This window comes from Parus major, chromosome 2 (assembly GCF_001522545.3).
Source record: "Parus major isolate Abel chromosome 2, Parus_major1.1, whole genome shotgun sequence".
In the NCBI taxonomy this organism is placed as follows: domain Eukaryota; kingdom Metazoa; phylum Chordata; class Aves; order Passeriformes; family Paridae; genus Parus; species Parus major.
Window position 1 is genome coordinate 14,818,370 of NC_031769.1, and position 144,179 is coordinate 14,962,548.

At 44.5% G+C, this 144,179-nt stretch overlaps 1 protein-coding gene across 3 annotated transcripts; it reads right to left on the reverse strand.

Annotated features, from left to right (window-relative positions):
- Positions 1-50,476: 50,476 nt before the first annotated feature.
- Positions 50,477-111,112, reverse strand: JCAD (junctional cadherin 5 associated). Of its 3 annotated transcripts, none has more exons than XM_015618648.3 (4): positions 110,963-111,112; positions 66,256-66,617; positions 56,319-59,971; positions 50,477-52,359 (listed from the first exon to the last, which is right to left on the reverse strand). In XM_015618648.3, exons 2-4 carry the CDS (start codon positions 66,555-66,557, stop codon positions 52,325-52,327), a joined length of 3,990 nt encoding a protein of 1,329 aa, XP_015474134.1. In that variant the 5' UTR covers positions 66,558-66,617; positions 110,963-111,112; the 3' UTR covers positions 50,477-52,324. The 3 variants fall into 3 exon arrangements, with proteins under 3 accessions (XP_015474134.1, XP_015474133.1, XP_015474135.1); XM_015618647.2 differs by lacking the exon at positions 110,963-111,112 and adding an exon at positions 79,182-79,266; XM_015618649.1 differs by lacking the exon at positions 110,963-111,112 and having other exon boundaries at positions 66,287-66,617.
- Positions 111,113-144,179: the final 33,067 nt, after the last annotated feature.

Genomic DNA, 144,179 nt, shown 5'->3' on the forward strand with positions numbered 1-144,179 from the left:
GTGTAGATTTGACTATGTAATTCCTGACAGAGGAAGAGGCAGGCAAGACAGCTGACAGCTTTCTTGCACACACAACTTGCTGAACAATTCCCACATGAGCTTTGCTTCTTCTCAGCCAGTCCATGTTCCATCCTCTGATGGAAATGCCCAAGACCTAAGACACTGCAATTCACTAGACTCTTCTGACTCCGTTTAACATGTAAATGCGGTGCCAGTAAGAGTCTCTAAGACATCTCAGAAAGGAAACCAGTGCTTCTGTCAGCTTCTTGCTGTGAATGCAAATCCAGGTAATTAGAAGACTATGCCCCCATGGCAGATGGTGCACAAAGAAGATTGTAGGAAAATCTGCTTCAGTTACTGAGGAAGAGATAGATGACACTTCTGATACTGTGCATGTGCCAGCCACAGTCATCACAGAAGGAAATCAGGAAATGGGTACACACACAGTGATGAGGGGAACCTGATGTTCCCAACTGCAGTAAATCCATTCAAAGGGACTTGCAAACAGCAGGGACTTGTACATTTTTTAATGCTGCTACACTGTCAGACATAAAACAAGTGACACATTTCTTTAGTGTAGAAGCTCTCATCTTTATTCTAATGCCAGTGTATGCTCATCCTGTTCTTTCAGAAATGCTTGGGTTTACTTTGTTAGGCTAATCAGTGACCTACATTATTATTCAAGGTCTCTAAAATGGCATCTTTACACATATTCTTGGGATTAATTTTTTGGAAGGAAGAATGCTAAATTTTCGTGCTTCAGACAAGGAAGTATTTAGAAGGAAAAATGAAGCACATCTTCCATTCTGTCTGAGAAAAAAAGATTGTTCTGCAAATCATGTTTGCACTTTCTGTATACAGAAGCAGCCTTCAGTAAAACACAAGAAAAGCTGTTTTGCTAACAAGAGGTACCACCCAGCACCTTTTGGAACTAAGCAATCCCTCCACCATGCAGATGGGACTGGAAAAGGGTATCTGTCTTTTTGACCAGTTCAGCACCAGTTCAACTGTGTATAATTACCCAGTGAGCAAAATCTGGATGTGCTCACGTGCTGTCGAGTGCATGTCTGGAGTGCATTTCTATTTGTTTGAAAGATTATCAAGTTCACATCCTCCAAAACCTCTCTCTCATCACAAAACATGACATGTAGAGACTTTTGCTTTGAAAGTCTCATCCTGGTCTGCACTTAGTTGTTAATGGAGATGCAGACAGTTCAGGGGTCCCTCACTGTCCATTTACCTGGCACATCAGAGACACTCAGAGAGCTGAAGGGTGCAGTGCAAACCCACTTTTATAACCTATCTGGCAATACTTCCACAACCTCACTGTAATACTGATGGCATAATTGTCCAGCTTTAATGATGATTGCCTCCAGGTCCATGAAGTCTGGCTCTTTTTATTTCCTTGAGCTTCACAACCGTGACTGCACAGATTACAAATTAAGGTTATTTTATGTTCTGCATCCATGTAAGGGCATTTGTCATGAGGTCCCCCCTTGCAGAAACCAAGGGGATATTGGCACAGACCCTGAGCAGAGCCAGCTGCCTGCCCCACCAGCACCTTGAGGCCCATCCATTCCCCTGTGGCATCAAGCCTTGCCAGTACACAGGGAGAGAAAGCACTCGGAAGGTGACTGATTAAATAGGGGTGATGGAGTGTACAAAAAGGCTGCCAAAATGCCTCATGATTAATCAAAATCTTAAAAAATTCAGGGAATCTGAGTGCTGCAAAACCTCACTCTGTTTTTCATCTCCTGAGAAGGTAAACACATGAGCCTACTCCACACCAGAAGTTAATCAGCTTGGGAGACCCTGGAGCCAACAGTCTTTGTAGCCATTCCCAAAGCAGACTCTTTGTGCTTTTTTCTAGTGCACTCTCTACCTAAACCCTCCTAGGGCACATGCCTTAGTTTGGCTCCTTGACCCCTCTACTCCTGGCCACCCCCCCTCCATAAGCAGTGCCTCTCGGGGTCCCCTCCAAGTGCTGCTCTGGGAGGTGCATGGAAAAGTTCCCCCCATTGCACAGGGGCAACAAGGGCAACAGATTCACAAACACCCAAAAGAGGAAGAGGACTATTGGAAGCACAGGGCAGATAATCTCTTTGGCTACAGAAGCGAGAGCAGTTGAGTTAGGCCAATTTGGAATACAGTACTTTAGGTGAAATCCAGCTCTTTTCATTCAGAGGTTCCTCCATGCTCTTTCCCTTCTCTCAAGTGAAGAAACTTGAAGTATTCCTCCCTCTGTCACCTGAAATGCTCCCTGATGACTCCAGCTGTCCTGGAACAGGGCAGCTGACTGCTCTGCTATTTATTTTAAAACTCTAAGACCAGAGACCCAGCAGCCAGCATACCTCAAACACAAGCAAAGGGCAGACAGAAGCTGCCCTTAAATTAGGAGCATAAAAGTTATAATTTTGGATAGGAAGATGAGCTGGTAATACCAGTTTTATTTGTGGTGGGATTGACTGAAAGAGAATGGAAAGTCAGGATGCTTTGCCTGGGGTCTTCTTGCACCCCTGACTGTCGCCCAGAGTACTTCAGGAAGCCTGTGCCATGCTGAGCAGCTTGCTAATGACTGTCAACTGCTTCATTTTACATACACCTGACTTGAAATTTGCCGACTCTGCATGTTTGCTTTTTTCCCTGCCCAGCAACGTCAGTCACAGGATGCTGGAAGCAGCTGGGAAAGCAGCAGGAACGCCAGGTGCCACCCAGGGCCAGGATCTCGTGGGGCTCATTTCTGCCCACAGCTGGCTGAAATACCCCGTGCTGCAGTGCAGGACGACATGGAAAACTCTCTGGTACATATGGGCTGTGATTTCTGCTTATACAGACTGAATAAACAAGCACCAAGACTGAATATGGCATTTTTCTTTTAATAATTTAAATTTATATGTCAATGCTTTGAAACTTAAAACAAACAAAGGGGGAGGTAATTTTCTGCATGGAAAGAGATGCTGTAAAATCTTTGGGCTTGGGTTTGTGAGTAAATGGCATACACTGTTCTGTGAGACCACAGACATCAACACAAGCCCGCAAGCTGCTGCTCTGTCTGGGCCCAGAAATGTGAGGGGCAGAATTGCATTGCTCTGGCATCACAGCCATTTCTGTCTTTTCCTTTTGATCTCCTGTTTGCTGTTTCCCATGGCACTTTCTCAGCTATGCTGTTTGTGACCACACTGCTTGGGATGCATCTTCTCCCCACAGAAACAGAAAAAATGGAATAAAATGAAAATATTTTTTTTTTTGCTCAAAGTTTTGCTAGTTTGTAGAGGGAGACAGACAGGAAATATGTATGTTGATCCTCACTGACACTGCTAATAATGTAAACTCCTTATTTCCTCCACAGCTGGTTGGAAGCTTGGTTCCTTCCACACAATGAAGGGAAATGTAATTTTCTGTTTGTTGTATTGTTGGAAGTTTTAGTTTTTACAGCTGCTATTTGAGTCCCTCTACTTTTCATAATAGTCTCTTTTTTCTCCTCATATGCACGTTGCCTCCCTAAAAATAAACCTTTGGAGGTTCTGCATCATAGTCTCAGGCTCTCAGACCCATGCTTGCAGGGGGCCTTGCATCTGGAAAGAGCAGATGAATCATCATTCTGGGGCACACCTCACACCCCAACTCTCCTCCAGTCACTTCCCAGTGCAGGCAACCCCTAGAGACTCCTCTGAAAGATGATTGAAAACAATAACATCAGCAAAAGCTGATCTGGATGTGCCTCAAATATTTGCTCTGTGATATAAATGCTTGTGGTTATCCCAGGAATCATCCTCCGGACAAATGTTTTGTATTATCTGTTTCCAGGACAGGCTCTGGTGAATGGTTTGGAGCAACTTTCTTAGGCATGTCTGCTACCTCGAGCAAGGCATCCCCTGCCCTGCAAGCCTGGCTGGGCTGCAGCACAGTCTGAGATGGCACCCCACAGGATGGACAACTTTCGGGTCTTGGCAGCCTCCTAGGTCCATTCCTGTGTTTTCCTCAGCATGCAGCAGCACCTTGTTATCAAATCTCTCCATATGAGAAAGTTCCCACACGGTGGAATTTGGTCTGACCCTCGTAATGATCTCACCTTTGTTCCAGTCTGCAGACAGGCTGCCCCAGCTAACAAAGTCCTTAGTGCTTTACAGTACTAACCCTGGCTAATAAAACAGGGGGAACTATTTAATCACAATAAGGCTGCTATGTAGACACAAGGGCAAGATTAATAAACCATTGCTGAGCCCAGGCTAAGTCAATAAAGTGGAACTGACTGGAAGCCAGGACAGCAGCCAGGTAATGATTAATCTGTATGTGTGATACTGAGTTTAAAGACCAGCTGTCACTTGAAACCCGTGCAGATGCATGGGGTGTCTGGGAGGGCACCACAGACTGTTACCTTACACCCTGCATGGAAAGCAGGGAGAGCTGCATTCTTTGTTATTAACCCAGCTTGAACTTTGAAATCTGAGACCCAAATATTTACAAGAAAATTACAGCTAAGAAAAAGTTTTGGTGTTCAAAAGGTCCTTTAGTTCTACAGTGTGGGACAAACTTCCTATGGGGCTTGGGGCAAGTCCCTTCACCTTCACTTTCCTATATTCAGAGTACAGTTCTTCCCCAAAAGTATTTCCTTTGCATATCTTATTTCCAGGGCAATTGGTACTCAAATTTTAGAAGGGAAAAACAAAAAAGGGAGAATTAGGAAATACCAAAGCCTAAAAGTCTGAGTTTTCCTTTATTTCAAAGAAGAGCACATCTGGCTGGAGAAGTAGCAAACATTTCCAAGCTCAAAGGAAGTCTTCTCCTAAACACTAGTAGTGCTTTGTTAACCAGTCCACACAATTATTGTAGAAGACACCAGTTTCCAGGCATCACAGCCTCACAGCTCTAAACTTCCTATGGTGAGAGAGAAGAGCTTACATTCTGAGGGCTTTAACAGAGCTGTTTTCCCTGGGATTGGCTGGCTGGTAAAATAATCCCCTTTCCTCACCCTGGAGAATCACCAGGGTCTCCAGAGGACAGGGAGGGTGGGGGATGTGGTGGCCTGGGTGAGTTGACGACCCAAAGGTGCAGCATTCCCACCCCGAGGTAGCCATGGGGAGAGCCCTGGTGAGGGCACCCACAGGATGATCCCACCCTGCATACACAAGTCACTGACAGAGAGGACAACTTACTTCATCCTTGTGAAAATGTTTTAACTCACAGATGAAATATTGTTTTACCCTCTGCCCTGCTGCTCAGCGTAACTCCAGCGTTAGCTTTCATTGCTATAACAAACCTCCTAAGCAAACAGCTTTTAAGTTCTGCTTCCAAATCAGGCTGGGTCAGGAGCAGGAAGGCTCAATTTGGTGTGGGGGCCAATTCACTACCCCTTCCTCTGCTGCTGGTCCCCTGACTCTTGAGAGAGATAGGACTTAGTGCTCCCTCTTTACAGCTTCCCCTGAACTGAGTGAATATTAGTCCCTGTATTTGCATGGATACTTTAATTGCTTAGAGCCAGAACAGAGCCTCTGGATTGCTTAAATCTGTGGGGTCTGAGTGGAACTCTTCACCTGGAGGAGAACAAATGCAGCCTTGCTGTGACTGCACAAGGTGTCCTCAGCTGTGTCAGCCATGTGACAAACAGGGCTGCAGAAGTTGCTTTTGCAAGGTGGCAGTGGCTGGTCAGACACCAGGGTGGGGGTCATTCTCCCCACAGTCCCTCTAAAGTGCACAGCTCCTGTGGCAGGCAGAGCTGGCAGGAGGGGAGGAAGGGAAGGGAGGTGATGGAAACTTCCCAGGGCAGAGTTATTAAAGAGCCTGAACAGTCTCTGGTACATCCAAGCACAAGTAAACTTAGTAATGAGGGCCCTGTTTTGTCTCATGACAGCACCTTCAAAAACATCTCAAACATTTGTTTTTCTTTGTGCAGCCTCACATGCCACCACCCAGCATCAACAAATACAAGCTCCTCACTTTTTAAGCACAGCCTTATGAGGAAATATTGTCACAATGAGCCGCAGCTCAAGCGTGGCATAAAGATAAAAACGAGCACAGGAATAGCAGATGAGTGAGAGTGTGTGCAGAAAATTGCAAGGAGAAGCAAGACAGGAGCAATTGCAATGCCTCCCAGGAGCCCCATGGGGAGAAGAGGCTTTCAGGTACTGAAAAATTAGGGAGATCTCTTAGGAAGGACTTGTGAAATTTGTAAAAGCTGTTTTATGACTGTATTTTTGTACTTTTATGTATTTAGACAGAGATGACCATCAAAAATGGGCAGGTATACTTTTTTTATGAGGTACAGTGAATGCTGTTGCTGCTGCAGCAGCACCTTCCCCAGAAGCTGTGCCCTAGCTGGGTTTGTTTGGTGGGGCAGAAGCTTTGTAGAGCTCACATGAAATGTGGAGCCAGCAAGCCTGACCCTTGGAAAAGTATCTGCTCTGCTTGAACAGGCCTGACTCTGAAGAACAGGTACTTGGCATGCTCAAAAATTCACATCTAGTGGAAGAAATCGTCCCGACCCATCCCAAGCCACTACTAGTTTCGCACATCCTGGCCTCAAGTCCCAGGCTTCTCAGGAGACTCTAATTCCAAGGACAGCAACACTGGCTGAGAAAAGTGGTTGATGAGCACCTCACATAAACCCAAAGCCATGGATTTCATTGAGGCAGAAAATCAAACTACCTGCAAATTTAGACAGTAAAATTTTGCATAGTTACTTGTCACTTGAACCCATAACAATGAATTAGACAAAGACACACAAATCCTCAGGGAATAGAGCTACTAATTGCTACCAGCAAAAGATTAGGAATCACCCTTATAGCATCCACACACAATTCCTCAATCAAAATCTCCCTGCAGGGTAACCAGGCAATGTCATCTTCATGTAGGGACAAGGAGCTTTACCATAGGCCCAAATTAGGCCCCAGTTATATAAACAGGGAGAATGGGGAATTCTTTGCATATTTCACATCCTGTCTTCTCCTAACAAGGTTTCCCCCACCCGTGTCATGATGTGCATCCCTCCCAATGTCCCCCTAGAAGTGCAGAGAAAGGAATTGTGTTACCCTCATCCTAACAGAGATTTGTTTGAAAGGAACTTCTGTATCCATCTCCAATGGACATCTACGGGACCCTGCTAGGTCCAAGTCTTCCTTAAGGCCCTATTTCACTCCATCCTGAACGCTGAGCTCCTGCTAAGGCCCTGTGAGCTGCCACTGGAGTCATGGCCTCAGTCCTTGTCAGAGCCCCTGCTCGCCAAGACCATGCATCCCTCCCTGGGACAGCTATCAGCACTTATCTCCATTTCCATTTCCAAAGAGCAACTGGTTTGAAAAGAGGGGAGGTTGAACCCTCCATGCTGCCAGCAGGACCATCCATCAGCTGGAGAGTCACAGTGTCACATCTGCACAGGAGCAGGGGGTTTGTCCTGTGCCAACAGGCACTTTCCTGGAGACCTCCCCATGTCCCAGGCCTCTTGTGGTTGGAGACTTGGCAGCTGGCACAAGCTGACCCCAACACACAACTTCCCTAAATATTATGTTTTTCAGGGTTCTGGTTTTAGCTGTTGTATTTGGCAGGTTTCCTACATTACCTTTAGCAGCAATGACTTACAGATAGGGAAAATTTGAGAACATTAGTGGATTATTCCAGCTCCCCTTCTTTGTGTCCTACACACACATGCCACTCCCTTACTACCAAGCCCTGAAGTGGGACTGGTGGTAAGGACTGGTTCTCAGGGCAGTGTATATCTGTATTTTTCTCCTTGCAAAATATTTCCAGGATCAGACTTTGTGGTTTGGTTTGTTTTGATAATATTCACCAACTTCCTGGTAGGATGAGATGTGGGGTAGATCAAGAGTTTCAGATTTCCCTGATGGGAGACATGTACGCAGTTTCGTCCTTCTTAAAACTGCAGGCTGGCATTTCAAGATGTCATCTTAGATGCCAGAAAGATAGCTAAAAGACAGGCTCATCGGAGCTTAGATCCTGTGGCCTGTCCATGTGTAAGGATCTCGATGGATAGATGTTCCTTGCCAGTTTCTGGAAAACTTGATCTTAGTTCTGTAGCTACTTTTGAATGTTTCACTCACACAAATACATGGTCAGAAGAAAGGGGAAATGGGAGATGATTAATTTCTTCTTCTTAACACAATTCTTTGATCTCTGAATATTGGTTGTTACCTCGACATCAGGATTTGGGTTGAAGGTTTACAGGAAAGTCATGTAAAACCCTTCCCCTATTCTGAGGAAAAGATGCATGAGTAGAAATAAAAACAGAAATATTCAGCTGAGACAGAAGATGCTTACCAAGGCCACCCAGTGAGTTGGCTTTTATTCTGGACCAACTCTCTGTTCTGTATTTGTGAATGTCTTTCGTCACGGGATCTTTGGCTCCAAGAGATACCACGACCTACCACTGTTATGCTGATGGCAAATTAAGGCCTCCTGTGCTTTATGGGCTGAGCAGTGCTGCACCCCCCTCACCAAGCCTCCTCCAGAAACAGTCAGGAAGTGCCTCAGGGTGGAAAACACAGGGCAGGAAAGTTCTTTGGAAGATCTGATTCCTGAACACAGTGGATGGACTTCGTCTCACAGAGCACAAGCTGCTGGAAATAACTGCTGGGGAGCAAGTCCTTCCCATTTCTATTGTCACTAGAGCAAGTGATGAAAAATGGAAGTACCCAGGGTCCTCATGATCTGGGGCCTCCTGGAAGGTGAAAATGAATCCTACTCTCCAGATCTTTGCAGGTTTTGGTCTAGTTTGCTGAGACCAGAAGTTCACTGCCATGCTTTTGTTTTCAGTTTGTTCTTCAAACCTTGACTTGCCTTTTGAGAGATCCCAGTAGCCCAAACTATCGTCATCTGGGTTTTACTCTGAAAATGAGTGTCTGTACAAGAGGGCTGGTTATTCCTAATTCCTGGTGGTTTGAGACCAGCTGGTGCAGCTTTACAGGAGCAAGTGCTGGGTGCCTTCCCAGGATCACTGTGCATGCTCTGCAGTTCAGCTGCACAGACATGGAGCTCCCCAGTTTAGCTACAGTTGCCTCCCAAACACCACTTGAGGATCCAGGAGAGGTAGGAACACTTCTTGTGCTGCACACAACAGATGCAAGTTACAGGATGATTTCTGGCTCCAGGAACTCACAGTCCATATTGAGACAAGATTGCAGTGAGAGATGTCATGACAGCTGGGAAACAGGAACTTTGCTTTGATGCTGGCCTTTTAACACACTATTCTTTTGTTTAAAGCAAACTTCCCTTTTTTCTGTAATGATGTCCCAGCACATCCCACTTCACTCCTGTTTATCTCTGTCAATATCTGGTGCTTATATTGCATTTCTAGAAACATAATTCATCAACTTCACATATGGTTTTAATAACCAGTGGGTATCTGCACGGAGTGGTTGCAAAGAGCATCTGACTGATTGCATTGCGGAAGGACGCCTGGAACTGGGGTTGTTTTCCCAGATCGACATAGGCAGGACATATTTGAGACCATTTTTTTCTCCACTCCTTCTCATCACATGCATATTTTCAGGACTCAAAGTCTGGACAAGCAGAACATCACAATGTCAACCAAGGGAAGATGTAAATCTCCTTAAGTAATTTTTAATGAAAAAAAATATTGAGTTTCTGTGAGTGCCACAGTTTCTGGGTGGCTGGATTTAACTTTAGCAACCCACACTTAAAGAGAAATTTTACAGTCTTAATATGTTCCAGATGCTCTCTTAGTCCCAGATGAAAGCTCTGTCGTCGTTTACTGCTAATATTTTTGTCAGCAGTAGAATTTTATTGTAATACCCCATCTTATTTGTAGTCACTATTAGTCATGAGAGAAACTTCCTCTACAAGTAATCCTAGGGTCACTCCTTGAGTGTCCTGTCTCACTGTATTTAATTAAAAACAATTAACTGCTTGTTGTGTACAGGACCTGTCTATATAAGGCAGGTATACAATGATTTTTACCTGATGGAAACCATTTCCTTCTAGTAGTTGAACTAAAAAAATAAAGTTATACTCTACGATAACAATAGCTGGCTTTATAACAGCATTCTGGCGAAAGGAAAACAAGAGATTTGCTTTGAAAATAAACCTCCATGAACTTGGATTGACAACAAGGGACATGCAGGTTTACTGCAAAAACAAGCAACATATTTCATGCTGTTAATCTTTGATCAGATGGTAGTTTCTCACAAGAAGAATAGTATTTAAATGTGGCAATTTTGATCCTTTGTAGTGACTGATGGTCTGATTACAGAGGGAAGGGATTTGGGGAAACAGTAGAGCAGATTATCAAAATACAAGTCTTCTGGATGGAAATATGAGTACCTTCATTATTAAATAAGGAGCAGCTAGAGTAAAAAAAAAAAGTCACTACATGATGGGCTCCACATGATATTGAGTTTGTATGCAAGCTGGAAGCCGTTCTATTTTTTTCTCACCACTGTCTCTGAAAATTACCCTGGATTTTGAAAAATCAAGTCATGTTGCTCCTGGTTTCACCTCACTTCGTTCCTGAAGGCTGAGAGGAGCCATGGAGAAACATGCTTTTCCAAGGCTGTGGCCAGCTCCTGGACCAGCAACTCAACACCAGCAGCAGGGTTCTGCTCTTTGGAAAAGGAGTCTCGTGCAGTCTATTGGCAGCTCAGGCTGCAAACAAAGACTTTTTATAACAGAAGTTTCTTTTTATGTTTACAAACATTGTGACAGCAAGATTCAAAGTGCAAGATAAAACATTATGAGGGGATAATTATTATCCAGAGACAGCAATTCAGATGACGCCAATAATGAGATAAGGATTTGTCATGTTTCTTCTGTCCTGTCACTGTAGCTGTGTTTGTATCTTCATGAAGTGGTGAGCAAAAAATCACTCTCAGTGCAGCTGAGCCCTTCCCTGTATGAAGCTTTTCACAAGAACACAATGGAAAAGAAGGGAAGAGGGTGATATTCTGTAGCTATGGTGGATGTAATGAGCCTGCATATCATAGAGGCTTGAAGAGGTCACCACTCATCTGACTGTCATTGAGGCACCAATGCACTGCTCCTGGATTTCTTTTGTAGAGAGCTGCACTGCTGGAAGTGTCAGTGACCACATTTAATTAGGGACAGGTCAGCTGCATCTGTGGGTGTTCAGCACTGGAAGGAAATAAACCTCATTAAGTGGACTATACCTTATATATATCTCCTTCTTTCACTTTGGCATCATTACAATCAACCCTGGGTTGTCATCACACGAGCACAAACTCTCCTGCAATGTCTGCACTGAGAGATGAAGGATGACTGACAAAACCAAACAGGCATGGCAGCAATTTATGAAGCTCTGCTCTTTTTTGACACTTGTGGTGAAGATGGTCATTGGGAAATCTCATCTCTAGCTACACTGAAATTGCACATCAGTGTTACTACTGACTTAAAATCCAGCAGACTACTGAACTATCATCTGACAATGAAGAGATGACATCACCACTGGATATTATGTATTGCAGCATCCTTGGACCCTTTATGTCTTGAGTTGCTCTGATATTTTTGAAGAGAGAAACCTTCTAGGTAGCTGAAACCTGTATGATAATGTCTTTTCTTTGTTACTTTCTACAAGCCCCACGTCTGTAAGCCATAGGCTGATGGCCACTACACTCTTGGCACTGCAGTTGTCACACATTGTGAGCTGCACTGTATTAGGAGTGAGCCAGGAGAAATACCAAATTTTGCTGGATGTAGTTCAGCTAGTGGGCTGAATTGCACAGTTAGCATCACCTCATGGTACATTCATGGACCATTACTCAGCAGCCCCATATACAATATTTCTCTTGTGGCTTCAATTCCCTCTTATTCTCTCATATATCCCTTTTTGAATTTTATTCTTTTTACCATGCCTGTCACCCCAGCCCTGTAGACCACCACCCTCTGGAACACCCTTGAGCACCTCACTTTCTGCTTGAGGTCCTCATGTACAGGCTGGGGTGATGGTGTCTTTCAGCAAGTAAATAACTTTTGTTTATTTACTACTTATTTATTATTATTTACTATTTACTTATTTGTTGTCTGTAGATATTCCCATTTGGCAGCACAGTGGTTGGTACCACAGCCTGTATTGGTTGGAAATAAGGCACAAAAGTGGAACTTCTCTTTGTTCAATGGGATAGTCAGAGGCACTGTATTGCCACTAGAGGTGACTCATTTCCTTCTTAAGTATACATTGCTATTGCTCTTCAATGTAATTCAGGATTTTTTTTTAAGATGTTACTTATTGACAATTTTAGTCTCGTTTTTTTTTAAATTCATAAAACTCTGTCTGTAGAGCTCTGTTGCAGCCTGTTTAGACAAAGAAAATATTATTTCTGTTCCTGCACATGAAGAAAGGGCATAAAAAACTTGAAGTATTTTAATAAATTGAAGAATATGACTGAAAATAGAGCTTAAACCAGTCCCTAGTACAATTTTCCATAAACATGGGCAAGCTACTTGGTGATTTGCTTTCAGTCTTTTGTCAGCAATTTTTCCATTAAAGTGGTTGAAATGATTAATGAAATTTTGTTTGCTGCAAGAAAAATGTGAAGTCAGGTATTTAAAAATTAATGTATGCATGGAATGACACTGGTTTACACCTTTTCTGCCTTGCCATTATATTTCCAAAGTACAACTTGAACATGTAAGAATTTGCTGATTTTGTTCTCTCTTCCTTCTACAAGTTGTGTGAAATGTGTGAGCTCACTAAGGGCTCTTCAAGAGTCTCTCCTGTGATGTTTAGAGTAAGTCAAATAATAATTGTTACTACCCTCAATTATCCGCATAAAATGGTTTCTTCTCTTGCCTTCAGCAGTGCAAAGATTTTTTTTGTCTATCTTTGAGGGCATGTCTCTTGACAGGGCAAGAATGTTACCCCACTGTCATGAAAGCAATTTACCTGAGAGGTGACTTGAGTGACCCAAAGTGCTCAGATCCAGTTTTAGCCACGCAGATTTCTTTCCTCTGCACTGCCTGTGTGAGTGGCATCACAGGGCTGGTACCTGCTGCAGACTGCCATTGGGCTTTGGTGTTTTGGGACACCAAAATGTCCCCATGTTGTACCCAGTGAAAAGACAGCCCCCACACATAGGATTCATTGAACATTTGCAAGAAAATCTGCCATCAAATGCAGAATAGGAGTATTTGCTCTTTATATACCCAGCCAGAAATTCTCTTCCACAAATGCCATTCTTCTACCTGGCTTCCTTCTAAAAACATAGGTCTGCAATATTATCATATTGTAACTAGCAAAGTCTCAAGCCCCGGTGATTCTCATTTCAGGTGTGAAAATCATGATGAAAAATGGAGGCCCTCATTTTGTGTTGTATTTGCTCTGCAATTAAAGTCTGTACAAATGCTGTGATTTTCTCCCTGTTGAACTCTAACACAGAAGATCCAGCTTAATCAGCAGTTGAGCAGCCTGGTGTCACCATGTGAAGTCCAGCCAATTCTTCCTTTCCTTTCCATGACCCATGAATGAATGTTTTCTGGTATAAATACCTGGTGTCCCCTGCACAGGCAGTCATGAACTGCTCTGCCAGCAAGAGATCTAACTGGACTGGGTAATTGCTGATCACCCACTGCGGGCTTTTCCCTCAGGGCAGGCACTGACCTGGATCTTAGTCCTTTGAGCAGCCCCCAGATCTCATGTGGCAGGGAGGAAGAGCCTCTTTGGGACCCTCATCTGTTCCAACCTGAGCTGGAAGGGTTGCTGGCTGGAGGAGAGGAAAGGAGTCTGACAAGCAGAGTGCAACCACACCAGTGTCATTTCCTTTGGAAAGAACACTCATCAAAGAGTGTACAGGCCTTCTTTTTCTAGAAGGATTTCTTTCTGCAGCTGCTAGAAGCCTAAAGAAAAACTTCATCCCTCTTGGATTCTCTTATTTTACCATAGGGGCACTTCTGTGACTTATATTCATCCTATTGTCAGAAGTCATGGGTTGAACTGGGAGCTCAGGATACCAGTGTGGAATTGTGCTGTGCCAGGAGAGCAGCTGTGAAGGTGTCTCTGTGGAGCAAGAGGTGTGGGGCTGTAACCAGGGGCCAGCCACCCATCTTTCTCATGGAGATGTGGGAAATTCTGCTGCTCCAAGAGAAAGCAGAGGGTGGTTGCCAAAAATGCTAGAGCAAGGCACACTGCTTGCAAAAGCCCCTGCCAGAGGAGCCAGGGAGAGGGGACCACACTGTGGTTTTAATTCAGAACTATTTTTATCCATACATGTGCAAGAAAAAGACAGAAACTTGCTGTTATTTTTAACCCAGATTGACTTTAAGCTGTACAGAATGGGTACAGCACAGGCAGCACCAACCCACAGGCCAGAGAACACATGGGTAATTGAGGATATGGGACTGAATTAGAGATGCAGAGACGGTGCCACTGCAGATGGGGTGAGCAGTGACCCTTGGTGGGCTCAGAGCCAAAGCTGCCTAAGGAGCTGCACAGATTTCACATCCAACAGGGCTGTCCATCCAGCTCTGCCAAACAACAGCCTTTGGAGCAGTCAGTCCAGGTGGACTCTGCAGAGCTTCTCTCATTTCTTGCTTGCCCAGTAGAACCATTCTGTTTCTGTGCCAACCACAGACAAAAAGTGGAGTTTCAGCACAAGCTCTTTGTTGAAATGAAGCCAATCACCCCAAGTTCGTGGCATACAGTACACTCTCCCTGCCAAAGTGGAATGCAGCTTTGGAAGGGCAGAACCTTATCATAAAACAAGCCATTGTTTTCTGTGTTTTGAGTACAAGCAGATTAGTGATGAATCAGCTTTTTATGAATTCCCCTTTTCATCCCTTCCCTGTCTCTCACCTGTGTCTGGCTTGCAAGACAGATGGTGTAACTTCCTTTGCAACTTCAGTTCCCATTGCTCACTTTTCGTCTTGCCACTGGGGAGCACTCCCAGGTAGGTCAGCTCATAAATAAATTTTTTCTTACAATTGCTTAGTGACATGTGCAGCCTGTAAACAATCCTGCAATGTTGAATAAGGACCTAATTCAATCTGGTGACCCTTAAGCATGAACAGAACACACTGAATAAAGACAGCTGGGTTTTAGGTTCTGGTACTTTTGTAAAACATGCTTTATATTAAAATAAATACATTGAATGTGAACTCAGATATGATCCAAAACAAAACCAATGCAAAGTACAAGTATGTATTGCCAGACACACAAAACTATCAGTCAGCTGAATAGATGGGTTAGTAAATCAATATACAATTATCATTTCAGGTTTAAAATGTATAATGAAATGAAATTAGATGCATTACAGAAGGTTCTACTTCAGTCTTACTCTGTTCCAAACTCATTGTTCTGAAATTGTTCAAAGTTTCTTTATCTGAAAGTAAAGCCTAGTGTAATTAGCAATATGTTTCTGCAAATGGCATATGCAGCTCCTCAGGACTTGCATCATTAGGGTTGTGTTAAAAAAATCTGGATACTGCAGAGTAAGGACTTTTTTTTTTTACAGAATGGAACCCTATTAAAATACAAACATTTCTTCCCCCCTGAAGGTCATGGGAACAGTTTCCCATAGAGCTTTGCCCAGGAGTTTCTAGTTAAATGGCAGCAATTTTATTAAAATGTCTGTTTTCTGTCAAGGAAACTTAGCACATCTTTAACTGTCAGAAAGGGCTATACAAACATGTGCTATAGCAAAACACAGAATCCATATACATCCGCTAATAACATGCTCTGACTCCACTGATAAAGACAAGTTTATCAAGCCCTGGAGTTACCACTGTCACCATTAAGAAGAGTGCACTTGACCAGAGCTGAAGACCAGGAAGAAATACTGCAGGAATAATGTTATCTCTACCTTCACCTCAGGGTTAAACTGTGGTAAATGACATTGTGTTTGTTATTAATGTCTTATTTTGAATAGTGCCTGTTATGGTAGGAAGACAGGGGGGTTTCTTTTCTTAATTGCAAAAACTGGTCAAGCAAAAACCCTGGAGTGGGGTCCCTTCCCACATCAGTACAAAGTCACTTATTCATCCTGGCAAGCCACTCAACTACTCCTTCCTTCCCCCACTGAAATTTACATATTCCATCAACACATCTGAGCTCCTTCCTGAGCTCCCCACTGGGATTAGCTTCTCACATGCTTGCTCTCTTTTACTCTCTCTTCCAGTATATACAATTATTTGAATTTTCTAACAACACACACATGTTATTATATACTTAAAAGAAGGTAATATCAAAGAAACAGAGTTTATAGTGAGGGCAGAAGGTGATGAGGTATTTCCTGGGGAAGTTCACGCTACGGTCTTAGAGCTGTAAGATATTGTTGTTTGAGTTAAATCTTTGGTAACCTTAGTAGTTTATGTGAGTTCATGTAATGTGTGATTTTCTTTAACCAGTGCTTAGTATTTGGTATGAGTTATTTAGTTATTTGGCTTGGATTTGTATGGCATCACAGTGACAGGAGGGCAGAATACAGGCTGTAAATTTATGGTACACAAAAGTTTCTCAAGTTCCCACTTGAAAAGACAGAGTTCTTCAGCACAGCACAGCCAGCCTTTGATACACCTGCCCTGAGGCAGTGCTGAACCCACCTTCAGCAGCTTTTGCTGTCAGGCCAAAGATTGCTTCCCTCTTAGTTTGTGCGATAATTCAGTAATAACTGAGTACCAGTTAAAATGCTAACCCAGTATAAATATTTATTGCTGTTACTGGGTTGTAGAAACAGTTGTTAAATCCACAGCTATGGATAGCTGGAGCTGGAAGATGTTCTGTGACTGCTGAGAGGCCCATGAGTGGCATGAGAGAAGGCAGGAAACATAGGAGAGATCCTGAACTTCAGCAGAGGGCTGGAGAGAAGGGAATCACTTGGTTTGTACAAACTGTCAAGAGCCAGGACCTGACCAAGAGACATAAAATTAATGAACAGGCAGAGAAAGGGAGGCCAGGCTTAAAGCATGGAAAATCCTGTGGAGAAAAGAGAAAGAGAGGCAGGAGCAGGTAGAAGCAAAATGGAGGCAATACTGAAGCAAAAAGCACTCAAGTGTTATATATCCTACAAATGGACAGTTTCTAGGTACTTCCTTTATTACAGGATGGAGCTGTTTGTGAGGAGAGGCATGCAGGGATGTACAGCCTGAGGTGGACTGAGAGCATTTTAGCACCACAGCAGGGAGAGCTTTGTAATCCTGCAAGAAATGTCATATAAAAGGGCCATATAATACTCCCCTTCTTATTATTGCAAGCAATAAGAGAACTGCCCAGTACCTGTATGCTCCTACTTGGCACAGTGTGAGGGACACACGAGGAAACCATGAAACAGAATAAGCACTAGAAAGAGCCAGATGGAGCTGCCTTGTTGGAGAGCAAAAAGAAGGAGCCCTAAGAATAACATAAGGAAAAAGCAAAAGGAAGCAAAAGGAAACAAAAGGAAGCAGAAAGGAGGAGTTGGAGGTCACATGCAAACAGGGATGCAGAGAACTTGGAGAGAAAGCCAAGCAGAGCACTGGTAGCTGCCATGTAGCTTAAAGACTCATCACCAGTGTGTCTGGGACATTTCCATGGAACTTATTTCTTCTGTGGGGAACCAAGGTATTTCTGGTCTGAATCATACTCATAGCCAGCACCTCCTATGGAATAGGAAACAGCTACAGACATGGAGGAAGGAAGCTGACATTAAGGAAAAGATGTTGAAAGAAGAATCCCCATGAGTGAGCTGACATTCTGCTCTATGGCCACAAAGTTTGGATCCACTCCATTGTTTAACTCTAGAATGTAAGCAGTCAATACTTGTTTTCAAACCAATACCTATTGGTATATAGGTATTGGTTTGAAAAGTATATTTGAAAAGATGCTTTTAAAAGTATTTTCAGTAGAGAATTCCCTCTAATTCCAAATAACTACCAAGTATTTATTCCATTTCAGGAATTCTCTTTCCCCCTGGTTTCTCATCTCAAATTTGCATTGTTTTAGCAGCAGAAGAAGTTATTCCAGAATTAGCTGGAAGAAACATCTGAGATGGTCCCTGATTGAGCCATAACCCAGCCCTGTTTCTACAGAAGTTCCTGCTGACTTTACATGTCATGCTTTCCTTTTCTTATTTAAAATATTTTCTTTTTCTAGTAAGAAACATTCTTACATTTTATGCTGAAATTAAATTTTCCTGGAGATACTTTGCTAATGCTCTGCATGGAGAGTTTTGATTCTTCTAATTCTCTAGGAAGATTTTAATCTGCAGTTATTACTTTTGTTTCATTTGGCATCCACATTTGGGAAAGAGCCAAGGGAGGAAGTGACAAATCCATCAACTTAAGACGGGAAACCCTGATTTCAGGGCTGTGCATATCTCGTTAGAAGTTCCTTTCCCCTTTGGCTATTTTGAATTAATATCCTTCCATGGGATAGTTTCTCCATTCACATCATTAAAATGTACCATCACAATATTTATTCATCAAAAACTAACTGGAATAAGTCTAATCTTGCCTGTTATATACCTCACCATGTTTACACATCACCCAAGACAGCACACCTTCATGGGACATGGGGGCATGACTATGGATCAAACATAACACAATAGTACAGTCTTACAAAAAGAATGAATCATTTGTCTAATTGCTATCCTGCTTATAAACTACTTTGCCTGGAAGACACCAAGTCATTCACATATACCACTTTGTCTGTGTACATTTCTAATATATTTCTGTAGGATCTTTCCTCCTTTGCCTGAGGCATAGTGGAAACAAGCAGCAGTCACTCACTCCAGCACCTTCCCCATGAAAAAACCCTGTGTATTTCAGCATTAGAGAAAGGGAAGTTTTCAGTTGGCTTCCCTTAGTAGCAACTGTCAGTGTCTCAAGATCCTTATTACAGAAGAAAATCAATCAGATTTCCAGAAAATCAGAAGAGAATAACAGCATTAAGTTGTGCCTAGCAAAACAGAGACTCTTTGCCCTGAATGGAGACTCAGAATAGCAATAAAAACATTGCAAAACAGTATAAATACCAGTGTGATTAAAAAGTCTCCCTCTAAAGCAAACAAATCAGAGCACACAGGAGTGTCACATCTAATAGCTGCCCTGAGCTGTACGATTATTTAACATCTCTTATTAGGAGCTCTCGTCATGGCCCAGAACAGCTTCCACCAAACAAAAGGCATTTTAGTCCTTAGTTGCTGGTCCCAACAGGGTTTGGTGCCTCCCTATGTGTCCTCTGAGTCTTCCTGCTGTGCTGTAACGCAGACAGGGGAACCACAAGGCTGTGGGTGATCAGCAGCAAAGTCTGGAGCGAGGCTGTCAGAAAGAAAAGGAAGATTAGGATGAGAGCTGCCTTGAACCAGAGCCAGCAGTCCAACCATGGTTCTTACACAGTAAATAACCTGATGACAACTTTGCTCACCTTTCAGCACTTGCCCCTTTTAAACAATTCTGTAATATCTTGTGCCCTTACTATTAGCAACGTATCATTGTGGGTGTTGACATTTAACCTGTTTGTCAACAGATCCATTTCCATCTCATTTCGCTGGCACCCCATGCAAGAGGCAGTAAGTGAAGAGCATTTTAGCACAAGTGATGAAAGATGTCATTGCTGGTGCCCTTTTGTGCTGCCTGCACTGCCGTGAAGTATAGCAACCATTAGTAACAGGGATTTGAGTGCAATGTCTACTTTCACCCAGCAAGGTCGAAAATTTATGGTTCTGACCTTTTCTCTCTCCTCTGATGTTGGAGTGGGCTTGGGTCTTGTTCACAAGAAATTACATAAAATCAAATGGAGTTGATGCAGGTTCAGTGTGAAGTGATGCAAAGAAAGGATTCCACCTTTCCCAGATAAAAATGGCTTCAATACCTTTAATAATGAGAGCCATGAAGTTCCACAAACTTTACAGAAAAGGTTGTAAGGGTGTTGAGTGTTTCAAAGCTGCACACAGGACAAGGTAATTATTCCAAGGAGATCTACATTTATTCTTATTCTGGAGTTTTTCAGATATGTTGCTCAAGGTCTCAAATATTTGTTTCAAGAAAAGCAAGTCTTGTTATGGCATAAAGATCTGTGTTAATTAAAGCAGCCTAGCTTCTAAGTGCTGTGCTCTTAGCAGGCTATAAACCACTTTGATTTTGTTTGGGTTGGTCACTTTGCACACGCAAGCTAGAGAGACACACAAGCCCTCCTGCTGCATTCCCCTGATCTGAGCAAGCTGGCTCAGTCCCACTGCTGTCTATGCTGACAAGCCTTGCAGGTTCAATGTACTTCTCAAACTTTTCCCTCATTCTTATTTTTAAGGCAAGCTAGAGTTGAACTATTCAGTTGAGTTGCCTTTCAGCACCAGAGTCCTGTGATGTGCACAGCTGCTGTGCAGTCCCCAGCACTCTCCTCTCACCCTGTCACCAGCAGCTCAGCACGCAAGGAGCAGGAGTGCTGCTCACACAGTGATGGAGGGCAACTGCCCAGCCACGGGGAGGAAAGGGTATTTTAGGGACTGTTGGCTCCTTTCGCACTAAGCATGACAGACAAGAGTCACAAAGTTCAGCCAAGATCAATCCTTCTAGTGCTTATGACTGGGGATTAGCTCAACCCATTGCAGACACAGTGGCTCAGTGAGAAACCAATGTCCAAATAACAAGTTGCTCTGCGGTCTTGTTATCTGGAATGGGCTTTTTTCTTTTTTTTTTCTTTCCCCCCCCTCTTTGGTGAGATTTTTTTTGGTTGTTTTTGTTTTGATTTTTTCTGCAAAGAAGGTCAGTGTCAGTCCAGCTGCCTCAGACACACACATCACAGCTATGCAGAATATATTGTCTGTGAGGCTGTAGTACAGCTGGCATTTAATTTTGGTATAGCTTGGTTTACTTGTAATTTATTTTCTTGCTGTTCTCTACAACAGTGAGACTCCACTTTGACAAGTAAAGATTTAAAGAGAAGTTCTAGACACTCATGAAACACGTTTATATGAGAGATGCAGATTTCCTGAAAATTTTTTGTGCTGGTGGTTTTTTGGCTTTCTATCTGGCTGAAGTACCACAAGCTGAAGCAAAAGTATCCTTCTTTGATGGTAATGTTTCCCAAATTTTCTGCTAAGGATGCATAACTTCATCAATTCACCAAGTTTAAAATCTGCATTTGGGACTTCTGCCAGAAAATATAATGTCTATTTTCGTTCAACCTATCCATTTTAATGTGCGTGCAAGCTGTCCACACTGTCAGAGACTGCAGCAAGCACTGTTGCTTAACAGTGTCTTTGGAAATACCAAGTCATATGTAAGCTATGAAATAGATTGTTATTGTTATATAAATATTTCTAACACTTTTGAGCACTAAGCAATTAATACAAACACATTTTGTCTCCTGTTAGCTAAATCCCTTGGTATCCCATATTCCCTTTGTGGTTCTTGTAGTCTGACACAAGATACGATTTGTACCAGCCTGCCCAGGGCATGGAAGCAAGAAATAAGTTAAATGTTGCATATCCTTTCTCACTGCTTGTTACTTCTGCAGAGAACTTTCTTCCTGCTGTGCAATTTCATGTCCAAATTTCCTCCCCAATACCACAGGATGCTGCAAGTGCTAACTAAAAGAAAAGCAGGGACAGACAAAAAGAGAGGAGATAAATAGGGGTTAGCAAGGATAACAAGACAAATAGGAATGGCTGTTATACCAAGGATTCTAACCCCAGCAAGACCACTAGGAAACAGTATTACACCCAGTAATGTTCCTTGTCAAGTCTAATGGATTATACGTACCTCAGCTTCTCCTTATATAGATACTTCAAATTCACTCTGTAAAACCATGAGACAGATACACTAAACACCTACCACTGGCCATCTGACCATCCTTGTTGCAGCTCGTGACCTGCCTTGCATTCCGCTGTGATCCTCTATGTCCATACTCAGCCCTTCCTCTCTGGCCAGGAATGCAGAGGCATGGAAAGCCTCCTAACTATGGGGCACATTCAGCTGTGCAGGTACATCCCCAGAACTGGCTCTGTAATATGTTGTTTTTGTTTCTAACAAAATACAGTGGCCAATATTTTTCAAGGCAGTCTGACTCCTCTGTGAAAACTGCATTTTTGGTGCCACTCAGTTTTCAATGTGTTGGATTTATATGGAACAAGTGGACTCCTAGAAACCATAAGAAACCAGAATCAAAAGAGTTTTTCCATTCCTAAATTACCACTAGATTGAGGTCCATGCTTCTCTTCCTCAGGGTCTCCCCGAGCCAGATGAGCCCCTTGGGCTTAGGGCACAGAGACACCTGGAACACCATGTGAGGCTTAGTCTGGAATGGGACCTACACCCCAGCAGTGGAATGGGCCTGTGAGCTGCTGCTGTGAAGTATACTTACCCCAATGCCTGGTTTGCAGTGAAAGTAAGGATCAATTTTCAAAAGGTTCTTTGTGAATTTCTTTTCCATGTAAAAAATTTAGTTTTTGCATCATTATATAGCTCTGTGTCTGCTTGCTGGATATCAGTATTGCAAACCCCACCACTACAGGAGCTGCAGGGCTCAATTCATGACACAATTTTACCACTCATTTCAGAATGTGACACAGTGCTTAGAAATACAATATTTAAAGCATGGGTTACCCCACTGAATATTTTTTGCTTTCTGTTTTGCTTTTTGCTTAGCAATTAGAAAGTGCCCTTTGTTTGTGTTTCAATAGAATTATTGTAGCAGGACGTGCTACCAAAAAAGGCAAGAAAAGAGCTTTCCTGCCAGTCAAAGGTTCTCTTTTTTTAATTTTCTTGCAATGACAGATTCACAAAATAGGACTATTTCAGAGGCAGGCAGTCTGGAGTTTGGTTAATCTGGAATGAAAAAAAAAAAGTCTACAAGTGATAATTTGCTTTTGTAACAAAGATTACCTCAAGGACAGGAAACATTACACAGTAAACCTTTCCTTGTTTGCATTTCAGAACAGTTCCTAAAATATTGCTTCTCTTTACTTCAAAATAACCAGTGCATGTCTTCCTCTCCTGCCATCCTCAGCATGGCTTCAACAACAGATCAGCTTCCCTGGCTTAGATCTGAGCTGCCAGGCATGTTCATCAGTGGTTTGTCCCCCTTTTGTTGCTAGTGTGGAAAGGAAAGGTGGATGAGCTGGGAGAAGCCAGCTCCATCCCACTGTCCCACCACCAGCAGAGCCCCCAGAGCAGACTATTTTCTCATCATTGGATGACTAATACAACCACAGGCACTTGAAGTGCATGGGAATTTTTCCAGCCAGTGTTCCGATCAACCTTTCTTCTGGGGAGGGTCTTATGACATATTTTCTATTTTTTTTCCTTTCAGTAAAGATTTGGCTGGCACCATTGGTGCAGTGTGACTGGCCCCAAATCTGGCATCAGAGGTAAATGACTCTTCTTGAATCCTTCATATACTTTGCATTTCCCACCAAACAGGCTACAGTGATGATAGTGACAGTCCATGCATTTCTGCATTTTCTCAGACATGTTCTCTAGTTAAGCTTTGCCAAAAATGGCAGAACTGATCGTTTCAGGGTTGCTGCACAAGAACTCACAAGACAGACAGAAGCCTTGCTAGGCTGTGCAATACATGCCACAGCATAATACCAGCAGCATGTGGTGGCAGCTTATGAGGTTGGAAAGAGCAATTTTAACTGTTGCATATGCTGAAAATGCACTGCATTTTCAGATTCTCTTCTGGTTAGCCAGGAGCCTGAACAGGGTTAACCTGCTCCCTGCTGGGACCCTCATTAGGAGCAGCTGAGGCATTGCTGTTTCTTCTGTGCCTCTTTTCACATCTGTTTCTACATTTCTGAGAAGTCTTGCCAAGAACCCCCCAATTTATTTAGCTCTCACATCTGATTTGATTTGAAGCTTCTCAGCCCCTCACTCTTGGGTCTGGCCAGATCACTAGAGCAGAAGTCACAAGATTTCTTAAAAAAAAAAAAAAAGCAATAAGAAAGCTGATTAGACAAAAAGGCTGAAAATCTTCAAGAATTAATTTTCAGACCGTATGTGATAGCTTCCCAAAATGGCATCCTTCCAACTGCAGTGTCCCTATCACTCCAGTCAATGATGGGACAGATTAGGCACTGAATTCCTGACAGCTGATACACTGGACCATTTATATTTATGAGAAATGTTGCAATTTGGTGGGCTTTGACCATTCCTTTGAACTTTGGAAGTTCATATTGCCTGGCAAGATTGCACCTCAGTGAACAGCTGGGTGCTGTTCAAGATCTACATGACCCCAGCAAAGATACCTTTTATTTATAAACATGACCCATGTGTGCTTCAACTACATGAGCTTGATAAAAATCCAATCCCAACTACAAAAGCTGAGCAGCAAATTAATTACATTGTCTCAAATGAGCTCTAAATAAAGGACACTGTGGTTGTCTTCAAGACTGATATTTTAGGCATGAAATTCAGTTTCATGTTGGAGATCCTCCACTCTGTGTGGCCAGACAGGCTGCTGGCACACAGCCTTGCCAGCCCAGTAGGAATTCAGCTCTGCAAAGACATCTGGATGATGCTACGAGCACCAACCCACAGCTGATGTCTGCGGGTGGGGAGCATCACTGCCTATCCGTAAGATAAATATGTCAGTGAGCCTTACAGAAACACTGCAAAGTCTCCACAGGATAGAGTGGCAGTGTGTGGCTACAAACCCGGCTACTGGTTGGTAAAGACATGGGCCAAAATCAGTCTTTATACCTTGAAATAAGGGGAATTTGTATTTAAGCTTTGAGGCCTAATTCCTGCAGACTTACTTTCTAACTAGCTCCACAAAGTCCAGTCCACATTAAGGAAAAAAGAGTATTTGATGAATGAAGAAAAAATTTCTTGTGTCTGACTCTCCAAGTTTTGCAGAACAGCTTAGGAAAATTACAGTCAGTAATTGTTCAGATTGTAAACTGAACCTTTGGTTCAAACCTTTGGTTTGTAAGTGGATCCCTGGTATTAAAATACAGATTTAGGACCAAACTTGCAAGAGAAAAGATAGTTTTGTTTGACTTGCTTCCTACAGAGGTCAAAGACAGGCCGTTATTTTTTTACAAATCTAAATTCGTATCGAGCAATGGTTAAAACTGGAAAATATCCCAGGAGCTCTGACCTCTCTGCATAGGTGCAAATGTGTAATTCAGCTGGACTCATACCGGAGCTATATTAACCTGAGTGCAGGTCAGCGGGCGGGACACAAGGGTAGAGCGGGGCAGGGGAAGAGGCTCGGAAGCGGATCTCTGCCCGCGGCTGTTGAAAGCCGGGACAGCCGGGCAGGCTGGGCTCCGCGCTGGCACGGCGGCCGCTAAATCAGGGCCTTGTGCATCGATTTATTTTAGAAAGTCCAGGGCACAGTTACTGAGCAGCCTAAATATAGCTCTACCAAAATGGAAAAACAATCTGGGTTCAGTCGAGCAGAGCCAACAAACGTCCTCGCACCTCGGAAGTCGGGACGCGCTGCACGACGCGCCGGAGTCAGCGCAGCCGAGCGAGAACAGCGGCAGCGCAGGGAGGACACACCCCGGGCACGGCCGGGTCCCCGGAACACGGCAACAGGTACCTGCAAGAGTCTGCAAAGCAAGCTGCAAAAAAAATACGCAAAGCGAAAAAAACAACAAAAAAAAAACAAACCAAAAAGGAGAGAGAGAGAAAGCAAATGGTAATTACATGTTTCTAGCTCTGCCATTCTCCAAAAACTCACTCTGAAGCAATATGTGGAGGAAATACGGTTTTTACTTGTGTAAGCAGTTCTTAGCCAAATATCTTCTCTTCCCTCCCCCCTCACTACTTTGCTACAAATCCCTTTCCTTACTCACACACAAACAAGGCTGTTGCCATAGAAGTCTTCTTGACTCGGTTAAAAAGCGATTCAAGAGGATCACCCCGTGGCTGAACCGGCTCATGCCGAGAGTACGGCAGGAGAAAGCAGGCTCTCTGGTGGCTGGGGGAGAGCCCCGGCTCTCCCATTACTGCTTGCCAACCTTGGTCTCTGCTTTTGCTCACAAAGTAAAGCTGAACAGGAAATTGTTGTGCTGCGTGACACAGAGAAGCACATTATGGAGTATTAGGAAGATTATATTTATAAAATGTTATTTTTCCACTTTAACAGTTAATACCTTTGGACTTGTTTCTTAACATCGTTTTCATTTTCTGCAGTTATTTATGTTTTCATGCTCTCCTCCAAGGCAGAGGATACTCTCCTCTCACACTATGCATAATCTCCATGTTTCCACAGCAGCCCTGGGGCTGAGGGAGGAGAAGGCAAGTCCTGACACAGGCCAAGCCCATGGGGGAACCATCCCCTTATGTCTCTTCACTCCTGAGCCCAGGCCAGAGCAGAGAGCTGGGGGCACATGAGAGCCTTTGTGGGCCCAGCACATGGAGCAGGTGAGGAGGCTTGTAAAGCAAGGGGGCCCTTCCTCCAGTGGGTGCAAATGTGCTCTCACCTCCTTCATCCTTCTGAAATGGTCTGTAGCAAAGTGCTGGTATTATAAGAGGTCCTGCGACACTGAGAATGCAATTTAAACTAGTTCATCCATTTCCAAGAGTAAGGCTAAAATGAAATACACACTGCTCTGTCCACTGTAAATATTAACAGACTCCTTTGTAGCCCCTCTGATGAGCCTCCTCCAGTTACCCCTGTGCCACAGCAGCGGTTTGGCATTGCCATTGCAGATATATGCCCCCTCGAGAACATTCCCTGAATTAAGGGTCAGTCTTGCCTCAGAAAACTTACACTTCTCACATGTATTATAGAGACAGAAACTGCCCAGCTCTCGAGATGCCCCAGCAGTGAGCTTGCCCCACTGCCCTTTGTTGCTGTGTGGCACTGGCCCAGACATGTGCCACCAGAAGCCGTGTTCCTGCTGCTGCAGGCACTGAGCAGCTGTGGGCTGCCCCATAGCCCCCTGTGCTAGGCACATGCTCCCTCACGGGGTCCCAAATGTCCCTTTAATCCTGTGCCAGCAGTGGCAAGGGACAGGATTAAAGATCCAGCCTTTAGCTGGAAGGGCAGAGAAATCGGGGGGTCATGCCCAAAGGGAGAGGGAAGGATGATGAAGAGGAAGGAGCCGTGTCTGTTGGGATGGATGGGATATCTGGAGAAGGCAGAGGACAGCCGGTGCTGGCAGCCGGCTGCTGAGCGCCAGCTGTGGGGTCTGGGTTCTGAGTTCTGACCCTGCCCAGGACACAGAACCCAAGGTCCTGGACTACCCTGTGAGGAACAGGATGAAACCCACCTCTGGATTAGCTGTTGGTTAGTTAGGCTGCTGTACCCTGGGCAGGACAAAGGAGATGGCACAGCTGGCTGTGAAGGATGTGACACAAGGTAGCACGAGAGGCTTGCACAGAGGCGGGTAGCTTCAATATTTAGTTGACATATTTTTGTGTTATTTTAAAACACACCCTGAAATTCAACACAAACCACTGTCACAGGCCTGAAGCAGAAAGGCAAGACAGGGTTCATGGTGTATCCTGTGTGCATGTGGATCTAATTATCTGGGGGACATTAACAAAATAATCTCTGCCAAGGCTTATAGAACTCCCATGACATAGTCTGGGAGAACTATCTGACATTTTTAAAGTGTTAAGGCTATGCATTTTTCTTATTTTTTTAGAGCTAAACATGTGGAATGCATACAATATATTTCTCCATCCTAATTAGCATTTTCATTGGCTAAACTGTGCCTGGCCTAATAGTTCTAAGAGACCCACTGATTCCACACACCAGGAGGGCCCCAAGGAAAACAGATACACAAAGACAATGCAATTATGCAGGATTTTAAGCAGCTTCCACTTAACCAGTGAGTGGTGTAATACTAGTCTAAAAGCTTCAACCAGCCTTTGAAGTAAAACTTGGCTGCTGAAAGAGAGAGGGAGAGGAAGAAGAAAAAGCCCAGAACAGCCTGTGCAGACTGGAGCTGCATAAAAACTGCTAATCAAACACTTTGATTAGTTGAGTGCCATGATTTGAACTGAAGGAGCTGAACCTCAGTTAGAAAGTTGTTCCTTTCCCAGATGAAAATTTAAAAGATCACCTATCAGTTTGGTATTTAATTTGCAGTATTGACATGCCAAGCTGCTCCTTCACACAGTAAATCAAGGAGCAAGAAGCCGAAGATAACTGCCACCCCACAGGGACATGACCCGCTTCATTTATTTATTACCCAAGGAAGTCTGTCCATTTTGCAAATAGAAATGGCATTTTCCTTGCTTGGTGGCATTAAGTATCTTATTACAGCAGGACTCTCAGGGTCAGAGACCTCCTGACAGCTTGTGATAAAAGTGCCCATTGCCCCATGGCTCTAATTCAGTGAAAGCCAGCCTGAAGCAGATGTAGACACTCATATCTCTTTAAAGAACAGAATATATTGCAGTGATGCCAGAAATTCTTAGGTGCTATTTATCTGTGAAACAATGCGTCTGAAAGGGAAAATGAAATAATTTTGACATGCTGCCTATGCCAAATGTGAAGTGATTTGCTGCCTTCTGGAAGCAAGCAGGGTAATTCTGAGGAGGTGCACCTTCCCAAGCCTGCTGGGACACAGCTGGGTTGTCAAACCCAGCCTTTGCCTCTGTTAAGGCAGTCCAGAAGCTCAAGAGATGAGGAGATACCTGTTCCATCACCCATAGCAGCACTTCCCCACTAGCAGCTGTCAAACAGCTAATCAAAAAAAGCAAGCACAGACTGGTCTAGCACTTGAAATATGCTGTTGCCTTCATGTGTCACTGTCATCCATCCTCTCATGCTCCAATGCCTGTAATCTTATTTTCATGTGAGACACTGGAAAGACTATTGTCTGTGAAGCTGAGCAGGGCATCATGTGATGAGGCAGCTTTGTACTGTAGCACTGCCTTTCTCAGCCCAGAAGCTTTGCACTGGGTTTCAAAATATTCAGGGCTGAGATTTCTGGGCTCTGCTCTGTCTAAACTCTTCTTGACTTGCTTACAGTTTTGTTCTACTTTGTTTTGCTTTATTTGGATGTGGCAGTAAATTCTCTTAGTGAATGTGTGTGCAAAGTTAGTTGGTTTTGCTTTTGTACATCTTTGCATGCTATGGCCATAGTTTTACAGAGACTGTAATTCTCTGCAGAATAAGCTATTTTTGATCAATACAGTAGTGCAGTGTAGAGGTGGACAGGGTGGCCACAACACCTATGGAGAAGCTGAGTAACAGGATGCCCAGAGAGGAGCACAGGCATGGGATGGCAAGAGACGTGGCACAGGCTGGCACTGGTTATCCCACAGCTACGTATATCTCTCTCTTCCATAAAACTTAAGTAGAGTTAGTTCAATAAAGTGTTGAACTGGAAAAACTTGATTTTAGAGTAAAATCAGAAAAAGAAACAGTACTAAACATATGTAAAAGGCATTATATATTCCAGAGCACATGGAGCTGCAGACCAGTGCAGAAAGAGAAAGGTGTGAAAAAAAACAAGTAAGAAAACTTATGAAAACTACTCCAAGTGCATGCTAGGTCAAGAAAAGAAACACCATCAACCTGGACATCACAATCCTCCTTGCAATACACTCTCATTGTCCCTGACCCATTGCAATGCCCCAGGCCCACCAGACTGAGACCACCCACCTCAGGGCATGGAGGAACAGCCTGACACCAGGAAAAGGGGTAGAAATCAGGTATTGTGAAAGAATTTTAACTGCACTGTTATTCTTTCTTTCTCTGTAACAATGAGGTCTAGACTAGCAATGATTTTCAAATTGCTGTTCAGGTTTCCAATAGTATATGGTGAGCTTCTCCTTCACCTGCAAATAAGACTTTTAACATAAGAATTTCTGGAATTAATTAAATGTGGTAAAATTAAAATGATAGAGAAGCCATGGATAGGAAAGAGTCTACAAATATATGATATTCTGTGAGTTTGCTCCAGCTGTCACAATTCCCATAACTGAGATATGGTATGGGGTGACTTCTGGAGGTCAGATGAGGCATGACTGGGAGCTGCACAGCACAGCATATTCCTGGGTGAGGGAGAACTATTTCAGCAGAGTAGCAAACTTCCATCCACCATGAGGAAATCACTGCCTTTCCCAGAAAAGGGAACATGAATTTCCTCAGATCCCGTCAAGGAAACAAAAATCCTGGGATAGATGAACTGCAACACACATCAGGGATAAAATACTGAAGATCAGGCCAGAAAATGCTATTTACAAATTGATTTGGAAGGGCTAAGCTGGATTCATGAGAGGGAGGCTAGCAGAGATGGTATGTGTGTAAGTTGTAGCTGAACCCAGGCTGTGGTTATATGGAGACACGGGCTGTCAAACCCTTCATGGATGCACAGAAAACATTTAACATGATTTAACAGGTCTTTTTGAATCAAGTGATCCTGAAGTTTGTTTTTCACAAGACCTTTGCTGATAGAGTTTTCTTTATGGACTTTTCCCTGTCAAATTGTTGCCAAAACTCAGCAGGGTGTAATTTCTTCTTCATGTTCCCTGGGAAATGAAAACCACTGCAGTTCTGTGGGGCTAATCCAATACTAGCAGGTATCTAGTCTTTAACAGTCTTTAATCAAGTCCCTTTTTTATCCCACTTATAAATGACGAAAGAGGTATTTGCAGTTTCTGAATTAAGGCACTTAAGAAACAGCAAGTGCAAAAAGCCAGAGTCTTGGGGGCTCTGGGGACCAGTGTTTGATGCATTATCATGCAAACTCCATCACATAGAGCACTGACTAGAATCACAGCTTTTATCAACTCCAGGAGCTGCAGTATGCTTTGAAAACCCAGTTTTTGGATAGACATACCTGGATGCCAGATCCAAGTTAGCCTAACCAGCTCAGTGGAATTAAACATATGGATATCATCCAGCTTCAGTAGAAGCACAAGTCTGTGGCAGATCTTCAAATGTGCAAACATTTTTGAAGGTCACTGCCAGTTTTTCAATCTCACAGTTTTAGTCTAATGCTCAGACCTATTCCACCTGCTTTACAGATACTCAGAAACTCTTGTCTTTGCTCCAAAGACTCTATTTTCTGTACATATGGATCTCATGCAGGCAAGTCTGATGCTAGAATTAATAGTCTACTAATCATGTTAGCTTTTACTTTTCACCATATGTTAGTGCCATATTTCTGCAGCCAAGTTATCTATAATATGACAGATAATTTTGTCTGCTTCTAGTTTTCAAGTAATACTGGGAACATTCTAGATTTAAAAATTTAAAAATTAAAGAACCTGACATTATTCTATGGTTTTGTTCTTGCCATTGCTTTAATGGTTCAAAGACATTCCCGGTGCCCAGCTCTCAAACTCTTAATAGAGATTGGCTTGGGTATACCCGAAGTTTCCAGTCTCCATCATTATGTGTCAGCCTCACTCAAGGGATAGGCTGATTTCCCATTATTTGATGCAGAGCCTGGATTCCTGTGCCAGCCCAGCACCAGGGTTGCTCTCACAGTGTCCAGCCTGGTGCCTTGGACAGGGGCTACTGGGGAGGAGACAGGAAGAGGGAATATCCCTCATTGAGTCTTTCTGGGAAGCAGACTAACTGTAGGACCCACTGCACTGCTGGATTTCCCTCCCAAAGCAGTTGTGTTGAGGAAGGCCTGTGCTGGCAGACAGAGGAGGTGGCAGATGGAGCATCCTGTAACACTGTCATGGTCCTTGCACAAGTTGGATGGTGTGCTGTCAAAGGAAAGTGCTGTGGAATGCTTTGTGGTGGTACATTCCCCCTCCCACCTTGGCAAGATAAGTCACAGAGCAGGGGGAGTTCATTAAGTTCCATGTTTGCTGATCTAAGCAAGACAGAATTAACTAAGACTGATTTTATTTGGCTGGAAAGGGCCAAACAGCAGCTAATATTAAACACTACTCATGTGAAGCAGGAACACTGGTACTGAAAGAATTACAATTTAATGTGAACAGTAATAAAGCATTCATGAATAATACATTTTAAATTATTACCTAGATATTGGCTGGCTGGAGCTCCAACCTTAGCCCATATTTCTCTGGCAGTATTTAACCTTGTCACTAATTTGGGGAATTAGAGGCACTTGAAATTCTAGCTGGAGGGGAAATATGGGTAGACTTCAAATACAATCCTTGTCTCATTGACTCACTATTTTCCTTTTCCTTGTATAAAGAAGAGTAACAGGTAAAATGAAGTCTGCGAATAAAGTCCATAAAATTAAGTCTACACTGAGTCTATGGCCTCTCCACACACTGAGATGGGCCTTCCACCAGCCCAGGCTATGCTGTGCCCATAGGAGCTTGTCAGAAATGCAGGAGCTGTTTTCTTGTGATGCTGCAAGTACCTACAGCACTTCTGCACTTCATTGTGTCCAATGCAGCAGGCAGCAAATTCAGCCCATCTCCTTGTAACTGTGAGAGTTTAGATTGGGATTCACATAGAAAACATCTCACTAACCAGAATTTCCCAGGCAATGGATGGAGGAGGCAGACAACACTGTAACTCATAGGTGTGTAAAGAGACACTTCCCATCTCCCATTGACAGCACAAGTAGCTGTATTCATTTCCAACACCCCTAGCACTTTGCAGGTACCTCCTGCACAGTTGCTTCTTGCACCACCTCACCTCTGACAAGTGCTTCAGTAATACAGGGTACAGCTACAGATATTTCTGAATGAAGTAGAAGTGTGAATTTACAGTGTCAGTGTAGCTACTAGTGGCAACTTCATCCCCTTGCTTGGAGCAAATTTCCCTTTATGGTTAGGGAACTTTTCACTTATCATAGGCTGTGAACGGGATCTTGCTGTGGAAAACATGATGTGATGTACATGCATGTCCCCACAGTCCCTTGTTTGTATAGCTGTACCTTTAGAAATAAGAGCTGCAACCCGAGTTGGGTTTGAAAAGAGTCCTGCTGCTGCCCAAACAATGCTTCCAACTGACTTTCAAACAGTATGTCATGAGGGATTTGTAATTTGTTTTGCCATACAAACCTCTGTGGCACCCGTTTCAGCCTGGGTCTGAAGCAGAGTTTGTACTTAAAAACACTGGGTAGCTGTAATACAATAACAAAGCAGTTCCTCTGACTAAAACTGGCTGCAATCCTATGGTCTTTTCTCTTGCTTTCTCAGCCACACCCTTCCTTGAAATCTTCTGTGCTATGCAGCTGACCACAAGTACATGGGGTTGGTGTATACTGGCAAAATGATTTTCCAGACCAGAACATTTACAGTTTGTTATCTGGATAAAGAATGACTCATTTTTGACTCATGAGTAATGCCTGACCTTACTGATGTGCCCTCAGCTGGTTTCCCAAAATTGGGCTATCAGGGGAAACACTCATTCTCAAATTCCCAAGTGCCATAGATGTCACGGGGCAGTCACCAAAATGGCAAATGCACACCTACACATCCCTCCTCTGCAGCACCCCAAAATGCTGTGGTCCTTCAGAAGCTGAAACATCTGCAGCCTTGCTCCTGAGCTTGGGTACACACACAGGTGATAACTGTTGCCTTTCTTCCAGCAGCTGTACATACAATTCCTGCACAGCCACCCCTCCCCTGCCAAGCATGCTGTGCATTAATTCAGGATTGAGGTAGGGTTGAGCAGAACAGACATTTCGTGTAGGATGTGTTCTGTTTTCATCACAATATTTTGAAAGTAAGGGAATGCATGAGAATATGTGTTAGCTGCAACCCAGTAAAATACATCTTTTCTTGTTTTAATAAGAAAACCACAAAGTCTGCAGCTAAATACTCCCCAAGCTTTTTGAAATTTCCCCTTAACTGAAACAAAAGCAATAACAAAGTTGGATCATTAGCACTGTGTAGAAGCCCAGTTTCAGATGAATGTGCTGGAAATGTTCATACTTTCTATATATTTTCATATATATTTCATATTTATATATTTCATATATATATGTATATATGAACACATATTTATATGTTCATACTTTAAAGATATTTCCTATATTTACCAGTAGGAATAAACCATGAAACTTAAGGAAAGAATATGGAACAACACATAATGCAACATGGAAAAGCTTTCATAGCTCTCCTCAGTGCTCAGAGATCTCTCTTTAGAAAACTTGCAGTCCAGAAGAGTACCTATGTGCTGCAGTAGCTCTACTAGACCAGCATCCACTTTAAGTGATGAAAATCCACAGGAACATGTGTCTCTTGGCCAAGCATTCCGGTAAGTGAAACATTGTTTTAATATTCTCTTCTCCCATTTCTCAACCAAGGGATCTTCCATCACTAAATCAACATGACCCAGACTGGTACAAGAAGATAGAGAACAGGACAAACACAGACCTTCAAAATTTAAAATGGAGTCAAAGAGGTCCTCTGCAATACTGAGTTTTACTACAGTACCAAGATGGCTCAAGACCTACTCTGTGAGGCTAATAGGAGATAGCAGGAAAAGCTTGTTACTCGTGTGAGTACGACAATAATGGGTGAAAAGTCATCCTGATTAAAGATGGAAATCCGAGGTCCTGCACAAAGCAAGATCTGAGGCAATCTGATCCCTCCACCCCAGTGCCTTTATTGTCACACTGGTCATGGATAAGGGCAGGAGGGGTTGAGGATGAATATTTGCTTTGTGCTTTGCCTCTTTCTCCATTCCCAAGGCCACCTATCACATGTCATTCCACTGACAATTTCTCACTGCTAAAGAGAAAACTGGGCTTGGAAGCACCCTATCTTATGCATGGCCCAAATGTACTTCCCAAGGGAGAGGATAGAAATAGCACCTTCATCCTTCTCACATCACCTGTCCACGTGGGAGCCACTAGATCTGCCCCTCCCTGTAAGTGGTCCATCCAGCTCCTACAGATACCTAAAAGTGCTTTATTCCTGGTAATACTGAAGGAGAGTAGTGTCTTATGGCATGAAGTGCACAGAAACAGGGTAAAAATCCAAAGGGTTTACAATGTAATTAAAGGGTTTAATTGTATACGCACACTGTACAACTGAAAATCCAAGCTAGGTGCATTTGAAAACAAAGCAGACCAGATAAATGTGAGCTGTTTCACACTAGACTATGGGTGTATTTATGTGGAAGACTGAACAAATAAATTAGTGGGTTTTTTCCTTATAATGTAAATACTCCCAAGAACACTGGAGATCCCAGCAAAGTCATCTGGATGGGGATATAATGCAGTGCAGATGTGAAAGTGCTTGAAGGGAAAGAGGGAGCGTCCAAGCCTTTCCCAAGACTCTCCTAACACCCTTATGACAGTGATCTGCCTCAGTGTTATTGTTGGCATGGCTCACTCAGCAGCCATCACATCCCAGCTTCATAATTGAAGCTACAAGTCCAATTCATTAAAAGAAGATTTACTGGTGTTAGGAGGGTTTTGTCATAGGTCTTGTTTTCATAAATGGAGCTGTATAGTGCATGTGATTTACAGGGGAAAGAAAAGTCTGAATTATAGGGAGAAGTGCATGTGAGCAAGGTTTTTGGAGTGAGAACAGTTTAGTATGGAAATGCTCACATATCTGGAAGAGAAGGAATTCAATCTCCGATCTTACCTGCTGACATCCCAGCAGATGTCTCAGCAAGATGAAACTGCACTGGGGTTGTTGTGGTGCTCTGTACACCTTCTGCTCTCCTGTGTGCTCCCACAGGTCTGGGGGAGCTGGCAAGGAACAGGGCAGTCCCAGCTCCCACTGCTCACTGCCTCCCCAGTGTAGCTCTCCTGTCTCTCAGAACAACAGCTAAATGCTGAGGCCCTATAGACACCTTCTACACTTGAAGTGACTTTTCAGCCAGACTTGCAAGTACAGCCCAGCCAGACTAGCAAGGGGAGCTGCAGCTCTAGAGCAAGTGGCTATGGCAGCTACAGTGCAAGAGACGTGTGCGACACCTGGGTATGGCATTATTAACAATAATGGCAATAATAAACAATAATAGCAAGCAGGGACCTGGTCAGTGTGAGCAGTGGAGTCTTGAGCATGTCTCATCCTAAATGGGTGTCCAAAACAACAAGCTCTCCCATGAACCCCTCATTTTTTTGCCTACCAAAGGAGCCAGAGTGCTGATTGGACCCAGCTGAGGTGAAGTCCCTCCACAGGCCCTGATTCAAGCCTAATTGCAACCTTCAAGCCACAGTTGCCCATGAGGCAGAACACAAACAGCACAGCTGTGTACAGTGCTGTCTGTATCGGCAGAAACAACACAGCAACTGGATCCAGGTGGGGAAATCCTGAGGACAGACCAAAACTCTAGTCCCCTTCCCTCTTCCCTCTCCCCTAAAAACAGTTTATGCCTATTAGCCTTTATGTCTAGAGTGCAAAACAGTTGAGTAAAACTTCCTGTCCTTTCACTGAACACTTTATATTTGTTGTTAAATTACAAGTAAGTTATTTTATTTAAAAATATGTGGAAGCTTCTAATTTTTTATGAGATTTATCTATCAAAATTCATGAAAGGCTATAATGTGATTAACAAAGCCAGTGAGTAATGTACAGCTTAGTATCAGACATGTTAGAGCTGGTCAAAATCCATGACAGCCAGGAGTTAACAGACCTATAGAAGTGAACAAGGGAAACTGTTACTTGTTTTGATTATGATGTGATGTTGTATTTTTCTCTCTTAGATCTGATATGCTGCAGTGACCTACATGTGACACACAGCTCTTTCAGAGGGTATCCTGTATACAACCGAGCAATTTCCCTGACCAGATCTTTGGATGGTTCCAGAATGATTTTCTGGAAACACTCTTTCACATTTTTACTTAGGGATATCATACAGGCCAAAAACGTTTGTTGGCTTTTTAATAAAAAGGAAGTGTGAAGTAAAGCATTTACTGCCTTAAGTTGTTCATACTTGTCCAGCAAAACACCAATCAGGAGCTGTTTTCCAGAGTCCCTGCAGGTATCCAAGTGCACATTGAATTTCACAGCATCTATTGTTTATGCCAAGCAGTAGATTTTTAAGTAACATTTGGAAACATTCATAGAAAAAGGAAATTCTGGACTTGAGCAGTGGAAGTGATCTTACACAAAACCTGAAACTAAATTTTACTTGCACAGTGGGAGAAAAAGGTGCAAAACCACCCTTATGAGTCATGAATTCATTCAACTCATTCAGTGTCTAAATAGCATATTAAATATGGGTTGCTCTTAAATTGCTTTTGACCAGGGAGTTATTCACTGAGTAATTCTGATTAAGCAAAAATATTTTGAATAGTCGTTACTTGCTTGTGGTCAATTCACAAAGAGAAGAAGAAAAAAAAAGTTAAACCATACAAACATGATCTTTATTCCAAAAAGTTTATTCTGTTCTAATCACATGGTAACATTAACATATGTAGTTAAACCCCACTGGTAAGCCATCAGCAATAGAACTGGAAAATAGAATAGCAATAGTACATCAGGAAAATCAGCCTTGGTGCTTCAAATCCATGCTTTTCATTTGCAAACCAAGAACTGTGTAGTACAAGGGAAGAACCTGAATTTCAAATGCAAGCTGACTGACATCAGGCAGTTACCTTGGACAAACTCCATAGCAGTCATTCCAGGGACCTGATGACTGAAAACTGTAGTTTTAGATCAATCATATTTCATAAGCCAGTTTCAGGGATGGGTTTTTTCTGTGTTGGAACAGTAAAACTAGAAAGAGATTAAGAAGCCCGCCTAATAGTTAGCATTGCAGCCTGTCAGAGTTGTATTGTGGCACAAAAATTTTCAATTAGATGAATGATCCAAAGGTTGCCAAGATAAGGATTTAAAAGTCAGGAAATACCAGAAATAAAGTCATTATGCTCAGTTTCGGAACTCTGAATGACACAACCATGTTATCCTTCTGGAGGAGTCATCACTGCCCTCCACAGAAACACATGGTCTGTGTAATTAACATCTCCATGAATGAAGATCCCATCTGTATGCACCAATATAAATCATGACAGCCAGAGCTTGCCAGAAAATTGATTTTTCTGTTTGATGTGTCTCATTCCTGATTTTTTTTTAGGATTTTTAAGCCTGGCACCTCATCTGCCTTAAGTACAGCTACCACTGGCTTTTAGTGGCAGCACCCTCCTCTTCAAAGACTGCTTGAATGAAGTGCCCTGCATCATCTGGGGCAGAGGGACAGGGACAGTCCATCTTTTTGGGGCAGTACTGTCCTTTCTGTCCCTGTCCTTGGCTGCAATATGTGCTTCCCTTCTGCTGGTGCTCAGAGAATACTGACTCTGTGAGGTTCTAAAATCACAGTTTAAATGTATCTTAAAAACTGCTCTGTCTTTCAAAGGCTGTTCTTTTTCTCCATCCACTGCACTATAGTCAGTTTTTTTGCCACATTGCGAGCCCTTTCCAAAGAATGGAAGAACTGTCAGTCATCCCACTGCCCATACAAGAAAGACCCCTCAAGAATTTCAGGCCATGAAAAAAACAGCATTTTTTGATCCTTAACTTGGATCTTGAAAGTAGCTTAAGCTGGATGTCATGGAAAATCTCCTGCTGAAACATTTTTAAAACTTTGTCAAAATCACAAACAGGAAAACTGGGGATTTATAACAGAGAAAACTGTTCAACCCAAATAATGAGTAGACTTGCTAGATCTCTCCAAAATAGCACTTTATGTAAGATCTAAAAACATTTCTCCACATAGGGTTCAAAGCTAATAAGCCAAGGACTGGTGTATTTTAAAGACCTAGAAGGACTGCAGCGAATCCTCTACATCTTCCTCTAGACATTCACTGAGATTAGACTGACACCAAGAGTTGTGCTGAACTAAGTCCACAGCCAAAAAGTGATTGTGTCTCTTGCTTAATATGAATAGCAAGTCTCTTTGTACTGAATTGATAGATTTCTGTTCTACACTAACAATCTGTAGGACTAATTTACAGAACATAACTGATCATTTATTAGATCAAGGTGAAAAGAAATACTCATATATATCACTTTCTTTCTTCCTACAGATGGCTTCTTCAAAATCTTACTGTTCATTTGTAAAAAGCCCTGTTTGAAGGAGAAAGGAAAATAATTACTTTGACCCTGTCTGTATGAGCATTGCCTCTCTTTACCAGTTTTATGAGGGCTAAAATGTGGGAGATAAAAGAGGAACTCAAAAAAGGTTCTGATTTAGATACCTAATGTAAGTTATGCTTGAATATTTATCATCCCAAATTAAGTTTCAGGGTTTTAGCTTTATGCTAAAGTCTATTCTTTTGAATTTAGTTTTTACTGATGCATGTTTTCCCTAAAGCCTCTTGCACTGCAGTAAAGAAGAGCCCCCCAAAGCTTGTTTGTGTAGATTTTTAAGACTGGCTTACATGCAAAGCAACAGACACAGCTGCAATAAAGGGCACTAGGCTTTTGAACTTAAAAAGAAAAAGAAACTGAGTTCAAAGAACACTCATTTTATGCAAATAAATCTGTGCAGAAAAACAGTGCAAGAAAAATCCATGCCCTTTAGAGACCTGAGAAAGCAGCTGGCGTGGCTCTGCAGGAAGCAGCCTGCAGGTGCTGGGAAGTGGCCGTAGGGTCAGATTTGCAGCTGCTGGATTCAGACCTGGCCTTTAGTACAGAGGGAGCAGGAAGATGTGCCTGAGGAAGCAGTAGTTATTCCTAAAGAGGTTTCACCCCTTCCTGGCTCCAAGCAGAAGGGGGCTGCTTGGGTCTTTCCATCACATGCAGATTTCTATCAGGCTGGATTTTGTGTTTTTCTCAGGAAAAAAAAACAAAAAACAAAAAACCCAAAAAAACCCAAAAAACCCCCACACTTAATTTGAGAAATATTTATTTGAAGGTTGTGTCTGGCAGGCATTTCCCTCTAGGGCAGCCTGTGCTCTGATTATGGTCAGTTCAGTAAAAAAAGTTGGATAAATACTTCTGCAGACCTGCAGAGAGACCGATACATTACCCATTTGAAACAAGAGTAGCTTCCTTTTGCAGGACTTGTAACCTTTTCTGGTTTTTTGTTTTTCTTTTTTTTCCCCTGCTACCATGACTGTGAATTTTCTTCCTCTTCAATATCTTTCATATGACTATCCTACCTTATCAAAGGCAGTATTAAAAGCTGAGGGGAGAAAGGCAGACAAAAGTGCAGTTGCCATGTGTTTCTTCTTAGCCAGGTAGATCTGGATTGCTTGCCCTCCATCTCCTGTAATTCCAAAGGGATCAACATAGGTAAGAAATGTTATGCCATGCTGTGTGACTTGCTGTGTGAATTCCAAGGCATTGTAACAAGTCAAGGCTGACACAATGCCGATAATGTGATGGCGCTGCCTGCCTTTTGTGTCTCTACAGAGAAGGAGGCGGAGCAAGGCATTTGCAAATCTCCCAGGAAGGAGAAGATGGGTAGACAGCTGGAAAAACAAACATTTTAAGAAGAACAGATGAGAAACAGCAGTGAAAACAGTCATAAATATGTAGTGCTAGTACAACATTTTCCTACCTTCAGATCTCAAAATGCTTCACCACATTATAAGATGGGAAGCACACAAAACCCATGTTCACCAAATGTGTTTACATCAAAATCAATGGTGAAATAATTACCTCCATGCTACTGCACTCTTGAAACATTCATTTTCCTTTCTCCCAGCTCATCTTGTGACATGTTTCAATATAAATGTCCCTGTCCCCATAAACGAGGTTCACTGAGTTTGAAGGTTGGAGAAAATCTAAGTTGGACTTGGAATTGAGAGGGATTTCAGGAAAAAATGGTGTTGATTTGGCAACAGCTCTTTCAAACTTTGAGAAAAGATGTGTAGGTGTTGGATGAGGTTAATGACCAGCTGAACAATTAATTATTCCATTCAGTGGGTGTTCCCAGTCATCCTGGAACCCAGCTCCCCATGAAAGAAATGCTAAAACACAGCTTTCCGCATCCAGCATGAAGCTAACATGCCTAATCCCTTCCCAGCTATTCTTTACCCATCTCCACCCAATCAACAATCAAGAACAAAGCCAACCTCCATAGACTTTTTAGCACTCAAGCTATTTTCCATACAAGTGTGAAATGTCAAATTTGCCTATGCTGGGTCTGAAACCACAGGATTGGGATGGGACAGTTCAGTCACGGTATCAGAGTTAAATGGGATTATGAGTTACATGTTTGGGACTAGAATACAGGATGGTTGGCATGAAAAAAACTACGGAGCTCTGGCTGCTAAGTTTGGCAAGTGGGAAGAAACTGTGCTTAAAGCAATTTTGAAAACAGTATCTTATTGCTCTGCTTCCATGAAAACCATCATTGGAATAAACCTCATGTCTTTTGAAACATTAATTAAAAATAAAATATTCTCCCTTGGCAGAAGAGTCCAGTAGCCTGAAGTATCTAAGTCCAACCTCATAATTTGGGTTTGTACCAGACAGAGAAGAGTGTGGCTGCTATGCATTCACTTTTATTCCTTTCTATTAAAATTTCAGGGAATGTCTTTCTTTCCTTCTAAAATAATCCTATTTTGTATTAAAAATAAAAAAATAAAAAAATCATTAAGACTAGGAGAAAGTGTGTCTGTACAGGCTATTAGCTGGTGCAGGCTGATTTAGGAAAGAAATAAAAACACAGGGTTTTGGCCAGAGTACAAGGTGTAAATGAGATAAAACCAGACATGATAGCAAGGGTGGGGAGGGATGGCTATGGGAGGGATGGCAAGTAGGATGCTCTTAAGGAGTTTACTGAAGGGTCAAATGTTGATGATGCTGTTTTGGCCAAAGTGAGAGTAGAGGCGTTTTGTTCAGAACCAAGAGTGCATGTCAGTGAAGCAGACACAGAAGTTTCCAAAGGTCAGTGGTAGCTGGTGGATGTGGTGACATTGCTGAGAAATTTCGTGCATGTTGTGATCACTTCCTAATCCTGGGAAATCCTCTTACAGTGTAGTTGCGGGTCCCCCTGCCTTTGGGGAATCTGCTGAAGTAGAACCCACGTGTCTCAGGGATGCTGAAAGGATAAACTGGTTGATGGCAGTAGATGGATTGGCCACCTGGAAACACAACCTGGTGCTGTACTGGGTGCCTCTGCAGACCTGATGGGAGCTGCTGAGGTCAGCTACATCATGCCAGGCAGGTCTATCCTATGGAACTGGTTCAGGATGGACATAACTGGCACATGGTGAGGTTCTTGGGGTGGTCTTGTGCAGGGGCAGGAGACAGACTTTAATGATTCTTGTGAGTCCCGTACAACTCAGGGTATTCTATGATTCTATGACATATGCCTCACAGGTAAATCCAAGGAAGTGTGACCCCATTGAAAGGTTTTCTGAATTCTTTGTCCCTATCCAAGTCTGCCAAATGATACTTCTAATAGTATGTCACAGCTAGACCTTCAAGCCAACACACCTTATCTCTCTGGCCTCCTTACCCTCAACTCCCACCAGCTTTTTCTGCCCCTTGTACTGGCTCCAGTTCAACAGGACTTGGACCCAGCCACTCCTATCTATTCCAGCTCCCTGCCACCCTTCCCAGCCTGTCTCTGAATGCTCCCGCTAAACTTTCGTGCTCAGCCTGTTTTGATGGCAGCTGTCCCCGCACCCGTGTCCCCTCGGTGGGGGCTGTCAGGCCGGGCGCGGCCTCTCCCGCCGCCCCCTCAGGGCCCCGGCGCCATTTCCCGGCCCGCAGGTGGCGCTGCTGCGCCGGGCCAGGGGCAGGGCTGAGGCGCGGGTCGCCTTTTGCCTCAGACGAGAGCACCAATACGAAGAAAACAAAAACGAAATGAGTTTTCACTGACGAGCAATCTTCTGCGGAAAAGAAACAAACAGGTGGCCAGGCGCGGTGGCAGCTTTCCCCCACAGGAGCGGCGTGTGGCCTCCCGGACGGCACGGCCGGTGTGGGAAACACGGCTCTTCCCCGGGCTGTGGCCTAGGGCTGGGAAACACCTGAGGACGGGTCGGGACAGTGGCACATGACAGAGATGACACCAAGCTGAGACAGACACACATCATAGCCGTGACTTTTGTCTCTGTCACCCGAGAGTGGGTTTGTGGCTGATGGGAAACCTGAGCTCAGCTGCGGCCATTCCAAACAAGACGCTCCCCTGAAAACAGCCCGGTTTTGGTTTTTTTACTGCTCTGCCTGCACATATTTGAGGTTTTTTACTCCCATCTCAGCTTGATCTCTTTTCATCACCACTGCACAACTATTATGAACTTCTTCAGTTATTTATATAATTCAAATATACCGACACTGCCTAAAAAATTCCGCAGGGCAAAGTTTTAGGAAATTGGTCAGAAATCTTAAAAACTGAGTCATTTGGGATAGGTTGAACTTTGCTTTTTTTTTTCCTCCAGCTGCCTGCTGTGTGTTTGTCAGATAGGGATTGAACTGAGAAAGGGTCTTGGAGTTCAAACGCCTTCCCTGCTGCAGCGAGGTGGAGCATGGCACAGGATGCAGCTTATCACAGATAACAGCTGTGTGTATCAGGGGTCTCCGCTTCCCTCTCCCATGCTGTTCGCTCGGCTCCCTGCCTCTCCTGTGTGAAAGGCTGGGGTAGAGGATGGATTACAGACCCATTAACAGCTCTCCAGCCAGCTAAAGTCAGTGTCACGGGGCACATCCTGCTGATTCAGCAGCAGAGGGCAGCTCCTATCTCAGGGGAAAGGAGAATGAAAAAGAAATAAATCTGCTTTTCCTCAGAGCCATGAGTTGCACCTTTTAACCCTGGGTGAAATGTGGACTTACATTACAAAACTATGCTGCTTCACTTGCACAGCTAAAGCAGTGTAATTTCTAAGCCATTAACAAAACTGTACAGATATAAATGCAGTCCCCAACATTTACCAACCACTGAACTTCAGCTGGAATAGACACTCCATAGAGCCGTGTCCACACCAGGATTTGCTGGTTTGAAAGGCTCATGATGGGAGGGAATATTAAGGTACTCAGATCAAAACCATGAATAATTGCTTTTGGGGTGGGAGGGGAAAGGGAGATTATAAAGACCATTTCAGAAGGTTTCAAATCAATCCACCATTGTTTTGTTATTCCCACTCCTCCCAAATAGTCTTTCTAAATCTTACCAAAATATTATCCCAGGATTATTAAAACACCAGTGATGTAGCAAATAATATTTTGATAATAAAACTGCAGTAAAAGACACAATGTTCTCAGTGAACATCCTCTTATTTCAGGAGTTGACAAAATTCCTGAATTTTGTTTTTAACTTCTCCAGGAGAATAAAGGATGATTTTTACATAAGGAATGTTTCTGTTTAACATCTGTCTCAGGAACCTGGTGGCCTCTGTTTGACTGTCCTGACACACCTCCCTGTGACTGTGACTCTTGGGCACAGAAAAAAGGGCTCTGTATTTTTGGCCTAGTGCTGATATTCTTCAGAGGACCATTGGCTTAAGTGTCAGAATTGTATGAGAGCTTCATAGCGTATGGAGGAAGTTGCAGGAACATGGACATGTCCGTGAGAGGGAAAAGGAGCTGAAAAGTAATGCAGAAGGCAAAAAACAGTTTGTGGATACTTTTCAACCCCAGGCACTCAGGAGGAGGCTGAGAAGGGAAGGAAATAAGAAAAGCAGCATATCGGAACTGAAGAGAGCAGTGACATTTTACAGCAGCCGAAGATCTCCTCCACAGTGTTTGTACTCCTTTCATGTGGTGTTATCAGAGCTCTTTGCAAGAGTTTATTATCATGTTTCCCCAGACAGCAAGCAGACAGCCATCCTGTGACCCACATCCTGAGTTTTACAGCCCTCCTTGTCCTGTGCCATCTGGGGTATTTATAGTGTGACCCACCACTGGGAAAGCAGAGGACTTCCTTTATACTCTAAACATTATGCTATAATAATAATGAGAAAATGGGACAAATGACAGGCTTTCCTGCCAAAAAAATGTCATAACCCCCTGCCACTTCAAATGATGTGAGCTGGCCAGGTCACCACGCTCATGGCTCTGTGTGTTTCAGGGTACTGGTGTTGTTGTTACTATGCTGAAAGGCTAAAGGCTGTACCTGGGGCAGTACATGGAAGGAAAGTCTAAATATGTTGCAGACTAAATCGCATAGCAAAGGGGTAAGAGGAGAAGCTGAAGCTCCCTGATTAGTGCAACATCTGCCCAGCCCTTCCCAAGGACTGGCTGTTGAAGCAAAGTGAGCTACAGCTGCAAATACACCGCTACAGAGCACAGTATAGTACCTCAAAGAGATTTTAGGGTTTTTTCCTTTTTTATTTCCTCCTCTCCCCCTCCACCTCCCCCAGGAATGTGCCTTGATCTTAATTATTGTTACAAGAAGTGATCTTCTTTCAAGGGATAAAATGAAGGAGTTGGCTTCTTTCCTTTCTGCATAATCTCCTGAGATATCACACTTCTGCAGGCTGGTGTTAGCACCTCACTGCATGAGCAAAGGGATTCCCCAGGGGGCTGTTTTTCTTTCCCCCAAAAAAGGGACAATTTTGAGAGATAAAATAGCTTTAACTGAACATGGTAACATACCACTGTTGCCCAGAAAGGTCAAACAAAGGGACTGTGAGAGGTCAGTGGGAGGGATAAAGAGGATGAGGTGTGTGTAGGGTAAGATAAGAGCTGAGGGTTTGCAATTATCAAGGGTTAGACATGTGTGGGCTAGAGTAGCAAAGGGTGAGTGAGCTGGTGGCTCTCCCTGTAAGAACCATCTCCCTAGATTTAGAAGGAGGGTGAAGGTAAGCCCTGCATCTGGGAGGCTTTTTGATTGCCTTAGCAAGGGAACTTCTGAGTGAGAGCTGAGCAACCTCTACTCACCCTTAGCCATCTTTCACTTTCCCACTGATGTGCCTTGCAGGCCAGGCTGGGCCTGAGCACCGACAGATTTGCTTGGTAGGAGCACAGATGGTGTTGGCCAGCCCCAGTGCCTGTTTGGTAGAGGCAAGCAAAAGGTGTGCCCCCTGAAGCATGGCCAGGTGACATCCAAGAGCAAAAGTAAGAAATAGCTCCCTGCTGGAAGGGCTGGCATCAGCCTTGATACAGCAGAGAGGATGGGTGGTAGCAAGTGCAGAAAGGTCTCTGCTCTTATGCTTTCACCTTTTCTGTGGTGTTGAGTGTGGGTTCCCCAAGATATGGCCCGGCCCCTTTTTTGTGAAATGTCAGGTCTCAATTTAACAGGAGAGTTTGGACCCTGGGGACTTTTGCCTTTTGTAGCTAATAGCAAATGGGCCCATTCTCTTATGTACAGCTGCAAAAAGTAATGAACAACGTGCTTGATCAGGGATCAAAACTAAGGTAAAGAGTAGAAACAAAACCCCCCATGTATGTATCAGCAATTGAAAAGAACTGAATTCCTGCATTCTCCTACCAGCAGAAAAAATGTAGGAAAATTGGTTTCTAGACCCAAATTGGTGGAAGGTAGGATTATGCTGGACTAGAGATTTTTATACTTCAAGCAGGTGGGGAAGCAGAGGGTACAGTGAGATCAGGTTGACTAGATGATGAAGAGGAGAGTAAAACTGCCACAATGATTCCTATCTTCAGCCTCCCCAGTTCTGATGGATCTTTTGTTACACAGGTTTGTTGATGACACGTGAGAGGTACTGGGATGAATCCACTGCTTCTACACAGCAATACACATGAGTGTGACAGTAAGGTCTAACCTGCTTGTGAGCCAGTGACAAAAGACAGAGCTGCACATTCTAGCCATGAGCAACCTACATTTTTGCCTGGGGGAAAAAGAAATTGTATTAACTTGATAACTTAGCTCTCTTGAAGTCCTATCAGCACAGATACAGAACATGCCATTCTTCGCTGCAACATAGCCAAAGTAAACTATACCAGTGCCATATCAACTTCTGCAAAGGGAGGGGAAAACACTGACATGGAGTGGAAAATGCTCTGGTGGTGTAGGTTTGGCCAGTCTAATGGCTGGTTGCCAGGCAGTAAAGGAGGAATCTGCCCTCGCACAGAGGCAGAACACACCCTACAGGTAGCAAACAAACAGAACACAACCTTAAAATCAATGTCTGTGCTGGTCTGAGACAGTGTGGATGTGGAAAGAAATTCTTTTAATTAAAAACCAAATTCTGAACTTCATGCTGTAAACACCAGGTTTGGAAGTAGCAGACCCCTGGAGAATACTGCAGCCTTTTAACACTTCACCAATACATTTATCTTTCTTGAAGGCAGTGCAAACATCAGAGCACATGCTCCTTTTTACCTCATGATAACAACATCAACATTATCACTGAGTAGTAATGCAAATATCACTGAGTACTCATGCAAAATCTTTATTTGAAAAATGTATTTTCTTGAATAACAACACCCCTCTGGTTTACATGTAAGCCCAGAAACAGTATTTGCATTGTGCAGGAAAAAAACACAAAGAAAATTCTTAAAACACATTCATCTTCTGATATCAAATAAATTATACTATAATTGCTTATGTCAATTTCCTCTATTTTTATCCCACTAAATCTGCCTGTGGACTAGTGAGAGAAGAAAACCAAGGCAATGACATAGTATTCGTTTTGGAGAAAGGCCACAGTATCTTAAAAGTCAGTGTAGAGAATTATCTGTATTGTATAAGGACAAGGACACATGGATACTGATTCACTGTCTAGCACATATATCTCCTTGTTTTCCTCCCAGGTCAGGAATAGCTTTTAGAATGGTTCTGATTATTTTCTCTGCTGGTCCAGAGCTCTAAAGAAAGCTTAGATTGTGGCTGTTAAGTGTAGAAAGTTCCTCCTTCATTTTACAATATGTATGCTATTGTGGTTTCTCTTGGCTGGGAAATTTCATTTCTATTTCTAATCTCAGCCATGTGTCGGTCAATTCTGATTTAAGTTCCCTTCACCCTCTCCCTGCTGTGCAGCTCTGCATGCCATATTGCAAACATTTTTCAGCATGGGTGGGAGGTAGCACTGTGGTTTGGGCTTTGCTATTGATATCAGGATTTCCCTTTTTCTTTGAATTTTTTTTTTCCTTTCAAAATAAAACTGATAGTAAACAGGTTTCATTTAGTCCATAGGAGAGGGACAGTGAACATTTAATGCAAATTTGAATAAGAATCACAATTTTCCAACTTTTCTAATTAATTTAATGATAAAGCCATCATCTCATGAAATCTTCAGCTTGAACTTTTATTTGGTTTATGCAGAAGAATGGAAGTATAAATTTTGTAGAATCCACTTGTAATTAAAACCCACTCCAGTAAATTAGGGCTGCAGCACTGTGGCTTATTGCCAATGGAGGGAAATCAGGGGATTGTTTGATCCTCAACCAAGAAAATACCGATGTCTTCCAAAAGGACAGATTTACACAAAACATTCAAAAGTCTGACAAGCTGTCAGTTCTCTCCATTCCTTTTAGCACTGTTTTGTCTATCTTCTTTGAGCTGAAGGCTCCTGCCAAGTAAAGATTCATTTCTTGCATATACTTGCCTCTATTAGATTTTCAAGCTGGACAAAAGGACACACTTAGCAATCACAGGAACTTTTGTCATTTAAAATGCAAGAACATTTGATTTCTGCATTTCTCCCAATCACTCCACTGTTTCTTTTTTTCCTTTGAAAGGAGGCAGTGAAGAAGATATAAACATTCTAACCCAAAGAGAAGGGCAAATGTTATAAAGCTAACATTCAGCTGCCTGTCCACGTGGCGAAGGCAAAAGAATATTGACTCTAGATATTTATATTGATTTGTGATCCTAAACAGAAATATTTTATGAAATTCCAATATTTATCCTTAAATAAGCTTGATAGGACTGGTTATTTTCTAAGGGTGAGAGGTTAATTCTGTGACTTTACCAATTTAAGCATTGCTGTCGTTCCTGTTTTTCTGGAGTCATTGGATGTTTCAGTACAAAGACTTGCTCTCCACATCAGGAGCTGAGTCAAGGAAACTTGGTTTTGATACATGATGCTGGTGTACGCTTTTTCAATAAAGACAAACCTGGGGTATGAAATACAACAGCCCTTCTTATGCCTGGGGACGGCTTCTTGAGTTGATATCTGACAAGTGATGCTTGGTCAGGTATATTGTATCACTGGGTATTCCTGTCACCAGAGCTCTCAAGTCATTCAGGGGCATTTCCCTCCTTTGCCTTCCCATCCCCTCCTTAAGCTGTGGTGGCATTTCAAACACTGAAGAGCTCTGCTCAGACCGCACTTAGTGTACTTCCAGACGACTCTAGCAAAGAGGATGGCGTGGGGCCCTCAAACAGCGGTTCTTCAGGGAAACCAACTTTCTGCTGGCGCTCGGGAACCGCAGGAGGGAGCGCGCTGCCCTCCCCAGATGTGTCGCTCCCCCTTCCCGATCCCGCTCCCGATCCCACTCCCGCCCCCCCTGCCTCTGCCGCACCGGGGCTCGGGCCGTTCAGCAGCCCCGGAGCTCACGGCTGGCTTCTCTTCATCAGATAGGAGATAGGAACTTGGAATGTCGTGGTTTTATCTCCCTGCCACCAGCCGCCGTTACTGGTACCAGCCCCTCAGGATGTGACCCTCCTTTCTGTCTTTCAACAGGGCAAAGGCAAGGAGATGGCAGGTCCTCTTTTAGCCATCCAGGTCCCGAGTGTCCCTATTAAACATTTTTTTAATGTATGAATTGGGGTTTTTTTGCATGAATTTCTGAGAATGCTCATGAAACAGTATCTTCCCTCGACCTCAGCTTCCCCAGCTATAACAGCATAGCAGCAGCACGAGCTGGATACATAGCACGTTGTAAAAACGTAATTTCTGAGGTTCTAGCTCTGCTCTTCTCTCTAGAATAAAGGCAGAGATCCTCACTTTTCCCTGTGCTTGCACGGCACGAGGCACTGGAAGCAGCCCTTGGCATCCTCCACCTCTGCACCCGCTCAGCCCTGAGCTCCTGCTGTTGCCATTACCAGTGACAGCTGTTGCCAAGACAGTTTTACGTACCATTGAGACAGGCACTGGAAGTTACCATTTACTGCTTTTTAACCATGTCTGGTATAAAAGGGGCTCTCTGTTGACTGCAAACTGGCAAAAGGTTTCTGTAAAGGTAGTTTAGCTATGGTATGATCCAGTCCATTCCAATAGCTGACCTGTAGAAACACTGAGGCAAAACTGTTCAGAAAACTGTACCCTATGCATTTCTCAGTTGTCTGTATCATAGTATTAAATGAAAGAACCAGAGTTGTTAGAGGAATACACCATTTCTAAAAGCGTACTAACTCTTCTCCTTCATCCACTGGTCAGTCACATACAACTGCAAAACAAAGCTTACTCACTTTGTTGGTTTTGTTTTTTTGGTTTTGGCCAATAAAACTTTCCCTGCGGTATTGTTGCCTTTTTTTTTTTCCTTTTTTTTTTTTTTTTTTTAAGATCTTGGGTGTTTTGTGTGCTTTGGAAAAGTAATTATTTGACATGACTGATGAAACAGGCACACTGGAGAATCAATTAACCTATTCCTATAATAAGAAAAATTAAAATGCACAGAAAACTTCTGTTCCATGTAGACATAAACAGAAGGTAATAGAAATGTCTATATGGGACAATTTACAGTTCTTCAGCAATCAAGGTTAAATTAAAACTTTCAATTAATTGCTACACATCTCAGCCTCACTGGTAAGTGGGAAGATGAGAGTTGATGAAGTTCTTTCAGAACTGTTTTTTATGGGCAGGATTCAGGTGGGGTGGAAAACATGTTTTGTAGCTATTTACAAGCCCCTGGATGTTCTAGATGGTGATGAAGGTGAATATAATAAGAGTGGTAGGAACAGTTTGTCAACAAATATTGCTTCACAGCATGCACGAAGAGTTAATAAAATAAATTATACACCACATTTTCTTTTCAAGCAAGCTTTAAATAGTCCATATGTAACAGAATTATGTGTTACAGACAAGAAACTCTTGCTGCCAAAACACAGGATGAGTGTTTTTCCCGATCGTTCTTTCCAAATTACAGACTTAGGAAAAAATATTTCAAGAAATTACAAGATTTTAAAAAATAAAATTATTCTAAAACCCAGAAAAGGCCAATAAAATGGACTGGTGAATATATGAACAAGTCATCAAAAGAATGTTAGTACACAGGTACTTACAAAAAACATACAGGAATGTACATAAAGGCTTTTAAGACACAGATACTAAGCAGGCTAATTCAGGATCAAAGGGCAGAATGCATAGGCTTTATTATAAATCCTGTAATTCATGCATTTGTTTGTGCAGATAAAATATATTTAAAGCCATGTATTTAAATGCCATCAAAAAGACACCTGAACTTCTCCCCAGCAACACCTTGTGACTTCAGGGAAGAACCCAGTTTTGCTTATTTTTGTGCACTGGCCTAATCCAAACTCATAATCTGTAAAAGGGAACAAAGTATAAGGAAGCAAGCAGGTATTTTATCTGAGCCACTCAGCAACACTGGGACAAAGATCCAAACCCACTTTTTGGTAATCAGTGTCCCTAGAATGGAATGGCAGCAGCACCAGCCTAGAGAGTTCTCAGTGTGTTTCAGAAAGTGGCTCCAAGAAGAACAATCCAAGGGTTGAGTGGGAAAAATTAGAAATTAACCCTGTAGTTAATAGATAGATTGGATAGATTAGACAGATTAGATAGATAGATAGATAGATAGATAGATGGCTTTTTTTTCAGAACAAAATAAGGTAGCACTACTGAGTAAGTGGCAATATGGTGTGTGCATTAAGATATACAAGTGAAATCTGCTTAGGGCACCTTCACTCAGAGGAATAAGTCTTCTTAAAATATAATAATAATAATAATAATAATAATACTTCTTTATACTTGCCACTTGTTAGCAATTGTTTACATCGTAGAAAAATAGATAGTATTCTGTAACAAGAAATATAGTTACTTTGTTAAAATGGGCTATTTTAAACCAGCTACTATTCTTTCATATAAAGAATTTCTAAACAGCAAAACAAAAATAGGTAATACTGAGTGCAAAACAGCCAGTGGTATACTTTGCATTGGTTTGAAACATAGTTGCCAGCTACTATAATTACATGTTCTGTACACTGTACTACAAAAGTCTTCCATCTTTTAGAAGCTTTTGCATTTTGTTTTTCTTCTTTCTAGGTGGCAAGTAAGTATTTAATCCAAGTAAATACAAACTCTGGAAGTCAGACATAATTTCACAATCAGTCTTTGCTACCATTCTTTCACATTCTTCCTCCACACAGTGCATCAGCACTTTCTACTTTTGGCCAAAAATCCCTTAAGTTAAACAAAGTTTAGAATGCAGATACTCAGAAGTTTAGCTTATAATTCACATTCTTTTAAAAATAATTTCACTAATCTCCCACGTTTACATTTACACCAATGTAACAACTCACTTGATGCATTTCATCATCCTTGCTAAAGACTGAAATAAAGTTCAGATGAAAACTCTTTGCCAGTGGTAGGTATTGTCTTAAACACTACAGAGCCAGATGGTTCCAACGTAGAAGTCAGATTTTTCTGTGGTCTCTGCAACAGTTTCAGACATGAATAGCTAATTCCTAGTGGCAGTGGTAAAGGCATTATCAGTACACCATGAATATCACAAATGGAGACAATTTCCATACATTAAAGAACAAAAACCAAACAAAAAGCACCCAGAAAAAAAAAAAAATCAGTGAAACATTCTTAGTAGAGCAGAAACTTCTCTATTCTCCTCTTCATTAATCTCACACCTTTTCAACTTTGGTGGGGTCATACGTATCTGGAAAAATAAAAGAAAACACTATTAATAATGTATTGTGAAATCTATTCAATATTGCTAGCTGTGGAAATGACACATCTTTTCCCTAGTTTTTATTTAAAAAGAAGAAAAGCTGATAATGGACTTGCTGCATTAAAGATACATATCACATTCCTGACCCAAATTCTGTATTTTTACCAGTATAATTCGGGAACAACTCTGATCAAATGCATGAAGATAGAATTCAGGAAGGCCTTAGGTAGGTAGGAACAAACACACTGAATGATAAGTGATTACTTCCAGTTTTCAGGTGCTTTGACAGGAAGAAAAAGAGTAAGATTTGCTCCCCTTGTACTGAACACTAAGGACTAGTAAATGCTTTAAGCATCCTAGCAGGGTGTGTAAGGCTGGCTGAAGGAGTGATTATGCCATGCAGTCATCAGGGTCTTTTCATTTGATTGAAAATCCTTCGTTTCAGATTAATTCAACAGAAAACAGGAAAGCACAGCTGCGTTGCATCACTATGGTTAGTCTGTCTCGCTTCAGTCTGCAAAACCGCAGCTCATGTTTCAGCCTTATTCACTAAAGCACTGGGCTGGCTTACTACCACTCTTCTTCATTTCCAGCCTCCCCCCTGCCAGTTCACAGGACATACCACAGGTTCGTTTTGCTTTTCCCAAATCCTCAAGGACACTCTTCTATCCAATTTTTTAATTGGGTTTATCCCAGTGCTGGCCATGAAGTGAGCAGACATGAGCCTTCACCCTCGTCACGCTGGGACAGGATTGAGATGAAAAGGCTTTGCCCTGTGAGGTCTGCCTGCCCAGTGCCATCGTGCAAACACCTGACTTGCCCTTGGGGTGCACGGTGATGGCGTGTAGGAGCCCGGGCTACCTAGGGAGGAGGCTGCAGGCGCAGAAGGGCCCGGACAGACCGGCAGTGCAGCCGTGCTGCCGCGTGCTGCTCCTGCTCTTACGCAACCTGAGTGTCTGTGCTAACCTTAAACGTCCCTCCCGTAGGCTGTACTCCCACAGCGCTCGCCTTTAAACAGCTGAGCATGAAAATACTTCCACACACAAATATGACACTTTGGAGTAAAACGTTCATCCTCAGGACTTTCGTGCTGATGTGAGTGAATGTCTTCATTCAAACATAAAAAGCATAAAAATCCTCCAGGGAAATTTCTGCTCCTGTGTGCAAGTGTCCATCTGCTACATCCACACTCATGTCAAAGGGGAACTGGCTAAGAAGGACTTCCACCCAGTGGGTGAATTTGTGGTACAGAATCTTTTATCACTTCTCTAGCCCACCCTCCTCAAGCTGCTAGTCCAGCCAAGACTGGAGTCTGTGCCAGCAACACCTATGATTTCTGCTAAGCCTTTTCTGGTATTTCCAAACAGACACCACACAAATGCAAAAAATCAACAGGAATAAAGATTTTAAGAGCTAGTGTGCTCCAGAATAATGCTGCATCTATTTAAGCTTAATGCACTGATGGTATATGAGGATGCCTCTAAAGCAGTAACGTTTTTTTGATTGTAAATATTTTGCCATCTAAACTGCTAGAACATAAAATTCTCAAGTGTTCAGTGACAGGTTGACCTAAGAATAAAAATGGATTTGCATTTCACAGACCTGATTTTCCTAAGACCAGACACATTCACGTTAACAGAACTCCCCACAAAATTTCAGATGATCACCTGTTTCAGGGAGTGGCAGGACAGGGGTGGGGAGGAAAGAGGGAAACCAGGCCATAATACATGGAGCCTCTACATGGCTCAATATATTCCCTGAAAGCTTACCCATACCCTCAGCACCTAAACCAAGGACAAAAAGGTGCCAGACTGACAGGCCAGGTCAGCCTTTTGAGGGGGACAGACATAGGAGTTCTAGCACTGATGCAGAAATGTTTATTCAACATTTGGTTAAGCTCATTTAAAATGCTCTCTACAGAAACAAAGCCAGATTAGCAGCCTCATGTCTTCAAACAGCAAAGGAGAAAAGGCATCCAATGCATTTGGGAACACTTCGAGATGTTCTCCTAATGGCAGTATTTGCATAGTAAGATGAGCTTCTTGCACTCAGTTTTGGCAGAGCTCTTACTCTGAGATGACTGTTCGTCTGCCAAGCTACATTATACATGTGAAAGCCTGTTTCTGCTAAGGGCTGCAGCCTCTGTGACAGGCCCAGTCTGCAATTATAAAACTAACATCACCCTACCTCGTTCCAAATGAAGTGGCCTTTTAGAATGGAATATTTGCTTTCTGAAAGTAACAAATACAATGGTTTTCCAGGATTAATTTTCATTTGGGCTTTCAATGGTACCAATGAACTTATGTGGAAATTGGTATGAGACCTAACAGAGGAAGGCACAACATTAGGCCTTTTTAGAAACATGAATCTACAGTCCCTCAGTAAGGTGAAGCTTTTGGGGCCATCAACAAATCAGGGTCACTTTGGATGGGAAGAGGCCAGTGGAGGAGCCCACCCCATGCGTGTCACCCTGCAGAACTGGACATGTGCCATGCAGGAAGGGACATTCATGCCATCCAAACATGGAGAGAGCTGTTATGGCTGTGAGGGAACTGCTGCAGTGGGAACACACTGCAGAATACAAGCCTGGCATTGTCAGCAAGAGGGATAAATTTAGACCTAATTTACTGCAGAATAACTCTCCAATAAAATGCACACAATCTGTTTTGATACATCCCTGAAGTCATGTCACCACAACAGTTATTTTCTTCACTCCAGCAGAAACCCCAAGGGAGGAAAGCATATGAAATGCATGTGGGGCATACTAGACCTGATGGGTACAAGAAAGCTGAATCAGTCTGTTTGAAAAATCTGGTCTGGAGAAATACAGTTCAGAGCAGAAAGAGGCAAAGATGTGGGATACAGAAAAAGACATGGAGAAAAAGGCTGCAAGGCTGCAGAAGTCAATACTTAGAACTCATAAAAGCATTTATTTTCAGTTAGAAATGCATAAATCCAGTTAAAAGTATACTCTGTTGAATTTCAGTTCCTCTGTACTGGAAAACTGTGAACAGATTTATATCAATGAGGTTAAATGAATAACCTGTGCAGATTTCAAGGTAAAGTGTCAACTGTAACAGAAAGGATGGAAAAAGGATATTAATACTAATTTAACAACTTTCACACTGTATGTTTGCTCAGTCCAATTTATTTAATGGACTAGGCAGGTGGCCTAGGAGATTTATCCCTTTACACAGGTCTATAGCAACAACTGATGTTCAACAAAATGCTAAATGAAAACTGTTTTAGAAAGGGAACAGCTCATGTTACTTTGGGAATGCATATGGACTACACAAGTTTATATGTTTTAGAGAGATCAGAAACACCAAAAAAAAGGGAAAAAAAAAAAGGTGTTCACTGAAAAAGTCAACTTTCCATTTGTCCTGGGGTTAACAATTATTCTCAACATCTGATCTGGAAAATATTCATGAGAGAGAGAGAATTTCCAGGCCCCTATATACAACCATTTCCCAGAGGCTTCATAGAAGAACATCAGATTTTTATTTTTAGTTTCTTCTGAACTATGATATAGTATGTGTCTACTTAAGTATTAGAGAAGGAAAAAAATTGGCATTCAAGGAGCAGCTGTGATTAAATCACCACATGTTCCCAAACACTGGCATTATAGTGACTGTCTTTGAACTCCACTGTTTTAGCCTGGCCATTCCCTGAGACAATTACACAGAGATAAGACCTTAGGGAGCACTCCATTCTCTGTGAATGAATTTCCATATCACAAGTGAGTTTTACAGTAACTATTGCTAAAATGGGACCAGAGAACACTCATCTTTTCCACAAGGAGAGCAAAGTGGGTGGCTCCCAGATGAGGATAGTACCACCTACAGACTGTTACTATTTGAGCAGCATTACGTGGGCATAAGCAAACCGATCATGCCCATTACATAAGGAACGAGTACCCATCTGGATCTCTCATAACAGGGTCTTACCTAAAGAAAAATCTCTGTCGATCTTCTTCTTGTCCATTCCACCTAAACATCCATTTTCACTTAGAGAGATAACACGCTTGGAAACAGCCCCTGAGCTTGCCAGTTTGCTTCCTCTTTCCTCTGGTACCTTTGACAGCTTCTCCTCATCCACCTCCTCTGCCGAGTCTGCGCTCTTAATGCTCAGACGTCTCATCCGCGACACAGAGTCAACTTCTTTCATTCGCACCAAGCGATCCATGGCAGTCCGGCTGGGTGGAGATGTCAGCTTGCCTTGGAGTGTCTCTATCACTTTTGAGGTGCTCCTCACTCTCTTTTCTGAATGCTGATGAGCAGCTGACTTGCAAACCACGTTTTGGCTCTCACCTTGGCTGGGACTCACAGGTTGTTCAAGAGCTTGCTCAGTTACCAGTGGTTTAGCACCAGCTTCCTGGTGAGTGGCCCAGCATTCATCAGGGTATAAAGATCGTCCTCCTGCTCTGACAAAGAGAGCACTCTCTGTCCAGCCACACTTTCGTCTGCCTTCATATGAATCTTCTTTTTTTCCTTCTTTATTACTTGCTGTGCTCCCTATCATTGATGACTCAAAGTCCTGAGCACCATTTGAAGGGCTAGTGCCTGGGTGAGACCCAACATGGTCATCTGGAAGGAGAGACTCCACTGCTATATCTATACCTAAAATTCTTGCAGCTCTTGCCTGCAATGACTCATTCACAGGGATTTCCACTGCATTTCCATCTGAAGAGTGATCAGAGCTGTTAGCACCAAGTTCTGGGGCCACATCAAGTCCTACTGACCTCAAATCTGGCTCAGAGCACCCTTGGTTCCTCTTTGTTAGTGACAAGCGTACTGCTGACCCTCTCTCTAATACCCTATCATTTGTGGGAGTTGCACCTTTGCTCAGTTTAACAAAGTCTAGGTAATTTTGGTCTTCGCTCATCTCCTGCAAGAGAGGGTTATTGAAAGGATTACTGTGACATGAATTACTTGGGCTACTGGACAAAACTCTTTTGATAGGGCCCACATGAACTGGCTGTTTGCTTGTTCTACTCTTGGCTTCCCCTATCCCCATTTCTGTTATCAGACTTACATCTGCTGGCCTGACTCCTTCACTGCTCCCTCCTGGCTTTGAGAAGCCTTGAGAGCCAACGCATCTTGGCTCACCACCATGTTCTGTCCCCATGCTCCAACTTTCAGACTTACTTTTAACCCTTCCTGACCTAAATACAGGCACCTCTGGCACAACCATTTCTGATTTCCCACCATGTTTTGGCTCCTGGCTTGATTTCTCATTTCTGGACTCCCTCCTCTGCATAAAGGCACCTGCCTGCAGAGGAGCTGTAGCACTTTCCAAATCTTCTTCACTGCTTGTGTTCTCTTCCTGCCCTTGCAGCTCCTTGTTAAAACTTTCTAGCTCACTTATTGCATCCCAGGGACGGCGACTTACAGGTTTCAAAAGGAACTGCCCAAATGGTTCTTTATTGTTGCAGGGAGCACCTGGTTCTCCCTTAACTACATCTCCCTTGGAAAGGCCATTTTCCCTCTCTTGGACAGGCACAGGCGGGCTCTGGTGGGCTTTTGGGGAGGGAGACTGAAGGACTGAGGTGGCAGTCCTGGAAAATGCACTGTTGCTAGACTGGCTGAGGTGTGTCTGGCCCTTCATACTGTAACCACTCTGCCTACAGCCTCTCTCATCAGAAGGTGATCCTGTCTGGTTTGCCCCCATTGTGGATACTGTACGTCCCGGGAGCCCTGGAGATAGTGCTTTGCTACTATCAGGCTTCCCAGGTTTTGTACCATGGAAAAATTGTGGGCTCTCAGGTTCTTCAGAGAAACTGGTCTGTGTCTGCTGGTCTTTGTACTGATCACCTGGCCAGGAGCCAGAATATTTGAGCTCTCTGTGTTTTGTAGGCTGAATAAATCTGAGGTCATTCATTTGTTTGAACTCTTCTGGTCTCCACAGCTCTTGTTTTTGTAACTCATTTTTATTGGTCATGCTTCCTGTAAGCGCTTGTAACTCCAAGTCTGTTGAAGACATACTTAAGAGACTTTGTTCTTGCAAAGCCCCATTGTTATCAAATCTATTCTTATCAGGGCTCTGAGTTATGTTGTTGTTCCTATCTGTATCTGGCAGATTGGATTCTGATTTAACTGGGATGGAGACCAAACAAAATATAGTTTCATTCATTTTTTTCTTTGAACTCTTTTTGCTCTGCATCCCAGTTCCAGGTTCAAACTTTTTCACTTTTGTAACAGTCTCACAGGTGTTGTCCATATGTGAATTTCTTACAGAAAGTTTGCCTTTCGTGTACTCTGCGCTGGCTTCATTACGGGGGCTGTGATTACTTGCTCTACAATTGTCTCTTTGGTCCGGCAAGGCACAATTTTCCTGGTCTCGGATGGATGGTGCCAACCATCTGTTGCTATGGGTGGAGCTGTTGGAAGTTCTTTCTCCCTTTGCTGAACTGGACAAGTTTGATGCATTCACAAAGGCACTGTTGTACTGTACTTCAAGATTTCTCTCTTGCAAAGCACCAGAACTGGGACTACGTGCATTTTCAGTGTGGTTAGAGTTGCCCTGCAGACCTTCCAGTGGTGCAATTTTAATATGTCGTATCCGAGGATCATCAAAGGGAATATATTGAATGGAACGCAGGTGGTCAGCAGGGTGCCTTGCATGGCTTTGCTTCCCATGAGGAAAATGGTTGTCTTTGCAAGGGTCACCCCCCACTTCAAAAGTATTCATGGCTGGTCGTTGGCAGGGGACAACCCGCTCTGCAGGACCCTGTGGATCACTGCTGGCGCACGTGTTGGTGTTAGGCACTTCACTGGGGGAACGTGGGGTCACGTGTTGGTGAGGTGGGGATTTGTAAGAAGGAGGAGGTACGTACACTGGAGGCTCCAAACCAGAGTCTGGAATGCCAGAATCTTGCCTTGGCTCATTGACTTTGGCTAAGTAGGAGATAGGTTCCTCTTTCTGGTAGTGATCCTGGAAACCTTCAGTTTCTGCAGGTGCCCTAGTCTGCCGCTGCAGCTCATAGGATGGAGGCTTGAGAGGTCTCCCATACTTGGGCTTCACCAGGGGAAGGAAATGGCCTCCCGCTCCATGGTGCTTGGCTGGTTCCACACTCAGTCTGTTTGGGGCATAGGAGGGGGTTTTAGTGACGCTCAGCGAGTTGTTACTGTTGGTCAGGGAGGGCATTTCCACGCACCTCATGCTCTCGGGTGAAAGGACCCTTGGCAATGACTGTGATTTCCCCCTGCTCTGGCTGCTGAGTACGTTGTCTCCCAGGGTCAGCGAATACAACTCTTGAAGCAGCTTCTCCCTGTCACCCTCGGACATTTGCCTCCCTACCTTTTTTGGCTGGTTCCAGCTTTCTACTTCCAGACTTTGCCATTTGCAGTCACTGGGCACTTCACAGCTTTCCTGCAAGCCGCTTCTTCTGACATACCCTGCACCCATCCCCACCTTCAGCTGATTCTCCTTGGGGTGCCGGGGCGCCCTTGGGGCTGCAGCCAGGCCTTTCATCTCCACACTGGCCTTCTGGGAATAGCCCAGTAGCACACTGAAGTCCTGTCCTCGTCTTCTCCAGTAGGCAAGATCTTTATCAGTCTTGGGCTGGGAAGACCATGCTAAATGAGGCCTGTCATAAACCCTGGGGAAAAAAAAAGCAGTGTCAGAGGCAGTGCACAGGTGCCTGTTCTTTCTACCATGGGTAAGCCCATTAGGAGGTCAAATGATGAGTTATGCCAAAGGAGTTTTGTGTAATCTATTTGCAACTAGATGACAATTTTAATGAGAGGATTTAAAAGTCAGTCAATTAACATGGGTAAAGAAAGGGACAGAAGCTCTTTCGACATGTTAGCTATGCAAAGATGTTAGTGACACAAATGCACATAGTTACCTGCTGTGCAAACATGCACAGCCCTCGTTGATGGACTTTAGGAAATTCCCTGCCCATAGCAGGGGGCTTGGAACAAGATGATCTGGAAGGTCCCTTCCAACTCCAACCAGCCTCTGATTCTAAGATGCCATTCTAAAACCAGAAGTGACTGCCTTGAATTACTTCTGTATCCTGCTAAATCAAAATCTATAGATGTCAAGAGACTACTGCGGTATTCAAGTTTAATAGGATTCCAAGAAGCAGAGGTAGGGAGAACAGGTAGATGTCTATATCGTAAGATTTCATAAGATATGTCTGTAAGAAACATGATTTGCATTCTGGTAAAAGTGCTGAAATAAAACATGTCAGTTCCAGAATTGATTCTTGTTCTTTCTGAGGGAACAAATTTCTTCAGGGTGCTTTGGATTAAATGACATATGTCACAACAATGGTGATGTATCAACACATCTCTGAATAAAATGGAACCAATATTTATAACATAAAATACCTCAAAAGAAGTATAAAATCTTAAATAAAAGAATCTATTAGTGAAATATGAAAGACATTAGACATTGCAGATGAGAAATTCAGAACACAGATTTACATGAACAGAATAGGTTCTTTGTCTATTCTGAACTCACTGTAAACTGTTTTATACATTCCTGCAGAACAAAATTGGTACCCTTCTATATAAATAATTAATTTTCTATTTGAATTGCATTCTGCTATTCTTGTACCTAAGGTGTCCAATAATATAACTGCCTTTACACTATGTGGCTGCCACCAGCATAAGACTGGAAAGAAAAATCAAAATTGACAGAAATAGGACAAGTATGTAGATAGAACCCAAGGATTTCTTTCTCTTCCCTCCACCCCAAGGTATATAAACAGCATCATCTGGCTCTTTTTTACCAAATGATCTATTTAAATGGGAGTTTGTCAGCACATAATACTAGTCAAAATTCAGAATGAAAATTAAGCCATCCAGATCCACAGCAATTTTCTTTTATATATATTACCTTCATCCTATGAGTCTAAAAGTTTAAAAACTAGACTGGGATAAGAACCATCTTGATCATATAAATTCAGTTGGATTAAGATGGAACTTCTGAACAAAATGTTCTGCCTCTGAAGCGTGAAATCCAGTTTGATTGCTGAATCCCAAGAATGAACACATATCTTCATTAATCAATGAAATATAACAGGACACCTCCTATATCAGAATCTGCTTGTAGTAACAACCAACACTTCCATGTGGAAACATACAGCTGAACAAATGCTATCTTCTACCTTTTCATCTCATCCCCATACTACTCTGGCACCATTTGTAACTGTGTTTACAAAATGAGGTGAGAAACAGGATCCAGCAGGAGTGAGCAGGAAAGAGACAGGCTGCTCTTTCTGATTGATTTTATCCATCATTGTAAAAGGGTCCACAGAAATTGCAGGAAGTACAATCATAGATTCCAAGATCAGAAGAGACAATTACAATTATTTAGTTTGACATCTTGCTCAGCACAGGCTGTCAGACTTCTTTGAGATGATTCCTGCTTAAGTGGTAGCATCTCTTAGAAAAGCACCTAAAAATTCTGATTTTTTAAGTTTCCAGTGATGTTGCAAAGATTAATTCACCATTAAAAAATCCCAAAAAGTAACCCAAAATTCTTCTCAACAGAAAGAGAGCTCCTCCATTTATTAAAAGCTGTTTAAAAGGTTAAATTTATTTTAAAGGTTAATAACTAGGCTCCAGTAATGAACTTCAGAACGTGATACAATCCATCATGTAACCTGTACTATGTTATCAACGCAACAAGAGTGTAAAAAAGACACTTAAAAGGAGGCATTTAGAGCACTTTAAACCTAAACCTAAGATCTACTCATAGGACAGACAGTATTTGTCTCTAAGTCCTGGCTAAGGCACTCAAAGTGGCTACACAGCCAAGCCTCTATCAGGGACCCTGTAAATTTCTGAAGATGACACTGCACTGTGCAGTGGGAAGAGGATGCTCCAAGGACCCTCCAGTACAACTCTATCCTGAAGTTTCCTCTGCTCTTGGTGATGGAGAGCAGCTCCTGCATGCATGCAGCACATCAGGCTGGCAGGCAAGCAGGCAGGAGGCAGTGGGGCAGCACAGCACAACCACACTGCTTGTGGCTGCAACTGCAGCAGAGTGCCTCTTTCCAGGACATTTGGCACTTCTGGGTTTGCAGTCAAGGAACTGGTGGAAGAGGAAACTTCCAAGAGCCACCCCAAGTTTAAAATGCTTCACTGGAGCCTCAGCAGTGCTAGATCTCTGAATGATGAGCACCAGTCACGGTGCAGTCTTTTGTGCCCATGACATATCACCAAAGAAAAGATTTCACAGCCCCTCTGTGCAGCACTTCATCTCTGACTATGCCACTACACAATTCTGTGCCTCTCTGCCATGTGCTGGTGCTGATGCACACAGAAATGCACACCTGGACACAGAAGCTTACAAGTGCCTGACAGCTGGGAGGAGGAGGGAGCCAAGGATGGAGCAGTCCCATGGGACCAACTGTGGAGATTTAAGTTCCAGGGGCAGAGTGGTCCCAAGGGATCAAGGAGGTGCATTTTAACATTATGAACTCTTTTTGAACAGGCTTGCTTATAACGAGTATCGCAGTTCCTCTCAAAAAGTGATTCAAATGGGTTCTATATAAAGTTAATTTAATTAAAATGGTTTTAAACCCCCAAAACTATTTCTAGCTTTCTGTGAGTTTCAGGCCTTTACAAGAAATGAGGCCATCCATCTACCCTGCACTGGCTGCATGACTACATTTCACTGAGCTGTCTTGCTCAGGGCTGTGGGTTGAAGCTCCCATTTCCCCTAGGGTGACACTGACCAGCAGGACCTCACATGATGGAGATAATGGGGCCAAAAGTGAAGGAGTGTGGAACAGGCATCGAAGTCCAAACCCTGCAGAATTAGGCCACTGCAGGGCTATGTAGGCAATGTTGCTGGCTGCCAACATGCAAGTGGAAGGTGTTGGGCATTCAGTAGCTCATCTTGCATGAACTGTAGACACTGGTGCAGACTTTGTGCCCCACAAAGAGCACTATTAAAGAGCAAGGTGGAAAAGTTTTCAGAGGGCTATTCTGGACACTAACTGCTTCTGTTCTATTTTGAGATCCTATCCTCACATATACTCTTCTGAGACCCAGCATTGGAAAACACCAGTATACTCTTTCAATTGTTCCAGCAGGTGATCTCATTTATGATGATATCTATTTATCCCTATATTTGCCAGCTACTAACATAGTTCCTCCCACACAAACAACTAAGCAAAGTGCCTCTTCTCTCCACTTAGAACAAAATCAGGAGGGAGTTATCCTGTGAAGAGAGAACTCTCATCTATACCCATAGGATCAGCTTTCTCATTTTCTTTGACTTGTCTCCTCTTCTAAATCTTTACTGTGTGGCCTCTGAATGCTCAGTTAAGCAAGGACAGCCCTCCCACCATCTGCTCTGTCACACTTTGCCTGAAGAACAACAGGATGGAGCCAAACACCGCTTCCCCACTCCACAGGGCATCACTCTCCCCTCAAAAAAAGCAGGAGCAATGGCTATGAAGCCTCCATCCATAGCACCCCTTGCCATCACAAAAACCCCACCAGCCTTGCAAATCTGCCTCCAGAGGCAGCCAGGAGGCTGGCAACATCACTCACTTCCATGGTGTATGGGAAGTTTTATCAGTTCTACATCAGGTGTAGATAATTCCCTGGACGAGGAGCCTAAGCCATGCTCTGAGTTGCTGTGGAACTGTCACCACCATGTGAGGACACACATGGACTGTTCAGGCCCTCTCCTGCTCTGTGCTGACTGGGAAGGTAGCACCAGGAAATGGTGGCAGGAAGCCTGTGATGCCCAGAGAGTATCTTGCACTTGTAGTATCTTGTGGTCATCTCCTCTTTGGGCCCAAATTGTCCCCAGGTCTCTGAAGTCTGCAGTACTTTCCCAGCCTGGGAACCAGAAGCTGATTTCCCATAGCAGTCCAGATACCAAGCAGCGATATCAAAATGCCTGCTGGGGGTCACCACTGCTGTCACAGGCCCAAGGACTCCCAACTGGGCCATCACAGGTATCTTCTCTTCTGATTCAGAGCAGCTCACAAGCACACGGCAGCCTTGTGACTTGGGAGCGGATCTGGAGGGGGACTGTCACTGAGGCTCAGCAGCTGACACCAGGTGCTGCAGCTGTGGCTTCCCCAGATCCGGCCTGGAGAGCTCCCTCCTCCCTTCCTGGACCAGCTGGGCCACTGTGTCATGCTCCACACTGGAGGCACTCCACACTCCGGGTGTGGCAAGGAAGGGATGATACAAAGGTTTTCCCAGCTGCTAGTGCCTTGTGAGAGTTCCCAGTAGTCACACTGGGAATCAGAGTTTGCTGAAACAGTAATAGCAAGAGAATATTTCTATTTTTATGAAAGTGTGACAAAGCCATTTCCAGGGTTGTGTTCCCTATTTTATGTGGAAAAGCCACTTTTTAAAACCAGGATATACTATTTAACTATGCTGTAGACTGGCAGATTCCACCTCTTGCATTTAGAAAGAGATCATTAAACTGTTAGAGAGCATTGTTTGGTATTTAGCCAAGGCCAGCAATTACAGATCTCTCTGCCATATCCAAGATGTGGGGCAGATGTGTGAGCCCTTGCAGATGCACCCAGAGGAATGGGAAGCAATGAGACAGCCACCCTCCTAAATCCCTGTGCATCCACACATTCTCTGATTAACAGGGTGCAGGAGCAGCAGTGCTGTGGTAGCTTCCAGATCTTCACAAAAGTACCTCTCCACACTGTAAACTCAGCACCAGCTTCCTCAGCACCACTGCACAGTCTCTTCCCCTGCTTCAAAACCTTTTTCCCTTTCATTCTTTTTCAGTATCTTTCCTCACTTTTTTTGCTGTCCAGTTTACTTCATCCAAAACACACCAGAAAGGATCCTCCCAATTACCTTTACATCTGTGTTCTGTCCTTCCTTCTCTAGAATGGACGGTTCCACCTGGAGACCTTCACCAGGACTCGCTGTCCTGTGCTGTGACTGCTTTAGAGGGCTCTCATTTCTTCCTGCCCATTATCCTAACTGGCAACCAGCAGCCATTTCTGCTCCAGGCAAACAGACTTGCATGGCGAAAAGATGTGAAGGGAAAGAGCAGATGAGCCCAAGAGTAAGGGGACACATGGTTTTGCCACATGTTACTGAAGGTCTTTGTAAGAGGACAAGCTCCCAAGGTGACAATGTTTTGCCCTGCTTTCAGTTTCAAGCCCACTCAGCAGGAGGAAGGGGCTTTTCCTTACAAACTATCGTCATACTTGGGCTGGCTTCCAGTTCTGCTCGAGCCCCTTTCCTTTGTTCATCTGCAGCACTCAAATAGCTGCAGAACAATGGCCGAGCGCCGGTGTGTACACACAGCTCTTCCTGCCCAGCCGGCCCCAGCCCCGGTGTGCACGTACTCGGTGTTGAGCAAGCCATGGTTGTACAAGCACATTTTGTGGAGTGACAACAGCTTCAACTGGCTTGGAGCTGTTTTAAAAAAGAAGTGCGCAGGCACCTTCTCATGCTTACTTCACAGGAGCAGCCTTAGGAGAACAAGCAAGTCCTCAGTGCGTGTAGGAGCATCCACCAAGGGCTGCAAGTGGCTGAATCCACAGTAAAACCTGGGTGTGTAAGTGGCAGAAGAAGTGAGGTGAAGTTTTAAAACTGAAGAAAGGGAAGACTTTTTCCCCATTTTTTTCCCCTGTTCTAGAACTAAGCTTTCCTAAGTCCATCAGAAAGGTCTTTATCATACAGACCACATTAGTAAAACATATTTTCCCACACTCAGCCACTTCCCATTATCCCAGTATTCCCAAAGGCCTTTCTCTAGAAGGTGAATGGATGTGTCACTGGATGTGGGCATCCACTGAGCGGAAAAGGTTACCAGGATGGGAGCAGGATCACAGGAATATGGTGTTAAGGGTTAAAGTCATGATTAGTTACCTGTCAAGACCAAAAGAAAGAGAAAGCAAAGCCATGGCATGATGCTGAAACTTACCCCCCTTCTGAAGTATGAAAAGTGGACAAACCCTGAAGGTCATGGTGGTAACCAGGACCTGCTTGCCTCCCTTGGCTCCCATGGCTGCTTTCAGTGCTGCTCGAGCTGGTTTTCACCAGAGGTTTCTTGCTGTTGGCCCCAGCTCTGGATTCTGCTTCAATCCCGTTCAGTGCTGTTCTCTGAGCAGATCTGTTCCCTGTGATTTCATGCCTGTATCCATCACATCTGTTCTCATATGAAACAGGGGGATTTTTCGACAATTTGTATCCATGAGAAATCAGGAGGTCTTCAACACTGAACATGTTGTGCTGGTTTCATTCACAGCTGTGCCATCAGAAAGCTCTTTCCAGCTGGACCCATCACTACAAAAACATAACCAAAAACAAGCAGAAGGCAACTTTAGACAAGGAAAGATACCTTTGATGAGCCAATAGGCTACTGAAGCTAAAGGTGTCATCTTCTGTACTCAGTTTTTCACCCTCTTAATAAAATAGATGAAGCAAAGTGCATGCAGATGCTGATGAATCATATGCTGTCCTTCCCTAGACAATACACCTCCCTGCACTCAGCCAAGTAGCAGATGCTGTGCTGCTGCTGCTGACTCAGTCCCTTTCACTCAAGAATTCACTGGTGATTGCAGCTTTCAGATTTCACTAATGTGATCTCAAAATAAAAACTTTGCACTGGAGGTAAACCCACAACTTGAGGAGGCATTTCCTTAGAAAACTATTTTTCTCCAGTCATGGAAAGGCGTGCTCTGTATTATGTTTTAAGTTGCTGCAGGAGGAGAGGGTGGATTACAGAGCAATAAGCCTCTCCCTACTGCTCTGCATATTCTAATTTTTTAAAAAATGTTCACATAAACAAGGACAAACCACGCATAAGAACAAAAACGAATTATGCAACCACATGAGAAACCCAGGTAATATCAGGCAATGCCCCAGCTAAACAGTCCTCTTTACAGTTTACTTTCTTGTCTCCCTGCACTGGCCTGCTGCAATCCTCTGCTAGAATAACACAAAACCTAAGATTCCAAGTGTGCTGTTTTTACAGCACACTTGCATTGTGTAACATGACTTGAAACAACACGTGATGCCCATGTGCATTGTATCTCAAGGATCTGCAAGACACAGGATGGTCAAGATTTTTCTTCCCCAGTGACAGCCCTCAATTTTGCACTGACTAGAGCAAAGATCTAGCAAACTGAATTAGCTGGCTGAAAACAGTCTCTTGTCTATACCACTCTCACTGCTTAATATGGCTGTGAATTACAGAATACCTATTCTTCCAGAGTTTTAAAATGCATGGAAGGTAATGTTCTGTTCCTAAGATTGCACAAAACAATGGACCCATCCTGATATATTCCTCCTGTTTGAATTGTGCTACCAAAAGAAAGAAATTTTAAAAAGGTGGATAAAAAGGTAAAACATGCAGAAATGGATTCATGTAAAATATAAACCACAAGATTATTTTCCCTGCATGAACAGCTCATTTAACACATCTAGTGAGTACTGCATGTCCTTAGTAGCAGGTCCACCTGAGGATCATGAGCCATGCACTCCCAGCTGCTTAAAAGGAAACTGTCTCTGCAAAGATCGTGACACAAAAGTGCATTTTATACACTGGTCTCTAATGCTTTTCTTGGGCATGAAGAAAGGAAGAAGTCTGTTCACAAGGATTTACTTGAAATGGAGCATCTATTGAGATGGCTGTTGTATGTTTATTAGTATTAAGTCTCTCATGCTACATATATACAGAAGTGGACGGGTTGGCATGCTATATAAACCAGTTTCTGTACTGCAGCACTCTGTGTTATGGCCACTTTTTGCCTATCCAGTGCCTCATCCATTTTCTGTCCTGCCTTGACTCCTGGATGCTGTGCCAGCTGTGGATCCAGTTTGGCCAGCCTGGTGTGCAGCTCCTGAGCATTCAGGGACCCTCTGGCTGCCTCTGTGCTGTGCTGCCCATGGTGGCCATGGCACTCATGCAAGGAGAACTCACAGTGTAGAAAAACAGGCACAATTTTTATACACAGCCACACTTTAACCTGAAACACTGCAAAAGTGGTGTTCCAGCCTGAGAGCCTCCTGAACCTAAACCGGTTTTTCCCCAGAGCTTAATGAATCTCCTCCTTTTTCACACATGTAACACTACACACCCTTTAAAAACAGAGAAATAAAGCTCTGTGCTGAAGATATTAGCCCCAGCTAGAACAGAACTCCAAATTCCCAGTAAGAGCTCTGAGTAGGTGAGCCAGCAGTAAGTACAAGCAGGCAGAAAGCAGGGAGGAGTGGGACCCTTCCCTCATGGAAGGAAGGGAAGGCTTTGTGGGTTATTTTTGAATGCTGACCTAAAAAGCTGATTTTCCATCCACCCCCTGCCCAGACTGTGCAAGGAGCCAGGTATCAGCAGAGCAAAGGGAACAGCTGGCTGCTAGAGCTGTTCAGCTTCTAACAGGAGAAAGATCCAATGTGACTACCATAAACAGCAGAAAGCCCATCCAAGCGCTCACAGGTGCAAGGAAGAAATGTGCTTTTCCTGCTATTATAGAGCTGGCTTGGAGAAGAGTTTAACCCCCTCCCTGCCACCTACTGCAGCCATCAGAGAGGCAAAGGTGCGTGGGCGAGAAACCTCCAGCCCATGGGGTTTACTCTGATCCTTCTTTTGGCACCAGTGGTGAGGAGCAACAAGCAGAAGTGTGCCATGAGGAACTGGTATGACTGTCTCTTCCTGCTCTGCAAACTCACCGTGTGTAGAAGGGGAAGCCCCATGGTGTTATGTGTGGTGGGGGGCCCATCTGGGAGAAGGATTCTATCACTATGCCCATCACAACACTGCAATGGGAACAGCCAAGGGGGAGAATCCTGCTCCATGCTCACGGCACAAGCTCCAAGGAGCCTGCAGCAGTGGTATTAGGTGGCCACTAGTTGGGACACAGCCTCAAAGGACTGTGCAGAAGTAATGAGGAAGTAGCATCTCCTGCACTGGACCTGACCAAGGACAGGGAAGTCGGAAGTCCTGCTTGATCAAAGCTTGCAGGACATCAACCATGTCAGCACCCATCATCTGCAAGGATGCTGGCCAGCTTTCTGAATCCGGCTAGAGCTCTGGGACACTCACCCCACCCTCCCTGAGATAAATAAACCTAAAAAATAAAATCAAAGTAATTGGATTGGCAGGAGTAACAAAACCATTGCTGCAGTATTGCCATGTAAATAATCTGTCAGACTGGACCTCAGAGTAAAGACTGTGCAGAGCTTCTAATTTGAGGGAAGATCAACAACACTGCAAAACAGTTTGTTTTTCCAGCCCTCATTTGTTTTGTTTGCCAATGACATCAGTGCTTTCTGATAGGATTTGCTTCCTGAGGATGCCTGCTATCTTGCCAGTGTTTCCGACTTGTCCCCGACAGCCAGTACAGCTCTGCATTACATTGGAAACAGGGGCCAAGCTTTTCTCTGGAAACTTCTCAACAGCACTCTGAGACGCAAAGAAACAAGCGTGAACAGCGGAAATCAGCATCAGCCCCCATGTAGACAGACACAATGGAGACCCACAGCCTGAGCAAGCGGGACACAATGGGATCACCAGATGGAAACGTCATCAGAGCACCTCACCTTGGGGTGCTCTGTCCATGAGCACGAATCTCACCTCCGGCCTGAGAAAAGCCCAAAGCACTCCTGAAAAACACCCTGAAGAAATGTGGTGCTAGTTTCCTCTGAGCTGCTTCTGGAACTCATTCTCAATGGGGGAAACACTTGTTTTCTATTTATGATCTGTCTGTCTGTAATTTTTTTTCAGTGGCAGGGGTTCCCAAGCCTTATTATTTTGGGGGGGGAGTGGGGATTGGGTAGCACCACCATCTGTATGATCACCAGTACCAGTGATGATGGATGCTAACACTTGCACCAATGGCAGAAGCAGGTCCTACCTCCATGCTCTGAAATTACTTGCATGGCATTGAATGCTCCCTTCATGGTACTCTGAGCAGCCACTTGGCAGGCTCCTTTCTTTAGCCCAAGCTCCAGAGAGTATCCTGGCACAGCAGCCACAGATTGGGTGGGAGACCAGATGTGACAGAGGATTTGGTTCTGGCTGCCCTCTGTAATATCTCTCCTGCCCTCCACTACTTGAAATGTAGGGGAAGGTGGTAACCCTTTAACTGGCTGAATTCAACACATGAAGTCCTTCTTGGGCATGATTTTCCCTGCCCATCTCCGCAGAACTATTTATAACAATAATGTAAATGATTTTGTACAACTTTCAAGAAAAGAAAACATTGAAGGAACATGATTCATAGTGCAAAAGGAAGCATACAACATCAAGAATTGCCAAAATCAAGGCACCCTGCATAGACACAAATTTTGCTGTGGTCTCTAATTACATGACTTAAGGCTACTGAATTCTGCAGGACTCCGGCCTCGATTGGTGTGCAGGCTAGGTGATGGTAATTCCTCCTGGGCTGTCTCTACAGCAGCTATTCAAACACTGCTTGGAAGATGTAGTTACTAACAGGCATCTGAATTACAAAGTGCATTATCTAGATGGGTCACACATTAAAGTAGCTTATCTTCACTCACGTCTGGGTGACATTATTCCCATTTCATATCAGACATGTGCCAGACAGAGCATTTATGCAGATAGACTAAAGTGAAAACAACCCTCTCCACTCTAGACACCCAGTATGAAGTGCTTACAACCTGATTTTTTGAAGGACTCAGCTTTAAAAGTGAACTAGGTATATTCAAAGCAACTGCTGTAAGAACCTACTGCCTCTGCACATGAACCTAAGTGTGGCAAATAGCTGTCCACACAATGAAGACATGGGATGAGCCAAAAAAACTGGTTGCAGTAATTTGTGTACTGTGCTTTCATTCATCCTTCTGTCCAGCTAATCCAACACCAACACTTGTCCAGGAAGTCACATATCCCCCCACCCCTATTAACTCCTCACCATCATGCAGCCCAGTGCCTTCATTTCCTCCTTCCCACACTCACCCAATCCTTCTTGCTGTCCTCCCTCTCTCCTCCCGGATCCCTTCTCTGCCCTCCTCTCTCCCGGTCCCACCAGTTGAGCCACTCTTCCCACAGAGCCCACTACTGTGGCAGTCAGGTCATCCTTCCTCCTGCACCCCTCACAGCTTCTGCTGGCCTGTCCTCAGTTTGCATCCATCACCCCAATTTCTTTGTTCTCCTGATGAACATTTCCTGTCCTGTCTACACTTCTGTGCCTGCTCTCTGCTCCCAGATTTGAGACCCATCTCACCTATACCTGGAAGAAGCTGTCATTACAGGGATGATCCCACTCCAGCAGCACAGCCCTGGGCCAGGGCTACACAGGGCTGTGCACTGCTGGCACATCCCTTGGAGCAGCGAGGGCATGAGCACAGGGCTGGGTCACCAGTGGGTCGCTCAGCACCAGAGGCTGGGGTGTGCTGATGGATGGGGAGAAAAGTCTTCAGAAAATGGAATAACTCAAAACAGAGATGAGTCTGCTAAGAACACACACAGATGCCTCCAAGCCTTGTCACTATAGATCCAGCTCCTGAACATGATGGCAGCTCTCAATCAAAAAAGCGGAGGATTTATTTTCTTTCCCCTTTCTCATATGGGAAAAATAACATTCCTTCTCTCCTCCCCTCTAGTTCTTTTTGGAAATACTTGAATTGGTTTAGCTGACAATATTAAAATAAACCTAGCCTGAGAGACAGACACAACCTGAAAGTCTCAGATCAAGTGATAAAAGCCTGACAGACTAGAGCCATGGAAAACAGGTTCTTACGGTTGTTCTAATACTAGATGGTGCTACTTGCTCTGTCTAAATATAACCCTGAGCTACATCCCAGGAGGATATCTAAGGCTTTGGACATTTTAATTGTTCCTGTTTTCTCACTCTGGTTTTGCATGTGTGCATATAAAACAGCCTATCAAAAGCACATTAAACAAGGCTTTTACCTTGCTAATTTCATCTTTTGCAGGACAATAAAGTCAGATGTGACTGTAACCAGCAGGCTGCAGTGATGCTGTGCATGCAGCCACCCCAGAATGCCATGCCCTTGCCCTCTGCTAAGGAAACAACCAGCATCACATCCACTGACTTATAGGGACACACTCCATCAGGAAAGATAAAATTATTATCTTTATTTATTATTAAAAGTGTTTGAAAAGCCTTCAACAATAACGTTCGCTATGACCAAATTTTAGCTATATAATGCAAAGACACTCTAGAACACAGGAGAAAGAGATTAAAGAATATTAATCCAAGTTGGATGTATCCAACTTGACGGGGCTTAATGAAGCACAGGCTAGGAGTAAGGAAGGAGTAGAGAACTAGTCAGGGCTGCCTCCAAGCCATGAGTAAATACCTTCTAGAAATTCCCAAAGGATGAATGAAGGGCAAACATGTTATCTAACTTCAAACAACAGGGGGAAGGAGACAGATCTGGGGTATCATAGACCAAACACCTTGCTTTGATATCAAATCAGACTAATTATTACTCAATTCCTTTGTAAATACTTATAACAAGCGTTGATTTATCGTGGAGCAGGAGCAAATGTGCAATCCAAGAAGAGTTTCCATCTCCCTGCTTGCTGCCTTGCACTGCAGCTGCATCCACTCCCACATGATAGTCATGAGAAAACAGAAAATACAGACTTGTCAAGAACAAATTAAGCCTAATCTATTTAATTTTCTTCTTTGATGGAGCTGGGAGCGTAGTGACTAGGGAGGAAAAACAGTAGAAGTCACACGTTGGAATGAGGAAAGCTTTGATGAATGCATGTGATAGTCTTATATGCAAACCAGGTGAATACAATTGAGGTACAATTTACTCAGTGGGCAGGCATACAAATGCTTCAAATCTGTACTCAAGGAACAGTAGCAAGTCCAATGTCAACTTGAAAAGACACATAAGAGCTGTGCCTGGGGTCTTGTTCTATTCGGTATTTCCATTAATGACTTGTAAATTAGGAGGAAGATTACAATCACAAATCTCTAGGGAATGCTGTGAGCATTTTCAGGGATTAAAATTAGAATAAAATATTAATAAATCAGAGACCCAGTCTGAAATGAATGACTGAGATTCAATACAGGCAGGTGTAAAAAAACATGTTGAAGAAGAAGGATGCCATGCAAAACAAAATGGAGCATACAGCAGAAGAGTCTCTGGGGCTAGAGACACAAAGGGGGATGACATCATTTGACTCAATGATCTTAGAGACCTTTTCTAAGTTTTACAATCCTATGGTTTTGTGATAAGAGCAGTGCAGGGCTTGGTACACACAAGTGAATAAGCTTGGAGTTACATCAAGAGGAACATCATGCATCGGGCTCTTTACTCCTCTCAGCCCTATATCCAGTTTGAGTCCTTCCTCAAGCAAGATGCTCACAGGAATGATAAAAAATTTAGCCAAGTGTGACCCCTAGAGAAGAGGGTACAAGAAATGGGCTTGTTTAGTTGGAAGAAAAGTGTGGAGAAATGAGGGTGAGAGAACGAGAGACAATAACAAGTTTTAAATATGTCAGGCTGCTAAAAGGCTGTGATAATCTTGTCCTACTCCCTGCAGATGTGGATAACCAAAGGGACTGACTTAGGGGGCAGCAAGGGTGATTTAAATTAAATATTGAGAGGAACTGTCTAGCCATAAGGGTAGTTATGCTCTGTTTATTCTGGCAGGCTGTGAATCAATACAGGTTCTCAAGAACAGAATGAATGAACATCTATCAGAAGTGGTGCAGATAAAGCAATCCTTCCTCAGAAACAAGGGATTCGGGGTGGAAACTAAACTTTTTAATATTCTTCCTCTACTTTCCCCCTACAAAATTTATTGTTTTGTTGGCATGCCTCACATATTTCCAAGAAAGTCAAAACTCTTTTGTGCAAGTCTCTCTGTGTTACAACCAGCCCACTCACCTCAAATAAAATGTGACTTTCCCCTCCATCCCCAGCCCCTCTACTGCAAGTCTCCTTGCACCCTCCTTTCCTGACATCTCTGCATTGCAGGGAAGTGTGAGTGGGGTGCTGAGGGGGAGCAGGTCTGGCACAGGGTTAGAAAAAGAAACTTTGCTTCTTCTCAAGGGATGGGAGGGACAGGGAGGCTGAGACACAAAACACACACTGTGGGTTGAAGGCTCCTGAGTAGAGAAGAGGCAGCAGATGAGCAGAGGCACCAGAATGGGGTCCTGAGCAAAGGACTCTTATCAGATCATGGATACACACCAGGAAAGGCTTCAAAAAGTTGCCATTACCATCAGTGCTGTACTGAAGGCTTCAAAGCCACTAGTGCTACATGTATAATCAACTCTGCAGACTACATGGGAGGAAGACATGACAAAGTCATTGCTGGAAGATAAGCCAACTTTATGTTGGCTCTGCATGTCTTCCCAGGCCAGTCCCTCCCATTCACCTCAAAGAAATTAAAAAGAAATATGTGGATTTTTGTGTTTAACTCTCATTACCTGCAGGCAGGAGAGTTCACATTTTTTCTCTAACATAGAGATTCACAGACAGTGAAAATTACAGTTCACATCCTCTTTGCATTCTTTGAGCAAAAAAGACCTCACTGAAATCCTGGAGGCATTGTGCCAGAGAACAAATTAATGATACAATGTGTCTCCAATAAAATTAGGAAGTGGGGAGGATGAGAGGAACAAGTCTTAAAGAGTTGATTTGACTCTTAGAAGGTAGTTATTCCTGTCTTGTATCTCACTGGTGCAGATGCTTCTGCAAACCCACCACGAGAGTGCACAGCATCTCTCGGGGCAGATCTCGACGAGTGACGGCTGCTCTTCAGGTGCTGCCATTTTGCCATTTGTTAGGAGGTTTCAGACTCTGCTTTCTCACATTTGCCAAGAAAAAATGGTAGAGAGAGAGAGAGAGAGAGAGAGTTTTGGTTTTTTTTAAGTAAAATGGTTGTTTGAGTATTGTGTTCACACAGTGCTGAAAAACATGTCCAACTGTATATGGATGGGAGTTGGTATCCAAAATAAGTTTGATTTTTAAATTTGCCATGGAGCAATCCAGGCCTGACTGAGCACTGATAGGCTGAGGCTCTTAAGCATCCAAATAGATGTAAATGTGTAACAGGGAGAGAGGATATGTCCAAGCATGCACAGATACCACTGTTTGTATTAGCTGTTTTTCAAAATGTCAACAGCTTGCTTTCACTAATGATAGACCAGCACATTAGTCCACTGAAACTGGCCCAGATTTTTTTCAGAGAAGGAGCAATTGTTAAAGAGCACTCACTGATACTCTGTGCTCCAGATATAACCAGTCCTTACACCAATTGGCAGCATATGGTGAATTTCCTCAAATGACAGCTTTTGTCTGTCACAACAGGAGAGCAAAATAGTACATTTATTAGACAAAGCATAATTAGTCAACGCTTTGCCTCCCAAAAAGGAACTGAAGAGGATATTTTTTAGAACTCAGATGAATGTTTCCATGCTGTTTACAATTTTGTATGGAGCAGCCCACTCCGGGTGGGCACAAACAAAACACAGGGAATCATATTTGTTGCTCACATCTTAAAATCAAGATATTATGGGCTAATCATCCCACCTAAAATACCTATGGGCAAAGTCCTAATAAGCTACTCCCCACATCAGGACTTCATGAATAAGTATTATTTTTTTGTATTTTTTATAATAGAAAAGCTCTCCATTTGTACGAGACAAAAGAAAAAAAAAAAAAAGAAAAAAGGGATCTTAATAATAACTGTATTAAATCTTTCAAAGCAAAAATTTTTAATAAGGGATCTATCACATGGCTGAACTTCTTTGAGGTGACAGTGACATGACTTATAGAGCCTGGGCTCTGTGATCAAAAGGATTACACACATTAGCATCCTACTAATCACAGCAGGACAGGCCAGCCCATCAGGCCAGGACTCATGGAGGAGGGATCCATAAACAAACACTTTCTCCTGCTCACAAAGGTGGCTGGGAGCAGAACCGTTCCAAGGTTGGTGTGGTCTTCTCTTCTTTCAAAGAGATAAGGATTGTGTCTTCTGAAGTAAATAAATTCTCAGCATAGTCTCACACATCTGTTTGTTTACTCATTTTCACACACTACCATCCTCTCCTGTGTGTTATCCCTTTTATATTACCCTTGTACATATAATCAAATGCCCCCTTTTCCGGACTGACCCTCTGCTTCTTCCTGTATTACAGACGCCTTTGATCTTTCTTTCTGGGATCTGTGTGTCCTGACTGGTAGTCTCAGCAGGATTTCCCCCTAACCCCTCACTTTACCAGAAAATGCCAAAGTAGCATTTTTATGCATTAGCACAGAAAAAAACTAGACAGATGCTTGAGAAGGCTACACACAACCGATGCTATGCTGCTGAGGAACTGTGCGTGCTGGGCAGGGCTGCCCACCAGTAAGGGTAAGCCTGGGCACAGATAAGCCCTCTGGACCAACAAGGTGAGCAGTCACCATCACAAGGGGGAAGATGGACCATCCTGAAATTCTCTTAGTGAGCTGCAGGGTGCTATGAGCATTTTCAAAGAGCAGAACCCAGCCTTTAACTTTTTTTTCCTTTTTTCAACTATCTCAGATTTTTTCCCTTCCCTCACCATTTGAGACGGTCCAAGTTATGGCTGACAAGTTCCATTAATATCCTAACTGTAATACTCATGGGCAAAGAGGCTAATGCGGCTTTTTGTTCCCTGCAGGCACTGCCAGTACCAGAAGAACTGAGGGTTATTTCTAGGTAGATGTGAAAAGATGCCATCAGTTCACACAGAGACCCTAACAATCGCATCAGGACTGCTGAAAGACTGACCAACCCCTTCCTTCACAGCTGAAACTGGTGAGTTTCCCCAGCAAGCCCAAGTCCACTGGCCCTTGCAACAAAGCACAATAACAAGGTTGCAGAAAGCAAGATAACCCTTCCACTCAAGGATTAGAAAACAACATCTGTTAAAAACCAAATAAACTGGTGTAATGGCCTCAGCAAGAGACCCAGAGGATTTTAGAGATGCAGCTCGTGGCTTGGTCAACACATTGTGAACGGCAAATTACAAGAGAACAATTGTTTTATAGCAAGCTCTCCCACCCCTGAACTCCCTCAAGGTTAATTAGGATGGCCTCTGGCCAAATTAATTAGAGAAGATTTGGGCAGGACTCTGCTATGCACTCATAACTAGTTCCAAGGTGACCAAGAAGTTCAGAAATGCCTCACCTTCCAAATAGAGCTTGCTTGGCAAAAAACAAGCTCACATGTGCCATGTCATTCTTCTGACAATCAGGAGAAACACTTAAAAGTAATGTTTCCCTAACTAACAGCTAATGTAGAAGAACTTTCTGCATCCTTCCCACTGAACAATATGCCCTTGTTTATTTTCTGTGTGCTTTTTAGGTCATAAGAGGCCAGTGAAGTTATGCATCTAAAGAACAATATAGTACTGTAATATGCCAGTTGATACACACAGCCTGGCAGACCCTGAAAGGTCCATCTTTTCCAAGAGCTGGCAAATACATGTTGCAGTGTGGAGAAATACTGAATATCAGCATAGGAAGGGAGGATGCAGAAGGACCCAGCCTTTGAAATGACAGACTAAATTGGTGTTTTAATGTGCTAATCTAATGTGCCCTGGTGGCACAGCTTAGAGATGACCATGCCTTGAGGGGCACAGCCATGCCCAGCTTCTCTACCCCATGGCAGCAGTCTGCCTCCTGCTCCTGCTGACCAAGGCGTCCGTGGAAAAGGGAATAGTTGGCAGGACCACACTTTTTCCTCCAAGTGGTACCACGGTGAGAGGTTGAACTGCACAGCATAGTAGGGTTGGGTAGATCTAGCCTCTGTGATTACAAACCAAGTGCTGTCACAAATGAAGGCTCTGCAAGTGGCTGCATCTCTGATCTGTAGAGCTCGTTCTCTGTCATTAATCTGATATTGTTTAGTTTGAAGCCGGAAGGTTGCTATTTTCCTTGTGTCTGTTACCCACAAAAAGCAACAGCCATTCTGGGCAGAATCGGAACTTCTGAAGTAACAATGAGAAACTGCTTCAGCTCACGCAAAGAAGTGCAGTTGAATACTTTTCAGCAGGACACAATTCTCATTGTCGCTAGCCAAGATTTAATGTCTTGACTCTGTGAATCAGACTGAGTACTCAGAACAGTTACATCGTGTGTTCACTTAAAGACACGGGCTGGAGTAACTTAACGTGTAGAGTCCACGCCAGTAAAAAGGCATTATTGTCTCTTCTTGACCAAAAAGAAAAAAATTAAATAAAATAAAAATAAAAAAAAAAAAAGAAAGGGAAAAGAACCCAAACAACCACCCATCCTTAATAGATGCAAGAGTTCTTTGGCACAGATCCAGTGGCAGACTAAGGCCATGATTTGCAATTCTGAGGCAATTATGAAATGACATAACAGCACAGATCTCCTTCTGACAGAACAGCTGGGGTTTTTGTCTCCTTTGCAGCAGGACACGGTTTAAAACAGCCACCATAAAGTAAAATAACCCAAAGAGCCATTTGACTACCGTGCAAATATCGGAGTACAGATTACCACCAAGAGGGGCGGCACTCGGTGTTTCAGACCCTGGTGCCACATCCTCTCGGGTCGGTGAGAGCCGGCACCGAGCCGCAGCCGGAGCCCCGGTCCCGGGCGCAGGGGACCACAGCGACCGCTGGTGAACGAAGGAGAGCGGCTCCGGCGAGCGGCACCGAGCAACTTCCCCGGGACCTCGGCTGAGGGAGAGCTCCCGGGGGGATGCCGGCAGAGAGCCCCGTCAGAGACGGCGCTCACGGTGGGGAGAGAAGAACGAGCAGGTGCAAAGGATGCGAACCCGAGGCATGAGCCCCCCACTGCCGCGAACCGCCGTCCGCTCCCGGACGCCTCCGAGCGCCGCCGTCCTTCCCCTCCCGCCTCCCCCGGCCGCCCGCCGCCCCCTCCCGACCCGCCGGGACTCACCGCTCCGGCGGCCGCGCAGGACCCGCGCCTGCCGCTGGGGCCGCCGCGCTCAGCGGCTCCGGGAGGCGCCGAGCCCGCGGCGGGCGGGGCGGGCCGGGGCGGGCCGGGGAGGGAGGGAAGGAGGGATGGAAGGAGGGATGGAAGGAGGGAAGGAAGGAGGGACGGTCCCGGCGCCCCGCCCGCGGGCGGCTCCGCGGGGCAGCGGCGCACCGGGCACCGCGGGAGGCGGCGGCTTTGCTCCGGAAAGTTGAACGGGCGGCTCCTGCTCTCTCTCTCTCTCTCTGCACAGCCGAGCACAGCTCATGGCTCAGCCGAGATGAACGAAATCAACTTTCGCAGCACAAGTAAAAACTGCAGATGGGAAGACGGGTCTGTCAAGGATGGAGAGGGACGCGAGCAGACCTTTCCAAAACTTGCTGTTCTTGCTGACACCTGGCCACGCACCCAAAGGGCTTGTCTTCAACGTGGTTTTCAAACGTTTTTGAAGCATTGTTGGCTTCACACTTCCCCATCCTCCCCTCCCCATGATTTATTCAGCCTCTAGAAACAGGTGAATAATTTGCAAATCTCTTTAGGTTTAATGACACTCTAAAAAAAAAAAAAAAAGTATGTTTGTGAATCATTTACTTCAGTAATTGGCTGGGCCCATCAACTGCTTGTCCTGTCTTAATTGACTTTTACCTCAGGCTATCAAAGCTCTTTTACACATGTTCATAAATTGAGTCCTATTCAATATGTGCTCTAGTTAATAGTGAGAAAACAAGGGCAGTAAAGTTACATGATGAGTCCAAGGTCATGGCAGAAGTCTGCAGGAGAGCCCAGAACTGAATACAGGTTTCATGGTGCCCCGCTTTCACAGGGCTCTGGGAGTAATCGTCATTGACCTGCTTTTCTACGGACACCTCCTTTTGTCTTCCAGCAGCGGCGGTGTGAGCCCGCAGCTGCTGACACATGCAGATGCAGCCACCAAGGACAATGCCACCCGCAGCAGGGGGACCTTGAGCAACACCCCTTGCACCCTGTCCCTGCAGGGTACATGCGAAATTGTGGCATTGCTGGTTGGGAAAGCCCTGCATGTTCCTGTGGTAAAGCCTTGTAGCTGACACAGTAGTCAGTCAGTAGAAGGTTTAGGTTTTGTCACAGAGCAGCTTCACGTGGGTGTGACGATAGCAAAGGTTTCCATCAAGGAAGCCGTGCTGCCACAACTTACAGTTTATTATTTAAATATCTTTACTCTGACAGGCAAATTGGGAGTTCTGGGTTTTTTAAATACTTGTCTCCTCTGTGTTGTAAGAAAAAATTTCCAGAATGATTTTCTCGTTGGCATGGCTGCAGCTCCGAGCTCTCTGTTATCCTTGGTTGTAGGAGACAGTCCTGTTTACATCCCTTCTTCTCAAGACAAAACCTTTTTCTCTGGTGGGGTAGTCATGGTGTGCCACACAGAGCAGGCCCTTGTTCCTGTTTCTGTTGGGAAAGCTGCTTTGGCCCTGGATTTAGGGGATAGAAAGAGGTGGGGAGCAAGGGGAGCTGGACCATTTACTGAACAATGTCAACGTGAAGGGACATCTTTTTGTCTTCACAGCCTGTAAAGAGCATGAAAAAAGCACAGAGGACAGCACATCTCAGAGCTGCCTCTCTGTACCTGGGGCTAACTTTTGCTACATCGCTTCTGAGAACACTTTGTGGGCTTCAAAAAGTCCTTCCTTGCAAGGAGGCACTCCTGCAGATTTGTCTGGAGTCCTGCAGTCACTGAAGATTTCCCTCAAGTGAAGTCAAGGGACCTTGAAGTTTAAAAAAAAAACAGAGGAAAAGATCCTAAAAAAAGAAAGCAGGGCCCATGTTCCTAGGTCTCCTGTTACAGAGAAAAACCTGAAAATATGAGATGAACATTGCCCCACAGTCAGACACCAGAAAGCAAACATGATTTCTGAGACAATGGGAGGGATGCCTTGGGCTGGATTCACAATTAACAACAAATGATGGCTGGCAGCCCCAATTCATCTCCAAGGGGGATTGCCCAGAGGGTTGGTGTAACATGTGAAGCCATTAGCCTGTGATTTGGGAAGTCTGAGGGCTCAGCTTCTCATCACCAGTGCAGCTTTCAGGGACTCCCTTTGCTCCTACAGCATCTTGTCCTCTGCCTGTTAGAGAGCAAGTTCTTTGGGCAGATGTTGCTTCTTGTTTTGTCTTTGCCCAGTGCTCAGATCAGTAGGACAGTGGTCTCAGGTTGCTACTGCAGTGCAGACTGTGGCTGCCAGGAAGGCAAAGATGAGCAGAGGAGGCAGGAAAGCAATTCTGCCTTTCGATGGTCAATGTGCACAACTGATGGAAAGTTGCAAAGCCCACAGTCCTGCAGCTAACTGAGGAGATCTCCCCCTCCTGGAGTTTAGAGCTTCATCCTTAAAAAGGCTGAAAGAACTTAATGTGGCTGAGAGAGAAGCATGCAAATGGAGTTTGTGGAAGAGAAAAGAGCACTGAAGCCACTATCCCGCCACTCCTGAGATGGGTAAAAATCAATTTGATGGGCAGGGTGACTCAATGGGGCAACAGAGAAGAGAACCATTATTGTCTCCCTGCAAGGAGAAGGGCAAAGAAACCATGGATCAAAATCTGCTGGTGGCTGTGTGTGCAAAGTTGGGTATCTGGACAGGAGCACAGTGGGGCTGCATGAATCCAGCAAGCAGTAGAGCATCCCATGTGTCACAGCAGGCAGGCTCAGATCAGGATCCAGTGGGACATGGTAGAGCAGGTCTGCGTGCCTGGGCAAGCAGGGAACACCAGGACTTGGCTCCTCAGGAAATGAAGAGCAGCGCCTGCAAGTCTGGCCTGCAAGTGGCCATTATGGACAGAAATTGTGGAAAATAGAAACACACAAACATGAGCAAGACAGGCCAGATGGGGAAATACAGATGAATTAATTTACAGGGAAGGGAAAAGGAAAAACATAGAGACATGCTGCACACCAGCCAACTCTTCAGCAACAGTACTGCAGCATGTCATCACTGTGACAAGCGAATGGGAAATTGTGCTCTGCTCAATGCAAGTTATTGCTATTTTATGACTTTATAATTCTCTCTGGCCTCAAAACCTCCCTGGCTGGGAGTCCTCTGTTTATGTTTTATGTCCCATCAGCAGTGTCACTGCTTAGGATCAGAACTTTCTTGCCCTTCCTACAGATCTTGTCATGGGCTTGGAGCCTCATTTCTGGAGGTGATCATTCATCAGTGCTTTTTACAGTAAATTCAAGCATACTTCTTCATAATTTGGTGGGGTTTGAAGTGATTAGGTGCATTAATTACTCCCCAAAAGCCTATAACAGGTTTTGTTTTAGATCCAGTTGCTGGGAAAATATTTAGGAACATATGCTGAAATCACCACATACCTGAAGTTTACCATAACTAACTAGCCACAGATGTGCTATTAAACCCCTGGTTATTTTTTCCTCTTGTCTATCCTATATGGCATGTTACAGCCATAAGCTATTGAACTTACTTATAACAGCTGCTAGTCAAAAACAAAGCAGCTATTACCTTTTTGCAAGAAAAAATTCACATTGCCCATCCCAACAGTAATCACCTGTTTATACAATTGGCACCTCTTTTTAGCTTGGAACAGAGAAACCTCAGATATTTTATTGCTACATCAAGGGAAACACTAACCATGGCTGTGGAGAAGGGAGGTTTTCATTTGCCAGTTCTCTGGTGCTTCTTTAGCTGTATTTTGACTTGGTATTCAGGGATCCTTTTCTTGAACTGCTTTATTGCTTCCTAGGCATCCCAAAAAAGCAGATGGGCTGGGTGTGTATTGAGTAGAGGGAAATAGTTCATGATGTCAGGTGTCATCTGCAAAGATTTAATTCACAGCAGTTGCTGTCTGTGCGAGGTGTTGGGCCACTGGCTGCTGGGGAGCAAAGATAGTGCACTGATGGAGAGTGTTTTCCTTTAAATGTAAGGACTAAGCTATCACATCTGTTAAATATACTTTAAAGTTCTAAAGTATGACACGTGAAAGTGTGCTGGAGGGAGGAAAAAATGGGGGAAAAAAGCTAAAAATAAAAGACTAGTTAATACAGAGGAAGTGTACACCCATACCGTGTGAGTTCCTGAACATTGTGAAGACTGACGAAAAGGATGAGGGGTGTGGCACACAAATTACCCTGCAGAATTTAGGTGGTTTACATTTGGGAAAATTAGGTAGTGCTTCCAAAACTTTTGAAGTGCTAAATATTGTTAAAACAATCCTTAAAGCTCTTTCATTCAAGGACTTGGCTCAGGGTACTCAGAAAATAACTAATGAGTTTCTCATCATGACACCCAAGAGAGATGGGAAGTTATCACAGTAATTACCCCTGTCACCCAGCTGAGGAACAGAACATTTAAGCCTTGTTTTTCAGGGGTGTTTCTTGACCAAAATATTTGTACAGTCATTCAGCTGAAAAGCTCTTGAGAAGGATTAGAAGCTTCAGCTGGCCTCTCAGCAAAGTGTCGAGGGGAGGAAGAGTCATCCCCCAAAGGTGGGGAAGATAAAAGGAGAAGTTATGCAGTATCAAGGCACGTTGGTGTTGGATCTATCCTACTTTTCTTAGTTTAAAATTTGAATTATTTCTGCTTCAGAGAAGACTAATTCCTGCATTTGCTTAATAATGCACTACAGATTTGCAAGTATATGCATTATGTACCAGGGTACAGAGTGGTACAATACAGATGTTATGGCAGCTCCATCCATCTCCATGAGGCTACACATGGAGGTTCAGCTGTGACTGCCACGTTGGCATCCCTGCAAGAGATGTGAGCTTCACTTGTTAAGGAGGGAAGACTCACAGACACTGGGAAGTGAGACGTGCAGCCTTTTCCAAGTATAAGTTTTAGCTTAGCTTCTGTAATAAGAATAAATTAGTAGGAGCTGTGGATCCCATTAACATCATTGTGTGGACAAGTGCATCAGGAAAACAGACTTCAAATAAGCTGAAAGAAGAGCAGCCTTTGGTCATATCTCATGAGTAACCACAACATGTTGATGATGTCTGTGGAAATTCCTGCCTCACATTTACTTGTGAGTGCTCAGCAGCCACCAGGTCATGCCTGATATCCAGTGTAAGTCTAGTCAGTGGGTTCCATCCTGTCCTCCCATCAAATATCTGGCTACAGCTCAGCACCATCCCACTGTGACTCCAGATCTACTGTGTCTAATTCAGATACTGACCTGTTGGAGTTACAGCAAAGACTGAAAACAAACTGAGGTTGCCCACAGGCATCAGATAAAAATTCTTTGCCTTTTTCATTAAATAGATTTCAGATTTACTTGGGGAAAAAGGAAAGAATCTTCAAAACAGCTGCAATCATATTCTTACTAATACAGATAATATAACTTGCAAATACATCATGGGTGTTGAGCAGGTCTTTATTTAGGTGAATAGACTCTGAAATAGTGAAGAACCTGGGGGAGGAGAAGCACAAAGGTCAGAGTGATAAAGGCATGTGAAGTAATGTAGAAACCAGAGAGGTCTTTTGGGAATGTCTCCTCCCTTTCCTGAACATATATGTATAAACAATAATCTGGAAGATGGCAAATACAGTACAGATGGAAGCATTCTTATTTATTAACACTGATACATATAGGCTGTGATATCACTGCTATTAAGAGGCAACTGAAGCCCCAGGGTTTATTAGGAACAAAAGAAAATATATACTGATAGCAGAAGAACCTATAGCTACAGCAGTAAATATCAAAAATAGAGTCTGGGAAGGTTTTACTCTTCAAAACTTTGGTCACTCTGTAATTATTGGGAAGACAAAGGAAAGCTGCCCTGGAGCAGGTTCCCCCCTTTTCCCAGCCCCAGTCACTGCCATACAGAGAGGCTCAGAGGTGCTGAGGCACCTGTGTGCAGCTGGCAAGGGCACACAAGCAGGAGGGGCAGCTGGATCAGTGGCCATGGGCTGTGGGCCTGCCATTGCCATGACAGTCCTGCTGCTTGCCCTCAGGAGGCTGGAGATAAACGCCTGTGAGTGACTGTCCTTCCCCCAGCACTTGCCATACTTTGGGCACCAGTCATGGTGGAGCCTCTGCAGCGAGCCCTTCCCTGCAGATTCACCCAGGGAAAGGAGAGCATCCTTGAAACTGTGTTTTAATACACAATAAAAAATCTCTTTTTATAAATGCTTTGTGTCATGGTTTCTATTAGGTCCATAAGGACTGAATTAATAGCTATTTAACCGATTTCAGCTTTTAGCTGTGGTGGTATAAGTTTTTAAATCTTAGGTTTCAAAAGGCAGTACTGCCCTTTCTGAAATTCTGCCTCCCTCCAGTGGATCTACATGAGTCGGTTTTATGAGATCAAGGGGAGAAAGCTATCTACAGTAGGTTGCTTGGGTTTTTTTAAAGAGAATTTGAGCACAGTAGCAAGGGCAGAGAGCGAGGAAAGGCTTGTTCGTAATGGGAGCACTCAAAAAGTTCAACGAGAGTTTGCAAGACCCCTTCATGTCAGCACATTCCCACAGAGAGCCTCACCCAAAAAGCTGAAATTACAGTTCTTCTCGGTTAAAGAAAAAATAGGAGAATGGCTTGTAATTTTTGAACCAGGAAAGCTATGTTTATCTTCCAAAAACCAGCCCCTTGAAGACGTGACTGTCATGCAGGGTTAAAGAGCAGGCAGGAAGCCCACAGACAGACGGGCCTTGGCTGCTCAACACCCAGCACCAGGCATCTGTCTCCTGGGGCGAGGGGATGCTCCTGTTATCTATCTGATATATAACAGTGTCGCGGCTTTCCCTATCCAAACACATCTTGACACTGGAGATTGCACAGATCCCAGGGCTCTGGAGGGAGGCCAGGGACGTGCACCCGCCCCAGAGCAGCTCACCGCCACGGGAGCGGCAGCGGCGGCGTGGGGAATCCTTATCAGGGAGCAGTGACATGTCACGGCCGTCTCGGATGGGCCGCAGGGTCAAAGGATTATGACTCAAATCCATTCTTCATAGAAAAATCTTTTCTAAATGCCTGGCTACGTTATGAAATCACACAGGGAGTGTGCTGTTATCTGTGGGGGTGGTACAGACCCACCTCTGGTTGATGCAGAAAACCAGAAAAAGAAAAATACAGCTGTGCAGAGCATCCCTGCTGTACAGAGTCAGCTTTCCCAGATGCTTTCCTTCCTTTCTACCTGCTTGTAGACAGGTTTAGTGCAGGGAGTGGGGGTATGTTCAGCTCTACAGTAATAAACTTGCCCTGTGCACATATATTTTAGTCTTGAATTTAACTCTTATTTGCTCTCTTATTCTTTTACATGCACTTCTGCAGATACTGATGTCATCCACATTTCTTATCTACTCTCCACTGGAATTGGTTTTTGAGGAGAGAGAAGAGAAGATACTTTTTTGGAAAAGTACTAGTACAAAGAACTTATCTGAGGAGCATTATGGAAACACAGTTTTGCTTGACAGCCTTTTAAGTTACAGCAACTGTGCAAAGGATTGCAGCACCAACTTGTCAGCTTGCACTGAACTTCATTTGGATTTGAAAGTCATTGAAATCTATTGGTTATTTTGTAGATGTTTATACTGATATTACAAAGAAATCATTCTTGGAAGGCAGGGAAAGTTAAACTCTCTTACCAGAAGACTTTCCCGACCAAGCTGATTTTTTCTATTTCTTTCCTTCCTTGACGAGAGAGAAAATGTAGTCAAGCACCGAACTAACAGAAGATATGTTTTAGGCAAAGCCTCATTCAGATTAATAAAAGGCATCTATGTACATTTTACTAGGTGGGTTTTTTCTGAGGTCACCTTATGCACAATTTATGCAGCCCCCAATTCACTAAAGGACTTCCAGACTCATCTGTGGAAATTACACCTCTACCTCACCATATTTTCTCTACTTCAGATGAGAAACATACACAACTGAAGCCTTATTTATCACATTCTTTCCTTCCCTGGATCAAGCTTCACCCCTGCCATTTGGGCATATTTCAGCACTGTGATACAGAAACATCATGCAGGCATCCCTAGGGGCGATGGGCTGTTTAAAGACTGGGGTGCTGTGGGACATTTACACCACACACATACTTTAATTGAATTGCCACTGTGCCCAAACTCAGTCACCCCCTCAGGCAAGTCCCTGTTCTGGGGGTCCCACATTCCCCTGCCTGAGACCTCATAAATTCTGCTTTCACCTGACAAAGATCTGAACCTAGAAGGAGATCCTTTGTTCAAGCTGTTTTGGAGTGCTCTGGGAGAAAAGAAGCCAGTCAGCCTCTGAATAAATGGCTGTTTGAAAGGAGATTAAACCCTCCCCTGTATGTGCAACTTACAGCCAGGCAGCCTACATCAGAGAAGTCAAGCTGCATCCACTCCAAGGGGAAAGTTAAAATAGAACTGAATCTTCTTACTTCAGCTCCATCTTTTGTTGTGCCCTGCAGGCAGCGTTCACCTGAACATGTATCCTCCAAAGTCAGAGTATGCTTGCCTAAAGTGAAAAATGGCACAAGCAGCCCTATCTTTTTTATTCCCATCAGCTTCTGTCATCCTTCTATTTAGCATGAGCTTAGTGGTCATAAGCAGGCCCACTAACCATGTGTGTACTTAACACATTTCAGCAGGGAAGATGAAGAGTGAGTTGCAAAAGTTGTTGGGTCCTTACGAATGGCTACTCCATATTTGAAAATAGAGGCAAACAATCCCTACAGAACTAACAATAGTGCTTTAAGATGCTGTTGTCCTTTACCTGCAGGATCCACCTTCCCCTCTGACAGAGTCAGATGTATGGATAGTGAGACCTGCATGCCCATTTCAACACCAAGTCAATGGTTCTAACCTGGATGGACTTCTGGACTGCACTGGGCTGAAGGTTTTGTAGTGAATGAAGTTCTGCTGAGGGGTGTTTCCTTGTACAAGTGAAGGAAACAGCTTGGGGCAATGACACCATAACCTAGTACAGCTGTTTCTGCAGTGATCATTTGTTTGCATTCAAGGATGCATTGAAATAGCAGCTTGGAGCATTTCTGTTGCTGCTTATCCTCTGGCTGGGCTGTTGTTAATGCAACACTCACTCAATGAAGTGTTTGGGATGAAGTCCAAAAAAGCACTTAGGTGCCTAAATCCAAGACAGTGATTCACAGCTGCCTAAGAACTTAGGTTCCCCCTTCTGTACTCCCCTTTTCTGAACCTCTTTAAAAACCTGGGCTTCTGCAGTAGGTTGACTCTAGGTGCAGTCATCTTAACTGGGCCTGGCCACCAGAGCCTGCCTGCTGTGTCTGTGCTGTCTAGCCCTGCAGATGAGGTGGCTGTGTTTGGGATACTGAGACACTCTGTGAATGTGCCAGAGCTCTGAATTCAGCAGCCACAGCTGCTCTTGCTCAAACTGTGGCCAATGCTGGTCTTTCCAGCTGGTATAGCCACCGTGGGAATCCTTGCAGCCAGAGGGTCGTGAAGAGAACAGCACAAAGGTGATTTTATGCTGATGAGGGAGGAGGCAGCCACTAGCCTGGCTTGAGTATGTTTCCCCCATGTAACGCTCTCCTTCTCCACTCTCTAACAGGGCTCCATGTGTGAAGTGATGAAGATACCTTTCACAGAAAATGGGTGATTTCTCCTCCATTGTTCTTTCTACTGCTGGCCTGATAGGGAATCAGGAATAGGAATAGGGAATAGGAATCTGGTGGAGTCAGGTCTGGCATCTGCTGCTTGTGTGGAAACTGGATGGGTCATGGGATGCCAGGCTCAAATCCACTCATACTGCCACCCGTCAACAGAAATCTATACAAGAATAGCTTAAAGGAATTCCTAACAAAGTACAAAATTCCTCCAGTAACCAACTCCTCTATTACATTGCAGTGTATATCTGTCCATGTGCCTCTTTTCTCAAGAGAGAGCTCAAAACAGTTACAGAAATCTGGTTATCAAATTGCAGTGACTTACAGGGAGTGAGAAAGAGCATAGTGGCTCTTCTGATACAGTTTATTCACCTTGCTCTTCAAAAAGCCACTTACTTCTAAGAAACCTCTGAGTAGATGACAAACTGAGGCACACAGTTCCCAGTGCTGGGAACTGGTTATTTGGCATGGCAGCATCTCTTGCTGCACTGTGTTTGGGTGCTCTGACATCTTGGCCACATCTTGACTACATTCACATGTCCTGCCATGAGACTATTACGCTTTGCCAGGTTTCTCCTCTTGTCTGATAAAGCAGTTAGGGCTCTGTGTGACAGACACTTGCACTTTTTAAATACATAGGTAGGGCTCTACATGCACAGGCTGTTTTCCTCATTAAGCCCTTCAGTTACTGCTCTTTACCTATATCCAAGCTGGGCTGTAGAAGGCTTAATCGATGCAACACATTCACTCCTGATGATGTCAGGGAGCCACTGTACCCATCTAACAGTTAAGCTGATCTGCTAGCCAGTAAATTTGGGATGACAAGCAAAGTTTATCATGTTAAACCAGATGCCATCAGCACCCTTCAGTTCTGCAAAAATGCTCTAGTTCTTCAAAAAGCTATTACTGAGATGTGTAAGGAAAACGAGATCTGAGCCACTTCCTGCTCTAGCCTTCTGCAGTTAGCACCTCTTCCCATAATCAGGAGAAGAGCCCAATGTGGAAGCATGTTTCTGAAATTATTTCAAGGATGAGATTTGGTGTCTTCTCTGCCTACATGTGTCCTCAGCAGGAAAACTGCAGCACAGCAGAAGAGGGAAGATGAGAGCTACTGTGGGACAGAAAATGAATCTCGTGTAGATCTGTCCATCCATGTGGGTCTGTCTGGGCCCCATCCTCCGGCCCTGCTGTGATCTATATTTCAAAGGGGCCAAGATTCCTTCTCAAATAACTGCTGCTGGCAGAACAGCAGAGCTGGCAAGAGAGCTTTCAGCAATGTCTTTATCCTTCACGATCCATATGAAATAGGTCCAAGTAGTAATATTTTTGGAGAGCTAGATACACAGATTTTTCAAAGGTTGGGAGCAGCAAAGCACACTATTAATAAAACAGTCACACTGCTCTTGGTTTTGGTCTCATTGTTATAATTATAAGCAGAAGTTTTCTTTTGTCTGGTTAAAGATTCTGCTGCTTCAAATTTATAGCTGTGAGAGACAGCTGAGCAAGAGTTCAATGGATGGCATTATCTGCTTCAACAAGTGCCATCATTCTGCTTTGGTAAGATCAGTGGAAGAATAAAGAGGAGCTTGTCTGAGAACCCACTCTCCCATCCACTGTTAACACTACTGTAGCTCAGAGTAGCCTACCAATGGTGTCTTGGCTTAGAGAAAAAAATACAAAATTATTATATATTTTTAAGCATATATACCACTGTATACAATGATGAAAGCTAGAACTACTTTAATTGTAATTTTTTTTATTAATGCTGACTTATTTTAACATGGTCCCTTCAACAGGGAAAAAAAAAAGGACATACTCTCACAATAATGAGAATTAGATACAAAGAAGAAGCTGCTCATAACTGTCTTTTTTTATGCCCAGCCAAACATGAAAAAAGTGCCTTCTTGCTGCAGGAACCTGTCTAGAAGTGGGGATTTTGTTCTGAGAGACAATGGTTTTCATATTTTAAACTGGTAAGTCTCAACAGCTACCATTAAGAATCAGTCTTGATGCTCCAGAGGCCAAAGGACCCACCATTTCACCTCATTTGTAATTTAAAAAGTTCATAATTTACACTATGATGTCTCTTTTAAAGGAAACAAAATGGAATTAACCAATACTCAATTTCAGGTGCAGGAAGAAAATGTGCAGTGGAGCATATTTACACTAGAGACAGACTTCTGTGCCTGGGTACACTGCAGTGGATATTGCTGAAAAGGGCAGCTTTTCTGCAAAGTTCTGTTATATCCCTTCAGCAGGAAACAATTATCTGTAATACCAATTTCCTGCAGAATTTTGCAAATCCTTCCCTACAGGGATTTCACCTTTCTTTGTTTCCTCTGCACAGCACAGAAAGTCTGACTGCAGTGATACAAAATCAGATCTGACTCATTTTTATTTTCAGCCTCTGGCAGCTGAAGGGAATAATCTCATTTTTGACTAGAAGGAGATAAGCAAACAGGGTAAGGGCTGGTGAACTGAATCCCAAGAGGACTCCAGCAGTGCTTTCCCACTGTGTCCATTTTGTGACAAGATGCCCAAAAGGAGGGGTGGAGGATGCAGGGGGGTGGTCCCTGCTCTAGGGGCACTCATGCCTTGGAAGGAGAAGGGGTCCAAATCCAGGCATGCCAGGGGCCCAGAACATCTATGGGAAGGAACATTGCCATAACCAGTGCCTACCTGGAGACACCCCTTGCCACACCTGCTGTCACCCTCTATGTTGTCTGAAGACCATGAAATCCCCATGGCAGAGGCTGTGGTTGCCTTGAACCACTTCTCTTTCAGCTGCAGCACAGTGGTGTTATGAGAAGGATTACAGCCATGGTAACCAGGAGTCACATTTTCAGCAGTTTTCTGCATTTTTTTGTCTTTGTCCCTGTCCCCTCTTCCAAAGCAAGATATCTCCGTGCACAGCTTTCTGACAGTGTGGGCAGAGCCCTGCCTGTGCAAGCAGTCCAAGAACCAACCCATGACACATGAGAGGAACCTGCCTTTTTCTCCTGCCCTGGAAAGAAACCCTGAGCTCAGTGTGGGGGTGCTCAGACTCCGTGGGAGAGTGGGACATACCCAGAGAAAGAGGATGTGTGGGGTTGTCATGGTTTGAAAGACAGGTGTCTGTTAAGGAAGGCAGGAGCCTCCCTTGAAATGGAAAAATGTAAACTCCCTCCCTCCAAATTATTATAATTTTGAAATTGAGGGGTTCTCAGGCAAAGATATGGGAATAGGAATAACAGTTCTTTACTAGGAAAATTAAAACAAAAATGCAATAGTAGAAAAAACACTGACAGAGTCAGAATACAACCTGACACCCTGTTGGGTAGGGTGTTGGTAGCAGTCTGATTACGTGGTGGCTGCAGTCCTCCTGGAGTGACAGATGTGGTTCTGTTGAAGCAATGATCCTGTAGAAGGGTGGATTTTTCCTCTGAAGGTCCAGTGGTGGTGTGGATGGGTCCTGTCTTCCTCTGGGGATCCAGTGGAGAAAGGCTGTGGTGTTCCAAGTCTCAGATTATATCCAGGTAGGAATGCTTGGCTCCTCCCCCTGGGTGAGGGCAAGCAATGGGATGATGTGATTTTATCAGTCACAGTGAGACTCAATGGCCCTTTAACAGAAGATATCTCCCTGGAGGGAGGATGGGTCATGGAAGAGACAAAGAACTGCCCCACCTGGTTTTAACAGCTGATAACAGGATACATCCTTCTGGTTACATTGCAGCCTAAGACAGGGGTTCACCAGGGAAGTGCGCATACAGAGCAGGAACTCTCTCCTCAAGCAGTTCAGCATGTTTAGAGCTACTGTATAGGAAGGTTTCCTTGCATAATTCACTTTGTTCCACCTCTGTGGACATTTTTAGAGGCTGTTGGCTGTGTGGTTAGGGGTGCAGGTATGATGAGCCCAGGACAGTCCATTTTCCTGGAGTCCCAGAGCCTGGAAGCCCAGCAGCAGTGGGGCCTGGCCCACTGACTGACAGGGACAAGTAACACGCATTTCCCAGCAAGAGGAGGCTTGTGATGTTGTGCTGTCAGTCCATCTGCACCAGGCAGCGTGTGCTATAGCCAGAGGTGTTCTGAGGCCACATGGGTTTGGGACACGCGAGGAACTGGCTCTGTCCCAGCACCAGCTGCTCCTTGGCCAGGCACGCGCTGGCTGCTGGCAGGGCAGGGGGTTTAAGGCAGCAGCTGAGGCAGCACCAAAGGCCAGACCCTGCAGAAACCAATCTGACAGGTTCCCAGAAGCCACTCCATCACTGTCCCTCTTCATCCCCAGCTGTTTATTAACTCCAGCTCAGCTGACCTGACATTCAGGTAAGCCAAATCTGATTTTCTGGCTGAGGGAGCCCTCAGATCTTCACTGTTTCCAAACAGATTTCATCAAGGAAAGCAGCATGCCCAGCTGCCAGCTAGAGGAAACAGACCTTTGCCAAGCTCTGTCTGAGAAGCAGGAAGGAGAAGGAGCACAGGAGCAGCCCTGGATGCAGCACATGGGTCTGACCTGGGATGTCCCATCAGGGTGGCCCAGGGTGCAGCTCCTCCCCTGCATGGCAGGCACAGGGGGATGTGCACCCCTCTCCAAGATGCAGAATGCACCAGAGTGATGTTGGTGTTGAGGTCCTGGGGCCACTCAGGTGAAACTGGTTCAGTAAGGCAGGAAAGGCAGGAGTGGCCCAGACTTAGGGGTACAAGAGAGACAGACAAACAAGGTAAAGAGACCTCTAAAATAGAAAGTACACCCTTTGATATTTTTTGAATTTTTATGTACATGGTACTAAAGATGGACAAATGAAATTCAAATTTCTTAAGGTATTCTGTTTTTCAAAAACTGTGGACCTAAATTACAACTGTCTTTTTAAAATACACTGCAAAATACTTGTTCAAAAGCAATCTTTTTGTGCAACAAGTGACTTAAAGAAAAACAATGACAAAATTCTCATTTTGGGAAGAAAAGTTTTAAGTCACAAAAGTCTGAGTAGCTCTGCTCTTCTCTGCAGATGCTTTCAGACCTGCTCAAAGCATGTGCATGTGCATATGGAGCTGTGATTTGCCATTCTTTGGGATGTCTTTGTTGTTGGCCTTGAAGCTGCAGGAGAGCTGCATAGTTTCCACAGCAGAAGTGAGTGCAGAGTAGGCTGCCATTGTCCAAGAAGAGTGAGTGCTTCTGTGGAGACACACAAATCCACAGCACAGAATTTAAAGCTATGGAGCAATTTTGCAGGGCTGTTAATATAATCTGATATTCAGCCCTGATCTTCCATTTGTATTCACAGTCCTTTTACTTCTTAGACCTCTCAAGAAATCTTTAATAAAAAAGATTTCCTTTCCCTCTTGAGATGTCAAATGAATGAGGTAAAAATGTCATTTGCATGATAATCATGGTCTCCTTCAAGGAAAGGGTAGGATCTGGATAAATTAGCTACAACTTGGCAAGAGTGGGAATATCCATCAAAAGTTTGTCTTCTTAATTCCAGAGTCCAGGGGATCAGTGCCAGTTTTGTAGAAGCCGGGAGAGCAACAGCCAAGTGAAGATGCCCCACCTTGCTCTTCTTGCCCTCACTCTGCTGAAGTCTGTAAAAGGGGTTGGTGGCACCAGATCTCAGCATCTTTGTAAAGGATTTCTATTTTTCAGTCTTGGGGTTTAGTTGTTATTTGAATTGGAACATTTTTCATTCAGCTGTAGCATAGTTGCGATGTCTCATGACGTGCCGCAACATTTACAAAAATCAACAACAGTCCAAGTCCTTTGTTGACTTGGAACACTCCTGGCTATTTCTGAGTGCCATGGGAGAAGCAGGGATCAGAGCTTTCCTCCACAACACATCCCTGAGGAGGATGTAATTACCAAATTTGTTTTTCTGCTGGGTGTGCTCTGACTGACAGCCGGAGCCAACCCAGCCTATGACAACTTCATAATAGTGGAAGCTTATCTGCCAGCAGTGCCAATAAAAATAAATCACCTACTTGCCTTATGCTCTGAGTGGATGAAAACAGAGTCATCAATGGTCTTGTGTACTTCTACACTAACTCAACGCCCACAGAATTCCTTTTTTAAAATCAAATTGCAGGATTTTGAGAAGGCTGCTATATACTGGAGTACAGAGGCCTGGGGTTCAGTGCATATGAATTATGAGGTTACAAAACATTCATTGTTTGTTTAAATACTGTTTTTGCAATTTAGGTTTGCATGTATGAGTGTAATGTTCTCATTGACTAGAGCAATGCACAATAGACCACCCACAATCTGGGAGGGTGCCACGAGTTTGTCCCTCTGTAGGCAGACACCACTAAGTTTTTCATCCCCATTCTGTCAATATATCTTCAGCCTGGCCTTGTTCCTTCTAGATGAGCTGGAAGCATATGTGGATCACATAATTTTCTGTGGTGACGTCATATACAGTAAAAAGATGATTTTAAATTGAAAGTGCTCAAAGCCTGTAGAGTTGAGACCTGTACCACTGATCCAAAATTCAGCTTCAGCATTTCCCACTCATTCAGTGTGGGAGTAAATCAAAATTTATTCCTCTGAAGTCAGAGATTTACATAACTTAAGCAAGGATGAGTGAACATACCTCATCTGTGAAGGGGGAGCCACGTAGCAGGTTAATTTTTTTATTATATACTGAGGTCTCAGCTGTTTTGCTGTAATTTTGTTATCATCCCTATTACCAGTCCTCCTACATTCATAAAAAAGTAAGTGAGCAGATCCGATGCACTGTGTGGGGAATTGCTTCCTCTCATGTTGCTTTGAGATAAAATTGCATAACTCAAAGCCACCAAGGGCACAACCCCTGGTTGTATTTCCATCTGGAACATATGTCCTTGCCCCTTTTCCCAGCACTTGTAGGGGGGATGCTTGGACAGGTTGTTATTTATGTCGGCACAAACTGGTGGTACCAGGCACGTCTCTGTGGCGGTGGAGGAAAGTATTAGCTCCAGCAGCATTGTGAAGCATATGTATGTGATGAGATAATAGACATCTGGCAGTGAGTGGCTACTGGAGTTCTGTAAATCCCTTGGCTCGTAGTTTTGTGCAGAAAAGCTACTTCCCGCACAGTATATGGCTGTACAGGCTGAAGTAACAAATTTAAGATTGTGTTGGTCCTTACAAAGCATGGAGCTGTGTAATGCTGCTTTTGGATCACAAGCCAAAAGCTTGGCACTTGTGCCCAGATGCCCCCAAGGACACTGTTGCCTGAAGAGAGAGACAGGAAACCCTCAGGTGTCTCAGGACTTGCTTCTAAATCTCTAGGGTTTGCTTTGCTGCTTCACATCCCAGGATTTTAGCTGGGCCAAGCAGCTCAGCACCTGCCCTTGGGCTGTGTATCCCACCCGAGACACTGCGCATGCTGTGTGGGTGCTGCCTCCCCCAGGAGAGCCACAGCCCAGACACCCACACCACAGCCCCATCACACATCACTGCCAGCACCTCACTGCCCAGGGCCTGAACAGATGTGAATGCCACATTTCCCACATCTGGCCCAGGAGAGATGAGAGTTCAGGTCCCTGCTCCAGGTGCAGGCTGTGCATTGCATCCAGCTGCTGTTTAGGATACTCACTCTAAACCCCTAACTCAAAGTCAACATACAGTTATTCTTACTCCAAATCATTAGATTACAAACACCATTAATATTCATCACCAGTGAGAAGCCTGAGAGAGGCAAACCCACTGTGGAACATACAGCACATTCAATTCTGTGATGGGTCACTGCCAACACAAGATCCCTTGGGATGGGTGCCGGACAAAATTCAATTCTCTCTTGCACTGCCCTACAGCTAAACCAACTTCAGTTTGCATCTCCATGGCTTTGTGTGGTAAATTGGTGGGGTGTTTGATCTCCAGTACCAAGAATAGGAATGAAATGTCAGATTCCAGTGCATGATATTCTGCAAATATCTATTTGAGTAGCCAGGTCTGAGTAAAAGAAAAGAAATCAAGCAGAGGGATATGGAAAAATCTTTTTATGCCTATAAAAGGATCACTTAAAACCACAGGATTTTGTATAGGAACCTTTTTCCTTAAATAGTAGAAACAGTCACTGGGTGCATTCCATCAGTGTAAAAAATGGGGGTTAGACAAGAGCTGCTGTGTACTCTCCTTCCACCTCTTCCTTTCCTCCCTCCACCACACATGTACCTTGTCTTGTCCCCTGAAACTGCGCTTGTGAAAACACTAGAATTACTATATATATATATATTTATATGCATAGATATAATCAAATCCATACATACATACATATATGTACATACACACACACACACACACACACACACATATGTATGTATGGTATGCATGTATGTATATATGTATGTGCTGTGTAGTTAAAGAGGAACTGCATAGTGGGATTTTTCTGCATTCTTCCTGAAACACCTTTCCTACAAAGATGAACAAAACTTGGCAGTAAATTTTGCTGGGTATCTAAAACACCAGCTCAGACTCCTTCTGCAGGTTCACACCTGCAGCCTCCTCCTGCCACCAGCAGCCAGAGCCAGGACTATAAAACCCAGAGCTCTTTGACAATGGGCCAAATCCTGCCAGGCAAAACCCCGCTGACATCACGGGGATTAGATGGGTGGCTAATCAGGACAGCTGGATTTGTGTCAATCTTTTACTTAGGATGCAATGCTGAGTCCCCCAGTGGTCGGTGGGGGTGGTCAGGGGCTGTGAAGGCACCTGGTGTCCTTGGGAGTGAGCAGCTATGGGGGTGGCACTGGGCTTTGGGGTTTCTGTGTGCTGCCGTGGGAAGCAGCAGGAATGTGGGAATGGCTCTCCCAGGGCATGGGACTCCAGTGCCACTGGGAACAAGGGCCCTTCCCCAGCCCTTTCCACCAGGGGAGAGAAGATTTCTGTGACTCTAGGGTTCACCGTTCCCTTTGTCTCAGAGTGGGCTGGGGGAAGGAGTCAAAACATTTCTGTCTCCAAACTGGAGGCAGGCTCAGTCAAGACTGAAACCTTTTTGGGGGGATTTTTGAAACACCAGGGTGTTTCTTTTCTTTAGTACTCTGTAGGAAGAGTCTTGTGTTCACATCAATGTGATGAAAATTTCATGCAAAGGGTCCCCAGGGGCTCGGGCTGGCTCTAGTCCATCATTCCATCCCATGCTTAGGTGAATCCTTCCAGGTGTCTGGATAACCTGTTCTGAAAAACCTCTAATAACAGAACTTCCACAGTCTCATGAGACAAGGTATTTCAGTGTTTTACTACACTTACTATTAGGAACATTCCTTAAATCTGTACTGAATCTTTCTTAACTCCCTCCCAGCCAGACCCAGTACACACCCTGACTGAAATTTTAGCATGTGGCTGCTATCTACAGCAGGGACAGAGACCAGTTTATTAATTTTATTGTTATTCAACTCTTTATGTGCTTGAAAGCGTTTTCTTCTCTCTTCTTGAAAATAAGATTTCTGTTCTTCAACCAAACCCAGTTTCCTTAGCCTACCTTCCTGCACATACACATATACACCTTTTTTGAGGAAAACCATTTCCTTCCATAATAAAAATCTTTAGGTGAAGTCTCACACTAGCAAGGGGAGCTGAACTGAGGGAAGATGTCTTACAGGCTGTATTTCTATCTGTGTAGTTTGTGATGTTTGGGGTTTTGTTTGCAGCACCATGACATTACAGATGCACATCATAGGCAGCCCATCACCCATCACAGTCCATGGCCTTTGGGGCTGACAGTCAGTGCCAGCCCATCTCAGGGACACTGGGGAAAGCTGTGCAGTCATCCCTCCCAAACTGCATCTTTGGGGTTTTCAATCCCTATCTCCAATTTGTCATTCTGGCAACCTACAACCAGCACAACACCTGCCATAGCTGCAGCAAGCATGTTACTAATTTTCACAATGCCTAAGCTGTTGCTGAAAATGCTGCTTAGTCCTGTGGTTAGTTCTGGGATGAAGGGAGACTGCCACAGCCCCATTCTAGGCACTCCCTTAGTCAGCAGGGAAGTACTGACAACTTTCACATACCACCTTTTAGTGGCTTCATCCTTCCCACAAGAATTTCCCCATGTGAAATTCTCATTTCTGCTCATTTCTGCTGATTGCTTGTGAAGGGGCTGACACTGTCATGGTTGCTAGAAACCAGGAGGGGAGTGTGCTGTGGTGAGAGTGAACACACTTACTCCTGCTCCGTGTACTGGTCAAGAAAACACCTCCTGAACATTTTTTAATGTGACCTGGCAGCAGATCAGGGTAAATGGCATGTTCTTTTTCCAGTGTTTTGGCACAAAGTGTGTTTGAGAGACTTAAAAGAATAGTCAGTCAATTAAATGTGATAAACGAGGCCATTTGTCACCAGTATTTTCACTTTTCTTTAAAGTATAAAACAAGATAATGAGCAGGGCTTGAAGAAATCCTTTGTGGAGTTGGAAGCCAAGGTCACATGATATACAGAACGGATTTTCTGCCTCTCCCATCATGAGAATGTGATCTGACAATACTCCCCTCATGACACAGAAATCAGAGACAATGTTAAGAGAGAGGGGGGAAAAAAATCAGTAATGGTTGAAAAAACAGTGACATGTCGCAATGAAGACAGGAAAAGAAATGCACTTATTTAAGGGCAAATTTGCCCCACTGCAAACTTCCTGTTGTAGATGCTGGTCAATAGGAACACTAACACAGAGACAGCTGCACAGTAACTTCATCTTAGAGCAAAGCAGCGTTACCAACACTTCACCTGCTCAGAAAAACAGCAGAGTTACGTGTCCAGGGCTGGCAGGGTTTGATGGAACAGATGGATCACCCATTGCCCCAGCAGAGGGGAAGGGACAGAGCTGAGACAGGCTATGGGAACTGTGGGGTCGTGCAGGGTGTGAGGGTATTGCTCCTGTAATGTCCACAGGTGCATCCAGCACACTGGGACACCCCACTCAGCCACAAAAGCAATGCCACACAGGTATGCATGGCACACAGCCCACAGGAGTGGTGGCTCTTTGGTGGTGTCTGCATTAGTTCAGGTTTGTATTTGTGGCTGGAGGCTAGAACTGGATATGAATCCAGAGCTGGAGTGTCTCCAGCTCTCTTTTGAAAAATAACACCTTTCTTTCTGGCAGGTTACCAGAATGTGTTTCCTTCTGCATGCTGTTCTTTTCTATCATGTGTGTCTAGGAATTAGGAAACATTTGCTCCAATGTGTGAAACCTCTCTGCCTCTGTGGGACATGAACATATTGACTGTATTGACAGCATTTCACGCTGCCCTGTTTGCCACCAGGTCGGTGTTACCTCTGCACCCTTTTCCCATCTGCCCTCCACATACACCCATTTGTGTAAGAATTTATTTTTTCTCAACCTGTTTTCTCAAATCAATCACCAGTTTATAATTAATATATTGAGGCAGAAGCACCAGCAAGTATGGTTATAGGAACATATAATATATATACATTATATATATAGTATAATAGGAGTGGATATTTAAGGAGTTGAGAAGCACTGACAGTTGTTCTCTACAATCTATGTTTTATTTATGTCTGCATTGTGCTGTCTTGGCAGCATTTGATTTAGCCCTGGGATGAAACCCCTGACTTTTTGCAAACATGGACAGCCTCACACATGCCTCTGACATTAAATAAGTGATACACACAGTGCAAGGAAACACACATTTTAAGAAAACTACCCAGATGCACCAGCAATCTGAAGGTGTTGAAGTATCTCAAAAGACAAAGAATTAAAATCTTGTTAGAGAAAATCAGGCCAGGGGGTGCCAGTCAGGTACCAAAAAAGTAAATACCAAACACACAGTTGAGTCACTGATTCAGCACCAGGTTAGACTCAAATCCATGAGTTTTCATCTGATAATAGACTTTTTGCCTGGCCTTTGGCTGGGCGCTGTGCAGAGGAGTGTCCTCGTCAGCACCCCAGTGACCCAGCAGCAGCAGCCTACAGCTAGCTTCACCCAGCTGAAGCTTTCATACATCCTAGTGGCTGCCACAGTTGGGCTCGGTGATTTTTGGGGGTCCCTTACAACTCAGGATATTCTATGATTCTGTGGTTCACATCAGTGAGGTCTGTGCCCGAGGGGATTTTTCAGATGAGGTTTCAAGCGACATGACTGGATCCTGTGCTGTATTAAACTGCTGGTAAGAGCAGTTTGTCTGTCCCTACCCCCACCAGAAGCAGGCTCAGCCCCAGCTTATGAGTTGCCCTGGCTGTAGCTTGCTGAAAGGGTGGGATAATCCTGCTGAAGCCCTTGGTGGGCTGCCCGTTTCCTCTCCTTCCAACTCGCTTGCTTCCAAAACAAATTCCTGTTGCAAAAGCTCAGGTCCTTTCAACTCCACATTCCTGCATGTAACAAAATCCCTTTGAAAATGAGGTGAACTGGTACAACTCAGTGCACTCAAAAGGAAAAAGATCCCAAATAATTGTTGGAAATGACTGGAAACAAATATCTCACAAAACAACATGTTTCTGAGTGTTTCCGATAGCAGCAGATAGCCATGGTCTGTTTTCAAAAGCACAGAGACTTGCCATGGGCAGGCAGTGGAAGTGTGGGAGTCAATGCCAACATCATTCCCCTTCTGACAGCCAAAGCTCATGGGATGGCAGCAGATAAGAAGAGGTGGTTCCATGAATTCCACCAACAAGTGAGAGAAATCCTCCCTGCCATCTCTGTCTATGGCCCAAGGGACAATCCCTCAAACCTTCTGCAGCAGAGACCTTCTGGCACCCTCTTCATTTGTTTGGGTTCAAAGAGGAAGACATGGAGGAGGGGGAGGGTTTGACTGCTGCAAGTTCAAATTTACTGCTTCAGGAGGATAGTTCCTTTGCAAACTCTTTCCACAGTTTTCTTCTTTCTGTTATCTCTACAGAAGGTTGAGCATCTTTAAAACTGCATAAGCTTCCCTTAGGGAGGCTTGTTTTCAGATCCCTTCTCAGCCCAGTTTGGAGCAGGGACATCAAAGACAAGGCAAATATGATCCCTGTTAACTTGGATCCATTTGGAGCTGTTCTGGGCAGCTCCAGCTTGCCATGATGTTCACAGTCTTTCGAAATATTTACTTATCTGACCGACAAGAGAGTTATTTAATAAGTTATGATGTCTGCAGTTTTGTGTAAACAATTTACAGTGCCGTGATTGATGCTGGATGCTGTTTGGAGAGAGGCAAGATGGACTGTATATATTGGGCTTCAGCTTGGAGAGTTCAGGCTCAGGACTGGGCAGTATTCTACCTAATAAATAACAATAGCTAAACACTGGGACTCATGCTGCTTCAGTGCTCACAAAGCCACCCAAACAAGGCTGAATTAAACCAGAGCAGACGTTGGCCATGCAAACATCTGAGACCTTTGCAGGGGTGCCTGTTATAGTGTCCACAGTTCATGGTTCTGCTTTTGCCCCATGCCTAGGTTGACCAGAATCCTCCAGCACTCACTGGGCAGAAGGAAACAGCTGGTTTTGTGTGTAGGACAGCCAGAACAGATGTGGAGCATCACACTTTGAGCTGCTTCTCCAGATTTGGGAGGGTGAAAGTTGGGAAGTGAGTATCATCATGTCCAGGAGGCAGCTGCAGTCCTTGCAGGAGTACAGTGAAATAAGTGGCCTTGCTTCTTTTGGCACAGCTTCATGCTGCATGGCTGGTTTCCTCAGTTTTGCATTTTTCAGGGTCTTACATCAGGTTCCCAGGGGCTTCCAGGATGAGATGAAACTCCTGCTGCAGTCCTTTGGGTCACCTTGCCAAAGTCCCTTTTCTGGGTGAATACCTTCCACTACAGGTGTGTAGGATCATGAGAGAATTGGTGAAAGGGGTATTCCCATCTCCTGTGGAGTGACACAGGAGTGTGATTGCTGTGAATTAGGAGTGTGTGCAGCTCACACACAGTGAGACATGGCTATAGGCAAGCAAAAGCCCTCATGAGACACCACAGCAAAAAAGAGAGGCCATGGACCAACATCAAACTGAGAGGAAGTCAGAGGCTTTCATTCAGTTCAAACTAGAAACAAGTTGTTTCAGTTCTGAACCATCAAAGTGTTTCGTTTCTGGAATTAATCAACCTGGACATGTCTGAAACAACAGTTTCAAGACCATGCAGTTCCCTAAATTTTTCTGTAATTTGGATTTCTGAGCTGATTTTGGACAAAGGTATTATTCTCAGAAGATCCCCTGAAGTGGAACTGCCAGGCCCAGTGGCTATGCAAGAGCTGAAAGGCAAAAGTTTGGAAGGAGAGGAAAAAAAACCACTTTCTAGCTACCATGTAGCTGTTCAGATTGACTGGTCCAGGCAAAAAAATTTTAAAACCCCTTTATTCTGGAAATCCTATTTCAGACACATTCACTGTCAAGGGTCAACTCCAGGTGCTGTGAGTAAATAATGGCAGGATATTAAAGGGAGGGAATTAGCCCTAAAACTGACACAAGATGTCTGGGTGGATAAAAGCTGGATAAAGGCTCTATGTACACATGCAGAGAACAATGTGCTTCCTCTGAACAGAGGAAAGTAATGAAGTATTGATTTGAAATTATTGAACGGTGATACTTCATCCATGCTGCTGACCATAGCCTTGCCTAATGGAGAGAAAAGTACAAAGAGGTCTTTCCCATTCAGACTGGAAAAAGGAGAAAGATGTCTGAGGCACACGTTCCACATATTGCATTCACCATGGGAGGAAAGTAATGCTCAATACACTCCTGATGTTCAAAACTGTTTCTGCAATCATCTTCAGCTGAGAAAAGGCTGATTGATCTCCCAGCTTCACCTCTAGTGTTAGCACTAAAAAGCCTGTATCTTTTCATTGAGTCTGTTGAAATCTGCACTCAGAACAAGAAGGATCTCAAGCAAAATGCAGCCTGCCTCTTCCTCCCAAGGGACCAGCCAAAGATACACTGCACTTAGCAAACAAGTGAAGGTTTGGGGGGACCTAAGGGACAGCACCACTCTTTGTCTCCTTGGAGATACATCTTGATGTAATTAATGATAAAGAACTGGGGCAAGAATAAAAATGATTCAGAGAAGCTTTGGTATTTCTCCCCAGTTCAGCTCTATGATTAAACCCACACAGAGCCTCAAATGAGGAGATGAGCCTCAATTATAGCTAAGAAGCAGCATAATGAATTATCTTCTTTGCACTTACTTTAGCTGGTGAGTAATTCGATTTCCACCCAAATCCATGTTGACTATGAAGGTTTAGCCAATAACTGATTCATCAAGTTGCTGGAAAAATGTGGAATTAGAAATGCAGAAGGGCTATAACTCCACTTAAACATTGCTAATCTAATGCAAAAATTTTAACAGCTAACTTTAATACTACCAACACTTCTGTGTAAGTCCACCTTTAACAAAAGTTAAACACAAAAAATGACCTGTTAAATGAAGAGTTTGAATCATCAGTTTTATATACAACAAAAAAAATATTTTTATTTGGGATAGTGAGTCCTTCTTAGGTATGGTGTGCGTTTTATGTATTTTTAGGGTCTTTTGCTGGGAAAATTCCCAGAACTTCAGATTATGAAGTTATAATTTAAATACAATTGAAAAATATCAGCAGCCCCAGCTTCCTCCTGCTGCCCAGCAGTTGTGAGCTGTGTAGGGTTGGCACTGCTGTGTTTCCGGCCTCAGCCATGAAGTGTGGGTACCACTAGGAAGAGCAGATTTCCTGCATCCAGGAAAGGAGCCTATTCCTGGAAGTTACAGGATTTTTGGGTTCCTGGGGCATGACTTCTGAAACCCTGCTCTGCAACTCTGAGAGTTGCTGGAACAATTTGGGGGGTGGGTCCATAAGTCCTGTAGAGCAGGAACTGGCTTTCAGAGCTGCAGGATCTTCAGCCCTGAGAGAAGGAGGTGCTGGCCCACAGCACGGTGCTGAGGCAGAAAACCAGTGTTTGGGGTCAAATTTGTACAGCAGTTTACAAAGAGCTCAAGGAAAGTTATTGTTTAAATAAATATTTAAGGGAGATCCCTCTCAATTTAAACACAGAGAATTGTAGCATGTGAAGAGCAGCAGCATTTGATTACACATATGCAAGAGGCCAAAACAATCCATTATAAACAAAGGTGTCAGGGGTGGACAACATAATTTTGTTTGATTCTGTTTCTCTGAGGGAAGTTATTGCAAGGGAATTTCTGCCTCGTGCCAATGTGCAGCAGGGGTGCAAACCCTGGCAGTCCTAACCAGAATATGCACAGTGCAAGAATGTCACACCATTGGCATTTTGCCTGATGAGGTGGCTGAGGATGGAATTGCAAGGTGTAACTCCACAGGTTGCTGCTACCCAACACGCAGCAGCAGTGTGCCAGAGGAGAAGGGGAAAAGGTGGGTGTGGCTGGCTGTGCACACCCATCCCATGTGTTGGCCAGTCTCTGATGGACACACAGTCACAGCCATGCTGGCAGAAGGCTGCTCATGACAAAGTGGGTTTGTTTTACAACCTTTCTTGATCTGGTTGAGGGTCAGGAATGGCAGCTCAGATGAGAGTTTATTGTGCTTGGTGCCTACAGAGCTGCAGCCACCTTCTGTAGTGGGATACAGGGAACTGCTGTCTGCCCTCCAGGAAGGAAATAACACTCATCTGGCAGCAGCAGAAAAGAAGAGGAAAAGAAGTTCACTTCTGAGGGGAAAGACATCTAAATAAAAGTGAAAAGATACTAAAAGGCTGTAAGCAGTTAAAAGTGTTCAGTGAGTTCAAGGTTGTTAGGAACCTTTGTGTGTCCCAAGTCCCATGCATAGACTTGGATTATGGGATTCACAAGGATCTAATAAATGAATTGACACAAAAAGGATGTGGGGGAATCACATCTGTCTTACTGTGGGAAACGTGAATTTATGTCTGGGTAGGGGTTTCCCATATTCACCGGCGCAAAAGGCTGAAATGCTCATCTTCCTCACCCTGTGCTAGCCTCCTTTGAAAAAGGTAGGGCCTTTTTGCCTTATCAGAAATGAGTATTTCTTTCCTGATGTGACTGTGTATTCACTCCGCTTCTGCATCTGAGTTGCAAGAAAATAGAGCACATAACAAGTCACTCTTCCAAAGTGTGCCTGAAATCAGAGGATTCTGTAAAGGTCATGCAGTCCAAGTGACACACATTTCATGGATGCATTTGAAGACATGGCAGATCCCCTGTATTAAACAGGACTTGATTTACATGGGAGAACCCTGGATTACCAAGATGATCACTACAAGAGTACCCAGAGAGGGCTATAGCTTGATAGGAGACAAAATCTGTGCATAAGCAAGTTTCTTGATGTTTCACCCTAACACACATCACTGGACAGCAGAATAACATGAAGACATATTTATATTTGAAGTGCAACTGCGGGAAAGCAGCAACCTTCTCTCAGGTCTTGGATCAGTTTGATTCTCTCAAGCCACAGGATCTGAAGATCTCAAATTTACTCTGCAATTACATTCAGAAACCCAAGATTATGGCATGGATCAGGACAAAAGACTTGGCCCACACAATCTGAGGAAACATTGGGGTATGCAAAGTAAGTTAAAACTGATAATTTGGGGGAAAAATAGCATTAATCTCTGAGACAAAACAATTCATGATTCATGACTAATTGGAAACAAATGAGTAATAGTATTACACAAAAGCCCCATTTTGTTCATTGAGGAACCACAGAATTAATTGCATGTACTTTAGTTTCCAGCAGAGGCAAAGTCCCAAGGCACAGTGTTGTGATTGTTGAACTAGCCATGTTGTACATACTGTTTTAATTCTGCCAAAAGTGTAGGAAGAGCATGGGGTTCTCTGAGTGGAGTCTGAGCCTCAAGTAGGTCAAACGATTCATAAAGCAGTGAAGTTTTTGGGTTAGCACTCATGAGATGACCTGACTCTTGCCCTGGGCTGTGTGCAGTGCAAGGAGCTGGCTGGACCAGCTGGGGTGGCAGATGAGAAGGCAGCAGTTCTTTTAGAACTGTGCAAGAAACCTTATGCACAGACCTGACTGCTTCATTCGTGGTGCTGCTCCCTACTTGTAATCATCTCATCAAAGCTGTAAGAGTAACATCCTCTTGGATTTATTTATTTTGTGACAACTTCCACAAGGACATCCCCATTAAGTATCTCTGGTCCTTCAACTGTCAGCCTCTACTCCACTCATCCATACTCCTTCAGCATCAGCCTTTAGGGAAGTCCATTTTCTACCTTGACCCTTGGAGCAGAAGCCCATAAGTAACCACCACTCCTTTTCCTTTTCTGTTTCAGTTCTCCTGCAAATCCTTGCTTAAAACTCCTGGTTGTGACATCCTTGGCCAAGGCAAGGCTGTTAGTGTGCAGCAAGCACTGCTTGCAGCACTGGCCAACACTGTCTCACAGCTTCTTAGTGCACCTTCCTCTCTCTGTAGCTGTCTGTAGGCAGCTCTGATCTTCTCATGCTGTTCTCACAGCTCCTGTCCTCCTGTTCTTTGTTTCTACAGTCTCACACAGCTGAGTCCTGATGTGCACATGGGGCTCTCAGGAGCTGATGAAGATGATGAAACTTCATTGCCTGTCTCTGTGGAAGGAGGAGCTGTGCAGGTTGCTCCATAGTCCATAGTCGTACAAGAAGTGAAGGAAACCACCTTTCCCTGCCTCTCCAGCAGGGAAGAACAAGCAGACTGCTGCTCCCTACCTTTGGATGTGGAAATCATGTCACAATCAACACTGAGATTTTGCCATCTGTCTCCAACCTTACGTATGCATTGCATACAAAAATAGGCTATAAGAATACTGTTATGAATGAAAAATCCATGAGGCAAGAGATGCCAGAATTAGGCCTCCTTTGTGCTATGTGTTATGGTACAATTGTTAATTAGATGAACACACAATATTTTGCCAGAGGTCTCAGCTTTATCCCATGGTACTGGATGGACTTTTTTCACTGGAGATATTATATAGAATTTTGTTTTTTCCCTCAGAGCTCAGTGTAGTCCTATGCTTTATTTTCTTCCCAAGTTCTCCTCAATAAAAATGGCTGATTTTCCCAAAACAATAATTACACATTTAGTAGTACCTGGGATCTTCACAAGTGTCCCTGAGATGTAGTACCTCTTTCAAGGCTGGTGGTTCTTTAGCCATTTGAATAAAATGGAAACAGAGACAGGCACATAAGAGACAGCTTCACTGCACCAGGCACCAGTTAATCAGGACCTTGGTCACTCATCCCAGCTGTCCCTGTGGGGTCACCAACAGATATGGGGCTGTGCAGGAGTGTTCATCATCAGGCACTCTGGACATGCTCCAGGCAGAGCTCCCAGCAGCTCCCATCCCAGCAGCAGGCATCAGGAGCAGGGTCTTATGGCACATGCAGACAGTGGAGCACCCCACAGCCACTGGCTGCAGACTAGGGAGAGCCTCAGCAGCACCTGGCACAGAAGGCTTCAGGGAGAGTGGTACTGAAGCCAGTTCTGAGGTTGCACTCATTGTCAAAAGGGACCAAGGATGGGGAAGCTGAGGTTTCATATCAAGCTCTGGTGTGCCCGGACTCTCCCTATGGCTCACACCTTGACACACACCTTCCTGACCTACTCCTAAGCCCCCTGACTCTTCATTTGTACCATGTACTTCTTATCCCATTCCCATGCAACCCTTCAGCTTTAGCGTCCGAGTACCAGATCCTTGCTTAGCCCAGCACTGTCCAGGTCCCTGTCTGCCACCAAGTTGTGGCAGGAAAGAATTGAAGTATTTCTTGCCTGCCTTTCCACTGACCATCAACTCTGCCCTGAGCAGCATGACATGAAGAGCCCATCTTCACTTTGCTCCTTGAGCTGGGATGACTCTTGGATTGCAGAGAGAGGAGCCGGGTTCCTGTCGTGCTGTGGGGAAGAACAAGGATCTGCAGGAGCTTGGCAGCACTGACTGTTTGTACAGGAGCTCTGGGGTCAGCACTGGGAGCTGCTGGGATCCTGGGCTGAGCTCACTCATGTGGGAAGGAATCTCAGCAGATTTTGACTGCTGAGCCTTAGCACATCCCTAAGAAGTTGCTCTTTTCTCCCTTCAAAGGCTATCACTAAGCCAAATTGGAGGAGATTTACGAAGTTTAAAAAAAAAAAAATTACATTCCTAACAGAAAGCTGCCAAATTTCAGATCTCAACTCCAGAGCACAGAGGGATAAACACCATCCAAAGAAAGGATCACCAGGTTCCCCCCTCCTGTTTCTTCCTTTCTTTTTTTTCCAGTTGGACAACAATTCCTTTTTCCCTATGCTCATTCTTGGACCAGACAAAACCGGCTGGACAGTTTGGGCTGAAATTTTCCAGAAAAAAACTTAGCTCAAGGCAGACAATCAAGTTGGAAGAGCTCAGACTAAACTTTTCAAGTCTGACAAAGTTACAAGCAGCAGCGAAGGCGGTCCTGTAGCAGGACAAAGATGAGTAACCTTTCTCACAGGAGCTGCACGCGATCCCACCTCTGACGCACTCAGAATTATAATAGCTGATGATGCTGCTCCATTCAGGTGCATCTGATCACGATTCAGATATGTCACCAGGAAAAAAGCTTCAAGTCAGTCATCCCACTGAGCCTTCCCACACCCCTTCCTACTCAAGCAGCTCTTTCCATCTAACAACTGATCATACAGAAAAACACAGCTCCCTCGCCTCCAGTATTTGAGAGCTGTGTATGTGAGCTTCGGCTTCTTGGATAGAGGCAGCTGATGCTAAAATGGGATTGCTCTCTGAACTAATGTATTCAAAATTAATAAAAGAAATAAAACAACACACTCCTCTGGCATGTTCCCATGCATATTTTCCATAAAAGTTAATTTTTCCACAAGAACAAGTTGTGAGTTTGTGGGGGTTTTGCACTGAATCTTGATACAGAGCTTAGAATTCTTGGCACTGCTTAGGACGTTAAAATGACATCAGCTCCACTTTCTATATTGGAATTTTATAGTTCCTGCCTGACCGCATTTCTTTGTTTTGCACATGTTCTCTCTCCTCTGAGCTGCCTCTCTGCCGCGGTGTGCTGAGAGAATCAGGAGAAGCGATGTGTTTGTGTTCCTCATAGCCCTGCCCGTCCCTCCCCGTGCCGGGCACCCGGGTGATAAAGCTGCACTTCTCCCCCAGGACAGAGCAGCACTGTTGGCCCAGGGGACGAGGGCACCTTTTCCAGTCAGAAATCTTCCCCTCAGCGTGGCAGCTCTGGGAGGAGCTGGCGTGCAGGGTGCTCCTCTTTCCTCTGGCCGAGCAGGGGGGGACAGCGTGCTGTCCTGGGGAGTGACACGGCTGTGGGCACCGGGGGGACAGTGACTGCACACAGGATGATGTGAAACCAGCCTGTCTTGCTCGGGGAAGGGAAAAAGGGGTGGAAAGCAGAGGAAGGGGAAAATGTGAAAGACAAGGCTTTCTCCAGCACTGGAAAGGTCGCAGCACCTGGAGCTGCATTTGTCCGTGAGACCCTGATGGAAGGACAGTGTAATGCCCCCACAACGCCATCACACTGTCCCATGCCTTGGGGCAGGGAGGGGCAGCATTTTTTCATTTTAGCTATAAGGTAACAGTGTTTCCACATTCCCTAGCAGTGCCACCCTCAGCGTTTGAACATCGCGGAGCAGGAGGACTGACGTGAGGATCCCCTGTGAAAAACTGCACAGGGCTGGGAGAGTTAACACGCTCTGGCACCGGGAGCACAGCTCCACGGGCATTAGCACGGACATCACGCTTGTTTCCTGGATTTCAAATAAAATAAGGATTCAAGGAAAGATGATGCTTTTCTACGTCCCCTGTGACTTGGAAAGCAATAAGAGCAAATACAGGCAGTAAATTATCTGGCACGGCGCATCCCAACATTCCTGAAAGCACGGTTCCGCCGGTACTGTAAGAGTCACGCTGGAGCAGCATTAGCATGTACGCTGTAAACAGACTCAGTGCCATCCTCCAGCACAGCCTCAGCCTCCCAAACGGGATTACAGCAGCTGGACAAACCCAGCAGGGACTATACCTGGCAGTCAGCAAAATGCCAGTTCTGCTTTAGTCCGGCTAGATCGCAGTAGTACCCGGGTTTGCTATTTCCTACATGCTCAGCTTCTCTGATGTGTGATGGAGAATCACTGCTCCTTGCTTCTCTGTGCAAGATTTATCATTTCATCATTTCACTGTCGTCTGGAAATAGCCAGAAGACCAGACTAACATTTCAGGATTGTGAAGCCATTTGCCAAACACTTCTTGCTCTATAACAGAAACATTTTTACAATTGCCTTTGCAGCAGCCTTTCTGCAATCATGTTTATAAGCTCCTTTACAAGCACATGCAACCGTATACAGAATGCAGAAAATCTTTACCTTGCTTGCCCAGTGGAGAGAGCCTGGCTTCCTCTCATGGATCAAAAGTAGGATGAAAAACAAACCCGAGAAAGACCCTTGAACAGACTCATCTGCTGAGAGTTGTTTAAATCCCAAGCCTGCTCCTGCTCACAGCTCTAAGTTTGTGCTCTGAATAGAGGCTGTGTTATTTTAACCACAGGATTTCTAGTCATGGGGGAGGAGAGATGGATTAGGTACGTTTGCAATCTAATGCTTCACATTTACCTCAACTGAAATGAACTACTTTTAGCCTGATGTAAATAAGTACAGCTAAGATATAGATTTCAAGAGCCCACTAACCAATTATGCTTAAGCTAACATGCTAAATAACTGTGGAAAATTCCAGAGGAATAAGATAACATACTTTTGTGTTCTTTCCTAAATAAAAGGCATGTGTGGAATTTCATGCTAGATACTATGACAAGTGAGGGGCAGCAGATAACTCCACAAACTAACCTATGCAAGGTGCTGAACCTCATAAAACAATATTCCTAACACCTGTTAGCATGGATTTCAGCAGGCATCCCAGAAATTTGCATTTTCATGGCTTGTAAAAAGTACAGATATGAGGGATTTGAATCTAATATTTCAAAAGAGCAAGTAAAGCTCTCTAAGTTAATAATGCATGATTTTAAAAGGTCACGGGGTCTGTAGTTCTGCAGGAACATAAACATTAACCCACTGAACTAGTGCCACCTCCAACAGAGATGTAAGCTGGATACCCTCCTGCAGCTCATGGATTGCTACAGAGAGCGTTAAATGCAGGCAAAATATTGTGCCTAGAACAATTATTTGTGGTTTTGTTTAACCCAGCTCAAACTCTGCCTTCCTTTCCTGGTTTGTGGTACTTCAGTGTCACAGCTGATGTGATTGCAAAGCTCAATTATGGCCCAGACTTCCATGGCCACTGCCCAGAATTACCTGGTCACCTCAGAGCTGATGGAAAAGAGATTTTCTCACTTTCTGAGATGCATAATTTGTAAATAAATCACATTCTTAAACTTTGGGATGAACTGAGAAAAACAATTTGAATGCAAAGCACTAGAGGCTAGTGGACAAATTCCAATTTGTCTTTGACAGCAGAGACTTCAGGAACACAAGTTTAATTCCATTTTGGATAAAACCTGGCTCTATAAATAACATTATCTTACACTTACATAACGCTCTTCATCCCAAAGCGCTGCCGGGTGCTTTGCAGATGTAATCATCCTTTCTGAAAAACGCGGGCAGACCTCCCAGCCTGGCCTGGAGGATCGGGAGGATTGGGGCCCGAGCTGTGCAGGAGGGAGGCAGCAGAGCATCCAGCAGCAGCCTGGCTGGCTCCTGTCCCTCAGCAGCCCAGCTCCTGGGTGCTGGCTGGAATCATGGGGACTCAGCTTGTTGTGTCACCCAGACACAGCTGAGAGCTCTCCCTGTGCAGATCTGTGCCTTTAACAACCAGCAGAGGTTCAGAGCCTGTCCCCACTTCAGCCTGCAGGTTCCCCAAGTGGACTGAGGTATCTGCAGAGATTCCAGCCTGCTTCTTGGAGCTTAGATTGAGCTCTCTGAGCTTCCAGTGATGCATGGCTCACCCTGGCTCCCCTGAGCTTGGGGTTTTGTGGGGCAAATTGGTAACCTGTTGTGGTTTAGCCCCAACCAACAGCTAAGTACTAAGCAGCTGCTCACTCTCTCCCCACAGCCTCCCCAGTGGGATGGGTAGAAGAGTCAGAAAAGGGCAAAATGTGTGAGTTAAAGTAAGGCCAGTCTAATAACTAAAATAAATTTTTCTTTTAAATAATAGTAATAATAGGAAAAATGCCCAATACAGTTGCTCACCACCTGTGGGTAATTGACCCCTGCCAGCCAACTCTCTGCAGTTTATACACTGAGCATGATTGGAACATGGTATGGAACATCCCTCTGGCCAGTGCAGGTCAGCTGTCCCAGCCATGGTTCCCCCATGCACGTGAAACTGAAAAGTCCTTGACTTAGTGCAAGCACTGCTCAGCAACTACTCTAATATCAGTCTGTTATCAATAGTATTCTCATACTAAATCCAAAACACAGCACTGTACCATCTGTTAGGAGGAAAACTAACTCTATCCCAGCTGAAACCAGGACAGATCCCAGGCATCTGTGCCACAGGGAGAGATGTGCACCTGAGCCAGACACAAAATGACCCCAAACCTCCCATCAGCTCACCTCTGGATCATGAACCAACTTCTCCTTCCGCCACTCGAGCAGCTCACTCCACCCAAGCTGGCTTTCCTTGGCTGTAATTGTCATAACATCAATTCCACTGATGTTATCCAGCTACAGGCTCTACCTCACCCTTGCATGGGACCCCACAAGGGAAGCAGTCATGAGAAATGCTCACGGGGCAGGGACAGGGAGCAAGATCCAGCAGGAAGAGCCCAGGTCTCTCAGTTTGCAGATACTGGTACGTCAGGGACCAGACCACTGTGGCACAACACTGCAGTCTGCCAGAGAGGACTTCTCTTGTGGTTCCTGTTGCACCTGGAAGGGGGATTCTGTGTGTACAAAGAATGTTTCTGTGCTGCAGATGGGTATATTTTTCATTTTCATTTAGCTGGTTCAATAGGAAACAGCAGGAGGAAGAGAGGCCAGCAGACTTTGCTCTGCAGGTTGACCTGAAAAGAGTCCATTTTTCTAGAGAAACTAAAACCACAAAACTGGGAGGAGAGAAAGCAAAAATAATTTTGAATTAAGTGAAAGCTTTTGATCCTAATGGATGGTTTGGTTTTTCTAGCTTATCTGTGAGGTCAGCCTGTGTTCAATTTACAAAAAAACAGCACTTTAAAAACAAACATAGAGGAAATTTAGAGTTTCATTTCTGAAATGTCAAGGCAAGACATTTCAGCATTCCACATAACTCTGTTTCTTTGGGATGTGAACAAAAGCACTAACAGAGGGATGGGTTTAGTGTTTGTTGCCTTTGTTGTCCTAGACAAGTTAATGAGCTGAACTCAAATTCACCACCAGTTCCTTCAAGTTCACATTATTTTGCAAAAAAAACCCCCAATATTTCAGTCTGAAACCTTTGTCAGAGTTAGACTCTGACACAGCATTCAGCATTTGGAAGTCTAACACCTGCTTATTGATGAAGATTTTATTTTCCCCTGTGCCTTGAGGCAGCTCAGACCTGCTCCCTGCCTGGTGTGTCCTGCTGCAGTTCAGACCACAAACACACTGCCTCCAAAACAAAGGCAGCTCCACAGTTCCCTTCCTCTCTTCATTATGATTCCAAGCTGGAATGGCAGTTTCCCAGGCGTAAATAGCAACAAGTCATTCCTGGCCTGTGAGAGGAGCGTTCCCTTCCAGCAGCATCATGCAATGCTGGGTATTTCTGCACTGCAATCCCAGTGGCTGAGGGCTGGAAGCTGCAGTGCTCACCTGCCCCCCATTAAAGCCTGCAGAATAAAACACAGCCCGAGCTAGACATATTTAGGGATTCAGTTTTGCACTTCAGTCAGCATTTGTATGAACTGAGCAACAAACGGAAGGAAATGTGAATCACAATGAACTGTACAATGAAGTGCAATTTTGCAGCATCAAGAACTCCTACACTGGCCACTCCTGAGATAATGGGATGAAGAATTCATAATGGACATTGTTGATGGGATATTACATGTTAAAGAACTTCAGTCATTGCTCATCTATTTTGCATCTTTTCTCCCCTTCTATATAGTGAACTGAAAACTGGAAGTAAAAAGTTTCTATTTCTTTTGAATTGAGGAACTGCTTCTAGAAGTGATTTTGCCAATCCACACCATTAAAAGATCTTCCACTAGGATTCACACAAAACTTTGTGTTTGATCTAGAAAACATAAGCTTTTTGGGGAAAGGAGCCCATTGGGAATGGTAACAAACCACATTTTCACACTTCTGCTCCACAGTTTTGACATCTGGTACTTCTGTTGGAAAAGAAAGCAAATGTTTTCTTCTTTCTTGTCAAAGTAATCCATGAACTGAGGCCCTGAACCAGCCCCACACCATATCAAGCACAGTAAGACACAAAACTGTGATAACTGTCAAAACTTTAAAAAAAGAAAAAACAGGGGAAAAAAGTGAATTTAAGTTCATACATCAGAATTATTTTCTTTTTAGATTGCAGTGCTTGCTTCTGTTCTGTTCTGTTTCTAAAATTACACCAATCATGACCATCAGTGAACATAAAACACCAAATGACGTGACAAGCTAAAATCGAACAAATTTACAGTTATGGGTTAATCCAGGCAAATCCACCAAAGACCTTACCCTTAAATGAAGAATGTGCACCTTTATCACAAGCCCAAGGGAAAAAGGGTGGGTTCCAGGCCCTGTTGACTGGCACTGGAGGGCTCTGGCAGCCACTGACCCTATATGTGCATTGCTCCCCCTTTCCAAACCCAGCAGGTCTTACCCCTACCACGAGGAAGTTGCTCCCAACCCATCAAGAAGGATCTCCCAGTTAATGGCACTGGGACTCTGACCCTCTTTCAGGCCTGTGTGGGAGACAGCTCATGGCACACAGCCCCAGGCACCCTCGGGGAGGTGGCAGGTCCAGGGTTCGTGGAGTGGGGGTACCCCCAGCCTGGCCCAGGAGGTCCAGGTGTGCTGAGGAAGGGCAGGGACAAAGCTGATGTGGCCTTGGCCCCACAGCCAGGCCCTGCAGGCTTTGCCATGGCTCTGGCATGATCAAATCAACCTCCTTCTGGAATGAATACTAGTGGAGGAAGATTTAAGTTTCACACCTTAGCCCTGCTTCAACAATCAACTTCATTTCACAAGGTAGAAATGTGTGAAGTTGTGCTGAGTGTTAGCATGTGAGTACTGGACAAACCCTAAAGTATATCATAAACTACCTGTAATGGTGAGGCTCTGCTCACCCTGCAGTGCTGGGTCACAGGGAACTGCAGGACTCTGCAAAGGAGCAAAGGATTAAATGACTCCAAGACAGACCTGCAACTGGACATGGACCCATCAGTGACAGCAGGTAGCACCTCTGGGATAGCATTATTTGAAAAGGGGAGAAACAGAGGAGAGAGGAGTGAGAGAATATGTGAGAGGAACAACTCTGCAGACACCAAGGGCAGTGAAGGTGGAAAAGGAGGTGCTGTAGGTGCTGGAAGTGATTCTCCTGAAGCCTGTGGTGCAGACCATGGTGGGACAGCTGTCCCTACAGCTCCACACTGGGGTCCAGCTGTAAGACATCAGGATGAAATCCCTGGTTTAGCTGGTGCATTCAATGAGAGACAAGCAAGTAACAGAGGTCCTTGTTCAGATGGGAGTGTCAGGGCACACTGTGGAGAAAACGTAGCATGAGAGGAAAGGACCATAGGGTTTCAGAGGTCCTGAAAATAGAGGCTAATGAAGAAAACAGCAGAGCTCTCTCCTAAACTTAAGAAAATACTGGTATTCAGAGAAAGGTGTGATGGCTCTTGTAAGGTAATAACAGTGGTTTTCTTGCTTCTCTCACACCCCTGACTGCAGGAGCCCAGGGACCTCTGCCAGACCCCAGTACCATGGACTGCAAAATGAGCCATGTTAATTGGAAGGTGCCATAACACAACAAATGTCTGGTGGTCATTTTGGTTTTTCACTCTATACCATGAAAGCAAATTGCAAAAACAGCCACCTGGAAAGGAGTGGGTCTGGTCTGATGGCTGCTCCACTGGGAAAAGGAGTAATTGCTGTGAATGAAAACAAGAGTGGGTCTGACAGAAATTGGAGTCCTGTCCCATGGCTTCAGTGGCTCCTTGGCCATTGTGGCTCCTTCATGTGACAGCTCTTGAAGATTTCAGCAAGGCAGGGTGTGTTCATGTGAAAGGGAGGAGACAAAGATCTCTTTTTGGTGTATCCAGAACTGCAGTCTGCATCTTTAAGAAATTCTCTGTTTATGCACAGTGCCTTCAGCTGCTTACCTGAAATTATTTCTGTTACAACTAGCCAAGTGGCTAGTGTGAAAGCCTGTCTGAAGGAAATGCTGAGCCAGAGATAGTTCTGAATAAAAAGGCAGAAAGTGTGGCACCACCCCAGTGCTTTCCCCTCATACTCTCTGCAGAGCAGTGCTCAAACCTAGCATTTTTTTTCCACAAGAAAAGTTACATGATATTACAAGACCTGGGGTAAGATGCTTCACCAACTGGCTCACAGGCATTCTCCAAGTCTTCATCTCTCCTAGCAGCCCCAAGGAATTTGCTCCAAAATTATGAAATGTGCATGGAAATTCTAAAACCGTACCCCAAAGAGCCCCAAAGCCCTTTGCACTGTCCAGGGTGGGTAGGGTGATTTGGGGCTCTCTCTACCTTGTTACAGCCATATCAGCCCTGACAACATCTCCTCTTAGAGAGAACCACAGATTGACGTGGGCTGGAAGCCAAAAATTCATCCAGTCCCAAACCCCTTGGGCAGTGACACCCATCACTAGCCAGGCTGCTCAGAGCCCCATCTGACCTGGTCACAGAGCTCATCCTGGGAAACATCAAAGAGATCTGCACAATCTGCTTTGAGCTCCTTTTGTTTCTTGTTGTTCTAAAGCAAGACAACTAAGCCAAAGTTGAATCTTGTCCTTCCCAAACAAGTAAGAGGCCTGAATAATGTACTTTGTTTCAGACATGAGGATTTGATCCCCAAATATATCACAGGCTCCCTGCATCGCTTTTGGCAAATCACCTTTGATGGATTTTCATACACTCAGCACTAAAGCCAAGTCATTATAGTAACTATATGAGGCAAGATCCCCAAAAGATCTCATTTCCCCTTGTCCAGAGTTTCTTGGATAAATTAGCCCATTATTTTACTTACTAATGGAAGCTCAGCTCTTCTGAAAACCTGCCTGCACCTGGCAGCCCCAAGTTCTTAGGAAATTTTATCCCCACACCTCTCTGTCTCCATTCCCATCTGTATACTGAAATAAACCATCTTTCCTTGCAGCTCTTTGTCTGGCTTTTCTGTTCCAACCACGAAGGCAGGTGGTGAGACCTCCCTCATGTACTGTGTCCTAACCTGTCTTCCATGGCAGGGCACAAACCTCTGGCACACATCTGCCTGTCCCTGTTACACATAAATACACACTGTTGGCAACAGGAATTGAACTTAAAAAACTAAACTGCACAGAGGAAGGACACCGGAAAGGGAAATAAAACATCATATTAGATTCCTCTTTGGTGCACTTTAATCAGTTTTCTCTTGTAAGATCCTGAGTGTTTGGGATCTGTTTCTGCTGTGTACACTTGGAGGATTAGAAGGCACATTTTTTGCAAAAGGCAGTGTAAATCTTCTTTGGGTTTTTAATAATGAAGATGAATAAGGATGAGCATGCTTTCTCTAGGTAAGCATCAGAAGCGGCAAAACACCAGGATTTCCCAGGAAGGAGAGAGAAACTGCACTTAAGGTCAGAGCAAAGTGAACTTTCCTCATTTTTATGGCCAGAGCAATTATTTTTTATTTTTTTTTCTAAATCTCATGTTTAGCCTAGGATTTCTCAGGTGCTAGAACTGCTCCTTTGATGAAATTTACTCACAACCTAAGGTGCAAAGGTCATTGTACTCAAATTATACCCTTAGCAGATCAAAACTCTTTCCTTCCTGTTTTCATTCTAGAAAGTCAAGCCTCACACCGTGGATGTGCACTGACTGGCAGTGCACAAGTGTTCAAAGGAGGCAAAGGAGAAAAATAAATCAAAGACCTTTTTTGGCAAAGTTCTGATAATCAGACTCAGATGTGCACTAAAACCAAAATGCTCATAGTAACCATTGTGAACAAAAATTACAAGCAAGCAAATTTAAGGAGAATAAAGCAGTGGCTGGCAGATGAGTTCCCAGCTCCATCCTGCAGAGACACAACTTGCAGGCCTGACAGGTATTTTTGAAACCTTGAGTGCATTGTAGAAAGTTGTAAGTACCAGTAGCTTCTTCTAAAGCCAGGGCATTTGGTACTTTATGGGCCAGCCCCTGCTGAGGGGGCTGTGCTGTGGATGCCGAGACACTGCCTGCCAGGGAGCTCATCACACGGCTGATGGAACCAGGGTCAGCCTTGTGTCGTGCTCTGCTCTGCCTTCACCTGCCCACAGCAAGTCACAGAAAGCTCACAGAATGCCATGAGTCTTAATCTGGGCACTCATACTTCATCCTGGTCCATTCAGTATGAAGAAAGCATCCCAAAACAGATTGACAGCTGTGTCCATGTTCCATGTCTGCACACTGCACGGAGCCGCTCTCCTGTGCCTGCCCCCTCGCTGCCACTGCAATCCCAGTTTTTGGTGCCAAATCACTATTCCAGACATGGTCAGGGAGGACCCCTGCACAAGGACAGTGATGAAGTGACATTTCCCATCACATTGAAGTGTCTGTGAACACAGAAGTGTGAACATTTACCTGAGCAAAACCAAGGTGCAAATTTCTTCGTTTTGTGTGTTACCCCTTTGTACAGATGCTCCTGACTTTGAAGCTGGGTTTTTAAACTGTAAGTAACAATCCATGTGGATTTCATTCCTTACCATCCCCTTTGCAGTGCATTTCAGTTCTCTACAAAAAAGCCCTGTCAGGCTCTTGTGGGCTATATTCAGGGAGTAGCCTGGATACAAAGTCTTTTGCTCTGAGCAAATCTCTTCAAATCAATTTAAGACAGGAGCAGTTTGAAGCTCTTACCCTCTGAGAACTACTTGGCAGCTCAAATGAGATGAATTAGGCCAGGCTCCAGAAGATGTGACGTTGTCACAGCAGGGTCAGCAGCAGCCTGAGCCAGCATCCTGATCCCTGTTTGCAGATGGGGAGAAGGAAACCATTACACCCTGTCCTCAGCCACAAGAGGAGATGAGTGAGATACTGCAGGCACTTTCTTCTCAGACCACCATTGGCTCCCTGGGCTCAAAGCCAGGCTGCTGCTCCCCACTGCTGCTTGGTGTCTCCCCTGCCCAGATGTGAGCGAGCCCTAGCCCAAAGATGTCCAAGGAGAGGAAGGCAAGGTAATGTGCTGCCAAAACTCAGGCCCACACAACATCTTCCATTATTGTTCTGATTTGTCTCCTTGGTCTCATTATATTTTTTCTTTTCCATTTTGTTTGTCTTCCTTTGAAGGAGATATGGTTGAATTTGTTATGAATTCTCAGAAGAAAAGCAGTTAACCATTGATGATTCCCATGTATCTGTGTGTGCTGGTATTGCAGAATGACCTATAAATGGGGATTTTTAACAGATCCGTATTTCAGGCAAACCAGAAAAGCAAACTTCCACTATGAGAAAATTTGTAAGATTTGAAAAAACTTAGGAAATCTCTGTTGTGTGGAAGCAGAGATGCCTGCCTGGTTTGCCTGCAGAAGTCTAGCTTCCCTAGGAAGGTTACTTGGAGGAAAGTGGGGAGGGTACCCTTAGGCAAAACCAGACGCTGTTTTCAGCCCTGCAGGTATGTGGGCTGCTGTGGAGTTCTAGCACCCTTTGGTGCAGAGGAGCTTTGTAGCAAGAACCCCCATGACATGTTAGATTCATGGTTTTATCTCCCCTGGCTGCTGCAATCTCTCTAAATCAACATATTCCTGAAAAACATTCCCATTTTGGCCAACTGCTATCTTCAAATGGACGAAAACATTCAGCTGGAAAATGTCCAGCCAGATCTAGGCCCCACCACTGACACACTTTACACACTGCAGGCTGGCCTAGCTTTCACAAGCAAATTAATCCAAGAGGAGCCTCCACTATGAGCCAGAACCAGGTTTGGAATATTAAGACAGAAAAACTCTGCCAACCCAGGCAGTGCCATAAATGTGACCATAGCCAGTCCACAACAGCTCTTGTGGTGGTGATGTGAACTCATTGATAACTCCAAGTCCCATGGAAACCAAGCTGTTTGAAAGCAAACCTGCTCCTTCTCCTCCTGTTTACACTCAACTGATGAGCAAAATGACAGAGAAGAAATTGCATGAATTAGATCCTCGCAGTCCCAATTTACATTTTACTGCCCCTTCATGCATCTTAAGGAAAAGAAACAGTGTTGCCTGCATCAATCTGAAGATAAAATAATTTCTGAACTTAGGAAACCAAAGATCAGAGCTCCTTTTTAGTTTCATTTCCTAAGCCTCCACAGATATGAGAGCAACCATAGCATTGCTTTACAATATGTCACCCAAACTTGAGTTTCAGGCTTTTTAACTGAAATGCTTTGTTTGCTCCATTTTACAGGTAAAGGAACAGAAACCTGGGAGGTTTCAAATTGCTGTCTTTAAGACACACTGTATTTCATTGTCAGATTGATGACTCAAAGGGCAACTCTTGACCTGTGCCTGATTCCTCTGACTCTGCTACCTCAGAAGTCCACAGCTGAATGATGAGGGTGATATGGCTGGTATGGGTGGTCTTACCAATACCTACTCAAAATCACTGGCAAATCCAGGTTCATAGAATTTAGCATCAAACTACAGAGAATCCCTGCCACAGCCAGGATCCAAGCATTGTCCCTTCAGTGACCCTGCTCTTTTCATGGCTTCTCTTCTCCATCTGCTGCTCTTGTGCTGTCATGGTGTGTTGTCCTCCTCCTTCACTGCTCTCCCACCACTGGTCCCTTGAGGCTCTGATAAAATTCGGGAGGGGCAGCTAAATGTTCAGGAGGCTAACAGGGTCAAAATGTGAATCTTAAAAATGAAGAATAATCCTCCCCCTGCAAAAATGTGCCTCCCATCTACCAAAGTGACAGCACCCCGACACTCGGGGGTTTCTGTGTCTGCACCTCATGTAACAGGCTCTGGCTTTCCTCTAATACTCCTGGAATAATCTGATTATGTGAACATGCCTTATGTGAAAGTTTATTTAAGGAAATTATTAGTAGCTCTCTTGTTTGAGGAGAAAAGCTCAAACATATGAAACTAAGGGGATCAAAATCCAGGAGGCAAATTAAAGAGCTGCTGGATGATATTTTCAGCTCCCCCCTCAGTTTGCCATTGCTTGTGAGGTGCTCTCTCACTTGTGAGAGCTTTGTTTCCTGTTAGGAAGCTCTCTAAACCACAGGGCAGGTGCACTTCTGTGAACTACAGCTAACACCATATCTCAATCACAGGTCAGCAGCAGGCTGGAGCAGCAGGCTGCAGCAGGACTGGCTGTGCAGGGAGGGGCAGGCACAGGCTGGGCCAGGGAGAGGCTGTGCCAGGAGTGGAGGTGTGCGGGGAGAACACTCGGCAGGAGCCCCCCGGTGAGGGCAGCGGGCACAGCACAGGTGTGAGAGGAAGCACAAGTTACCCAGCAGGGACAGCGAGGTTACACTCACCCAAGGGCCCTGTGGAGGTGTCTCCTGAAAGTCAGTCCTGCCTCAGAAAAAGCCAAAGTCCCATCCTCTCAGCAGGAGCATGTGTGCTGGATCCTCTTTCATCCCATTTCAGTCAGACAAAACCAAATTGCTCTTTAACTTCTCCTGAGCATTTTCTTCTGCAGGCTCAGCTGTGGTCACTGTAGGAAGAGGTAGCAGTAGATGTGTGTAAGCAGATGTTGTTCATGTGCTGTTCATTCTTGGAGCAGGGTGGTGTGTTCATGGAGCGCTGGTGGCATGGAGTGTTTCTCACACTGCTGGGTGTCTGTGTTGAGTGGTGCCTGCTGGGCTCCCAGCCTCCTGGTGTGAAGGCAAGGCCACCCCTGAGCTGCTGGCCATGCTGGGGAGTCTGTGCTGCCGGCAGGGAGGGGCTCAGGAGGGCGCCCGAAAGGCTCACACCATCAGCTCCCACTCAGGCTGCACTGGAGAGGACTGTGCTGCATCACTCTCAGCTTCTACAACTTCAGCATCCCCAGCAAGACTGGTCTTACCAGACAGCAAGAAGTATCTCACTTCAGAGAAGATGAAAACGCTTAATCATTTCCTTGAACAGATGATTTTTTGCATGAGGCTTCCTTGTCTGAAGCTCAGCCATCTGCTCTGGTCCTGCAGGGGCAGGATTAGCTGACCCTCAGGGCACGCTGCAAGGCAATTTGCTTCCAGGGCTTTTCCTGGGGCTGTAGGAAGAGCCAAAGCAGCTGCAGTCTGCAGCATGCCCAGCTAGGGGAATGCAGCACTAATAAACAAAACTAATTAGTTGCTATGGAGGTATGGATGGAGACAGCTGCTCCCATGGACTGGGATGCAGCACCTTCTCTGTGCCTCTTCCTGGCCAAGCAGCTTAAACCCAGCCATCATGGCCCTGAGCACCTCCCTGTGAGCTGCTCACAGAGCAACCTGGAGAGAGGAAGGGCTGGGGAAATGCCCTGAGAGACAGAACTGGGAAGTGAGATGTCCTTTTTCAACCCCCACTCATTCGTGGTGTTCATTACTCCAACTTCTGAGCACTTCCCAAACACGTCCTGAACGTTCAGCAGGTGAGGAGCTGATGAGGGCAGAGTAAATGCCTGGTTCAAGGTCATGGTGAGGGCTGTGCCTGTACCCCTGGCTGAGCTCGGCTACCTCAGCAAGAGCAGTAAAGCTGTTCTTACTCTCTCCTGTGTACTTGGAACATTATCCATGTAAATTCTTCCACCCTCCCATCTCCTAGAGAGGTCCATTAGCAGTGATATTAAAAAACAAAAAAAAAGGCCCTAGAAATTGGACCCAAGAAGTTTAGCCAGTTTAGAAGCAGGTGTGGCCAGGCTGATCAGCCAGAGGAAGAGAGGCAAAAAACAAGTGGTCCCACTGGTGACATCTGAGGAACAAAAAGGTGTTAGGCACTGCAGGAGCATCCCTTCCTGTGGATCCCCAGCCCCTTGGAGAGTGTGTCCTGGCTGGTGTCTCCTGCTGCAGCTGTACTGCAGGGTGCCTGTTGGTTTTGATGGTTATTGTTCTGTATTAATGAACAGAGGTTCAGTATTTTATTTATTGATCTTTCAGAATAACATTCATAGCTTTGGAAAATATAATTTATCTTATAAAGGTCAGCTTTTTTAATTACCCATGTATTTCAATATAGTATTGGAAAATATCAATATAATGAAAATATTGTCTTTGAAAGCTTATAACCACCACAACTTTGGTGACAGAACAGCAGATAGCTATTTTTGGCCTGGCAGTTGAATTCATGGGAGTGTCTTGCAATTCTGTGTCTCAGATTTGCAGTGTGACAGTACCTTTATAGGCAAGGCACTCCTGCCAGGATGGTGAAGGGATTTATCTCCAACAAACATGGTTTCTTCTTGTTCATATTGGAGGACTGACAGCAAACCAAAGCAAGAAATATTTTCTTTCCCCTTTTCTTCTCTTTCTAACTTAAACAGGAGGAAGCCATCTTAAAATCACTTCAGTGTGAGACAGGAAATTGCTTAAATGACTACTGTGAGGAAAAAGAACAAAATAACAGAGAGAATACCAGGGAAAAATGGTGCAGAAAACAAGCAACATTTTCTTTTTGCTTTTGGTGAAATGGGCAAATTACACACATGTGTGCTGTTTGTAGGGCTTCTGGAGATAGCTCCATCCAGCCAGGCTGGTAATCTCACCCTGTGGAAGGATGGTTTTGGAAGGAGGCCTGGTGCCACAGAGGCAGGGTCACCTACTCCTCCATGACACCTGAAAGGGGCTGCATCAACCCCAGAAATGCAGGACATACTAAAAGGATCTTTCTAGTTTACTTTATAGGACTCCTTCCCTCTCTGAGGAGAATACGTCTGCAAGATGACAGACACTCCCCTAAATATAACGTGGGCTCCTGCATTGTTCCTCAAAGCTGAAGGACAGCAGTGGACTGCAGCTGCCCTTAGGGCTCCTCTCTCCAGAGATGCCCTGGCAATCTCTCTCAGAGATGCCCAGACAACTCTGCTGGTATCCAAGTGCTCCTGGTAGCAGCAGGAGGGAGCAGCAGCCACAGCTGGTGGTGGTAGCCAGGCTGCTCCTTTGTGCCCCTTGCCACAAGGAGGTCGGTTCATCTGGTTGTCACCACGGTTAACCTGTGCCAGGGAGAGGTGGGGGGCACCTGGTCTCCATGGCAGGAAGCCAGTCCTGTGGGACCAAGAGCCATTTTTCCCCGGTGCATGTTTGTGTGGACAGCAGATGATGCCGAAGGCTGGAGGGGTCGAAGGTGGGTCAGATGCTCAGTCATGGGAAAGGTGCTGCCAGCCCCAAACCCTCCTGCCTCCCTCGCTTTCCTCACAGATGTGTCACCCTGCAGAGGCTTCTCTGCCTGCCCAAACACAGGAACCACAGAGAGCCACGCAACAGCTCCCTTGCAGCATGGAATTCTTGATTCAGCTGGGAACTGGGAGTTTCAGCGGGATGAGGACTGAAGTGACAAGGGCCTGATTTGGCAAGAGTGGTATTTAACAGCTGTCAAGTGTACTGACTTGGAATAGGAAATGCTATTTATGTTAAGCCATTACAAAAATTGAAAATGATTTAGCACTAATGCCTACATTTCACTTCACTCGCAGTAGAAGATGTAGGAAAAATCTCTGTGCTCTCAGCTTTCTATTTAAATGGGCAAGTTTCCATAGGAAAAATCTCTGGCCTGCTAACAGCTAGTACAGAAATTACTCCACTTTCTCTCAGCTGTTCTCCACCTCTCCTTTCTGGTTAGACGTACAAGGGGAATCAAGGGATATCCAGCTACAAAATGATTGCTTAAACTTCTTGTATTTCAGGATTACAGCCTTGTCTGAAAGAGATTTTGCAAAAATTTGGGTTCTGGCAAAAAAATAAGCTGGAGCTAACTCATTGATACAGAGGATGGAAGTATTATTTCACTGAAATGAAAATTGGGGATTTTTTCCCTCTGTGAAACAATTCAGCTAATAAAATCTGAGAAATATAGGAAATCTCAGTTTTAAAAAATATATAAATATACCTTTACAGTTAATCATCTTTGATTCCCTCCAGGGCAACAGGTTTCCCAGTGGTCTTGCCATCAACACAAACTCGACAGAACCCACAATGCCCATGTCAGGAGCAGTGATGTTGAGTGCTACAGAGACAATGTACAATGTCTGACACAACCTTTGACAATGTCTCGGGTTGTACAAGTGGAAAGAGAGGAGCAGTTCCATAAAGGTTCCCTCTGCTCATGGCCTCAGGATGAACATAAACACTAACTGGAGGGGTGTTGCAGGACACACACCTAAGGATATACAGCAAATTCAAACAAAAGAGCCAGGGCAAGACAGAAGAGGCTACAAAAACGAAGTGGATCTTGAAATAAAAGGCATGGTTGGAGTACGGGGTAAGGCTGCCACAGCATAAGGGAGCATGAAAGAAAAAAATACATGTGGTGGTTTGTGTTTGGGTAGTGGCATAGGGCATACATGAGTAAAGGAGAAGACCTGGAATTCATTTCAGAATAGAAAACATGTCATTGGAGGGCCTGCAAATCATCCAGAGAGCAGTATCCATGTTCACTGCCATGAGACACTCTACCAGCTCTCCTGGAGAAAATCCTTATCAAGTAGCTGATTTTCAGTGTGACCTTCAACTGAAGTGTGTTAACCCTGGCCCAGAAGTGGTTTCTTTCAGTTTCTGGATGTGCTGCAATGGGAAAATCATTGAAGCAGTCGTAAACACTCAGAAAACCCCAACAGGGAACCTGGAATCTCCATGACGAACCAAGATTTGGAAAAAATATTTTATTTCCAGACCTGAGAGTAAACTGAAGTGTGACAATGAAGAAGGCATTCTGCTGATCTTTGCTTCACTTTCACCATATCTAAAATGAGCATAATTAACATTTCTGTATTGTGCTTTTTGTTCTACTAATAATAAAAATAAATATGAGTCCAGTAATTATCATTGTTACTATTAAATAGAAAATTAATTAGAAAGCAGGCCAGATCATTCATTATACCAAAGGTACTGACTGTCTTTCCAATGTGCTACATGCTTGTGATGTTGCAGAAATCCTGCTCTCCCTGTCAGTGTGGCCACAGGGCTCAGGGCTCCGCTGCCTGTGAGCTGGAAGCCACCACCCCAAGCTGTCACATCAGGCAGGGGATCTCTCAAGGAATGTGCCACTGCTGCTCACTTTGGACAGAGGAAGAAAAAGGCTGGTGTGTAGGGAACAGCCTCAAGCTCTAATGAAGGGCCAATATCTAATGAGCTCTACCCAGCCCACTGATGGCAGGGACAGAGTAATGATGTGTTCTGACACCCTCCCTGCTAATAGGATTTCTGTATCATCCCTTTGGCATGAAAATCCTTCCTCGCAAATCAGCATGCATTGTCACCTACAAGCTACCTTAGATACAGCTGTATTATTTTATGAAGGACTTATGAGGACAATCACAAACTGAAGTAACATAACTGACCTGACTCTGCTCTCAGCTGGGATTCAGCCTGAGGCTGCTGCATTGTATTAGCTCAGGTCATCTGAAAAGAAAATCCCTGTGACAGTTGAGATGGATTTGAAAGGCCCTTCAATATATGCAGTTCAATGGAAATGTGAAAGAGCATCCTTCACCTCTGTGGACTCTGCCTTAGAGACAGGGAGCCACGTTCCTTGCTAAGGAACATTGGCCATATCAATATTCGAGGTTGTCTCTTAACTCACCTGACCCACCCTTTTCTGTCTGTGCTGCTCTTTACAGCCCTCACCCAAACCATCCTCCCTGTCTCCATGTCTTGGTGCCTGCAATGAGCATGTTCATGCTCTGCACCAGGCTTTGGAGCAAAGGTGGACCTTTTAAAATGGGTTGTCTTGTAGTAACAGCTTCCCTCTCAATACTCTCCCCAGCTGTTTGAGGAGGTGTGATGTCTTTGTACAAACCTACATGAAGCCTTGAGGTTTGTCTTTCTCAAAGACACACTTAACAGACTTGTGCATAACAGTGCAATTTACTTAGCAGGTATTATCCTTTTTAAGGACTGTTTTATACTTCAGGATCAATGCTAATTACACACACAAGGAAATGGCTGGAAGACCAAAGGCTCAGACCTGCCAGATCCAAATTATGAGGTGACTGTGGGAATGGCTTTCCTCAGACTTGTGCTCCACAGCTGCTTCACTGGTGGAGATTTGCTTAGCAAAGAAAGAAGCATCACTGGTTGGGAACCTTCATTGCCTTCAAGACTCTTCTCCAGTAGGTTGTTTGATTTCCTTTTAACTTTACCTCAATACACATATTTTTAAAACTAAACAACCCACTATCCCATGGATCAGTGATGAATAACATATGGAAAAAAAAATAGCAATAAGTAATTGCAGACAGTGATGGTTTTGTTTACCTCTTAAAGAAATTCTCTGCTATTGAACTGTGTAAAAGCAAAAGCTAAAACACAGCTGATGGAAAGTCAGTATGGGATGAATTGGTAGTAAAACTAATGGGGAAGAGGTTCAATAGAAACAGAGGAGTCTCTGTCAAAGCCAGGCTGGGAAGAAAAAAATCAGCAGTTCTGTGACAGTGATGTTGTCTTATATTCATATATATAATCCATTAGTATACAAACAGGGTGAAGTTCCTCCTTGCCCAGATGAGCACAAGTGGAAGGACACAAGACAGGAGGGCTGTGTGTGTGTGTCCCATGGCAGTGCTGTGGGCCTGGAGCTGCGTGGGCCAGCTCACATGAGGTCCCTGGTACAGCAGGGGCTCTCAGCTCTGTCATCTGCTGCTGGCTGTGGGTCAGGCTCAACCAAGCCCCCTTTTCCCCAGGGGTGGATGTTAAACCCCAGTAGTCAACAGAGCACAAGCTGGTAATGCCAACTCATCCTCACCCCATCATGCAAGGGAAGGGGACACTTTGGTTCCCAGCTGCTCATCCTCCATCTCTCACCAGGCCTTCCTTCACCTCCAGCCCAGGCAGTAAAATGAGCCCATCTGACAATGTGTGTCTGTACATCACATTTTATGCATTTAAATGAGAAAACCTAATAGACATCAGAAGTAGTTTTCAAGGGTTAAGTTAAGGACTGAGGGGACAGGTCTAGAAGGGACAGGACTGGAGGAGGCAGGATGTAGGGAAATAAGGCTGGAGGAGGCAGGACTGGCAGGGACAGGGCTGGAGGAGGCAGGACTGGCAGGGACAGGGCTAGCTTTCCAGGCTGGGAAAGCAGATATCTCTCAGCTGGATCTGTGCTGTTTGCTCTGAAGTGCCTGAAGCTGCCTGGATAGATGGGGTGTCAGCAATCTCTCCAGGTGTTCATTCCAAATATGTGAACCATCCACTTAGAGAGAATTTATTGTCTTTTTTTGTGCTCCCTTCCACTCTGCACATTTCTCAGCTGTTTTGCAGAGGTGGCAATTCCAATCCCTCATGGAGGCACTGGTTGTTTGCCTGGAGGCTGGACTAAGGTGTAGGCAGGTACTGCTGGTTGGGAATGAAGAGAACTTATTTCCCTTCCCTTAGCTGCCACGGGAATGGGAAGCATTCTGGGGACCCAGCAGGGAACCAGACACAACCCCAAAGCAAGCAAGGATTTCTCTGAATTTTCAGAAGTTATAAACAGTCCCAAGAGCTGATGAGGGGAAGGAAAATGTGACCCTCTTGTTTTGGTCTCACTCACTCTGTTTGCTTCTTGTTCACAGTGTCCTGGAGAAAGGCTTAGGAGAGAACAGGCATTTTTGGATGAGGTTGAAGTATACATAAATGGTGCAGACCAAGGGTGTCCAGGAAGAAGGCTCTCCAGAAGGACCACCTGGAACAGTGAAGAGGGGAAATAACAGTCCAGGCAGAGCAGGGTGGGAGGGATACACCACTACTGCCCAGCAGCTCCAGTGCCTGTCCCTGGGGGCAGAAGCAGTGGTCAGAACCACCACTGGTGTCACTGCAGCTGCAGAGCCACCTGCCTGCCATGGGACATGGAGGAAGCCAGATAGCACCTGCTGTGCCAGCAGAAAGACACTGTTTCCCTGCAGAAATTGTCTTTCCCAGATTCCAATCTGCTCAGAGATTACCCAGCCAAACCAAGAATCTTTCCCTTAACTGAGTCTATTCACTCTGGGAGAGGAGGAAACTCCTTTCTGGCCTTGACTCAATAGTATCTCTGTATTTCCTGCCTTCAGTGCACCCCAGTGTTTTGGGTGAGGTGGTGGGGGTAGAATAGCAGAGCTGTCTTGCAAGGGATGAGGAGATCTGCCATCCCCTGGGATCAGCTTAGGCTTATTTAGGTGTCAGCCTCATTGCAAATGGAGCTGCTAAACAGACCCCAGAGCTCTCCACACGATAAAAACAACCCCTGAAAAGACAAGAGTGCCACACCCTTGTCATGGGCAGGGAGCTCACTCCCCAGCTCAGGCTGCTGGGCTAGTGGGATGTGGTGGCATCTTGTGAATCATAGCAGCAGCCACTGCAAAGGGCTTGGGAAGCTGTGAAGCACTGAGGAAGTATGATGGGCATAACTGCAAGGAGTGATAGCTATTCTTTGTAAAACAGCATTTCAGGTTCTCAGAGTGGTTTTGGAGTTTGTCAGAGATGAATTCAGACGGCTGGGATCACTGCCTGCTTGGGTGGTTCTCATCTGACTAAGCACAGCTATTTAAACTTATCCTTTAGGCTCCCTTTGAAGCCAACACAGAGAAAATAAGCACTTTAGGGGTGCAATTCTCAAAGAAGAGGTCCAAACAGGTGACAAAAATGTATCCTCAAAGTACCTGTTTCCCTCAAATGAGTATAAGGAGCCTGTGGTGACTTGCTCTGCTGGAGACATCCTCACTGCAGCTACCCAAAGGAGGGCAAGGCAAACCCCACTGTAAATGAATATAAAGAGAATAAAAATGTCATGAGAAAGCTCATTGATTTGGAACACAAAGGGCAGCAAAATCTAGAGCTGGATGTCAGAGGATGGGAGTTGTAGATCAAAGGGAAGATGTTATAGGAATGACATTAGCCAAACATGGAAGAGATTTAGCATAGACTGGGATGGATTTTCAAACCCCAGAAATTTTCCTACAATGCATTTTTAAACAGAAATATTCCAGTTCAAAGGCAAATTAATTCAGGGAACCTCTGGCCTGAGCTGCCTGAGAAGTCAGAGCAAATGCATTTAAGAGAGTCTTCTGATTCTGTATTTGGCAAATCTAAATGGTAAACTGAAGACAGGTTTCACCAGCTTTAATACATTTTAAAATTTGCAAGTTGCTGCAATACAGTGATGAGAACTGGATCTGATGGGTATTAGTAATGCTGAGCTCACCAGGGCTCCATTTGCTGTATCTGCCACTCCTTCACCAGGGCTGCTGGAAAGAAAAACACTTCTTTGCTTGGACTGTCCAAAGCTGTGTCAGGAAAGCAATTATTTTGAAAGGGAAATGACTGAAATCATTCAGGGTTTTGCTCCACAGAACAAAAAAAGGGACACAATTGGAACTGGGATGTTGTGGAAAGACTGGGGAAGGCTTATTTTCTGAGCCACCCCCACCTTTTTCCCATGTAGGTACTTAGTGCTCATTCAGACACAAAAATGGCACTGAGCTGTACTTTGAAAAAAGGGCTGAAATCAACTACACAAAAAGTCAGGCAAGTATGTTTTCCCAGGCCAAACACTATAAATGCATTGTTTAGGAAAGGCTGAAGTGAAAAAGGGGCTTGAGCCAGGGCAGCAGTGAAGTGCAGGGTCCCCACAGCTCTGGCCTTGTTTGGCTGGATGTTCCATGGCAGGGCTCTATGCAGTGCCTCGTGCTGCTGCCACATCACATAGTTAAGCTCTCCCAGAGGCATTTCGAGAAACAAACTGCTGGCTCTGACATGACCTGTCTTCATCTCACAGTTTTCTTGCTTAAAAGAAGAAAAAGAGAAGGGTTTGTGGCAGCATGGGCATCCCTCTCTTTTAACCCTTCATTTTATTAAACTGTGTATGTTGTGATTTTCCCTTTCTTCTTACATAGGGATGGAATTCCTCTTCCATGTGGAAAGGCTTTGAGAGCTGGGGTTGTTCAGCTGGAGAAGGCCTCAAGAAGGTCTCATTGTGGTGTTTCAGTACTGGGAGGGGGCCTATGAGAAAGATGGGGACACATTTAAGTAGGGCCGGTTGTGACATGTTAAATGTGTTAACAGTGGTTTTAAACATTGGAAGGAAGGAACTTTTTATTAGGAGGTTGGTGAAATACTGGAACAAGCTGTGCAGAGGGGTGGTAGATGCCCCAACCCTGGAAACCAAGACCAGGTAGGACAGGGTGCTGAGCAACCTGACAAACTTGAAGATGTCCCTGCTCAGAGGGGTTGGACTAGATGACCTTTAAAGGTCCCTTCCTACCCAAATCATAATATGATTCTGCCTTCTGAAATGTATTTTTGTCTGCCTGAGAAACACATTTCACAAATTCTTTTATTTAATATGTATGCATTTGTGTATATAAATGTACATACCTATGGCGTGGTATCTCCTGCTTGGAGACACTATCTGGGGCAGGAGGGACTCCTCAGAGTCCTTTGGGAAGACTCCTGAGCTTCCTTGTTTACAGAGAGATACCACAGCATGTGTTGCTCACTTGATGGCCAGATAGGAAGCTATGAGACCACCTCACCTGAAGGTTACACAACCCTTCCTCATGCACGTGGTCACTTTTTTGCTGCCCCCACCTCTTCTGGCTGTCAGTGTTTCTCCTCCCAGGTCTCTCTGTGTCTCCCTCAGTGACACCCCCAAAGTGGCACAGTTTCCCCTGCAGACCTGCTTTCTGTCCCTAATGTCTAATCACTCTGCCTAATCCCCCACACGCAAATTCTTCAGTCACTGCAGATTGCATTGTTATTTTGAGTAACTGAAGCTGGATATTAAAAAGATCTGTTTAATCTTTAAGTCTCATCCCTTTTTTCATATGTAAAGATCAAATCCCTTTTGGGAGGCCACACTAAATATTTAATGTTATATTACACTTGATCTTCACCAGAAGCTTCTCAGAAGGTATTTGTGAAATCCTAGGCTTAATTAATAGTTGCTCTTCTTAAATTTTTCTTTTTCTCTATTTCTTTTTTTCTTTTCCTTTTAGTTCCCCGTAAGAAAGAGCAAGTCACTTTGTAAGAGGAAACAAATAAGGGGAAGCATCCTAGTGTATGAAGGATGGAAAAGCCCCCCAGGGCATCTTGGCCGTAGGAGAGGTGCTGCTGTTCATCACCCTCTTGTGAGCTCTGTGATGTGGTGCCTGGAGCAGCACTGGCACCCGGTGGGTGAGGGTCCCCAGCAGAGCCCCTGCCTGTGGGTGGCCATGAGACATCAAAAAGTCAGCAAGGAGACTAAAAAATGGACTAACAGGGCACAACAGGGTTCAGCCCCGGGCTGGAAAGCAGAGCACACATGAGGATGTGCTGGGAATAGTGCTGTGCCAGGGATGGGACACAGCCTGAGCTGCCTGCTGGGAGAGGGAGGTTTGTGGTAACCTCAGCCTCATTCCTCATCTTGCTGCCTCTTGGGCGTCCACTCCCTTGGAGAGATGGAGCAGGATCCCCACACTACTGCTCCTCCTCCTGCTGGTGTCAGCCTGGAGAGAGGAGAAGGCCTGGCTGGGACACTGGGGAGAACAGCTCTGCAGGGCAGCTGGAGGACACACTGCCTGCTCCCTCCACAGTGCACAAACTGTGCTGGAGCCAAGGAAAGCATTGCCACGATTGACAGCGAGGGTGGGGTGATGGAAAAACACCCCAGAGCCTCTGTGCTGACACACAGATCAACAAGGGCTCCACTGCCAACCTGTGAGAGGCAGCTCCACTGTCCAAAGGTGCAACAACAAGAGATAAAATAGTAATTCATGGCTATGTGCTTAGAGAACTGGCCTCACTAAAGAAGTCCTGAGTTTGACCAGTCTACATAAAAAATAAGATATCAACACAGGGCGAATTTTATATGTGACTACTGTAGGTCTGGTCCCAGTTCTCTTGGTTTCATCTTTCTCAGGGAAAAGAGGTAATTTTGCAGCAGGATGCTGCTTCTTCATGGACTGCAGCCCCAGTCAACACAGAAGGATAACATGGAAGATTTTGCTCTATGTTCTGTGATGAGTGAACAAAAGCACAAAAATACTTTCTAACCCCTAATGAGAAACACAGCAATCCTCGTAGTCAACGAACCATAGAGGTTATAGATGAGAAAGGTCTGTAAAATTAGGTCAGGTTGAGCATCCCTGTGCCAGTGCCAGAAAACCTTATAGCTTAAAGGGATAATTTTAAAGCAGAGCAGGCATACACATTTTAAAATGCTTAGAGGCTATGCAAGGGGTGTAAGTCATGTCTGAGCATCCTGTTCCTACCAGTCCTGCTGTGGTCTTTCAGTGTCCTTGGTGACAATCAGTTCAGGAGACACCAGTTTGCTGCAAATGTTCATCTGACCTTGGCCAGTTGATTGCCCTTAGGATTTTTTCACTCGGGTCTGTAGAGGGGAGAATCACTCTCAGCATTGTGAGACACTCCAGTCTTAATGTGGCAACCTGAGGAGTTAGGGTACCTGCTCTAGTGACCAAGGTAGTAGTTGCAGATGAGCAAAACTAGAGCTTCATGTGAGGCAGGCTCTCAAGCCTTCTCAGGCTTCTCAGACTTCTTGGATATTTTAATATTTAACTCATGGTAACAGTTGGCTGAACTGGAGAAGTTCATCTTTGGGGAAAAAAATGCTTCCAGGGAAGCATGTTCTCCATGGCCCTGGAGAAGACAAGGATTTGAGGCTGTGGGCATAGGGACTAAAAAGGGAATGAATCCTTCACTGTTTCTCTCTGCTGTTTCAAGTGTCTCAGGAAGCAGGACTGGGAGTAAAACAAACATTTTCCAGCTCGCCAACCTCTTCACCTCAAACTCCACGGTTTCACAGTTTCCAAGCCTATTAAATTCAGAAGCAAGTAGATTCTTTAATGCTCTTGCTCCTGTGACAGCTCAGTAGCCCTGCTGAAAGAGAGCAGAGAGAAGTTCAGCAGGGATCTGCTGGACCTGTGTGGTACCAAATTCAGGAGTGTTTCTGGGGCCCCACAGCAGCCTGCCTACCATCACCATCCAGAGGAACAAATTCAGAAATCAGGATAGGTCACTGGTGTAGCATAACTCCAAACAGATGTGAGGAGGCACTTTCAGCCCTCACAATCTCCCGGTTTTGATGAGTTTTAGGTAATTTTCTGATTTTGGTTTGTTTCTTTAGGAAATAAAATCCTAGATCCTCTGAGAAATGACAAAGGAAGGAAAGTTCTGGGTGTATTTACCCCTGTGTTGCACCAGGCTCAGAGCCAACAGCTTCCTTGGAGCTGAGAGAGAATTGATGCCTCCAGAGATTAATAGAGTAATTTGGGTCTGCTGCCTGCAGTTTCATATGTACAGGGTATCTCTCTGTTCCCTGTGGGGCAAGAACACAGTGTTTAGGAGAGGAAATTTCTCTGCTTGCACTGAAAAGAGCCCAGGCACCATCCCTAGGTATAAACCAGTTGCTCTTCATGGCCCTCTGCAGTGAGATACTGAAGGATGGGCCAAGCCCAGCCTATGGCTCACAAATTCCTTTCTGACCTTCCTCCTGCATCACTACCTGATCAGTGTATCTAGAGTGAAGCCATGAAGAGAAGTCATAGGATTTTGTTCACAGGACACTTTTTTAGAGTTTTCCTTCTACAGTCCTTTCCTTTTCTTCCACCTACTGACATGTCTCCATGTGTAAGAAAAGCTTCAGACTGTCCCAGGATGATGCTATCCATGCACAGAACTGGCAGATGCTTCTGGTGGTGGCAGTCCAGCCCTCCTCTCCTAGTGCTCTTGAGGGACACATTTGCCATCTGCTCCCTCCAAAGTGCAGGTTCCACACATAGCACTGGTGCTAATGGGAAACATCAGGATCACTCCTGCAGAAATTATAATTATCCCCTGAAACTGGGTGATGATTTTAGTACCTTCCCACTGGGAAATATGTCACTGAAGAGCAGACCTAACAAGCAGTACAGAAAACATCGGCTGAGCCAATGTCCTCAGGTACTAGGAAATGTCAGATTTCCTCTTGCATAAAGGAGGAGCTGTGTAAAGCTATGTGAAGCCCATGGACGGTCCCTGGTCTTCCAGGGACAGCTTCAGAAAAGCATTCCCCAGGAAAGCTGTCTGTGTCTTCTCCTGTCTGGCTGTTGAGGGGCTCAGCACCCACCCATGGGCACATAAGGACTTACTCCAAAGGGTTCCCTTTGCTGCACCTCGCCACACTCAGTGCAAAGCAGAACAGAGAAGTGAACGTGCCCTTGGGCACCTCCAGGGGGGACCTGTGGCCAAAGGTGATGTTCCCACAAACAGTGCTAGACTTCTTTGGATGAAGGCAAGTCTGATGTGCAAGAGGCATCCCTGAGGATTAGTCTGTCCAGCACAGCACAAGCAGGAAAAACATTGTATTTCCATCAAATAAACAGAAGCTGTTAGGCTCAAACTTGCTAATGATTGCCACTCTTACAGGAACAGAAATGTTAATGCCATACCAGTCTGGTACTCAAGGGTGTAAAAATGCAATTTTATTTTGTATGACAACATACAAAAAGCCAAAAGCAAAACAAAGAGGCAAAAAGAAACATGATGGAATGTAAAAAAAACCTTGCTGGGCTGTTTCCTTCAGACTAAACACATGCCCATCATGTGTATTTTGATACTTGCCCTGCATATATTTGAGATACTTCCAGTGCTCACAGCTCATTAGTTGGGAAGCCAAGCCAATGTGTGACCAGGTGTGAGCTGTGATTTCCCAGGGCCACAGGGCAGCCTCCCACCACCCTGCACACACACAGCGTGCTGGGATGGCTCATGCCAGCCCTGCTCTCCATCACAGAGTGGTGACAGCCAGCACCAGCACTGCTGTCACCAAAAGGGATCTGCTTACAGAGGCTTGTGGCTTTGAGCAGCAGAGTTTATTGTGCCTCATGTCTGCTAAAGCAGGCAATCTGGTATGGGATTTTTTGCTGGTGCTAGGGCTAGCACATGCTGGATGCAATGTACAGGTGTCCTCCAGGCAGGAAAGGCCACCAGGAAGGTCACTTTGCAGGAGCAAAGCCCAGGTCTGGCTCTCTCTCTTGTTGAAATCTGGCTTCAGTCCCAGTCAAATGCCCCAGGGACAGAGTGACCACAAGGATCTGCAGGAAGAAAAAGAAGGGGCAGATCAGCCCAGCTGGTTTCCCATGCACCATTTGCACCATTTGCCAGGAAGCTCGGTGGTGTCCTCTGCTCTGATGGTGTCTGTGCTCTGGTCCTGCAAAGCACCTGGCGGCCACAGTCAAGCCTTTGTGCTCTTAAAGGTGGAATTGCTTCAGGATGCCTTGGTTAACAAAGGAAAACTAGCAGGAGGAGGCTTTTCTCATCTGGGAGGGAGCGTGGGAGGAAGTGTGGTGGGTGACTCACACAATGCCAGCCCAACAATTGCAGGAACTTACTGGAGGAAATGACTAAAATAGCCACGTGGGGCAGCCCTGGAGAGCAGGCTTCAGATAAATAACCAGAACATGAAAGATGAACTGCACAAGGTGAGGGAAAGCAAGCAGAGAGGGGAAGAGAGGAGGTCTCAGAAGAGGATGGTGGAGGAAATGGCTACCAACATCAGTGGCAAAGGAGCCTCCTGGTGATGGCTTGAAAGTCAGCATCAGTGTCAAGGGCTGCAGAAGGACCCTGGACCTTCACAGATTCTCTAGAACAGGCAATTCAGTTTATCCTTGCTTCCTCTTGATCTGGACTAGGCAGCAACTAGATCTGCCAAAAAGAAAGCCGAGCAAAGGCTTTTTTCTCCCTCTTTCACTTTTGGAAAAACATGGCCAGAGGCAAGTTGTATCAGCCTGACTGCACCAGAGGAAAGTATTTCCCATGTAACTGAGAAGAAAGGTGCAGCCCCCATCCCTCCCCTGGCCAGGGAGGCAGAGCTGCTGCCCTGGCACCATGAGCCTGGAGAGCCCAGCTCTGTCACTGCGCGTGCCTTGGCCTCAGCCTCAGGAGCACGAGTGGCTTTGTGCAAAGTACACAAACCTTTGCAGAGTTTATGTTAAAATCAGAGCTCTAATAATCAATCTTCCCGCCAAATGAGTAAACAGAGGGACGACACCACACCAGTCTTTGTTTTCCAAGAGTTCTCCTGTTGGCTATTACTGAGACGAATTTATTTCTTCATCATAGATATTTCCTATACAAAATATATAGTTTAATAGCTTTGATCTCTCCACATGCAGTGGAGAAACTGATTCCAAGTTTTATACAGTTAAACACTACCACATGCTTCAAGAACTCAGTTCAGCCTTCTCTATAAACTAGTGTAAATCAGAGTAAGAATGTGAACTGCTTCTTGCCAAAATAGAGGGTGTGCCTCTTGCCCACGCTAAATTCCTTTCTTCATCTCTGCTCTGCTCAGAGTTAACCTGCAGTGTAGCAGCCTGGGTTTGTGTGACACCCGTTACATCCCACACAGGAGCACTGCAGCCTTCCAGCGACTCAGAGAAATGCAGACCAAAGATTAACAGTCCAAATCACCAAGTCAAGAAAGTCTTTTCAATCCTGGTTAATCCCTTCAGCATCCTGGTTACATTTGTTTGTCAAAACACATGAAATCTTGGGAAAAACATAGGAAAGGGGGGGAAAACCATCTGAACGACATACAGGATGGTGAGCTTCTGGAAACTCATCCAGTCCTTCTCCATCTCACTATCCACAAGGCCATTTTAAGCACAGGGGTATCATTCATTAGCATGACAGCCCAGTTCAGTCCCAGAGCACCAAACATCCTTGTCTTTGTGGGGAAATACATCCTTCCTTCAGCATCTTCATGAGGTGATGAAGCCAAGGGCTGGCATGGGTAGCAGAGTCTCATTGCTGCTGAAGGCAGCCAGTAGGTAAAAATCAGATTGAACCAAAGCCCAGTTTGGCTTTTGAGTACTTGAAGACTTGTTTCTGAAGGATGCATGCTAGGGCTAAAATAAATAGCATGCTTCCAAGAGGGCAAAGAGGGAGAGATAAAAATTCCACTGAAGGGGAAACTCCTGGGTAGCCTGGGGTGACAGAAAGACATGCAAACATGTGGGCAGCCAGGGGCTTAGACTGTGGCTTTACTGAGGATAAGAACTTATTCCAAAATGGTTGATGTTTCCCATGGTACTTCACTGCAGACAGCGAGAGAACCACACTCTGATGTGTAGTCCAAAGCTATGTTATTTCCTCCCATCCAAACATCCCCATAAAGCCTGGCTGGCATCAGGACCAGCACACATGGAGCATGGCTGATGCTGAAAATTAAGTGATTTTTGGAAAACCCTCTTTTTCTATGCTTTGGGTGAAGCCCTGCTGTTCTGGAATTTACAGCATTATACCACACTTTCCCAGGGCAAACACAAAACACAAACCTGTTGGAAACAAGGTATCAGGAGCTCTTGTGTTCACCAAAGGGCTGGTTTTCACATGAGTGTATTTTCCTCCTGCAGTGTCCAAGGGCTGTGAGGGGTCAGAGCCCTGTGCCATGGTCCCTTGATCTTGGTGGCAGCTGTGAAGGCAGGGTTTGGCTTTCAGGGCTGATCATTGCCCTGCTGCATTCAGAAGGTGACCCAGTAAAATTCCCAGACATTTCTCTAGACCTGTCCCAGTTTGGGTCTGGTTACCACCATTTTGATCCACTGAGAAGTGGGATTTTTGCTGTTCTGTCCTGTGCAAAGGCCTGGAGCACTGGAGGAGTTTGTCCTTGCCCTGGACCAATGACAAGAAAAGCAAGTACCTCAAGAGGGGAGGAGGATGTGGATTGATTGGATTTCAGTCTGTGCTGCTTGCACACACTGAGGGCTCTTTGCAGCTGTCTGAAAAATCCACTTGATTAGAAAATACAGAAACAATTAAGCACTTACTGCTGTTTACTTTTGCAATAAGAACAATTGATCTTTCTTCCTTCTGACTTCCACCTCTAACCCTAATTCCTTGCTCTCCACACAGCCAAGAACAGTTCAGACAGGGGAAACAGTAAGAGAGATTACGATTCTGGACTTCAGTTAGAAACATAAATCAGCTTTGAAATAGTCACATTTTTTGGCCTAACTAAAGGAAGTCATCTGTACAAAACAGGCTATGGCCACTTTATTTGTTGTAGCTAGAAATATGCCAACTTCCTGGCCGCTAGAAAATATTTCTTTTTGTTGTTTTTTTTTCATGACAGTGGGATCATGTAGCTGGCAATGCTTGAAGAGAATCTTAGATCAGGGGGAAGAAAGAGGCACTATAAAGGCACTGTGGCAGTGGCTGACAGCATGGCCAGGCACAGAACCCCTTGGTGACACACAAGAAAGGAGCTGAGTGGAGGATATAGCACAGGGTCCCAGTCTGTCAATGGAGCACATTGGAAGGAACAAAAGTGCCCCATATTGCCCCTGCTCCTTTGGGCCATTTACTTTCATGGATTTATTCTATTTATTTGCCTCACTGGGGATCATATTTCCCAACACTGTGTTACTGGTGGATTTTCTGGAGTTGGTGACTTCCAGCTCATCCTTTATTAGCTGGCAGGTAGGTCCTGGCATGTCCTGGGACACAGACATGAGCTCATTACCACATCAGCAAAACAAGTCCGTGTTCCAAGACTTGCCTGGGGGTCTCAGTGGCCTCCAGCATGGAACCCCTGTGCCCTGGGGCTGCACAGCTGCTGGCACAGCTAGCCCAGCATCTCACCTCACTTGCCAGTAGAAAGTTACAATACTTCTGAAAATGGGTAGGAAAAGTAAGCTATTTGCCCTGCTTGAATATATTAAACATGTGTAGCTTTCCCTCTTTGTCTTGCTGCTTCTTAACCCAAATCATATCACTGATTTAGTTTATGCTAAAGCGCTCTAAAAGAGTCACATTGACTCAACTGGACAGTGGGAATGACCATGAGTTCTGCTGGAACAAAAAATTTCAGCACCAAGCCTCCATCTCATGCCTGAGAAATACAAGAGACACCAGAACAACCTTTGGGATAATTACTTTGTGTGTGAGAGACAGTAATATATTTTTTTTCTCCAGTGAGATGAAGTTACAAAGGATGTAAGTACTTCAGGAATAGAGCAGTGGGAGGGGAAGTGCATTGGGTATAAAATATATGAAAAGTCTCATGGCAAAGAATAGCTGAGAAATGTGCAGGAATAACAAAACTTCAGTTTCACATCTGTTCTTAAATATGTAAAACAGCTAAAACTCCACTGGACACTTTCTACTGACAAATCTGGACAGGATAAACTTTGTATTAAAACTTTTTTTCTCTGTAATCAGCTACAGAAACTTCAAAGCAAAATGTACTGTCTTTCACTTCAGTGTCCCACTGTCCTTTTGGTGCTAAGTGTCCCACATGACTCTGATGCTAGATGAGAGGTTATTGCTCTAAAAGCTCTCTTCCCTAAAGAGGGAGCATCTCCTGCAAACACAGTGCCTACACAGCTCAGTGGCTTTGAAGACAGGGAAATGCCATCTCCTCTTCTGAAGCCTGGAATACAACCACCTTCCCGCTGGCCATGTCAACGTGGCTGCTGCCGACTGAGACCCAGGCTCTGTAAACAGAACTCAGAGAGGTGGGGACGCTGCCTTTGTGCTGCCAGCACTTACATCCCCTCTGGTGGGTTACCTCAGCCAGGACACCAGCCTGCTGACAGCACTGCTCAGGTGCCTCTGCTCACCTTGCAGCAGCACGTGCTGGTCTCCAGGCACCTCTCTGGTAGCAGAAACCTGCACAGGCACATGGGCTGTCCACAGAACCCTTCACAAACTGCTCAAACACACACGGACTCTGATTTTGCAGCTCCTTGTGGGCTACTGTGTTTTTATTGCATTTCTGAATGGTGATAATTTTCTACTGAGTTCCAGAAAAATATTGTATGGTTATGGGTGTGATTATTGTTTGTGCTGTATCATTAGGTAAGTGAAGGGATTGCACGGCGAGAAGATCAGGGAGGGCAGAACCAGGGTGATGTGAGTTACTGGGGGCAGTTTGTCTCTGGTAGAATTTAGAGTGTGATGCACATCTGAAGAGACATTGTTTCATGGACTAGGCACAGTATGACCTGGCTCCTGGTGCAGTTAGACAAGGTGTCCACTCTGAACCTTCTCTCCCCTCCCCAAAGCAAATGACCAATCTTCGCATCTACTTGAAGAAATACAGATAAATATACTAATACATATGTCTATGGATCCACATAAATATTCCAGGCATCTTCCAATGCAATTCTTATTCTTTCTGTATGGCAGTGAGGATTTTCACAGGCAAAAGCCTGCCAGAATAGGATTTCAAGAAGCAGCACATACCACCATGTCTCTACCCTTCCATCTCCAATATCCACCATGGAAAAGGACAGCAGTCGCGCAACTGTCACTGCTCATCAGCATGCCAGCACTGGACACAAAGAGCAACAGAATTTTCTCTAATCTTCTCTATCCATTGAGTGTGGTTGCAGAAAGTCAGATGTGATCAACCTCAAAGCACAATTGCTGCAATGCTTCTCCTTTGTCACGTCAGAGGCAAAACAGAGGCTGTGTGCATCCAGTCTGTTCCTCTGGAAGCAGTGCCACAGAGCAGCCTGGCTCAGCATGGTGAGGCTCCTCCAGCAGCAGGCAGTTAAATAGTTCATTTGGTTTCTACCCCATCAGTGTCCTCCACAACAGTTTCTGGTGACTCATTTAACAGGTGTTTTGCAGGGTGCACCTTGGCAATGGGATTATCCCACTGGGTTCCGTAGAAATCACTGCTGGTCATATACAGATTAATAGAGAAGGACCAGGTAATTGATTTTCTGTTACATGCACAAAATGAAAGTGTTTTATGGGATGCATCTCATTTTCTAACCAAGCTTTCGGGTAGGATTTTCCTCCCTCCAAGTTCATGCTCAAGAAAATGGAAATGAAATTTTTTCAGAATCCCAAACTGGCAGGGACATGGGCTTGAAGTCAGAGACCACCAGTGCTGTCTGTTTAGGAATTCAGTGTGCCCATCGTGTACTTGGCTTTAGACATCTGGTTTATGCCAAATGCAACCTGCTCTGGGTTGGTAAACACGATCTGGGTGTGCAGGAACAAGCTGGAGATGAAGCCTGGCTCTTCACACTCACTGTAAACAGGTCTCCCAGGCTGGGAGTATAAGTTGCAACATTTTTGCTCCTTTTTTCTGTCCTGTGGCATGGGTAATGTTTCCTTGGATAGAAAATCTTCTCAGCTATCAGTGTCCAAAATCCAGCTGTCACACCGGAAACTGCAGGAGGATCCTGTCTCACTGAAAGAACTAAGAAGGAAAAAAGTGTCAGCATGGGGCAAAGAGGCAAATTTCAGCATCCAGACCAGACAGGAAGACTGGGAGCAGGCTGGGGCTGTTGCTGGGGTGACATGGGCACATACAGAAAGAAATGGAGCGGGGCTCATCCTTGCCACAAGACCATAGATGGACAGGCAAAGGCCAGGCCAATATTTCTGAAAAGGCTGCAGTGGTGTATTAATGCAGAGAGTGTTCTTCTGCTTGAGGAGGCAAACATAAAAGACAGACAAGCACTTTGGCAAAAAACCTGTCATTTCAGAGTATGCCTGCTCTCTGGAAGCGTGAGGACCAGCACGCTTGACAGCAACCACCAGGAGCTCTTCCCCAAGCTTGTCCAAGGCTGGTCAAGAGCATAGTCAGCTCAGGCCAGGCTCACAGTGGTGGGGCAGGTGGGCTGTCATGCCGTGCTGTGCTATCCCACGCACGGGGCAGCCGGGAGAGGGTCCCCAGGGAGCAGCTCCACAGCCTGCACCACCTCCGATGGACACACAGGGCTGCTCTCGCCTGCCATTAGCACATTTTAACATCATTAATCTTTCAGGAAAATTCTGCAGTATCCTAAAGCACACCCTGGGTAGCAAGTAAAATTTGTATGTTAAAACAGAGTCTTTTCACCTTTTCACTGTGAAGATGCAGCAAACAGTACTGCTTGCTGGGGATTTTATGATGTCAGCACTGGGGATAGGATGAGGTAAATGGAAAATCTTCACCAGAGATCGCCTCCTCTGTAAAATGAAGCTAAAATTTTCAAGCATACACCACAAGGGTTTAAGCATGCAACTCTTGTGGCCCTCAGAGCAGTCAGTGTGAGTCCGTGGACATGCTACACTATCCATGTTCTCTCACGGGTACTGAGGGAGAAGGAGGATTTAGAAATAAGATGCTGGAGGTGAGTGGGAGGGAAAGGGAGGGAAGGAAGGTAGATATAGAGGTTATAATTACATGTAAACCTGCTGTTGAGGTAATTCTTTTCCTGGGGAATACTGTAGAACTGAACAGGGGGGAAAAAAACTCAATATGCTGTGAGCACTGCAGAGATTTCAGAGAATATTGCATCCATACTGTATGATGCTATAATTACCCTGAGAACAGAGCAAGAAAGACTTTTGATGGTCATGTTAGGGAGCATTTAAACAAACT

Excerpts from the sequence above, each read along its gene's own strand:
- JCAD (XM_015618648.3), bottom strand. The coding sequence starts at position 66,557 with ATGTTCAGTGTTGAAGACCTCCTGATTTCTCATGGATACAAATTGTCG. Across the intron at positions 59,972-66,255 it reads TTTCATACTTCAGAAGGGGG|GGTTTATGACAGGCCTCATT; the intron begins GTAAGTTTCAGC and ends TTTTTTCCCCAG. Across the intron at positions 52,360-56,318 it reads CGACAGAGATTTTTCTTTAG|ATACGTATGACCCCACCAAA; the intron begins GTAAGACCCTGT and ends TTATTTTTCCAG.